Source organism: Anser anser (genome assembly GCF_964211835.1).
Source record: "Anser anser genome assembly, chromosome: 23".
NCBI lineage: Eukaryota > Metazoa > Chordata > Aves > Anseriformes > Anatidae > Anser > Anser anser.
In genome coordinates this window covers 107,435-222,102 of record NC_139744.1, presented here as the reverse complement: position 1 = coordinate 222,102, position 114,668 = coordinate 107,435, and the positions used below count along the sequence as shown (strand labels likewise).

The 114,668-nt window shown below is 47.0% G+C and overlaps 6 protein-coding genes and 3 long non-coding RNA genes across 59 annotated transcripts; 5 read left to right on the top strand and 4 right to left on the bottom strand.

Moving 5' to 3' along the window:
- The first annotated feature begins 8,756 nt into the window (after positions 1-8,756).
- LOC310885730 lies at positions 8,757-9,571 on the top strand. Its single transcript, XR_014574948.1, has 2 exons — positions 8,757-9,230; positions 9,315-9,571. It is a non-coding gene; the product is annotated as an uncharacterized lncRNA (long non-coding RNA).
- A 168-nt stretch (positions 9,572-9,739) lies between these two features.
- GNGT2 (G protein subunit gamma transducin 2) lies at positions 9,740-13,542 on the bottom strand. Its single transcript, XM_083809413.1, has 3 exons — positions 11,929-13,542; positions 11,238-11,329; positions 9,740-10,850 (listed from the first exon to the last, which is right to left on the bottom strand). Exons 2-3 carry the CDS (start codon positions 11,319-11,321, stop codon positions 10,725-10,727), a joined length of 210 nt encoding a protein of 69 aa, XP_083665539.1. The 5' UTR covers positions 11,322-11,329; positions 11,929-13,542; the 3' UTR covers positions 9,740-10,724.
- ABI3 (ABI family member 3) lies at positions 10,857-20,400 on the top strand. 2 transcript variants are annotated; one of them, XM_083809399.1, is made up of 9 exons: positions 10,857-11,102; positions 13,541-13,897; positions 14,838-15,005; positions 15,905-16,081; positions 16,785-16,867; positions 17,130-17,225; positions 17,622-17,803; positions 17,928-18,053; positions 18,270-20,400. In XM_083809399.1, the coding sequence occupies exons 1-9, from the start codon at positions 11,061-11,063 to the stop codon at positions 18,428-18,430; spliced, it is 1,392 nt and encodes a 463-aa protein (XP_083665525.1). In that variant the 5' UTR covers positions 10,857-11,060; the 3' UTR covers positions 18,431-20,400. The 2 variants fall into 2 exon arrangements, with proteins under 2 accessions (XP_083665525.1, XP_083665526.1); XM_083809400.1 differs by lacking the exon at positions 17,130-17,225.
- Positions 19,225-27,970, bottom strand: PHOSPHO1 (phosphoethanolamine/phosphocholine phosphatase 1). Of its 12 annotated transcripts, none has more exons than XM_083809410.1 (5): positions 27,680-27,970; positions 25,645-25,681; positions 22,631-22,747; positions 22,327-22,416; positions 19,225-21,771 (listed from the first exon to the last, which is right to left on the bottom strand). In XM_083809410.1, the coding sequence occupies exons 3-5, from the start codon at positions 22,673-22,675 to the stop codon at positions 21,013-21,015; spliced, it is 894 nt and encodes a 297-aa protein (XP_083665536.1). In that variant the 5' UTR covers positions 22,676-22,747; positions 25,645-25,681; positions 27,680-27,970; the 3' UTR covers positions 19,225-21,012. The 12 variants fall into 12 exon arrangements, with proteins under 12 accessions (XP_083665536.1, XP_083665531.1, XP_083665527.1 ...); XM_083809405.1 differs by having other exon boundaries at positions 22,631-22,917; positions 25,645-25,747; positions 27,680-27,969; XM_083809401.1 differs by having other exon boundaries at positions 25,645-25,747; positions 27,680-27,969.
- A 46-nt stretch (positions 27,971-28,016) lies between these two features.
- LOC310885724 lies at positions 28,017-34,266 on the top strand. Its single transcript, XR_014574946.1, has 2 exons — positions 28,017-31,680; positions 33,759-34,266. It is a non-coding gene; the product is annotated as an uncharacterized lncRNA (long non-coding RNA).
- Positions 34,267-41,594: 7,328 nt separating this feature from the next.
- ZNF652 (zinc finger protein 652) lies at positions 41,595-68,575 on the bottom strand. Of its 2 annotated transcripts, none has more exons than XM_083809392.1 (6): positions 68,439-68,575; positions 50,109-51,261; positions 46,537-46,684; positions 46,112-46,227; positions 43,202-43,346; positions 41,595-42,796 (listed from the first exon to the last, which is right to left on the bottom strand). In XM_083809392.1, exons 2-6 carry the CDS (start codon positions 51,015-51,017, stop codon positions 42,282-42,284), a joined length of 1,833 nt encoding a protein of 610 aa, XP_083665518.1. In that variant the 5' UTR covers positions 51,018-51,261; positions 68,439-68,575; the 3' UTR covers positions 41,595-42,281. The 2 variants fall into 2 exon arrangements, with proteins under 2 accessions (XP_083665518.1, XP_083665517.1); XM_083809391.1 differs by lacking the exon at positions 68,439-68,575 and adding an exon at positions 67,935-68,225.
- LOC310885725 lies at positions 68,352-77,917 on the top strand. The gene is made up of 2 exons (XR_014574947.1): positions 68,352-68,478; positions 77,597-77,917. It is a non-coding gene; the product is annotated as an uncharacterized lncRNA (long non-coding RNA).
- On the bottom strand, positions 76,506-82,018 carry PHB1 (prohibitin 1). 2 transcript variants are annotated; one of them, XM_083809393.1, is made up of 7 exons: positions 81,901-82,018; positions 81,204-81,329; positions 80,647-80,808; positions 79,988-80,130; positions 79,082-79,198; positions 77,859-77,954; positions 76,506-76,877 (listed from the first exon to the last, which is right to left on the bottom strand). In XM_083809393.1, the coding sequence occupies exons 2-7, from the start codon at positions 81,289-81,291 to the stop codon at positions 76,665-76,667; spliced, it is 819 nt and encodes a 272-aa protein (XP_083665519.1). In that variant the 5' UTR covers positions 81,292-81,329; positions 81,901-82,018; the 3' UTR covers positions 76,506-76,664. The 2 variants fall into 2 exon arrangements, with proteins under 2 accessions (XP_083665519.1, XP_083665520.1); XM_083809394.1 differs by having other exon boundaries at positions 81,725-81,926.
- Positions 82,019-82,156: 138 nt separating this feature from the next.
- On the top strand, positions 82,157-103,020 carry LOC310885723 (uncharacterized protein). 37 transcript variants are annotated; one of them, XM_083809397.1, is made up of 20 exons: positions 83,647-84,725; positions 86,585-86,672; positions 88,595-88,729; positions 88,813-89,398; positions 93,748-93,800; positions 93,930-93,989; positions 94,101-94,139; positions 94,237-94,525; positions 96,842-96,897; positions 98,126-98,176; positions 98,306-98,382; positions 98,466-98,515; positions 99,507-99,556; positions 99,813-100,070; positions 100,208-100,262; positions 100,614-100,702; positions 101,962-102,065; positions 102,194-102,246; positions 102,491-102,723; positions 102,900-103,020. In XM_083809397.1, exons 10-14 carry the CDS (start codon positions 98,138-98,140, stop codon positions 99,840-99,842), a joined length of 246 nt encoding a protein of 81 aa, XP_083665523.1. In that variant the 5' UTR covers positions 83,647-84,725; positions 86,585-86,672; positions 88,595-88,729; positions 88,813-89,398; positions 93,748-93,800; positions 93,930-93,989; positions 94,101-94,139; positions 94,237-94,525; positions 96,842-96,897; positions 98,126-98,137; the 3' UTR covers positions 99,843-100,070; positions 100,208-100,262; positions 100,614-100,702; positions 101,962-102,065; positions 102,194-102,246; positions 102,491-102,723; positions 102,900-103,020. The 37 variants fall into 37 exon arrangements, 3 of the variants coding, with proteins under 3 accessions (XP_083665523.1, XP_083665521.1, XP_083665522.1); XR_014574938.1 differs by lacking the exons at positions 83,647-84,725; positions 94,101-94,139; positions 94,237-94,525; ... (10 more) ...; positions 102,491-102,723; positions 102,900-103,020 and adding exons at positions 82,157-82,702; positions 83,541-83,631; positions 87,352-87,418; positions 87,716-87,807; positions 87,994-88,135 and having other exon boundaries at positions 93,930-93,944; XR_014574937.1 differs by lacking the exons at positions 83,647-84,725; positions 94,101-94,139; positions 94,237-94,525; ... (10 more) ...; positions 102,491-102,723; positions 102,900-103,020 and adding exons at positions 82,157-82,702; positions 83,541-83,631; positions 87,716-87,807; positions 87,994-88,135 and having other exon boundaries at positions 93,930-93,944.
- The last annotated feature ends 11,648 nt before the right edge of the window (positions 103,021-114,668 follow it).

Genomic DNA, 114,668 nt, shown 5'->3' with positions numbered 1-114,668 from the left:
TGGCGCAAGGAGGGGCAGCAGCTCCTTTGCAAAGTCCTCTGCAGGTGGCTGGGGATGTGAACTCAGCCTCAGTTTCCCCACCTGGATCAAGAGACTTGTGCCCTGAAATCCTGCTGGTGTCTCCAGGGCTCAGCTACAGGTGGGTGTGTGGCAACACAACTTTTTTGGTTTTTGCTTTTTTTTTTTAAATATCCAGGGGAATATTGTTAACAAACTTGGGATGTGCCAGTTTGTTTTAACTCTCCTGGAGTTATTTGATGTTCCCCTCCACCCAAATCTCTCTAGGTGGAGAAAAATATTCTTGAAATGTGGCACATTAAAAGATTTTTTTTTCCTTATTTAAAAACAAAACAACGCAACCACCACCACCCTTCTTTCTGTGGTAAGAATAACTGTTCTCATGAGACAGTACCAAATATATAAGTCAAACGAATGTAAGATGGTTACTGATTCCCGTCACTCTTATGAGGATTTTATATTTTAGATATATTTTAATGGTTTGTTTTTAATACTGAGTATTTGGAAGGGACAGTAACTGCTGTGATTGCCTCTTCCATGCAGGGTAAGGTCTTGTCTCTACACGGGGGCTGAGGCAGGGCTTGGTGTGCATTCCTTGCTGTGGCAGAAGGGCCCTGGTCCTGTGCAGCCCCTGGCCATGGCTCTGACTGGAGCAGGGGGGCTGCATGCCAGGTAAAGCCCCCCCTGTGCCATGTTTCTCTGTAATCCAGCCCAAATGCTGGTTGATGCTGGTTTTCCTGCAAATTGGGGTGGGGGGTGAAAAAGCAAAATTATTTCTGGCTCTGGGGGAAGGTGGTGCAGCCTGGAGCCTGCAGTGTGCTGTGGGGAGAGGGGCAAAGCAGGCGCCCCAGGAGGCAGGAGGAGACCTGGGAGCAGCCTTGGGTGAGCTGATTCAAGGCTTAAAAGGAGGGAATTGGAAATAAACCTCGCACTGATGTTTTTACCATTTCTTTCTGAAATGGAGACCAGACCTCCCATTTGAGCAGACGTTTTCCTGGGTGCATCCTCCAAAGCGAGAACTGGCTTTGAATTTGGATCATGCAGCATCAGGAAGGCGGGTGGTTTATTGATAAGGGAACACGGCAGCAGTTACTGTCCTTTTAGACATTGCAACAACAACAAGGTGTAGGGGAAGGCCAGATATTGCTGTGTGTTTGAGCAACAAGAAAAAAAAAAGAGGGGGAAAAAAAAAGCTACCTCAAGGTATGAAGTTACCTCAGCAATTTTTTTTTGGGGGGGGGGGGGCTTGCTGATATTTTATATAAAAGCTGATAGTCTTGAATATTTTATTTTTTTAATGAAAAGAGAAGTTAAGTTTCATAGTTTCTTATGAGCCAGGAGTTATGTGCAGGTAACCAAGTGTTATGAGATCTCTATGGAGAACGACAGAAACTTCAGACATAGTGGAAAAGATGGCAGCAGTATATTATTTTGGCCTTTTCAAGCCAGAAATGAATTTTAGCATGACTCAAGAGCTGTCAGATGTCGTGACTCTTTGAGAACTTGGACAAATTGGAGCCCACCAACTTTTTCAGTTGGAAAGACTTTTTTTTTTAATTTAAAAACAAAAAAGCCACTGGATGAAAGGCCTTTGTCAATCCAACTCCATCAGGAAACCAAATTGTTAAAGTGCTTGGAATTGGAAATATTCTGCTGAAGGCAATATGAGGATAGACTTGCCTTCAAGCACCATTCCTCGGCATCAAGCTGGCTATGCTAAGTCGGGTACATGGGGTTTGCTGATATTTTAACTGTGCCAGCTTGGGCAATTTTACCAACAGTTGTAAGCCATATCTTTCAAAATGCAAATAAATTGTCCTCCTGTGTTGACACAGAGGAAGTCTCAAGCCATCTTCTCCACTATGATTCTGCTAAATATTTTACAGAGATTTACCTCAGTTTTACTGAGGACAAGCAATCAAAAAAAAAAAAGAGAACAACAGAAATAAATGGGAGCCAACTTTTTTATACAAACACTAAGGAGAGAGAAAAAGTGAACAACCCTAATGAATGATAGGTGTGAACCTTTCCCTGTCTGCTTGAGGAGGTTCATGTGCTTTTTTTTTTAAAAAAAAAAGTCCCATCTTGCTATTTTTTCATTATACCTGCAGGAAAACAACCCTTTCTTGAGTGTTAGTTGGAAATATATCAGTGGTGGTAAAGTCAATTTGTAAGTGGCCAGCTGGCTCCCCAGCCTCACTCCTCTCTTCCACTCCTAAACCCCACAGAAACTTTGGGTGCGTGAGGAACACAGGATCAGGCTCACCTGTAGTGATGGAGAAGTGCTGGCCCTTTTCCAGAGAGATGGGAACAAAGGAGCAAAGCTGGACAGTGGCAGCAGGAGGAAACTCCTGCCCACCTGTGCAGCACCTGCACTTGTGCCTCTCCACAAGAAGGTGCTTCTGCCTGTTTTTCCTTCTCTTTCAGAGACTGGCATTTGCCCTAGGAAAAACAGTTTCTTATTTAAATCTCTGGCTCTCTACTTTTTACAGCCTTGCATAAATCAGTGTATTCAGACATCGGTGATTATAATTGTATTTTCCAACAGCAAGTGTTTTTGATAACTGGTGCAAACTATCATTGAGGAAAAAAAAAAAACACGGAACACCCACAATACTGTTAATTGGATTGTTGCAGTGAGAACATCTTGACACATACCTAAAATCTGATGATTCAGGGACACCTTTGATGCTTTTCACCAGCAAAGGGCTACAGGCACAAAGCCACCTCAAGGCTGATCCCTTTGCCACCATTGCCTGAGGCTGTCTTTGTGGCAGCTGAGACATCAGTGGTGCTGTCACATAAGAGTGAGCGGTTCTTTTGGGAATATCATTGTTTCCCTGAGGGAAGGCAGCATCAGCTGTGGTTTCATAAGGCAGACCCAGTTGCCAGGAAGAGGCAAGTCTGCTGCTGGCCGTTTCTCTTCTCCCCGTGTTGGGGAAGCACTTAAATACCTGCTTAAATTCCTACTGACGTCCCATTGAGTTCAACAGGACTTCTGGAAAGCAACTTTGCTTTATAAAATTATTCGCAGTAAGGAAGATGCCTCTAAGCACCTCTGTATTTCTCCAGAGCCAACCTGAGCTGGGAACGGCTAAACCAGCATAAACCAGGATCCCCATCCAGACTGGTCATGAGGGCCAGGGGAAGGAGATGCAAGCAAGCTTTGAATTAGGCTTGGAGTGAAGAAGCAGGAAACAAATCTCTAGTAAAACCTGAAAGCAAGCAGAAAGGAGGATAACTGCTCTGCAGTACCTCCTTCCTGATAGCTACTCTGTTTGCACTGGAAAAATAGGCAATTTAGGGGGAACCTCCCCTAGGAGCCCTTTAATAGCAAGAAAATCAACCCACATCCACTGTGCTAAATCTGATGAAACCAGACTGGGACACAGCAGGGACCCAGGGCAGATGCTTGCTTGTGGCTTCATCTTCACTGGGGAGCAGGGTGATGAGCAGCACTAATTGCTCCTCTCCTGAGCTGCTGCCTCGCTTTTGTACTAGCAGATTCCCCCCCCCTTCCAAGGAGGTAGCAAACCCAACCCTGCTCCTCCTAGGTGCTGGAAGGGGTGCATGGCAGGTCAGTTCGTTTCTTGAAATTGTCCTTTCCTGCCAGTTTAGAAAGTTTTTAATTTGAGGCAGGGGCAGGCATGTAGAGAGCCTCTGGGATAGGAGAGGGAGTTTCTGCTTGCTGTCTTGGGCCTCGCCAGATCGTGCCAGGGTGGTCGCTTCAGGCAGGAAGCAGTACGTGGGTAGAGCACGGAGTTTGTTTCCCAGCTGTGCCACTGGCTGGCTCTGAGGCCGTAGGGCAAAACGGAAAGAAAGCAAATAAATAAATCTCTGTACGTCGGTTTCTCCCCAGTGGGAGTAATACTTCTTACCTACCTCACAGGCCTGTTGTGAGGATTAACAAATTAATGTCTCCGAAGCACTTTGTGATCCTCAGTTCCATATACCAGGGAAAATATTGTTGCCAGGACTAAAAACCATGATGCTATGTGGATTTTGGGGGGGGTTCATCTCATTTTAATGCTATCAGAATCTTGTTTTGTCATTCAGCTAGGGAAAAGGAGAAAACAAAAAACAAAGCCAAACAAACAAACACAACCCAACAGTTAATGTTTTTCTCTTCCAAGTTCTGACCACTTTCTCATCCCCTAAGTGTATCTGAGGTAGGGAGGTGAGTTGGGGTTCAGCAGCAACAACCGGGCCATGCTCCCTCCTGGCAGTCATGATTGCAGTCTGACTGCACTGACAGGCTTGAAAGAGTTTTACAGAGTCAAAATAGATGAAAATCCATTGTAAATACTGAAAAGAAACTGCCTCTAACATACACTTTATGTTTCCTGGACGTTACGTTTTGGTTGTGTTTTAAGTTTTGAGTGGGGAAAAAAAAATCAGTATAAGTTAGTCAAATAGTTCATCAGTGCCAGAATAAAATTCTCTCTTAATTTCTAGCTCCAAATATTGTGTTTTCTAGCTTCTGAAAAAAACAGTTCAGAAATGCAGACTTGTTATAAATCAGTTAAAGACACAAATTTAATTTCTTTGTTTTTAGTTCTTCTCTCTCTGTCCCCTGGTGGTTCACAGTACATAGGCTTTTAATATTTTTGGAACTTTTTTGTTTTCAAAAAAATTAGTAACTGAGATTTTGGGATGTGTGGGGATCTTTTTTTCTTTCCCCCATTGTGGCTTTTGTTTTGTTTGGATGAAATCAGTGTGAGCCTGTGAAAAGTGCAGGCCCCTGAGAGGGCATAGGAATATTTAAACATCCTAATATCATGCTTGCTTCTGAAGGCCCCTTGGGCAGAGCAAATATGCTGGGATGTGCTGTGCCCAGCCTGGCCCTGGGCTTTGCTAACTGGAGGTGAAGAACACAGATTTGCTATGCGAGAAGGGCATGGTGACTGACAGCGTGAATTAGTGCATGGAAGTTTCAATGCCATTTCAATTCAGCCTGATTGTCGAAAGTGGGTGGCCAAATGCTTGGCTGCCCAATGCTTAGAAAACTGCCTCCAAGCAGGTGCTTGCAAATAAACATGTCCAAGGCTCAAATTAATTTGGGATGTCAGATGGGCAGACCTGTGCAGCAGCTCGCTGGGAGCAGAGTGCCACGACAGGATAACTATTGTTAGGCAAAATGAGGGTCTGAAGTTGCAAAACTCTCTTGAAGGACTTAGCTGCCATGGTACGGTGTGTAGGAGATGCACATCAATGATGTGTAGGGAGGGAAAAATGAATCCCAATTCAGCCTTGAATAAGCCTTTCTTACTAGTTTCGGTGTCTATTTTTTTTTGTTTGTTTGTTTTTAATAATTTGTGATTATGGGTAAGATCTGGAGCACAGCAAAACCACCCAGAGGCTCTTAAATTGCAGTTTTTGGAGAACATGCAGATGATGCAAGCTGGAAATGTACACATGCAAACTACCTCAAGGCTGACCCAACTGACGGACAGGGGAGGGTCTGGCACCACTGCCACATGGGAACGGCCTCAGGACAGTCTTCACACACATCAGAAGACACATCCTCCCAGGTGGTGGAGAGGCAGGTTTGGTACCCTGTCCTTCCACCCCACAATTAGGGAGCATTGCAGTATAGAAGAGGAAAGGGATCTGATGAGGAAGGCTCCTGGGACCATTGGTTTGGGATGGTCGCTGGTCAGGATGGGCAGTAAATTGGACTCCTTGAAAGTCAGCCCATTGCTGACTTTAGTGTGCATTTGAACCCTGCTGCTTTACTGTACCTTACTGATTTTTTTTTTAGTTTTTCTTGAAGGCAAATACCTCTCTGAGTTGTGGCAAGGCATGCCAGGATGCTTTGCCTGGTCTGCAGTGGCAGCCTGTCCCTGCTATTGTGGCAGAGCAGTGGATTATGAACTGTGGAAAGTATTTGTGTGCTGCATTAGCAAAGTATCAACATGAGCTAAAGATGAAAGGAATTTTTTGCTAAAACAACACAAACAAAACCACAACAAATTAAGACCCAGGAATCAGCTGTATGACAGAATTGAAGCCATTTTTTGACCGGTTTGGGTAAAGGTTTTTGAAAAGCAACACTAAGTCCAGCAGGACATAGTTGGTAAATGTTTTCCATAGGGATTCAGCAGCATGGAGCGGAGAAGGGCTTGTCGAGAGCTGCTGAGCTCCTGTGCAGGCAGAGTATCCTGGAGGATGTGGCGAGCAGCACTGGATGCATCGGGCTCCCGTTGCTGTTGGTGGATTGTCCCAGAAAAGTGGTGGGATTGTCTGGAATCAGTGCAGAAGCTAACCGTCAAAATCACCATAATGTGTTTAAGTGTTCGTTACCAAGCAGTTAAGCATATTGGTTCATTTGAAATGTATCTGGATTCATCATGAGATCAAATTTGTTGACTTCAAGAGGAAATCTGGCCCTAAAACATGACACATACCCCCTCCCCCCCCCCCCCCCAATGTTGCTTCTGTAACCAGCTCTGTTAGGCTGAATTGAAAAACGACAAATTTTAGGGTCACTCCAGGTGAGACAAAGCCCCAGATGAAACCCTAGAGTTTCTTGAAAGCCCCAAATGGCTGGTGCCTGTGGAGTTTGCCAGCTTCACTGCATGTCAAACACGGGGGCATGACCTTATATATAACCAAGTCATTTTTGTTTATCTACCTCTTAGCAACAATAGATTAAAACTAGGTAGTGGCAACTCCACATGCTGTAGTGTAGAGGAAAAAAAAAATAACTTTTTCCAAAGAAAAATGTTCTTTAAAAATAGAATTTATGGGCTTTTTTTTCACTTTAAAGTGGTCGTTAGTTGAAAAAGCTCCAGACCTCAGCAGTCCAAACTATTTAGTTGTGACTGATTTTTTTTTTTTAATGCTCAATCTTCCATTACTTTTTCCTTTTGAACTTTGATATTTACTTCTGTCAGCAGTAGAATATCCATCCTCCTCAGTTCCCCAGTATAGTGGGGCTGAACCCCATCTTGCATGGGTGGGAGACGCTAGGGAAATCATGCTCAATGTTTTTTTCTCAGTGGCCATGTGTTTATGCATCTTTTTTTGGTGGAGGTCGGTGGCATCAGGTTGATGGCAGTGCAAGGGGTGTCCTGAGCAGCACATCCGCCATGCAAAGCAATCCAGTGAATTGCAATGGAGCCAAATAGGAGGTCCTGTTTTACTCCGCATCCTGACACCAGGAGCACCCAGCAGCACCTCGTCCGTGGGACAGGTGCACCTAAAAGTGCTCCTCAACCCACTGAGCAAAGCTGTGTCTCTTTCCAGCAGCTGCTCCAATGCAATTTCGAACTATTCCTCAAAAGAAGTTGTACGTCATTGTAATGATACTGGTTTTCCTCCCTTCAGCTGAATGTTTCTTTCCACCTTCCCCCTCTCTCTCCTACTTGCCTCATCTAATCTGTGTTCTTCCCTTGTACTCTGGTGTGAGGCATTTTGTTGGTTTGGATGTGGAGTTGGGATTAGGGGTGGATGTGGGCTCCATTTCTCTTCCAGCAAGGTTTTGCCACAAACTGCTTTACGCCACTGTTTTTCTGGTTGTTTTTGTTTTATTTTTTTTTTAATAAAGAAGAAAACAAACAAACCAACCAACCTAACACTGTTCCTGTGTGTTTTTCATCGAGTTGCGGGGAAGGAAGAAAGAAAGAAAGGTGCTGGTGGGGAAACGGGCGTCTGAGGACGCGCACGTGGTGGCAGCAGCAGCGTCCGAGGACCCCTTGGGGGTTGCCGTCTGCTCTTCCTCGGCGGTGGGACCCAAACCTGGTCTGTTTCACGACTGGGTTTGTAGGAGCGTGTGCTATACTTTTCTAGAGCCTCTGAGGGGCGCTGGGCACGGGGCTCAGGCCCTTCGCAAAGCCCAAAGCCCCGCTTCGGTTCGGGGCACCGGGACCGAGACCCGCGGCCCCTCTGTCCGCGGCCCACGCTGGGGACAGGGGCGGCCGGGCACGGTGCCCCGGTTTAAAACAGAGGAAACGAGGGCTCGGCGGGAGGCGGGCGCGCCGGCTGCCGGGCAGCTGCCCGGGCACACGGGCACGCCGCGGGCACCGGCGCGACCGGACTGCAGATTTCGTCGGGTTTGGCGGCGCTGCAGAGCCCCGGCGCACCCAGCCCCTCCCCGGGCCCGCGGGGCGCGGCGGAGCGGTGCCGAGCCACGCGTGCGGCGGCGGGCGGGCTACCTGCGGCGGCGGCGCCCAGAGCAGGCCCCGGGGCGGCCGCAGGGGCGAGGCAGGGGCGAGCAACCGGCGCGGCGGCGACGAGAGTCAAGACGCAGCAGCAGAACGACTCCGCAGCGGTCCCATGGTGTAATGGTTAGCACTCTGGACTTTGAATCCAGCGATCCGAGTTCAAATCTCGGTGGGACCTCGCGCCATTTTTGTCTCCGCTGTCCCAGTAATTCAGCGGGAGGCGGGCGGGAATCGGTGCGGCGGTGGCGGCACCAGGCCTGCCCCGAAAGCCCTCCCGTCCTCCGCCGGTTGCGGGCATCCGCACGCCTCCATTTTGTGCGGGGGCGCCGGCTCTCATGAGCGCATGCGCGTGAGCACAGACGGGGCGGAGCTGCGGAGGGCGCTGTTCGGCTGCTGGCGCAGGTTGCGCGCGGGGAGTGACGCTGCCACCTGCCCGCGCTGCTATTGGCTGGGAGAGTCCCGCGTCTGCGCTAAGCGGCGCCCCCGCTGCGGGGGGTTCCGTAACGCGGGCTGCGGAGCGCTTCCCCGGGCGGCACCATAAATCCGGGGGGGGGTGTCCAGCTGCGGCCCCTGCGTGGGGTCGGCAGTAGAGAAACAACCCCCCCCCCCCCGGGGGCAGCGCTTGGCTCAGCCCGCCGCGGAGGACGGGCGGCGTGCGGCGGAGCTGAGCTGGCTGTGACGCGGGGCTCGGGGGGCTCAGCCGGGATTAACCGGGCGGTCTGCCCGGGGCTCAGGAGACCCGGGCCTGTTGGAGACCTGCTCCTCCGGGATTAGGAGCAGGGATGGACAACAAAGCTCTGTTTTGGCACAGAAGCTGGTTTTCTTTCCTTTTTTTTTTTTTTTTTTGTGGTAAGGGCGTCTGGCCTGGATAAAGCAGGGGGATGCCTGAGGATGCTTATCGCTAGGTTGGATTCGTGCTGTGTGGCAAGCTTGTCCTTCCCAGACACAAGAGACAGAGGCTGTGCTTCGAGTGCACACTGAGTGGATTTATTTAGCGTAGGAAAGAGAAAGAACAAAACCTTTATCGATTCAGTTATTTATGGCTAGGTAGGTACACAACACCAGATGCGGAGGATTTGTGTGAGTTCCCTCCTGAGCTGCAACCAGGAAGAACCTCTTTGTTGTGTTCAGGTTCCACAGGGGAGCCCCAGGTTTTGGGCCTTGTCTGACGTTGAACAGCTGAGGACCTCCAGTCCCACGGCCTCCTGCGGGCAAGCGTCAAGCGTGACCAGCAGTGACCCAGCAGCCAGGAAAGCACTGCAGCTCCGCATGGGTTCAGGAGCAATTTCCCTGTATGTGCAGCATTTAAAGTAATCCTAAGCCCACCTCCATGCTCTTCTGGAGCCCCATCCGTGGCTGCTTTCTCCACCAGCATCATGAGAGACAAAGGCTATACCCAATATGCAACAGGTACCTTCTGCGCCATCACCTCTTCCCAAACAGCCATGTCCCACGTGGTGGGAGAGGTTTGTTCCTGCCCTGAATTTGTAGCAATTATCATTGCTGCGTTTAAGTCTGACCTGGTGCATGTACCACCTCTGAGCAGAGGCTGTCTGGGCTGCCAGCTCCAAGTCATCCCTGTCACCAATGAGACATTGTGGGACAAGACTTTGCAGCACCCCTACCTGTATGGAATTAGTCCATCCTCCCCACCTGCCCACGGCACAGCCTCAGCAGCAGAGGAGAGCAGACGGTAAAGCCAAGGCAGTGTTTGGAGCCGCCACAGCTGCAGGCAGGCCCCGACAGCTTGCTCTCCTGTGGCTGCTGGAGGGTTTCCCAGGGAGGAAGCGAGACCAAGAGGCAGGGTGAAGCTTTTGAACAAGCTGCCTGGAGCCTTGCACCTTCGTGCGGCTCACAATGTGTTGGTTGAAGTCCCCAGACATACTCTGACCATCCCATGGCTCTAGATGCATTGTGGATGTGACCTGTGGTCTGTAGGAGCGATGGACAGCATTAATGGGCTGGGAGTATACATTGGAATAAAGAGAATAAAGCTTCAGACCACTGGAAGCCTCAAACTAGCAACAGTATATTGTCTGCCTGTGCCAGATAGGGAAACAGGGAAATAACTCAAGTGAGGTCCCACTGGGAACATTCTTCTGCAGTGGGGGGGGGGGGGGGGGGGGGGGGGGGGGGGTGCTCAGCTCAGGGCTTTGGAGCCTATGCTGGTGTTGGCCTGCTTGGAGAAGTCTGAGACAAGACACAGCCCTATGGTTTCATTAAAGCCCAGTTTGCTGCTGCCTGTTAAAAATACAGAAGTTTTGCTTGGCGGAAACCAAATGTAAATCAGTTACATGAGCACAAAAAACACACTCTGCTCTGGCTGCTGAGCTGCATCTCCGGTGTTGGGGGGGAGGGGATAGCTTTTTTTTTTTTCCTCCTCTTTCTCTTTTTTTTTGCTACTTTAGATGCAACTACATATTGGTTCAGGACTCCCCAGTGCCAAGGTCAGACTACAGGAAAAGCAGGTTTCTTACAGTCTTGCCTCCTGCATGAAACAGCCCAGTTCCTGGCCAGGGCAGGGAGGGAGGAGGAAGGGTGTCAGCTTATTGTACAGCCACCCTTTTCCTTAAAGGGGTTCTTGTCCTCAGGGACACCTTTCAACAGTGGGTCCTCTCCTGCCATGGATTCGACGTACTCCTTGATCTCTTTGCCGGTCTTGGAGACCTACAAGGAAGGAAGGAGATGCCCCACATGGGTTACGGGAACAAGCCCTCACTGCAGACGTGCACTCTTGCTCGTGATCTGTCTACAAACTCATTTGCTCCTTTGGGAGAGGAGAACTGTGGAGCTACTCATGGCTGTGGTATCCCCAAGAACATCCCCAAGGTGCCATGGACACTCCACCGTGGGGCTGCAGCCACAGGACTGTGAGACATGAGGCTAAACCCCAAGGGGATGCTTGTCTCGAGGCAAAAGGTTTGAACTCACATGCTTGTGCCTGTATATGAGGTTTAATTTCAGGGAGTTGTGGTTTGTTTTCCCTTCACAGCACAATCGGGTCAGAACATTACCCCAGGGAAAGTCCATTTCCATTTTGGGTGAAATACTCACCATTTGCCTCTCATTCTTCACCTCCTTTTTCAGCTGATCCAGTTCCATCTTCAACAGTTCCTTCTCTGTCATATCCTGAGCCATTTTGCCCTGTAACCACACATAAACGGCATGTATTTAAACTATAGATGGGCTTCGCCTAGGGCACATTAGGACTATTACTTTGGCCGTAACACAAATGCTGGTGACATCTCAACTACCCTCATGTTGAGAGAGGGGCTGAAGCTTTAAAAACAAAACAACAACAAACACAACACACATTTCAAAACACTTTGTATAACATCTGCAGTAAGCAGATTTTTGTTTGCTTGTTCTCACTAGACAAATCAAGCAAAATGTGCAGTTTGAGGGCAGCTGAGGAGGATCTAGCCTAGTTCTTAAAGAGGTTTTTGCCTACCACAGAGGCTGTTTCCCAACAGCATGAGGTGGCCAGTTCAGCAGGGCCAGCTGAGCCCAGAGAAAAACTAGGGATGTTGGATTAGCAGCCCCTTAGGAGGACACAGATGGGAGTGCATCAGATTTCTCAGTGTCTCCTGAACAAGCAAAGCAACATAAATGCAAACTAGATCTATCTAATATGTCCTTTGCTTGGGCAGGAGCAGTTTTGCAGGTTTTCTGAGGAACTACCAACTCATGAAGATAGTGGCACCTACGGTAGTGTTTGTGCCTAGAGGAAGCAAAGCCACTTACCTACAGGGACAAGGAGCTGCCCCCTCTCAGTGGTGGAAGCGTTCAGAAACCCATATGTGCCGACAAGATGCCGTCCTTTGCACCCTCACTCTCCTGCTGTGGGCTTGAAGACTCCTTTGTATCTCCCAGCCAGTAACAGGGAGCAGATGTCTTTGGTCCTTAAGCTGATAATAGACTCAGGCAAATAAGCTGGTCAGGTGTTGAGTATTAGCCTCAAAGCCCAGGGTAATCAGTGGTAGGGCTGTAGGGGAGGGCTGGGAGAGGGTGAGGATGGGAAAGGAAGGGCAGGGATGGAGAAATGCTTTGTGGAGCTGATGGCTAAGGCACTTGGGAAGCCCCTGATTCCAACTGTGGATGTCTGAGTCTGTGTGGCAGTTAGATCCTGACCTGCCTGGCAGACATGGAGCAATGGGAACATCCCCTGTGCATACAGGGGTGGGCTTCACCTGTTTCAGAAGGGATGAAGGGGAGGGGAGCTGGGGCAAGGAAACCATGAGGGGCTAGGGAGCAGCTTGGGTAGCTCTTGGCTCTTGAGGGTGTGAGCAGCAGAGCCAGTGCTGGAGGAAATTCATGATTTCCCTCATCCTTGTACTCATATGTGAGGAGGGAGGCAAGCACTCGTGGGTCTGTGGGCTCAGTAAGGGTGTTTTGCTGCCATCTGGCCCACGCAAAGTTGCCGAGGCTGTGAACAGAGCTCAGGAGGCCCTGAGGAAGTGCCTGCAGGAGGAGGAGGAAGAGAGGGTGGAGGGAGATTTTTCAAGCACCCGAGACTGACCTTCCTCAAACAGTGCTGGGAAGCGGGAATTTCATGCCCTTAGCCCTGCTTGGCACAGCCTCTCCCACTGTCCTGTGGCATTGGAAAACACAGTTAGCAAAGCGCCATAGGGGATGCTCTGCCCTTGGTGAGAGCAGGACAGGAGCTTCCACTGGGCCGCTTGGCACATGGGCTCCAGCAGGAATTTGATGGCTAAGAACAGCCTGAGCTGAGCAAGGTCAGGGGGCACAGCTTGATCCCAAATGGGGTGCACAGGGCTTTTCCAGGAAGGCAGACCTGGCAGTTGAAGCACTGCCCTAGGGGGTGTATCTCTTGCCTATCTGATAAAGGCAAGGGGAAGGAACTTCCCCTCCCTGGATGCAGTGGATCTGGGCTTGGCCTCACACCCTCTGGGAAGGCAGCAGCACCTCCATCCCCTGATAGTTGCTACAAGCTGGCTTCAGAATGCTCAGAAATGGGCAAGTTCGGGCTGTCTGGAGGTGAACTGCAGCATTGTCCTGGAATATCACCCTGTTTTGAGCCTGCTGTCTCCAGTGCTGTTTGCTTTCAGGCCTTCTTGCTCCAGAAGCTGTTCCCCCCTGAGAGCCACAAAGAACTGCAGTTTGGAGTCTGGAGGTGAATACAGATATGCAGGTTGGGTGCAGGTGGCAGAGGTGGGTATTGGGGTCCCAGCACACCAACAGCTTTCAGGCTTCCTCAGCTGCTTGCCCCCCCTGCACCGCCGGTTCCTCCATGACCCAGATCCTTCACTGTTGCAGCCACTCCTGTCCACTGCCCCGGTGGGATGGCTGCCGGCTGTGACACGGGGCTCCCCTGCTAGCCTGTCATCTCCCCACAGGGCCACGGTGAGCAGAGCTGGGGAAATGCTCGCTTCCTCTCCTGGTGTTCCCCTGCCTCTCCTTGGCTCTCCCAGGGCCAATGCCTGAAGGCGGCTGGAGAGGTCATACGCCTGTGCAGCATGCCGGAGGTGGGGGCTGGGATGTCGAGGGACCCGCAGGCCCTGCGTCAGCACCGCTGCGAGCTTCAAAACCCGGTGCCGAGGCGGTTGGGGAGGAAGTGGGCGCTTGAGCCCGGCACCATGTCGGAGCTGCGGCAGCTGCAGCAGTGTGACATCCCAGCCGCCAGGCAGGTCCTGCGCGACAACCACTGCAACCTCCACCGGGTCGCTGACTACTGCGAGAGCAACTATGTGCAGGTGAGGGCATTGAGGGACAACATGGGGTGAGCTGTGATGTCGGAGTCAGCTAGGAGCCTTATCGATCTTCTTATTGAGATGGTGCTACCTGGGGATGAGGGTGGGGGTAGGGGTAGGGGGGGGGAGGCTGGTGTGATGATGAAGACTCTTGGTGATGGCAGCTCATGCCTCCCCACTCATTTCCTACTTAGCAGTGAAAGCTCTCAGGGTTTGTCTTGTGCTTTGGTTTCCCCTAATGCTCCACAGATGCTTCTCTGCTCAGGTCTCAGAATTAGGACTAGGACAAAGGGAAAGTCCTCCGAGGGTTTTGATGCCATCAGAGATAACCAGGGAGGGGACCATGAACACCAGCTCGAGCTGTCCCTGGAGTTGTGGAGGTGTCTCCTCACAGGACAGAGGCAAGCTGGGTACCTGCACAGGGTTTGTCCCCACCACGTCCTGATGTAGAGTGGGCACAAAGCTCTGCTGCCATCGGCTTCCCTCCTCCTCCTCCCTGCCCTGATCCCCTTGTGACCAGCTGAAGGAAAGGTGGGGCGGGGGCTTTTGGGATGCAATAGAAGGGAAAAGGGTTGTTTTGGCCCTGTTTGCTGAGGAGAGTGTCATGACGACGGGGTCCGCTTGTGCTTTAAAGGATCCTCTCTTGGTGGTACCACTCACGCATGGCAGAACCCTGCATTGTGCCACTGCACCAGGATGGTGCTGTCACTGTCCAGGGAGGATTCACCATGATCTCTCAGTGCCAGAAAAGCTGAGCGCTGCTGACTGTCTGGTGTTTGTGAGTCCTGCTGGCTGAGCTGGAGGAACTGTGATGCATTTGGAAAGAAGAAGCGTCTTCGCTCCCGTATGACCCCAGCGTGCAGATGGTGGCAGGAGGGTGAATGTGACATGGTGTGGTATCAGCTGTCTTAGCTTGGCTCACCAGGTGTGTTTTGCCCTCCAGGCGAGTGATAAGCAGAAGGCGCTGGAGGAGACAATGGCGTTTAGCACTCAGTCCCTGGCCAGCGTAGCGTACCAGGTCAGCAGCCTGGCCACCACTTTTCTCCAGCTGCTAGACCTGCAGGTGACCGAGCTGCAGAAGGTGGAGGCCAACATCAGCTGCGTGGCTCAGGTGTGTCTGTTCTCCAACCACTGACATTTCATGTTGGGTCCATGTTGCTGTGAGATTTGGGCCCTGAAAAGGATGGGGTGGTCTCCAGAGAAAGGGCCTGTTACTGAGAACATTAGGACAGTTTAAAAGGACTGGAGGCCATCCTTCACCACGGTTTCAAGAGCCCATCAGAGCATCTTGCAGTGCTTGATCTCTCTCCCCGGGGTGATGGTGGTCACCCAACAGGTTGCTGAAGGACGAGTCCACCTGGGGCTCAGAAACCGTTGTCTTCTGGGGGTGTGTGTGGGGGGAGGGAGCAGGCGCTGTCTCAGTGTGGGTGTTTGCAAGTAGCAGTGGAGGGGACCGTGGGAGCCACCTGGGAAGCCACCTGCAGTGTGAAGCAGTCATGTTGGTTTAGCTGCTTTCTCCCCTCAGGGGAGACTGGTCTCATCCTCTCGGAGCCTGAGGGCACTGGCGCAGAGCTCTGCAGCCACCCACCTTCTTCCTGCTAGTTGAAAGTTGCCTGGAGCTTTTACTGCCATGGAAGGGACCTGGCAGTCACTCTGGAAGCAGCAGGAAAATGGCTGAAACTTGCAAATCCCTCACCATTGTCTCATGCCTTCGCTCTTCCACTTTAGGAAAGGCCAAATCCACTGCAGGTGGATATGGTGGCGTCAAGGGCATTGCTTGCCTTGATGAGATGTAGAAGAGCTGGTTCTGACCCCGTGACTTCTATGGGGGCTCCACACAGGCCAGCGGGATCAGGCTGAAACTTGAATTAGGCCTGATCTCTGACTTATTTTATAGGCAGGGAGAGGGAGATGTGGGGAGGTCTGTGAAGGCCTGGTGGGACTTGGAGATGGCAGCAGGAGGTGGGGAGAACCCAGGAGGGGATGGTGGTGATAATGCCATCTCCACAGAGGATTGACATGCACAAGGAGAAAGTTTCTCGACGGGAGATTGGGTCATTGACCATCAGCAAGAGGTTTCCAGCCCACCAGAAGATCATATCACCTCCCGGCCCACCCTGCCTGGAGCCCTACTACAGGAAACCCCTCAACTTTAGCATCTTGGATGACATTGGTCATGGCATAAAGGTCAGCCTGGTGATGGGGTCAGCATGAGGAGGATGTCCCATGGAAAGGTGGAGGCTCAGATGGGCTTTCTCAGTCCCCAGTGACCTGGGGTTCTGCTGGTGGGTGCACAGATGGGCTCAAACCCCTCCTGGATGGAGAAGTGTGTGTGTGGGGGGGTCTGTCTGTACTCTCCCCCAGCCCATCCCAGGACTCATCCCACTGGGGCTTAGTGGTCCTGTCTTGGGGCAGGAGGAGAATAGGGCATGGTCAAATGCAGCAAAGACACACAATGCTGGAGTTGCTTGGCTAAGGCTGGCAGCAATGCTGGGGCCAGGGCTGAGCCACTGTGCTCTCACTCCCGAAGTGCCTTTCCAGCACCGAAACTGCTCTCATCAGCTGCCCTTGCCAGAAGGTGCTGGGGGGTGGAAGGGTGGTGGTGGTGTTCGGCAGCATCACAAGTACATGCACAGTGTGAAACCACCATGGGGCTGGAGGGGAAGTGGCGGTGCTGGGGCTGCTGTTCCCACGGTGGCAAGACAGCACTGGAGCACGAGCACTTTCTGCTGCTTGGCTGTTTCTGTCAGCTGGGGCAGCTCCCAGCGCCACCTGGCAGCATCCCTTGGGGAAGGGTGGAACAAAGACCGCAGGGACGCTGCTGCCCACAGGGACAGCACATCGGGGTGCAGTGTGCTTGTCATGTGTCCATGTTTCCTTATGCCTGCAGGACCACAGCACCCAGCTCTCCCGCACAGGCACCCTGGCTCGGAAAGGGATTAAGTCAGCCACACAGTCTGCAGGCACCCTGGGGTGAGGCTTCCGGGAGAAGGGGGGGAGGGGGTGCAGTGGTGGGGACTTTTATCTTTCTGGACCAACTGTGACCATCAGGGCCAACACAATGCTGGTGTCACTGAGCAGGTGACAATGGTGTTTACAGAGTCAGAAGGTGCACTACAGGTTCATGTGATGCTGCTGTCATTGGTGTCCTGTCCCTAACCCCATGCCAAGCCACTTTCTGTAAAGGAGGTGCAGTGGGAGGAGGAAGGGGGTTCAGCGGCTGCTCTGCTTGCAGGAGGAGCACCCGTGTCCCTGAGCCCATACAGCCACCTGTGGTTCCTCCGGGAAAGCTCTCCACAGCCTCGTCCACCTCTTCTCTGACATCGGTCAGGTACAGGCATGGTTCTGAAAGGCCCAGGGCTCAGTGGGCCTGGGGCAGCCATGGTCACCCCACTGCTCTGGGGAGCTTCCACTTGCAGAGAGGTTTTGGTTAAACATATATATATATATATATATATATATGGGTTTTGGGAGTTTGAGATTCACTGCTCTAGTCAGTGCTCATCTCTAGAGCAAAAATACCTTTAAAGAGAGAGTACATAATGGGGAAATTGAGGCATGGAATGAGGAAATGGTTTGCATGCAGATGCTGAGGTCCCTGACCATGGTGACCACAGTGGGTGTCACCCTGTGCTGGCACAGGGGAGGTGTCTGTGTTCAAAGACAAGGCGCTGAGCCACAGATCTGGCCTGGCTCCTCTGACTTGGCATTGCCTCTGAACCCCCAGCTCAACTGGAGCCCTGGGAGACACTGGTGAAGGCATCCCTGCAGCACCACCGCTCCCGTCCTTCCCAGGGCCACCTCCCCTGGTTGCAGCCACTGTCCGGCCACCCTCACCTCTCCCCACAGACCTACCCCCCCCACCGCTGGGGGACCTGGCCTTGCCCCCACTGGACATCATCCCCCCAGGTGAGTGCTGAGGTGGTCCAGGGGTGCTCGTCATGAGGGAAACAGGGACACAACTGTTGCATGTGGCCCCTGTTCCATGTGGAGCCCTTTTTCCCCCATTGCTTTTTTTGGGGGGGATTTGCAGTTTCTGATGACCTCAAGCCACCGCTGCTGCCACCACCGGCTTTGCTTGACTTTGAGGATTTCACCCCACCACTGCCACCAGATGTGGAGGAGCCCCCCTGGGTCCCAGCAAGCTACCTGGAGAAAGGTACAGCAGCTCCAGGCTCAGGTCCACCAGGATCCACCAGATTTCTTTGCCCCATTGAGCCCCTGACCTCAGTCACAGCACCAAGGGAGCAACTCTGCTCCCCCTAGAGGACAGCATGGAGGGGGCTCACACCTTCTCTCCTGCCCTTCCTGGTGGTGAGTTGTCCTGGAGCTGGCCTTGTCCTGCTCCATGGCATTTCTCTCCCTCTTCTCACAGTGGTGACCCTCTATCCCTATGCACAGCGGAAAGACAACGAGCTCTCCTTCCAGCCTGGGGCGCTCATCTACGTCACGCGGAGGTACTCGGATGGATGGTGTGAGGGCATCATGGGCGAGGAAGTAGGTTTCTTCCCTGGCAATTATGTGGAGCCCTTCTGAGTGCCAGGGGTATGCACCCTCTGCACCCCCAACCCCTGATCACCCACCCGGCTCAGCTGCATCCACTCATGCTCAGGCTCCAGGAGACGGGGAGGGCTCTGCTATGCCGTTGAATTTTGGCTTTGAACACATGGTGTTCTGCACAGCTCAAAGCTTTTGCTGCAGTATGGCAAGGGCAGCCATGCTGGGGCTCCATCTCAGCTGCTGCTACCCTCACTGCTGCACCCTGGCAGCCTCCAGCACCAAGCGCATCCCCACTGCCTGCTCCCTGCACCTCTCTCACCCATGTTTTATTTTCTAATTACACCAGAAATCACTGCTGATAATGTGGTGAAGGTTCAGCACTAGGGCAACTCAGCTGTCCCTCATGCTGCCTGAAACACGGAGGGCAGCAAGCCTGAAATCCCTTGGACTGGCCCTGCTGATGCTCCTGGCCCTTTGGGAGGCCCCAGGGTATAGCAGAACCAAAGCTCAGAAATCATGAATGACCATGGGTGCAAGGAGGAGAGAAGCACTCTAGCAGTAACCCCAAAGAAAATGCTTGTTATGCCCAGCTGTTTGAGTAATGGGGAGAGGGCAGGGGGGGCAGGAGCCGAGCCAAAAGAGGCCCAATCAGCAGAACACTATTTGTAACCCAGCCCCATTCCCCCCATCCCTGCCCCCCATCCCCCCTCACCCCCCTTCTGCCTCCTTCAGCAGCCCAAGGAAGAGAAATGCCATGTACATGCACCTCACAGCCATTTCACACCCAGGTGTATGTTGTGGATGAAAATAAACTGTGTATCTGTAATATATAGATATATATACATATATATGTATTTTTTTAATTCCATGGCTTCGAGTTCCACACAGTTGAACAGTGTCCAGAAGAGGAAGAACAAAGAGAGAGAAAAATTACATAAATGAGGAACAACTCAGGGCTGCTTTGGTTATTTCTTTACCGCTCAGATTTGTTGCCAGGATTTCTATGCTTTGGAGTAGTTACAAATCACCCTCTGGGGCCATTAAGGCTGTGGATAAATCCAGGAAAAGCCAACACCAGAGAGCAACAAATGCTGCAGGTCCCCCCTGCAGAGTGCAATTAGAAGGGGCAATTAATACTGCAGTGGGGCAGGAGGCCACAGGTTTAGCCTCCAGGGATCCAGTACCAGGAGAAATGCCAAAGCACCACACCTCCCTCTCCAGCCGGGGGGGGGTTTCAGCACCTCTTGACCAGGTCACACCTGAGGTCACAGGGGAGTCAATACGATTCAGCAAACGCAAGTAGACAGCTGGTAAGACTGGCTCAGTGTGGAGGAACCTGTCTACATCAAGAATGCAGGGGACCTTCTGCCCTGGAAGTGAAAGCAGCAGGTGGAAGAAGAAAGTGAAGTCAGGTCCTCTTCCCTGTAGTGGGACGTGGCCTTCGTGCCCATACCCTGGGAAAGTGGGGTGGGGGCAACGGGAGCTAATGAATCACAGAATCATAGAATGGCTCGGGTTGGAAGGGACCTTAAAGACCATCCAGTTCCAACGTCCCTGCCATGGGCAGGGATGCCTCCCACCATATCAGGTTGCTCGGGGCCTCATCCAATCTGGTCTTGAACACCTCCAGGGATGGTGCATCCACGACCTCTCTGGGCAACCTGTTCCAGTGCCTCACCACCCTTTGAATGAAGAATTTCCTCCTAACACCTAATCTAAATCTCCCTCTCTTTTATTTTTTTTTAGTTTAAAACCATTCTCCCTTGTTCTGTCATTATCTGACTCAGCAAAAAGTTACTCTCTATCTTCTTTGTAAGTCCCCTTTAAGTACTGAAAAGTTGCAGTAAGGTCACTCTGGAGCCTTCTCTTCCTTAGGCTGAAGAGCCCCAGCTCTCTCAGCCTTTCTTCATAGGAGAGATTAAAATATATGTATATATATATATAATTTTTTTTCAAGGTACCACCTTTCCACAAGGCTTTCTGCTAGTCTTTTTTTTTTTTTTCCCCAGAAAATAGTCTTAAGCAACAATTAACTCCAGCAAAAGGCTCACCAGCTGAGGAAGGCGTGGGGTGCATGGCAAGCTGTGGAGCCTGGGCAGCACAAATTTCATGGATTAAATTTCTAATAGCTTCCTGAAGAGGCAAGGAGCCCTCAGAGCATCAGGTTGAAGGTGACAGCACGCAGTTTCTGCGTGGCAAGCAAAGATGAGCAGGAGGAGAGCAGGGTGAAGTCAAGAGGAAGCATGTGCAGGTCTCAGCCTTCAGGAAAGCTGGCTTCTGGATTTTAAAGAATTGCTCTTGTGAAGTCAAAAGGGGAAAAAAAAAAACCACACTGTTAGTGTTGTCAAGCACCGACACTGGAGTTGATGTCCAAGCTGCATAGAGAAGGCGTCATCTCAACACGGCAATGGAAAAGGGAAAGGCTGGGGTGAGGGGGGCGGGTAGAGAAAGTGCTTTTACCACCGGGGAGAAAGGAGCGTGGAGAGGAAGGCAGGAAAGCAGCCCAGGAATCGGAGTCCCAGTAGGTAGTGCCAGATGAGCATGGAGTACAGGACCTGACCCTCCAGGACTCTCCTTTCCCAGATGCTTATAGTAAACAAGCCTCTTTTGAGCTATCTTCAACACTTCTTGAGGACCTCCTGGAGATAGCGGGTGACCTCTGTAGCTGACTCCCAGGGAACGACAGTGGCCTGGAAGGCTCCAGGTTGCTTATTCTCCATCTCTTGGGTCATCCGGTGCATGGGGTAGCCCTTCCGTGGGAAAGCAATATCAGCTGAAGTCAAAGTCACGGAAGGGCAGAAGTCATTGGCACCGTCTCCCACATAAAAGACCCTCTCAAACTCCACCTCTTCCTGGGCTCTCTCTGCCAGATACTCTGTTAGGATTTTGCGTTTGCACATGTTGGCTGGGCAGTCAAGGCACTTGTGGCTGTGGTAGGGCCCCAAGGTGAAGTACCCCCTTTTGTCAAAGCTGGATGGGTTGCTGAAGATTTTGCGGAAGAGAGAGTAGAAACCAGCTGCCCTCAGATTGCATTCAATGCCAAACATGTTGGCATCGGAGATGAGGATGATCTCAAAGACTTCATGGTTCTTGGAGAGGAACTGGAAGAGGTCAGGCATGCCAGGGGACAGGGGAATGTTCTCATATACAGTCTTGAAGTCCCCCATCTTGACACCTTGGTCTCCCATGTACGTCAGGACACGCTGCATGTACTCATTGTAGAAACCCTCACAGAAGGTCTGCCGGATGTGCTCTGGAAGTGCCTGCCCTGGTGCTGCCCTGATGATGGAGTCATCACTGTTCTCATTGATGATGGTCTCATCAAAGTCGAAGATGAGGAGGTACTTTGGAGGCTGGGAGCTGGCCATACCAACACCCTGTGAGGTGGAAGAGTAAAGCCCAACAGTTAGTGGAAGGTGCTTTGCTTTGGACCCAGCACAATGAGGGCAATAAACACAATAGCAAGAGGCTGCCAACTCCACAGAGCAATGTTTCCTAGCTAAGTTATCATTGCCTGTCTTTTGCCATGTCGCTTGTTAACCCCACTGAGGGTTGGGGGAGGGGGAGTAGTCCACTGCTGACATACCTTAGCCCTAACTCTAAGGTGCTTGTCCTTCCTACAGAGAGATCATTTTGCTACTGCTAATTCCTTTACTGCAGTCAAGGTGGTCGGTGTGCTAAACTACCGCCATACACGTCCTTCCAAAGGACATGGACAGCATGAGCCTTGGGGAGCTTATGTGCAGCAAAGGTCCTGGGGAGGGGACGGAGGAAAGTTTGCTCCCCATCCCACTCCTGTCACACCTGCAAAAAGGGATTTGTGTCCCTGTAAACCCCTCTTGCTGCTCCTTCTTACAAGCTCACCTGTTCAAGGACAAGTCTAGCTCTTCCTAAGAGGAAAAGACTTTGCAGGTTAATTTTTGCTCTGTTACCTGGATGTGGTTTGCCTCTGGGTTGGGCTCTGCAGGCACCATGGACTCCCAAAAGGCCCAGGGTAACTCAGAGCTGGGGCCTGCCTGTCTCTAAAAACAAAGTAAAACCACGTTGCTGACAATGTGGGAAGCCGGAGAGCCCCAGCCTCTCAGCGTTGAACCCAGCAGCATCTGCTCACTGCCCCCAGCTGCTCTCTGTGCACATCCCATGTGTGTCAAGAGAAGTGCAGGACAGATACTTTACTTTTGCTCCCTGACCCTGACAAGAGACAGAGAGGTCAAAACAGATGAGAATCACACTGACCTTAAACAGGCATGGCAGCCCAACACCCTCACAGCACCTTTTCATTTTAAGACCATCACTCTCCAAGCACCGCTTTGATGAAGGTCCTGTTTAGGGCTCTCTGTGCTGGTCTCCTCACTGCAAACCACAAGGGTGATGTTGGTTAATCACTTTGTTTTCCCTGTCTGTCACCTTCGGATACCACATCAGGAGTCACAATGCACTCAGAAACATGCGGCTCCAGCTTGCCAATGTGGAGTGGCGCGCTGAGTTGTCTATGTCCTGCAGTGAGCTTCCAAGCTCGCGACCTTTTATACCAGGAAATAAACAATTAAATGACTCTGTAGAGAGCAGGGTGAGTGGGCATGCACCTGAGCACCCTTAATTCTCCCAAGTGCTCAGGCTTTGCCACATATGAAAGGACCCAGCTCAGCAATATACCCTGCCAACATGTCCTGTTCCGTGATTGTCCTGATTTTCTTCCAGTATAATTAGTTTGGGTAGTTTTTTATTTTTTATTTTTATTTTTAAAGGGAGTAATTATCTTGGAATGAAAAAAAGGCTCAGGCAGCTCCAGTAAAGACATGCCAGACTGCCACCCCAGAGCAAAGTCAGGCCGCAGACTACTTCCCCTGAATTGTGCCGACCTCTTGTGGTCCATAGTGATAAAAAGAGAGTGACAGACAAGCTCAGAATGCCAAACCTCACAGATCAACCTGTCTGGGAACTTTGGCAGACAGTCAGAATGAGGAAAAACATACTGGAAAGTGGGAAATTTTGTTTGCTAGTACCTCATCTTAGCTGAAGCTAGGAGGATTTCAATTTTTTTTGATATTAGCATCACAATAGGAAGTTTGTCATCTAAAGGTGATTTATTTGGGATGTGTCTGGTTTTAAGTCTAGCATCAGGCTATTTTGGCCACAAACTGTTCCTGATTCCACTAAAACAAAACATAACTGCAAAGCAAATGTAGCACACTGCAAAAGAAAGTGGTAACTCAAAATTAAACGCCAGCTTGAAATTTTGTAAAAGAAACTTTTTATGAAACCTTCAAACCAAAATCTAGTTACTCAGAATCATAGAATGGTTTGGGTTGGAAGGAACCTTAAAAATCATGCAGTTCCAACCCACCCGCAATGGGCAGGGATGCCTTCCACTAGATCAGGTTGCCCAAACTAACTTCTATGTTAAAATTTTCCATCAAAAGATGATGCTTATTAACAGACACTATTTGAAACAAAATGAAGTTAAAGACAGCCTGGAGGTGAAATCAGTCACTGTGATTTTCAGGTCCAAATCAAAAGAGACAGGAAAAAAAAGCATTAAATGTGTGTGCAAGAGTAATTGCATTTTTTTTTTCTTTAAATTCTAAAGCGGCATCAACAGTGAAAAAATCATTTTGGTTCAAACCATAAGGATGCATTATGGTAGCAAGTCACAGGCACATGGAAAGAGCCCTGGAACAGCTGGTTAAAGCCCCCATGGATGACAGCAGTTACAGGCAGCTATAAGAGATGATGTGGCTATGACAAGTTTATCTGACTCCTGAAAGAGCTTTCTTGGGTCTAAGATTTTTGTGTTTTGCAAAACAGAAAACAGAACAGATCTCAACAGATACCACACATGGGCAGATGAGGTTGAACACAGATATCATATAAATCTTATAGTAGTTTATAGTCCCTTTAGCGTTTGTCATCTGAGGTTCCCCAATCCCCTTATATGTAGTCATCTCTCCCAAATTAAAGTTTTGTTATAAATATTTGAAAACAAACAAAAAAAACACAAAACAACAACAAAAAAATCTATGAGCTGGAGAAAAGCCAGGTTGGTTCATTTTAGCGTGGCATCCTTTTAAAGTTGACCAGCATGAGGTCTGAAGGAGCATTAGCCACCCAGGTCTCATGTGAATTTGCCCCATTGCAAGCTCCTTCCTTCCCTCCCCACCTCCAGGACATCACTTCGCTCTCACTGAAGTGCCATGGACATCAATAGCCCCACCGGGGATAAATCTAGCTGTGCCCATCAGCTGGAAAACAAAATCAGTTGTTCCACCAGGCTCATTGCTCCCAGTGTTGCCAGCACTGACACTGCAGTGACGTCCCTGTTACCCTGAAGAGCCTCAGACCAGCCCCAGGGGTCTGAGGTGAGTGCTCAGGCAGCAGCACCCCCCATCCAGGTCCCTCCAACACGCTCGAGCACCTGCAGACATGTTCAGAGATGAAATCTGGCAGACAGGAAAACGAACCATATGGGGACAATGAAATATCCCACCCCTTGCTCTGAGCAAATACTCTCCTTTCCTGGACCGTGCAGGGTTGTGGCGGAAGCACGAGACCACTGGACCATTTTCAGTGCCAACTTGGATTCTTGCTGCCCCCATCTACTGGCAGGAGATATGAGTGTCCCTGCCATGCTTCAGCAAGAGGCCTCTTCCAATCTCAGCCCTCCTTGACACCACTATTAATTGCATCAATATGTGCATTACTTGTATGAGAGGAGGAAATAAAATTTAAGCCAGCGTTATTTTGTGAATAAAGATCCAGGATGGGACTTCTCGCTGCTGGCCTTCAGGGTAAGGCTTGACAAATCATGTTTTTCCCGTGTGCTGTTTTGTCCTTACAATTTGGAAACATGAGATATCAGAATTAGAAGATCTTCTTAAGAAAATGATGCTCTTTCTCTCCATCTAAAGATAACCAGGGTGAACTGTAGCTACACTCCAAGATTTGGCAACAGCCACGTTAAACCCAGACTCTGCCACAAGGTGGAAGGCAGTAGAGACAGGACAAAATACTCAACAAATGTCCCAGCTCTGAAGTACTCTGACAAATACAGCCAGGAGCATGGGGAGGCTGTGGTGCTAGCAGCCAGGGTGGGCACAGTTGACTCTGTATGGGCTGGGGGGCAGCCCAGGCTTCCCCTGTGGTGCTGGGGGTGACGAAATCCCTCCACAACTTTGCACCTCACGGCTCCATGAAGCAGCAAGCCATGGTACCGCTCCCACCAGAGCTATTTATACATGAAGATGACTCACCGGGCAGCTGCTTCCTGGAAGAGTGTCCTTCCACCTTCTGTAAAAAAAGAAGTCCTTCCAAAATAAAATAAAAGTGGCCGTGCTTCCTAACATTATTCAAAGCCTGAATGTTGAAACAGAAAATGAAACACAAAGGGTTAAACAACCAATTCAGGATGAAGGTCAAAATACACCTGATAAAAGCAGTGAGCTCTTGGTGTCACTGACAGAAGAATTTCCCAGGGTAGTTTATCCCTAAAATCTTGATGTTTTCTGTCCCTCCAGTCATCCTCAGGCATCTTTCTGCCCCACAGAGGCCCAGAGTGGAAAGACTGGAAACCAGCAGTATTTGCTGCCCTTGTTATCTCCACAGACTAGTTACTGCTGTGCATCCCAGGGGAACTCCGCCCTGCCATGGGATTTAGGGCTTAATCCCATAGCGGGTTCAACGCAGGACAAGTTGCAGGGAGAGGAGCAGCACTGTGCTGCACGCTCACCCTCTGCTGCAGGATCAGGCCCTGTGCGAGCGCGGACAGGGATCAGCACCTGGTTTCAGAGCTGGGTACTTCTGAGCTTTGAAAGCAAATGGGGCACTGGGGCATTTCCCAGTTGTAAGAACAGTCCCTCAAGCAGATTTTAATCACCCTGCTTACTCTGCTCATCTGCTCCTCTGTTTTTGACGTTTTTAAGCTTATCAAACCGTTTGATGTTTCTGGAGCGTACAACCTTTTTTTAAAAATTCAAAATCCAACCATTAACCTTTGGAAGACTTGTTTGACCACCCACTAGAACAGTACGAAAGGAAAAACAGAGTCCTGTTGCCCCAAAAGCAAAGGAGAGGAAAATATTCCTCTCTAGCACAGACGCCGACACCATCGAACATGTCATTGGGATCACTGGACAGTTTTGCTGCTCCTGGAATTAAACCAGACCTTCCTGTGTCCCTGGCTCGGCCCATTTTTTAAACAGCTCCTGAAACAGAAGCTAATGAGCAAACCAGTAACAAAAAGCCAAACGCTGGAGCTCAGAGCAGCACATCTCAGCCAGCCCTGACCCCATCTGCACGGTGTGGTGCCTAATTCCTGCCCTCCCCTGCACAGCACCCCGTACCCCACAGCTCTCACTACTCTCCGAATTCCCTTTGCAGGAGCAAACAGGAAAACACCTTCCCTGCAGCCACTGAGGCCAGGACCTGTCCTCCCAGCTCCCTTCCCGTGTGTTCGGACGGGGCACGGCAGACACTGCAGTCACTCCGGGTGATGGGATGTTCCTTTCTTTCCCCCCTCTCCCCCCCTCTGTCTAGCAGGAAGCAAAACACAGCGTGCCCCCAGCCAAAGGCTCCCGAAACACGCGTCAGGGCCACAGCACCACTCTCTGCCTCCTGGACTCTGAAAAAAAAGCCGAAGCAGGTTGTTTCGGCCCCGAAACGCTGCACTGGGGAGCTGACGAATGCCAGATCCGGGCAGATGGTGGCCGCTTTGCGGAGTCCAAAATCGGCTCCCAGAGCCCAGCCCGGCGCCGCTGCTGCCGCTGGGCACGGCTCGCCCCCGGGGGAGGCGGCACCGGCAGCGCTGCCTGACCCAGCCCGCCGGGACCGACGGCGGCCGCTGCTCCGAGTCCGAGACCGACGCGTCCCGAGGCGCTGCCCGCTGCCGAGGAGAAGGGCAGGTGCCGGTGCCGGCTCCCGTGCGGCCGCTCCTCGGGACCCGCCGGCACCGGCGACAGCCGCAGCAGGGCTGACTCACGCGTGACCGGCGCTTGGAGGCTCCTGCCGGGTACCGGCACCTCCCGGGAGCGGCACCAGCCTCGGCGGTCCTCGGGTAGCCCCACCGGATCGGTGCCTCCCGGGAGCGGCACCAGCCATCGGAGACTCCTACCGAGCGGGCACCTCTCGGCACCGGCACCAGTCCCAGCAGGTCGGCACCTCCCGGAGCAGGCACCGGCCTCCCCCGCGCACCGGTCCTCGGCGCCTTCGACCGGAGTCGGCACCTCCCGGTCCCGGCGCCAGCCGTTCCGCTGCCGACTCACGCCCGATCAGCCCCCAGACCTTCCTTACCGGGTCGGAACCTCCCGGGCGCGCCCGGGTCCCGCCGGTGCCCGTAGGTGCGCCCGCAGACCTGCGTACCCGCCGCGACCGGAGCCGGGCACCGGCGGCTCGGGAGCGCCTCGGGGCCAGCGCCGCCGCCGGGGATGCCGCGAGCGCGGCCCCTTTAAAGCGACGCAGCAGAGGCCCGGCGCCGCTCCGCGGGACAACCGCAGTCCCGGAACGTCACCGCCCGCGCAGCCAATAGCATCCGCGGCGGCGCACATCAAAGGAGGCGGTGCCCGCCAGAGCCCCGCCCCTACCGGCGCCCTCCCGCACGCGGGGCCGCCGGCGGCCCCCCCCCCCCCCCGCACTCGCGGGCGCGCGGCCGGGCTTTGCTCCGAGCGCCCGGGGACGTCGGCAGCGAGCCGCGGACTGTTCTTCTCTCTCCTAGAAACGGGCAGATTCGCGGGTTTGTAATCGAGCGCCTCTGGGGGCTCTGCCTCCCCAGGCCGACGGGTGACGGAGGCTCAGAGCCGCCGGCCCGGGCGGGACGAGGCCCCCCCCCCCCCCGCGCTCCCCGGGACGCTCCGGGTCTGCCGAGCCGGGACAGCGCCGCCTCGCCCAGGGCGCGGCCGGCCCCCTCCGCCCGCAGCCGGGCTAACTTTAGGCGGCCGCCCCGCCGCAGGATCGCAGGGAACGCGGCGGCCACGTCCCCGCCGCGAGCCGCCGCCCGCTCCCGGGGCGGCATCTTGGGTTCTGCAGGACGTGTAATTTGTACGGGAGGCACCCGCGATTACAGGGGGCGCAAAGCCGAGCTCGGTCAAAGTCTGCAAGCGGAGGGCGTGGGCAGGGAGGGGACGTAACGGCGCGGCCTTCACAAACATGTACTTAGGGGCTGCCTGAGGTTGGGTTTTTGTCTTGCTTTTTAATTAACGACGTCTAAAAAAAGACGGACACGAACCTCAAAAGAGCTGCAAAAAGCACGGCCTTCTGCTGCCTACGTGCGCGCGTGGTACACAGGCTGGATGAGGACCACTGAGACCCCCCGCCCCGGTGCCAGCTGCTCTGCGGAAAGCCACGTTGCCTAAGTGGTCAAGCCTCAGTCCTCAGACCTGTAACATTTCCCCATCTCTCCAAAATTCGGTTCCAGCTCCAACCGACCAGAGCACTGGTGCAGCCCAGCTGTTGGTATTTTGAGACCTCTCCTCATGGACTTTGCTTCCAGTTGTTAAAGGACACTAACCTTCAGGTAGTGATAACTGCCAGCGGTCACTGTCCGTATAAAAGAACCCTACTTATCAAGGAAATATTTTATCATCTATTTAGTTAGAGACATTTTGCCTTTTTGATGTAGAGCACACACTGTTTCTTCTGTACAGCATGGGTTTTGATGCTTTTCTTTTTGCATTAGCTCCCCCTTGGAGTTAAACCAGCTTCTATGAAGACAGAAGTCTGTACTCACAGTGATTTGTCAGTGGGTCTAAGGCAAGTGGGAAACTCAACAAGGGCAAATTCTCCCCTGCCTTCTGTTGCTTTCCTACTGAAAGGCACCAGGGCAAAGATCATTCCAGAAACATCACAGGCAGAGGAGTTTGGCAAGGGTGATCCAGTCTCCCAGTGATTTTCCACTGTTAAGAACTCTGGAGAGCAAGTGAGGACAGCATTCCCTGCACTGGGCTGACTTGGCTCCTGGCAACCCCTGAACAGACAGGCAACCCTCTCATGAGTACACAATTTCCCTGCAATGGGTGTAACATCCCCATGCTGCAGGAAATTCACTGATGTACACTTCTCTCCATGTTTGTCCTCCTGTTTTCTAACCCACAAGTAGATTGCATCAGCCCTTAAGTAACTGTAGGCTTACAAAATCCACGTATTTAGGCTTACAAAATCCACGTATTTGTGTCTGCCCCCCCAATTTCCCTCCTGTGACACACAAAAGTTAGCTTAGTCTTAGCCTTAGTTCAGTGGACGCCATGAAATCCATCCAGCCACCTGCTTCAGATAGGGTCCAACCCTTATTGCACTACGTATTTCGGGGAACCTCGGAGTAAATTTGGGGAACCTCAGAGTAAAACTAAAGCTTTCCTTTATTCACAGGGGGGAGACCACCTCTACAGCTGTCTTTAAGGCACGTGGACAAGGAACCTTCAATTGCAGCTAGTCACCTTGTGCCATCTTCTCAATACAGTATTATCTTACACATTATTTCTAACAATATACTTTTGGTGGCCAAATTATATATATATTTTTCTGATACCCAGCATACAATAACAAAATCCCCACCCTCAAAAAACAAACAAAAAAACCAACAAACTGTACACTCCTTTTGTTTCATTTCACTACTTGGGGTGACCTTCCCATGCATCTATTTCTGCAGTCTCCCACAACGCAGCAGTTGGGACACTGGACACAAAGTGGCCAGCTTCACTCAGTTCAAGGCTAATCCAGTCAAAACTCAGCTCTCCCAAGGTTTCTCCAACTTGGGCTTCAGTTTTGTGCTTCGTAATGATAAGAATCAAGACAGACAGAAAAGACAGAGACAGAAAGACAGACTCCCCAGAGTGGCTAGGTTCACCCAGCAATAGACAGGAACCCCCAAATTTCTGTTTTGTAAATGTTTGTTTTTATGAAAATGAATTATTAAATGGGGTAAGACAGTCATGCTCTGTAGCACTCCAGGCACCTTACTTGTACTCGTGTGGTCAGGGGAAAGGGTACGACTCCAATTTCTTTTTAAAGAAAATTTTATCAAATATCTAACTTAAATCCTGGGCAAGTTCTTTATCCTCTGGCTTACAGACCACAAGGCGATTTATAATTCCCCTCCACCCTGGGAAATATGGATTCCCCCTCCCCAACAGGACTGCCACCTAGTTCTGACAAACTGAAAGAACCCCCCTGAGATAACTTGTTCACCAAAAGCTCCTGTCTCTCTAGTTAAGCATCTTGAGGGAGAAGCCTTATATTAAAAATTATAGTTAAGAAAGCATTTACAAGGCTAATTACCACTAAGGATTCATGTAACAAACAGCTATGATATAAAATCACTACAAGGGATTAAAAGAAGCCAAACTGGAATTATGCAGCTCTATATAAAACAGATTACTTCCTATGTTTGGGTCCATACAACATATAGAAGTCAGGGAACATAGGCAACAAGATAGGGCTTTTATAAGGTGGGCTGACTTAAGAGTACTTAGTGGCCCTAATTAGGAAAATTCATTTTAAATAATGTGAAAATTTGGGGGATCTGAGACATTAGGAGTTAATTGGAAACCAGCTTCAAAATTGGAGAAAAATTCCTAATTCAGTAAATTACTTCATGCAAAGATTCCAACATTGTTATGACTAGAGGAGCATGCTGCTGACTTCCTTCATCTACTTCATTTGCTTCTTTGAGTAGCTGTCAGTGATCTGCTTCGCTGCCATCTCGTGGCTAATCCTCCACAAAATGTTCCTCCTGCAGTTCTCAACAGGAAGGCCACAGACTAAATTCCAGCCTTCTGGTGAACAATTTCTCTGTGGGATGGGAAAAATCATAAGATCACAGAACATTCTGAGTTGGAAGGGCCCCATGAGGATTACTGACTCCAACCGACTCCACACAGAACCTAAGAGTTAAACCAAGTATCTAAGAGACTGGTCCAAATGCTTCTTGCACACCAACAGGTTTGGGGCCACAACCACTTCTCTGGGGAGCTTGTTACACTGCCTGACCACCCATTCAATGAAGAACTTTTTCCTAATATCCAACCTGAACTTCCCATGACACCGCTTTAAGTCATTCCCTTGCGTCCTCTCACCGGTCAAGAGATGAGCACCTCCCTTTCTACTCTTCAGGATGAAGTTGCAGACAGCAATGAAGTCAACCCTCAGTCTTCTCTTTTTTAAGCTGAACAAACCAAGCATTCCTCATAAGTCATGTCCTCTAGTCCTTTCACCGTCCTCGTTGCCCTCCTTTGGAAGCATTCTAGTATTTGCATATCCTTCTTATATTGTGGAGCCCCAAACTGCACACAGTACTCAAGGTGAGTCAGCACCAATGTCGAGTATAGTAGGTCTGTGACGTCTTTTGATCAGTTAGCAGTACTGTGCTTGATGCACCCCAGGATATGGTGGACCCTTTTGGCCACCAGGGAACACTGTCAATTCATATTGAGCTTACCATCAACCAACCCTCCCAGAGCACTTTCTGAAGGGCTGCACTCCAGCCGTTTGTCCCCCAGACTACACGTACCACTAGCAATACACTGTCCCAGGTGCAGAATTTGGTATTTGCTCGTTAAATTTCATACAGTTGGTGATTGCCCAGTGCTCTAACCTATCAAGATCTCTCTGTAAGGCCTCTCTGCCCTTAAGGCAATCAAGGGCTCCTCCAAATTTACTATCATCTGCAAACTTACTAAGCCCAGGTCGTTGATAAAAACAATGAAGAGAAATGGCCCTAAAATTAAGCCCTGGGGAACACCACTAATGGCTAGCTGCCAGCCTAATGTTACCCCATTTACTATAACTTTTTGGGCATGACCCTTCAGCCATATGTTCACCCACAGTATTGTGTGTACATATCTAGCTGTAGGCTGGACATTTTGTTCAGGATACTGTGAGAGACAGTATCAAAAGCTCTGCTAAAATAATAAAATAAAAATAATAAAATAAATATAAAATAATAAAATCAAACATATCCACTGCCTTCCCTTTGTCTACCAGACAGTCTAAAAACAGGTGAAGAAGGCATTAAATATCCCTGCTTTAACTTCACCCGTTAGCATAACAGACTTATGTTCTCTTTAGTCCTTCTATAACCGTTAACATACTTAAAAAAAAACACCTTTGTTATCTGCCACAGTACTGGCCAGCTTTGACTCCAATTGATCTTTGGCTGTAAGAGTTTTCTCCCTACAGTGGCAATTGGCATCTCTCTAGTCCCTTGGTGTAGCCTGACCTTGTTTCCTAAGTCAATATATATTCTTTTTCTACCTAAGTTTCAGGAGACCTCTGTTCAGCCAAACCTGCCTTCTGCCTTGCTGGCTTGACTTCCAACACACAGGAATTGCTTGCTCCTTCACTCTTAAAAGATGTCTCTTAAAAAGTAACCAGTATTTATGGACCCCAACACCCTCAAAAGCAGATTTCCAGGGTACCTTACTATTTTCTTGAGCAGCCTGAAGTCTGCTCTCTCAAAATCCATGGCAGTAGCTCTGCTGACAGCTTTTTATCACAAAGGATTTTAAACTCAACCATTTCATGATCGCTGTGGCCAAGACAGCCACCATCATCACTTCACACACAAGACCATCTTTATTTACGAACAACAGATCTGGGAGAACATCCTTCCTAGTCAGCTCCTTTAGTACCTATATATATATATTAAAAAAAAAGGTTATTTCATGTTTCTGGAATTTCCTGGACCTGTTTGTGTCTGCTGTATGATAGTCCCAGTTAACACCGGGGAAGCTGAAGTTGTCCGTAAGGACAAGGGCAATTGATCTAGAGATTTCCCTTAATTCCTTATAGAATAATACATCGGTGTCATCACTCGGGCTTGGTGATCTGTAGTACGCTCCCACAACGACATCCACATTAGCTTTTCTTCCAATCCTTACCCAGAGGCTTTCAACCACATCATTCCTAAGTGCGAGTGCTGCACAGTCCAACCCCTCCTTCACATGCAATGCTACCCCTCCACCTCACCTGCTCTGGCTCTCTCCTGAAGGGCCTGTAAGTGCCCATCACAATTCTCCAGTCACAGGACTCTTCCCACCGAGTCTCACTTAGCCAATGGTGTTGTACCTCCGCAACTGAGACAAAGGTTCGAGTTCCTCTTGTTTATTTCTCAAACAGCGTGCCTCGGTCTATAAACATTTCAAATGCACTGCAGTGTACTCAGTACCTCGTGGAGCAGAGTGAAAGCCCTCACCAGCACACCATCCCTCAAACATTATCCTGCTGTTACACACCTGATCACTAAAAAGCCTGATATTATCCTTTTCCCCTTTTGAACCTATGATAGAAACGTGAGGTACCATGAGTTACATTAACTTAAACATCTGAATTTATCTTCTGTGACAATCTAACATGATTTGCCTTTTTTTTTTTTAAACAGGAGGCAGAGTGGATGGATTACTGTACACAATGAAAATGTCTAAAAGGAATAAATGAAAATCTGAGACGCTGTGTAACAGAATACAGTTGTCTTCCAGTAATAACAAAAAGCTTACATTTTCAGACAACACTTCAGCCAAGTATTTTCCTATGAACTAACAACCTTAAACTAGCAAACGTATGATTTCTAAAAGAATCAGAGAATGGTTTATGTTGGAAGCGACCTTAAAGCTTATCCAATTTCAACCCCCTTGCCATGGGCAGAAACACTTTCCAACAGACCAAACTGCCCAAAGCCCCATCCAACTTGTCCTTCGATGCTTCCAGGGATGGGGCATCCACAGCTTCTCTGGGCAGCCTGTTCCGGTGCCTCACCATCCTCTGAGTAAAGAATTTCCTTGTAATATCTAATGTAAATCTACCCTCTTTTAGTTTAAAACCACTACCCCTTGTCCTGTCACTATACTCCCTAATAAAGAGTCCCTCTCTGGCTTTCTTGTAGAACACCACTCAGGGGGTCTAAGCTCTATGTACACTAGTATATTCTGACACACTCAAGTTTCCTTGGTAGTGGCTGATGAATACTTTTTCCATTACAGACCTGCAACTAGAATGGACAGGTATCTACCAGACTTCCTTAACACCTTCTTCCCTCAGTGCACTGGTTCTCTTTCTACCCCCGGGAATGAGGTCATCTTTCAACTAATATCAAATTCAACCTCTCCGCTGACATACAATAAATTTTATTTTAGCACCCTGCAGGAACTGCTCTGTGAAAGGGAGGTGTAGAATACCTGTTGAAATCACAGATGTTACAGAAGAACCTGAGCAGTTACCAAACTAGAGTTTGAATAGGACACAGGCATTATTTTAAGTGTCATAAGACCTTCAGACTATTAAGGATATCTAAGGTTGAACAGCAAGCTGATACCTTCATGCTTCAGCTGACTTGGAAGGTATAATTTTTCAGTCTAATTTTGTTTATCATTTTTCTGAGACCTCTCCAACAGAAACACAGGCTATGTTCTTTTCCTTGTTTAGCTTAAGTGATCAGAAACACATTGTGAGATGAGTAAGACTTCTGAGCTGCTATTTTTCCTGTTCACGTTTTGTTTTTTTTTTTTTTTTTTTGCCAGTATATAGTACCTTCAGTATAACCACAAAGGGGCTGACTGCTCATCTCCTTTATTGCAATATACTCTATCCACTATCTGAAAAAACCTTACGGAGGAAATTATGCAGAAAATCAAAAAAGAACTGAAAGGGGAAACGGTGATCCTGCGGTTATGGCAGTAGTCTGGATCAGAAATAACTCAGAATTCTGTCACCAGCTGTCACTTGCTTACATAATGTCAGTGTCTCAGTTCTACATCTGCAAAACATGGATATTTATTTACTCATCTGACAGTAATATACTAAATTTAATCACACAGGCTGCTCAAGTAGACACAATAGTAAGCACCACTGGAAACCCTTAAATAAGTTATCTTCTACAACAGTTCTCTTTGAATAAACTTACTAGTTTCATCAAAGCTTATGGACAAAGTTGTATTCCCAGTAAAGGAATTAAGAAATTCTCACTTAGTGCAGGAGAGAGGCTGAAGAGTTTTAAGCATGGAGATGAAAGCACGCTAGTGCTTTTATATCGAAAGCAAGCAAAGAGCACTTCAGTTCATTGCCGTGCACTGAGTTTTCCTTCAGGAAAAAAGGCAGGCTGAATTCCTGTTTGAAAGCAAAACTGGAAGCTACTTTGTAATATGCTGTCTCAGTTTTTCATTTTGCAAGCTCTCTGATGTGCCAACGCACAGCTACAGAATTATTTTGCAGCTCACAGTTCACAGACATGAACACGTCACATAGTTTTAACTCACATATCCCACTCAAATGTGCAGCACACAGTAACAGCACACATGAAAGACCGAAAAAGATCAAGCTACTGCGGGCACTATCAGCTACCCCTTGATTATTACTCAGACTGTAAGGCAAAGCAGCATGGAGGCAATATGAAAATGAAATTGCAAAATTAAGTGTGTAAACAGAAACAGCACTTATAACATTCAGTTTTGTTCAGGTCACACAAGCAAGAAGTCTAGTATAACCAATACCCATCCTTACTGTTTTTTTCAGTTCAAGGTTGCTGAGGGCAGGATTGTCAGTAATTTGGCTACTTGGTGTATATGCTGTAGCTTTCTCCTGATTTGTTCTCCTGACTTCAATGACCCTTTAGGAAACCAGACACCTAGTTCAAGAAAATTTAGATGTGTAGTTTATTGAAAAAACATCCTCTACTGATCAGTGTCAGTGTTATTACAAATTTTATCTTTGTGCAAAATCAGAATTAAAAAAGAAAACCAAACCAAAACAAAAACAGGGAACCATGCTATTGCTGTATAGGTTGACTAAAAATAAAAAGTAACATTGTTCAGAGTTCTCTAAGCAAAAGATAATAATTAACATTAATAGATCACTTCCACAGGGGACTTCTGGTCTGCTACCACACTCTGCCCAGGAGTTTTTGGCAGGTTTTTCAGGGAAGGGAATTCAAACAAAATAAACAAAAGCAGTATTTCCTTGTTGGCGGAAACTTTACATAATTTCTCAGTTTCAAATGTGTTTGAACTGCATATTATAAGGCTCTTTTGCCACGGTACATGGTGAAGAGCCGCAGATCGTGAAAAATGGCATAAGAATTAGAAATGCAACCACATATCACACAAACCCATTTTCATGCTAAATTAAAGGTATCAGCAAGACATGGATGAAAGAAATAATTAGCAATATAATGAAGTAAGAGACTGTATACTTTTAGACCAACTGGTGTTCTCAGGGAGCTTCATTTGACTACAGTATTTGTGTAACATAAATTCTCAGTACAGAGAGGCCTACATTACTATTTGTATGTACACAGGCCATGACTCAGTACAAAGACAGCTATTCCCAGTATTCAAAGAAATTTCACCAGAAGGTATTTGCTAATTCCAATCTGCAAAGGCAGCAACAGACCAAGAAAATATGAGGATTTACTTGCAAAAATACAGAGAGAGATGAATTTTTAAAATGGAAAAAAAAAGCCAAAAAAATCCCTCTCAAATCTTTATCCTCATTTAAATAGGCACAGCTAACAACACAGAAGAATGCAACTCTGTCTGAAAAAGCACTGGTTACTTCCGAAAGCAGAGGGTACCCCTTGCAATCCACAACAAACTTTCTTAAGCACCAGGATAAATTTGAATAGGTTAACTCGGTCTGAAATTATACTGGAGAATTGGGAAATAATTATGAAAATAATGCAATTCTCATTTCTTATTCAGAATTATATTAAAAGCTTAAAAACTGCAAAATTATCCTGTTGCTACCAGGATGAAAGTCTTTATTAAGAACATCTAGGAACCTTAAGACTTTTTTCTAGTGTCTATAAGGAAACAGAAGTGCTTGCCTTCTTTTTGAACTTCTCCTTACATAAGGGTGGATTTTATTTTTTTCTGCCATGTCTTCAATACACATATAATATACCGTACAACTTTTTTTCAGCACTTTCAATGGGCTTAAATCCAAAAATTAAATAATTTATACCTTCCAAGGCCTGCCAAACACTACTACTTATTAGTATCAGATTACTTCAAAACTGCCTTCTATTTCTGTCTGCTAAAACAGTGAAAGTTGGATTAAGTCCAGTTTTGAACACCCCTAAATCTTCAAAGAAAATTACTGCGTTTCATCCACATGCACACAAACTCTGGGAAATAGTGCATAATATCTAAAATTACTCAGCAAAATATCTAGTGCCAGTCTCACTTTCTTTAACACAAATATAATCCTTTAAAGACACGTGGCTATTGGTTATATCAAGTACACATACCTCCGTTCTATGCTTTTCTAACCAAGATGCACAAGATCACATCCAGGCTTGAACTTTACATGAGTCTTCTGCTCAGCAATAAAAATTACACCAAACAAAAGAATAAAAAATTATATACCCATTAAAGAAAAAGAAAGAGAGCGATGAGACTGTAAGGACAGAGGTCTGAAGAACTTTCATACTCACTCCTGAAAAACAGTAGAGCTCAATGTTCAGAAGCGGGAAAACTATAAGAATAAAGTCACGTTCTCCAATAAGGATCACTCCTATCTTAATCACAGTTTAGTACATAATGGGCTGGAAAAACTGTCGGTTCATTTCTGCATGAAAATGGGCAAACTGTTTATTTAATATACCTCCATCATCTCTCAGAGGTGCCACATCTCCCCAGTTTTAAGACCAAAACCAACTTTAAGAAAAGAAACTTGATCCAACTTCTAATTTACAAGTGAGATGCTCCTCATTGGTGGGTGTAAATAAATCGTGGAGACATATATTACTGTTTGTTTCAATACTGTTAATTAAATGAAATATGAAACCATAAAATAACCATTTAAACATTTTACAACCCTGAGCTCAGTTCCTAAGAGTACAAATTTGACATTATTTAGTGTTCTTAAGTGCCTCATTTGCACACTGCGTACTGTTTTTATCATTTTCTCAAAGGCCTACATACTGCACAAGTAATAATCAGACCAAAAGTGTCACTGCAACACTATCTTTGTAAGCACAGAAACAGCTCTGCACAACAGTCTCTCTCTAAAACTCCTAACAAAATGGTACTCAGTCCCACTGACGGTGACACCACTGCGTACATTATAATGCAAAGAAACAGGCAACAAATCAAACAAATTACAAAAATACTACTCTTTTCAGCTCAGAGGTGAACTTGGTCTTTCACTTATTTGGCTAAAACAGACTAAATCTGTCAACGGGAAGCACTATCTTTTAAACTGCATGCTTGTGAGTTTTACCTTCTCCTCTCCAATAAACTGAAAATTGCTATTAACATGCTCAAGAGATGCAACCGGGCATAGACAAAAACATCCAGATGGACTGCACTGTTAAGATATGAACTAATCTCCCAGTGAACAGAGCCTGAATTCAGCTTAAAGCACTCTTTCAAAAGCCCGTAATTAAAGATGTAGTTGTCACCCATACAAGGTGGGTGACGGTGCTTTTGATGTGCAACAGCAATACAAATTAGGTCATCTAAGAAGCATCTTAGCTGTGTAAAAAGGAGAGTCAATAATTCAGACAGGCATGACAATACAAAACAGGTAATCACCACACTTTTATCCAAAAAGCTAAATTTATCTTAGATAACACACTGATTAAACAACCTCGCACAGCCTATGCCTTTATTAAGGATAAGGCACTGTCCAAAGGACTAGTGGTTTAAATTGCTCTAGAAAAGATACTGCCCTTTAAACTGCTCATCTTGGAATGCCTATCTCCCAATGATAGCGTTAATTCTGGTGAATTCTCCTTCTTAAAAATCTCATTTTAAAGATTTAGTAAAACTTTGCTTTAGGCGGTAGGATGCTTTGGAAAAAATAGAGATGTTAGTCCCACTTTCCAGAAATATTCAGACCAAACCCAAAGTTTGTGTAATTTGTCTTTGCTCCTCTTGAGGGAAGCATTTCAGCAACACAAACCAATCCCTTAATTTAACAAACCAACCCCTTAATGTACTAACTATAGTAAAGCTAATATAAAACATTATTGTTAGCTTATCAACATATGCAAGAAGTAGTAAATGCACTTGAATACATTCCTTAGCGTTGCACAAACCCTGTAGGTGTGCATACTTAGGCAAATTTAAGCAGAAGTGAAATGCCACAGCAAATCTCAACCTTTAATTTTGTGTCTTCTGTAACATCTATTTCCCTTTTTCTCTAAATATATGTACTTTATAAACTACCAGATTGTAACACTTTTAGACCAGTCTATGAGCTTTCAGTATGTTTGTCACAGATGCCTAGTTAAACAGGTTAAACAGTTTAATCTTCTTCCACAGAAAGAATTCCTAAGTACCTAAGTCTTGGAAGGAAAAAATTATAAAGTGTATCATTGCTATGAACTAAAGAGAGAAAAAAGCAAACAAAAACCCCAAGAAAGAAACAAAGAAAGAAAAACCTGCCCCAGATCTTGGAATTCTGAATAGCAGCCTAATACTGTAAATTTATTGAGAAGAAAACCATTTTGCAAAAACGGAATACAACTGATTTACCAAGAGGTTTGGTGGTGGTTTTTTTTAGCATTTAAAAATCATTTAATAATGGGCCTGACCACAAAATAGTGGAACAACAGAAAATATAGGTTGCAAATGTGACATGGAATGCATAGAACCCCTAGGGCGGACCAGCCACAGTAAATACAACAGTCATAATCACAAGTGTAAATTCACCTTCATAACTGTCTTTTTTGTCTAGAAGATAAGAGTGTACATAAATATTATAGAGAAAACATTTAAAAAACACATTGTTTTAATTTTCAGAAATGCTGGCAGGGGCTTCAGCTCAAAACTGAATAGGTTTGTTGGGCCAAAATTGCCCATCCTGTTTCCTAGTTTCCTATGCTTGTTATGAAAAAAAACCACAACATTAATGATTAGATGGTAGAAAATCATGAAAAGCATGAACTAAGGAGCTAATTCCCAACAGACCAAGGATATAGTGTTTTAAAAACACAGAGCTTAACAGCAGTAACTTTGAGGAAGTAATGGTAGGAAAAACTTCCACCATTTCTGCTAACCTTGAAAACTAAAAAAAAAATTAATCCCATTAGCCACAGAAACCCAGTTCATTAGTAAGCAGAATAGTAAGTTAGACATCTGCCTATGAGAATATCCGGATGTATAGTTTGGTGGGATTTAATTTAAAAAGCAGCTCAGAAGAGTACAAATTTAAAAAGCAGCACAGGAGAGTATGAATTTTAAGGAAAAGAGGACTTACAGTACGTTGCCTTGGGCCTCTGTCTTCATTGAAGGTAGCAACAATTTACTAGATTGCATAATGCTGCTATGTTTAGTTTTAGTTGAAGAGACATACAAACCTGAAAAAATAACTGCTACACAAGGGTTAAAACAGATACATTTGGCATTCCAGCCCACAATTCCCAAACTAAACTTGTCATTTCCTCCTCATAGCCTCTCAAGATTATGAAACAGTGACGTGCCTACAATTAAGAGTTTCCTATCCTACAACTGTAAAACGTAGATTTGCCAAACGTATTACTACAACCTCTAGAAATCATCCCATAATTTTACGCATATTACATTTATGGGATAGAGCTTCCCATGGTACGTACACTACCAGAATTTTCTTAACAAAGGAACTGAAACACCACTGTCTCATTCAAACTTCTCACTTTTACAATCAGTCAGAAACACCACATTTATGATTTCACTTAATTCCCTTCTCTTAACAACTCCAGGAATTCCAACACGCAATCTGAAGAGCAGCATTTTATATGATCCCCCGCTTAAAACCATACCATGAACAGCCATTAAAACTGGCTCTCCCACATAAAGAGAAAAGATGTTTGGCTGACTTGAGATACTCTCTCTCTAGCCCATTTCATACCTGACTCTGACCGAACTAAACAATAACCGGTGTAGGAAGAATATGGTATCTCAACATCCTTGTCCAAAAATAAACCTTAAGAAAAACTCTAAAAAGGGAAACTTAAAGCAAAGAACCCCCCCCAACATTCCCACCCCCCCCAAAAAAACCAAAAGCCAACAAAACAAACAACCCCCCCCCCACCCCCCCAAAAAAAAAAACAACCCACCAACCTACTAAAATAAATTACGTAAAGTTCTGAAATCAACATCACTTTTGAGGCAACATTTCCAGAGACCTCTTGGATTGCGTTCTTCTATGAAGCACATTTTGCTGCTGTAAGTTGTATAGTTGTAAGAATAACTTTAACTATAGAAGCTATATGCATCTTTTAAGAATCACATTTCAATGATTATAAAAATTTATCTATTATACAACATAGGTCCAGCTACACTGAAAAAATTACACCGCTTATTGAAATACATCTCATTTTAGAAACAAACTACTAAATAGGTCTATACAAAAAACTCTAAAATAATTTCTGTAGTAAAATAAAGAGTGTGTTAGGAGAGCTACAGAAACAAGATTTTTTTTTTGTCTTTCTTTATAATGCTCAAATATACTGTGATACGTGGCTGGCTCACTCCATAGCCGGCACCAAAAGCTGAAAAGAATCCATTACAATACACAGTGATACAATTAATGCTCTGTATTAATCTCACAGCCTTTCCGATTAGTACAAAGAAAACCCGGGCTTTCTCCTCTTTGAGGAGAAGTCCAGGATATAAAAAGCAAGCATACCTCATCAGCTGATATGAAATTATAAAATTCCACAAGTTTCAGTATCTGAAATTTATAAAAGTCACCAGTAAAACACACGCAAATTGGGGTTGAGTCCTGTTGATTCCCAGGTTCAAATGAGCACTGCTGATCCAAACCAGGATTTCCTCACTTGCTAACCAATTCAAAGGAAAAATGAGGATCATCTGCTGGGGCTAAGAGATGGACAAAAGTCCTCATCAGCTAACCCTCTGTACTTCCATGAGGGCATGTTTTCATGTGCATAAAATGGGAAAATGACTGTCAGGAAGCCAAGATGTTAGTGGTGCTGTGCTGAACTGTTTTTTTCTGCCAAGTGTCGCAGAAAGTTGTCCTCACTCTGACCTCTGTGATTTAAAGGCTCACTCTTAAAAAGAGCTGGAGGAGGAGGTAAATGGGGAACAGGAGGAACCGGAAGATGATGTGGATGGTGAGGATGAGGATGTAGGTGAAGGTGTGAGTATGGATGGGGAATGGGGCGTGGAGGAAGTGTATTCACTGGGTTCAGGTTCATAGGTGGAGTTGGGGTGGTGGGTGTGTTTACTACAGCAGGGACTGTGGTGGCAGGAGAAGCTGTGGACAGCGCAATCTGGACTGCAGATGACACATTCACAGGGCTGGTAACACGGAAGCACTTCTCCTTGTGTGCCTTGAGCATGTTGGAGAAGCGAAATCGCTGGCCACACACATCACATGGGTAGGGCTTCTCCCCTGTGTGAGTTCGGCGATGTCTCTTCATGTTTGGGCGGCTGGTGAAGCTTTTCCCACAGATTTCACAGATAAAGGGCTTTTCTCCTATTGAGCACAGATATGGCAACTGGTTAGGCACAAAACATCTTCTAAGACTTTCTTTAGCATGCTTATACAAACTGTATACTACAAGATCTATTCTGACTGCTACGTTCAGCAGAGACAGCTGCTCTACAGAAGTCCTCAGTCTTTATGAAATCCTCTTTTTTGGATTTTGATGCACAAGAAAACCTTCTATAAGGCCTAAACTCTCAGTTCCCCCAGCAGTGAATCACAGGACTATAAGCAGTTCTTTAGATTTAACGTAAATTAACATACTAATCTCTCCTTTCTGATTTTCTAGGCTGGATAACAGCTTTGATCCCAAGTTCCAAGGGATGGAATACAGATGGAAGAGTAGGAATGTTTTTGTCCTGGAAGTCCCTGTACTTTTCTTTGCTAAGTTCTTACCAGTGTGTGTTTTCATATGCTCATCGAAGTACTGTTTCATGTTGAAGTCTTTGCCACACCACTGGCACATGAACTGTTTGTGCCCGATGTGGATGCTCATGTGGGAACGCAGCTGGTACTTGTACTGAAACCTCTCATCACAGTTCTGCAACAGAAGAATAGCAACCATGATATTCAAGCATCGCAGATCAGAAAGCAAGGCAGTCACAGGACAGCATTCAAACGTACTAAGTGAAGGAGTACAGAATACCTGAACTTCCCTGAACTAGGGAAACATCACTCCCATTTTTAAAAAGGGTATAAAGGAGGATCTGGGGAACTACAGACCAGTGAGCCTCACCTCTGTGCTTGGGAGGATCGTGGAAAAAATCCTCGTGGAAGCAATGTCAAGGCACGTGCAAGACAAAAAAGTGATCCGAGAGAGCCAGCATGGCTTCACCAAGGGCAAATCATGCCTGGCCAATCTGGTGGCCTTCTGTGACGGAGCGACTGCATCAGTCGACAAGGGAAGACTGACTGATGTCATCCACCTGGACTTCTGTAAAGCCTTTGACATGGTCCCACATGACATTCTGATGTCATGATGAACTGGAGAGATACGCATTTGATGGGTGGACCATTCAGTGGATAAAGAGTTGGCCTGAAGGTCGCACCCAGAGAGTGGTGGGTTATGGCTCTATGTCCAGGTGGAAGCCGGTGATGAGTGGTGTCCCTCAGGGGTCTGTCCTGGGACTGGTACCATTTAGCATCTTCATCAATGACATTGACAGCGGGACTGAAAGCACCCTCAGAAAGTTTGCAGATGACACCACGCTGAGTGGTGCAGTCAATACAGCAGAAGGAAGGGATGCCATCTAAGGGGACCTGGACAGGCTTGAGAAGTGGGCCCATGTGAACCTAATGAGGTTCAACAAGTCTAAGTGCAAGGTACTGCACCTGAGTAGGGGCAATCCCAGACATGAGTACAGGCTGGGAGAACTCATTGAGAGCAGCCCTGCAGAGAAGGACTTGGGCGTTCTGGTGGATGAAAAGCTCGACACGAGCCAGCAGTGAGCGCTTGCAGCCCAGAAGGCCAACTGCATCCTGGGCTGCACCAAAAGAGGCGTGGCCAGCAGGTGGATGCAGGTGGTTGTCCCCCTCTGCTCTGCCCTTGTGAGGCCCCGCTTGGAGTACTGAGTTCAGGTCTGGGGCCCCAGCACAAGGATGTTGATCTCTTAGAGTGGGTCCAGAGAAGGGCCATGAGGATGATCAGAGGGCTGGAGCACCTCTCCTACGAAGGAAGTCTGAGAGAGCTGGGGATGTTCAGCCTGAAGAGAAGGCTCCGGGCAGACTTCGTTGCACCTTTTCAACGCTTAAAGGGGGCTTATAAAACAGATGGATAGCAACTTTTTGCTCAATCAGATAATGACAGGACGAGGAGGAATGGTTTTAAACTAAAAGAGGGGAGATTTAGATTAGAGGTTGGGGGAAATTGTTTACTCTGAGGGTGACTGTAAGGCACTGGAACAAATTGCTCAGAGAAGCTGTGGATGCCCCATCCCTGGAGGTGTTCAAAACCAGGCTAGATGAGGCCCTGGGCAACCTGATCTGCTGGGAGGCGTCCCTGCCCATGGCAGGGGGGTTGGAACTGGATGATCTTTAAGGTGCCTTTCAACCTGAGCCATTCTATGATTCTATGAAATCAGCATGGATACAGACCCTCACACTCTACGAATGCAGGATTTAAGTTACTCAATGGGAATAGAATTTGACCTGTGCTAAAAGGTCTGCTGCCACAATAGCCTTGACAAGAAGCATGGAACAGTCATAGCCTTTAGCTGACATAGCTGTTGGCAAAGCTGAGGGAGGGACACAGTTATGCCAACAGAAAAGTTCACTTAACGTATCACTTGGAGGTTTGGCAGCTTTGCCAGATCTCTCTACTGGATTACGGCATGCCTCCACTAGAGGACTCTGCTCACACAGGAAAACCAACAGCAGCTCTGTAAATCAGGCTTGTGTTTCAGAAAAGCAGACAGTTTCCCAGCTTTAATTAATTGGCATGAGGTAATTTCTTTCCCTACAAGTTCCTCAAGACGACTATGGCTGCAATACCACCATTACTACTCCATATCACGCTGAAGTTGTGCTCCACTTCGTGGACAGGGTGAGCCACCCAACCCGACCTGGAAACAGGAAGGGCTCTACATCAGGGCCTGCCTCCCTCATGTGATACCCACAAGCATCCCCATCACATGACCGAGACATTATTTGCCCTAGACACATGACTGGCTAAGTCTATACCATGCAGATCTCCTTCCCGAGGGCAGGTGCAAAATTACAAATCACAAATACGCATGAATGCACTAGCAAGATACTTCCCCCTTCCAACACATACACTCAGTTTAGGAAATGTCAGTTTAGACCAGTCTTGTATCTCAGTGAGGTAACAGTTTGCAGTGATGCTGATAGTTTTTCCTCACAAGTGAAAATCAAGCAGCAATGTATTCTCACTGTTGCCACCTCTGTCTGTTTCAAGTCACTGGGCGGGATGAACAGGATTACCATAATTTACATCACGACACTGCTTTATTATGAACACTGACGGAAAACTGGCATTCAAATCTTGCTGTAGTGTGTACTAACTGAGAAAAACATGACAGCCAATAGTAAAAGCAAACCAAATACATCTCAGTTTGAACTGCTGTTAGATGCACTCCTGCTGTGCTCCCCAAACAGAGAATAATTTTCCCCAAATTTTTATGGAACTGTTCTTCATCTACAAGTTAGTCAATTCAGTTTCCACCCATATGCCCTACTGACAGTGTTATTATTTTTATGTCTTATATATAATATCTAAACACAAGAATGTTAAACAAAATAAATATCTTATATCTTTATATCTAAACAGATTAACAGTTGCTGCCTCACCTCACATCTGAAAGGTTTCTCTCCAGAATGCTGTAGGGAATGTACTTTGAGAGACATACTGCGTTTGAATGATTTTCCACAGGTTTCACATGTAAACGGCATGTCCTTTGTGTGTGCTGCAACACAACAGTACATTAGAGATGGTCACTACCACACAAACATTTAAGCTTTTGAATAAAATTTCTTCTCCGGTACTGAGAAGGAAAATGATTATTACTCTTGTACAGCTTTTAAGTATATATATGTTTGTACACACGTATGTATATACACACTTTGCTTGCTGTCAGTACCACAGATTGGAACATTTAAGCTACGGATAAACTGAATTTGCTTTTTTTTTTCTCCTCAAAACCAGGAATTCTAAGTGAAGAACCACAAAGACACATTTGAGGCAGAAACAACAGAAGCACCGATCAATAACTCACCAACCATATGTTTTCGCACATGGGCCATAGTGTAGAACTTCTTTTCACAAATCTCACAAGAGAATTTCTTTTCTGCATATCCGTGGACAATCTTGATATGTTCGTGGAGGGACCAGAGCTTCTTGAATGATTTATTACAGGAAACGCACTGAATGAATGGGATAAATACAAGGAAGTTTAAATTAGAAAGATTCAGCGATTCAAGTTTGCAGAGTTAAGCCACGTGTCCTACTCCTGCATTACAAAAGGCAACCCAAACCAATGCAAAATGCTGTCTCAGCATTTTATTGTCAGCATATTGTCTCAGACTGCGCTACAGCCTACTCTTACTGTTTCACAGTTGAAACAAACACACTAAGAAAAGCCAGAAATTCTGATCAAGCACAATTAGAAATGGTGTTAATACACTGCATTTTGACACCACCCAAAGAGCACCACAGCCACTGTGCTACCTTATTTCCAAAACACAACAGCGTACATAGCTGGATGCAGCCTCCAAGGAACTGAGCGAGTCCTAAGACAAAAATGACGACTTCACAGGCACCGATGCTGCTGGTAATCTAAACCATGGTGTGGGAAGAAGCCAACAAAGGTGGAGGAGGGTAACACCACCTAGTTGTTAACCCCCATCTGCCCATCCAGCCCTGTCTTTTTCAGGAGCACTCTGAACCTTTTGTAACCTTTTTAGTTCTGTACAGAGGACAGCTTCTATCTTGCAGCTGTTGGCCATGCAGAGAGTCTGTACACACAGTCAGTACAGCAAAGCAAGTTGCCGCCTTCATCTTTTATGTTGCCGCCTTCATCTTTTATGTTCTAACTCTTCATTTATACTTATCAGTAGCACTGAAGGTCTAAAATGACCACGTGCAACCGTTTTGACCTCTTCGCACAACTACCGTGAAACATTCAGAAAATCAGTGATGAGCAGGATCCACAGGCTTTCACACATTCTCATTTTTCAACAGAGTTCTTGCTAAAGACTTGATAAAAATCCTTGTGCAATTTTGAAAGTTCCAGAATAATCCAAGTATAAACTTGATAGCAGCCATACGTGTGAGGATACAAAGTTATTTTCATCTTTGAAGTAAAGAAGAAGGAATTGTGGCTTGTTGTTTTTTGTTAGCTGTTGGGGTGTTTGGTGTTTTTTGGTACATCTCCATTTTTCTGCCTGTCAGTTACTCTCCTCCCCCAAGTAAGAACAGCTGTTTGCTGCTCACTGAAGAACTAGCAAATACTATGCCTTCTGACAACTTGAGTTGTTTCTTCTCTGCACAGGCAAGTTATGCTGCTTCCACAGTGCTCAAGTCTCTGCAGGCCTGGAAAATCTGGTACACCACTCACCATGCTGACTCCAAGGAGATCATTTACCTCTGAAAGTACCTACTTGGAGGCAAGTCAGGATCAAACTGTAGTCCGGGGTGGGGGACGGGGACGTGAGGCGGAACAGGACTCTACAGAGCAAAGTAATACTAAGAAACGATCAAAAATCATTTAAGGTTCAGTGAGACCTTGACGCTGTCAATCTACAATTTCACTGATGATCAGCAGCAAGTAATTTAGATTGTTAACATCTACCACACGGAACCTAAGATGACAACAGAAATTCTGTGAGGGTGCTAATTTTGAAAGGATAAAAACCAGAAGTTACCTAGAAAAACAGACATATTACATCACTTTGTTGAAAAATACAGAGAAGACACAGCCATGTTTATCAGTTCAACTACCACTTACGTAATGAAGCCATGTTTCTAGACAAAGCTCCGTATCTCCCTTGACATATTAAACCCTATATTAATGTAACACTTTCCTATCCCCGTACTCCTTTTGCCAAGTGCAATAGAAAATTTGCAGGCAGCTGTGAAACATATTCCAAATATTACAACAGACAAAAATAATTGCTGAATATATACTTATACTGAGAACTTGAAGACAACTAGTGGTGCTTCTACCACCTATGAATATCAGGGAAAAAATCTGGACCTGGTTCTTCTGGTATAGGATATAAAACAATCTCTACAACTTCTTCTTTCCTTATTCCTTTGGAGAAATGAATGTAACCCCTCAGAAGCACATGGGTGCATGGATTACAGGACGCTTCTCCATTCTATGCCACACATTCAAACTATTCATAAATTCTTGTTCAAATCAAAAGATTTAATGCTGTGAATGAGCCATCTGGATGACAGAGCATCCCTGAAATTTACATTAAAATGGTCTCTGCCACATAAAATTTCAGAACAGTTTATTTCAAAAATTGCAAGGACATCCTGAAATGTTTGTGGATTTTACTATGTTCAAGACTCATTATCATATATTATATTCCTTCCTTCAGTCTTCCTCCTATGAGCTGAAACATAAGGAAAAATAGCATAGTGTTATATAGAGCTGCATTTGAGTCTTACAGCAAAGAGAAATTGCAACAAACATTTCAACCATCTCCCGCATAGTGGGAATTGAATACAAATTCAGTTTAGCATTTAAGCAAACAACAACAAAAAAAAAGTCTTAAATGTTTCTGGTAAAACTCATTGGACAGACTAAAAAAACCAAACTTGTTGCCCTACAAACTAGGAACATTTCAGCTGCACAGAAAATGAACCCCATCTGCTTCCTCCTAGCAGTGGGAGTATTTCTGAAGTAGGTGGTAACACTGTGCCTAGTTTAACAAGGCAAAAAAAGTTTGTTAAAATCGCCATATAAAACATTGCCTCCAGTTACATGCGAACATAGATGCTCATGAGCAAAGAACAAACCACAGATGAATGAGAACCTCTGAAACTCTTTCCACAACTGTAACTTTAAAATAGTTCCATTACAACACGAGTTTCCATTGTTGTATACAATTAAAAGCTGCAAATCCTCTGGCAAGAAAGATCAGACGTCTTTTTATGATCAGTGAGATTTACTGAACTTTTTGCACTGGAAAAAGGGCAGGCTCATGAACAGATTCAGTCACTGAATTCATATACTTCCCTATACATACATGAACTATAAGCAATGCTGTACATTACTTATGATTATTTCAGTAGGACTAAAAAAAAGTTACTTTTTAACACAAATCCAAATCCTAACTTCGCTAGCTTCATTCTCACCTGCTTGCCTCTCCAGTATTGTAAAAATTTCTAATTACGATACCACATACACATCCTAATTTTGTTCTCCCTTGAAATGTTATCTGCATATAATATGTGACTGAGTATCAGGACACTGAAACTTTAAAGCTAGTGATAGCTGCAGGTGCTCAGCACCTGAAGAACTAGGTTTTTTCCTGCCACGTGCACTTGTTTTCAGGCCAGTTACTCTAGAGTTTGACATGTGTTAAAGTAGCTTTGTGTTTTCCCCAACATGTAGTTAAATACTAGAGTAACTCTGCTAAACCAGACAACACTTGCATACTCTGTTCCCTACAATTTACTTCTTTTGGGAGACACCAAAAAGTGCTGATAGGCAGAGACAAGGTCTTGGTCACAATCTGGTCTGCACAAGAGATTTCCCCCTCTGAAGTGTCCACTAGCTGTATCTAGGGCACAACAGAAGGTATGGAAATCTGGCAAGCAGGTGAGCAAACCTACCTGGATATTTTTTTCACAGTCTGTTTGCTGGTGAAGGGACAGCTCACTTTCTAGAACAAATTTCTTCCCACATTTGTCGCAGATCTGCATGCGCCTGTGAGTGACGTTCATGTGCTTCTCCAGGTACCAGCGTGTGTTAAACACCCTGGGGCACTTCTCACAGGTTAAAGTCTCCTTCTCTTCACACTTTGATTTCTGCACAGGTGCCTTGGGCTCCTTTGCAGCTTTCTTCTTACGCTTGGGGGGCTCCACACTCTTTCTACGACCCCTTGTAGTTCTGGGTGATGGGGAAGTTGTGGCTGCTGCAGCAGATGCAGCTCTCCTTGTTCTCCTTTGTGCAACACTAACTTTTTCCACTCTTTTCTCTTTTTTCTTCTGCCTCTCATTTTCCTCATCATCATTACTTTCTTCAGTGGCCTCTTCCCCACTGTCACCCTCCTCTTCCTCACTGCTGGTCTTAAGAACAGCAGTCTCTTTGGACTGGGAGGGGACACCCTTCTCCCCTTTTGATACATTTAATGTTTGGTTGTTAAGGTTTACCTCTACTATAATCTGCTCCCTTTTGTAAGTCACTTCATCTTCCTCCTCTTCCTCCTCCTCAGAGTCGTCAGAGTTTTCTCTATCTTCTTTCACAGCCCGGACTTCTCCTACTGATCTGTTCTCCCTGAAATATGGCTGCTCTTCTCTTTCATGGAGATGTGGTTTGCTCATTTTGCTGTCCACCAACACTGAGTAAGGACTTCCTGACTCTCTCTTGTATACTTTGGTGGATAGATCAAGTTCCTGGCTGGCACCATGATAAAATGTGGGTGGCACTTGACCACGGTGACTGTCCTCTTGCGCCATACCTGCTACATGCACTGCACAGCTTTCAACCAACTGTTGACAAGAATTGGTTGTCTGACTCATGGGGGGGGGACGGGACGGGGCACTCTGATTCAATGAACACCTTTAATCCCAGAAAACCAAGCAAGCAGCTTTAAATTCGGATGGGTTCTCATGACCGATGCCTGTTTCATCTACACAGAATAGGATTCTCTGCTGATGTTTAGCACTGATGCGTAGGTCACAGAACTCTGATATTAAGCCAAGAGCAGAGCAGTAGCAATTATTCTTCTGAAGAAAGTTGTCAATGAACTGTTGAACATTTTATCTATAAAAGACAACAGAGAAAACATGATCAATTACAAAAAAAACAAAAACAACACCCTAAAATCTTTACAAATTTCTTCTGGGTTTGTACAAGTAAGGTAAAAAACAAGGTATATACCATCCATGAGCTGTATCTGCTGCGGGTGGATTGTCCTATAGCATTATCTCAAGCAAAACTGGGAGTTAGGTGCAAATACATGCACCTTTTAAGTGGGCCAGAACTAGTACTAGAACCCTCAGAAGTAGAAATCAAGGCATGCTATTCATTTCAAAATGAATACTCTGCACCTGCCAAAGATCACCACCTTCTAACTGAAAGCTGGGCCAATATGCTGATCTCTGTTTCTCCTGGAGCACTGATGGCCCCTAGACTCTGCTCAGCTCTCATATGCCTCTTCATCAAACAACGTGTATACACGTATACCTATGCAGAAATACCTCCTCTTCTGTAACTTCCACAGAAAGCAAATCCTTACCCCTAAAGAGGCCATATTAAGAACTTCTATATCAAACAACGTTCCATTAACGTAGATATGCACGAACAATTTCAATTGAAACATTTTCAACTGGCAGCACTAAACCAGGTTAAGAACAGTGTGTCCCCCAGCTTGTTTCCACATCAGACATCCCTCAAAGCCTCTTGATTTAAGGCACCTTATTCTTTTCTTCTCATTCTCTTTTCCCCCACCTATTTATTCCTCACTGCAATAGCCAAACAATATTACCTTTGCCCATCTAAATTTCATTTGCAGTTATCCAAGCTGGAATTTGGCCAAGACACTACTGCTACCTTTCGCAAAAAGTACCATGTGATCCCTAACGAATACAAGTAATCAACCTCTGGCATTTATTTTTTACCCAGTCAATTACATTTTAGTAGCACAGTATTACAATACCAACTGGTCAGAGCCAAACTTGCGACTAAAGGGGGCAGACAGAAGAGGTTCATTACAGAGAGTCTGAGGGAGATCCCATGACTGGATGATAGAGAAGACCCCTGAGAGAAAATGGAAAGATTGAGCAGCTAAGTATGAAGAGCACTGGATCCCTACTGTCGGGGTCTGAAAAATTCCTTGAGTTTGAGGTTATAAACTTGGGAAAAGTCCAGCAGACAGGTATAAAACATTTGAACTTTGCAGAATCATACCCTGATTTTTATTTTCGTTATTATCAGAGCAACAATAAAAAAAAAAATCTGAAGCAGTAATACAAACAGGATTTTTACAACAAATTTCTGTCCACTTCGTTCTAAGTTAAAATGCTCTCTACACTACAAATGCAATAACTTCCTCGCAAACATTTTGACACAATTTTTATATATTGTAGTTTCAATCTTACTGTTCCACAAGACATTTCCCACTTTGAAATGAATTTAATTGAACAGGAGATGAACCTCTAAGTGGTTTGAATAACAAAAGACCGAACTTTGCCCTACAATCTTTGTGAAGTAACATACTAGTGAAATTGACTTACCAATAAGCACTTGTCTGATTACCAGCCTGAAGTTAATTAAACAGATTCTTGAACAGTTCTCCAGTATTTCCAAATGTACTCAACAAGCACCCTGCAGATAGAGTAACCTGGACTCACAACACCAGGGTCTGCCCCCACTGCTGCGCACCCCTCAGCAGGGTCTCAGGTCCCAGTTTCCGATCTCCAGAGGTGACAGGCAGGAGGGGGAGTGTCAAGACCCAGCTGGGCCAGGAAATACATGGAGATAGGGCTGTTAACACTGACTTGCGATACCAAGTAATATTCAGATGGAAAAACTAGTAAATAATAAACTGGTTGTGACTGCAAGCCAAAATTAACAACCCTATACCGAGGTTAGAAAGCAGTGGGCATAATGAAATCCATCGTTTAACTTTTCCCTTGAGAAAATCTAAAAAATTATTTAGATGTCCAAAAATCACTCATGTTGAAATTCTTTCCTCAGCATATTAAGTATTTTTCAAAACTGCATGAGTAATTCAGGAAGGCTGCCAGAATTCTGCAGCTAGATAACCAGGAAAAGCAAAAAACTTGTCATGAAAAGGAAGCGTTACCTTTCCCCTCCCCCCATTTACTGAATGCTGACACTGAACGACAGAACAGAACAACAGAACGTATAGAATTTACTGCATGTATCAGTACAGGCTGGGGGATGACCTGCTGGAAAGGAGCTCCGTGGAGAAGGACCTGGGGGTCCTGACGGACAACAGGTTGGCCATGAGCCAGCAGTGTGCCCTGGTGGCCAAGAAGGTCAATGGGATCCTGGCGTGCATTAAAAGGAATGTGGCCAGCACATCAAAGGAGGTGATCCTTCCCCTCTACTCTGCCCTACTGTTCATGCCTCGCCTGGAGCACTGTGCCCAGTTCTGGGCTCCCCGGAACAAAAAAGACAGGGATCTCCTGGAAAGAGTCCAGCAGAAGGCCACTGAGACGATACAGGGCCTGGAGCACCTACCTGATGAGGAAAGGCTGAGAGACCTGAGTCTGTTCTGCCGTGAGAAAAGAAAACTGAGAGGGGATCTTATCAATGTCTATAAATACCTTAAGCGTGGGAGATGAAGGGATTTGGCCAATCTCTTTTCAGTGGTCTATGGGGACAGGACAAGGGGCAATGGCCACAAAATGGAGCACAGGAAGTTCCACACCAACATGCAGAAGAACTTCTTCATGGTGAGGGCGATGGAGCACTGGGACAGGCTGCCCAGGGAGGTTGTGGAGTCCCCTCCTCTGGAGACATTCAAGACCCATCCGGACGCCTACCTGGGCAACCTGCTCTAGGGAACCTGCTTTGGCAGGGGGGTTGGAGTGGATTATCTCTTGAGGTCCTTTCCAACCCCTACAATTCTGTGAATATCCTACAGTGGGACGGACCCACCAGGATCAGCGAGTCCAACTCATGGCTCCACACAAGACCACCCAAAAATCAAACCATATGTCTGAGAGTGTTGTCCAAATGCCTCTTGAAGCATTTGAAATATTCTCTTTACATACCCTGCCATCATTTAACCTCTGCTCACTTATAGAATATTCAGTATGATAAACCACTTTGTATGAACATATTACCACTTCAAAAAATAATTGAAAAAAAAAGGGGGGGGAGGCACGTTCTGAATTATCAAAGCTACTGGGTCTTAAAACCACTTCACTCTACAGAAACAGTAACCTACTTTCACTTTGAATACATCGCTTGCTACCCTCAAGGGACCCACAACTTTCGAACAACATTATTTAGCAGTCAACCAGATGGTAAAGCAAAGTCCTCCTTATATACTTGAGATAAACAACTTGCTATTAGACAACTGACAGTTCTGAGAGACAGTACTTTAAATACTGCGAAAAATCTTTTAACAGAACATTTTTTTCTAAATTTTCTGATCCCAAACATAAGGAAGCACTCCCCCCTCCCTCCCCTTTAATAAATGTAAATCCACTTTTTTCAAAGCTGCTGAACAGCTTGGGCTCGCAGAATGAATTTCAGCCATACTAAAAATGGAAGCAATAAAAGATCCAATTAAAATGTAAACAGTAGTTTACACTCTGTGTTTTAAATGCAGTTTCAAAGTTATTTCTGAGGAACCCTATCAAGACATGAAACTGAGGAATAACTATCATGAGCACAGAATGCATTTGAGGTACATAAAACATTTGGTAATCAAAGATCGTATAAGAAAGGTTTGCAAGCCTACAAATATTAAAGGCTCACACCCAGAAAAAAAAAAGTAGAAACAACTTGCAGGCAAATATGTAGGTGGAGGAAGCATGTGTATGCGGGACTAACACTTTGTATAATGCTTTCGCTGTTTCTGAAGAAAAACCACATTTCTTCATGCTATTTGTACCAAAAATAGAACAATTTATAACAGAGACACAAGTACAGATAGTTACCTGCCTCAACTCTGACTCAGTAGATGCCTTGAAATCACCACAGACCAACTTCAATATACTCAACAGTTAATGGCTTCAAATTACGTGTCCTTGGTTGGGCTCAGAAAGGGACCAGCTTGAAAGTCTGGACATCTCGTATTTTAGCCCAACCTGTGCAAAGGACATACGATTTCTGTGCTGGCAAGCATCCACCACAAGTAAAGAAAAATACTGCTTCTTTTACCCTGGCTAGTAAGTGAAGTGGTTGTTACTTGGTCATTTCTGCATATCAAGGCCCTGTAAGCTACCGACCCCTACATGTCCTACAGCTGTTTGCCTGCTATCGTACTTTGGCTGCCAGCTCCACAGATATACACTTAACTATTCATTCTTTCTGCCTGGACCGTTTGTTGGCTCCCAGAAAAGGGATGAAATGGCACTTCAGGGCATTCCACAACCAACTATGACCCTGCCACTCATGGCCAACGTGAGAGTGACCTAATTCAATTATTTTTAAAACCAGTTTAATTGTTACCCACATTAAGTTATCAATATTACATCTGAAAATTGTCATACATTGGTATAATTCACTTTGCTACAGGTTGGCAAGTCTACGAAAAGTACTGCAGGCACTAGGATGATTTCTATACAAATGAGACATAAAGATGGCACTGTATAGATTTATTACTTAGTTAACATCTGGAGGTTCCCTTACTCTTCCCAGACAGCTATAAGGGCCAGAAAATTACAGTAAAAAATAAAATAAAAATCCATGCCTGAATTTGCAAATCTTTGGCATTTGGATAAGTTTTACACACACCATAAGGAAAAAGAGAAGGAAGGATAAGAGCTTGGGGTTTTCCTGAAGCTCACCTATACCTTGCATGAAAAGTGCAAACTGTGAAAAAAGATATTGCAATAGTCATTGTCCAAGATTAAAAATACATTAGTTTATTGGTCACCTTTTTTTTCCCCCTGTAATACACACTTTCAAGACAGATACAGACTACATATACATATTCATATGATTATACATATATATAATAACTGTACCTGTCTTGAAAAAATATATATATACTTTTTTGTTTATGAGCTACTTGTACTAGATTTCTCTTCCAACTTTGCACAGTAAGAAGTGTTCTCAATTTTAATATAGCTCACAAGACACCCTGACAAAATTATTCTTCCACCAAGTATACAGAATTTGACCTGTGGATGAATCTGAACCATAGATAACACTGTAGCACCAAAATAACAAACACCTTATATAAGTTTTACAAATTATTTGAACAATTCCTTTCCATAACACAAGTCCTATAACTTCACAAGATCTAAGTTGCACACACATCCTGCTGCTTCAGTTTGAGAGCAATCTGTTCACAGCAACTTTTTACAATCGAGAGGCACTGCATGATGTGAATAGGTTTTCCACTCTGCCACTTATAGACCAATATATAGACCACTATATATTAAACCAAGTTCAAAAAGAAAGCTTGAGTATATTGGCATTTGAAGTTTTTCTTTTCCATAAAATGAGACCTCTCAAAATACTGTTAGAAAAACCAAAAGTTAAGAAAAAAACATAAATGTGTTATAATTAAAGGCAATGCCATTTTGTGCATGCATTAACAATGTGAAGGTGTTAAGGATCCTGAATCTCTTTTGGTTGGAAGCTACAATCCAGCAGCTCCACTACAGCCCAAGGCAACCAGAGCTGCGTTCAGTTTACAAGCAGTGAAACAACCATGTGTATAAATAAATCATTTACATTACTTAAGATAATGCACTAATTTCAAACTAGTCAAGTATTTGTTGATGAAACTTTACTCTGAACAGATGTAAGGCAGTGGTTGCAGGCTGTGGGATTAATTAAACACAGCCCCAACATTATGCCATACCTGGGACATGTGACAGTCTGACCACCACCCAAATTTCGAACCAAAACTGGAGGGCCAGCTTCTCTGCTTCCTGAAGCTGGGTCAAAGTTCACTCAACGGGTAGAAATTTCTAGTACAGCTAAAAACTGTGTGAAATCAGAATACAACAGGATAGCTCACCCTTTCAAAACAGCAGAATCATTTTAAGTAAAAAATTTTCACACTTATTAATGACCTTATTTGGGTACAGGAAGAGTATTAGGGCTATGTTAAGACAGCACAATTGTGTTTATTTTGAAAGGCTGATAAGTGAATGCATCATTCCGGTAAGTACAAATGTAGAGGTAAACAGCAGTGCGATTTTTCGCTTAACTTCCATTAACATTTGTACAGTCTGTGTTACCTGTTAATCAATTTCATGTCAATTTCTTTACGTGACAGGATAGAAATACAAGAAAATGTATCAGAGAAGTATCTGTTTAGATTTACCGAATCCTTTAATAATAAGAGTTCTTTTTTTTTTTTCCCTGTGAAATCTGAGTAGCACATTAGCAAGAAACAACTGCGGATGCAATGTGAAAAAACAGCGTTTGACTAAAATGTTCCAATCATGTACATTTCAATACATCAGCAGTATTTCAGAGCAGATGAAAAAGTGTTTCAATACACTTGCACAATCTGAAGAACAGGTGCGTGAAACAGGACAGCAGCCATAGCAATTCTGTTAGTGGGAAAACACACCTGGTACAAGTTACATCACGTCAGTAGATAGTAATCAGGACTATAAGACAGGAGGGAATCGTTTATATCATCATAAAATCACTCCCTTCTTGTGCATCTCAGACACTTTTTATGCAAAAAAGTGTTCTTAAATTCTAAGTTCTATCTCAAGACAAAGGCACAGTCAGAACATCTTCACAGACTTTGCATTTCTATGGAGATTTACTCAAACCTGCCTTTGCCCACCTAACTACAGAACAAAAAGACTGAATGTGACCAACAGCCTATTTCGTCATGTTTAATACCCGTCTAAGAGATGGTATCTGTAATAGGTTCAACACTTAGGATTACTCTTTTCTACTTTCCTCTATAGCTTTTACAATCTACTGTTTCAGAATGTTTATTTTGTGCAACTGATGCAGACTTTGGGAATACGGTTTAACATGCTGAGAGGACATTCAGAAGCAGCATTCACAAAGGAATTCCTGGGACTGTACTGTGAAAACAGAAAAATCACAACAATCTTCTTTTCGCTGCAAGCCCAGAAATCGCTTGAAGCAGATTTTCCCATCAACTTATATAAAAGATCAGATATAAAAGTGTGGCACTGTGGCTTGTATTTTGATGAAATTAAAGCTATTCAGGCATCATAAAAAACAACAACAACAAACAAGCAAAAACAAACAGACAAAAAAAACACGCACCACAGCACTGGCAGTAACTGAAGATATTGCAGTCAGTCTCGGGAAGGAAACAAAAGACTGGAGACTGAATCAGTACTGTCCGGTTCTCAAAGTAAAGGTTGGCAGAAATATGACAGGGAAGTATACAAAAGGCTGAAGATGCAGTACAGCATCCAGACTGTCCCATCTTCCAGTTATTTTTTTCAACCTCTCCTAAAATAATCTATGACAGTTATCCTGCTAACTCAGCAGACAACATTTTCATCGTAAGGAGCAACTTGCCTCTAAATATTTATCAGTCTAATGGAAACTGAAGCAGACCACATTTCCCATTTGAGAAAAATGCCTTATGTAACATCTTGCAGCTAAAACATAATACTAGGATACAAAATCTCCAGATTTTTTCCATTTCTTAGGATGAATTATTTGTCTGTATCTAGAAATGCGGTTTGTGGGACAGAGGTTTTCAAACCAGTGATTTCCAGAACTGTAAATCTGGAATTTTTTCAGGCATTATCTCCACAGAAAATAGTTTAAGGTTACCATTTCAGAATTCAGCAGCATTCTAACCCCTCAGTTTACGAAATAAGCTGAAGGCTTCTTTCTGTTGGCTAGGAACTAGTTTTAGATATGACAGCCATGGACCCCAACAGTTTTCTTTTTCAAGGCAAAACCCTCTTGAAAAATGTTCTAGTAAAGCACAATATGCATTCAAAAAAGTCTTAGTACTTCCTGCTACCTTAAATGTGTTAAAGGTAAACACTGTGACTGGATTAGGAACTTCCTTGCATTCAAAACTATTCTGACTTGTCTATTTCTTTCGATGTCAAAAAAGAGAAAGCAAGATTAAAACAAAACCAGGTAGTTATCACTCAACAGCAGTCATCCACACATACACACCTAGCTTTCACACTAATCACTCTTCTGTAATAACTTATTACAGAAAGATTTTCTGTCCCTTTAAATGTACATATTCCTAAAAATATGCGCCAGAAGTTCACAAAACTACCTACTGCCATGATACTGAAAGGCAACTGTTTCACCTAGTAGTCTACCCTTTGTTCCAAAGCACTTTTTTGGCCTGGTTTTCTTCTCATTCAGTAGCTAGATTCCTCTCTGCTTTAAAAACTCTTCCTTTCCTCATTAGCTGTTTGCATGTTTTGAAAACTAGTAAAAATTCTAATGTTTTAAACCGTTCACTTATTTTCTTGGATGCCCAGTGATGACACTTATTAAACATCACCGGCAAGGCTGCAAGCGATTGCGCTAACAACATGGGCTACACACAAAGCCATACGAAGACAAAAAGGAAATCAGTCATCAAGATCTGTACTTCTTTTTCCCAGAGTTAGCATTTTTCCTCCTACAGGGTGAGTTGTGACAAAAGTGGCAGCAGATGCGTAGCTATGCCTTTGAATATACAGATCAGTGGATTAGATTTTTATTAAAGAAATTAAATGGTCTGTCCACAAAGTAAAGTTGACAAGTATTAACTTCCATCTGGACATTCATTCCGTAAGTTTTTTTTCTCAGTTTAAGCTAACAGCACTATCTTGGTAGGGAAGAAAAAATTATGGAATACCTGCATTCAGAATTATACCCAGAATAGGCTGAGCTCTTCTCCTAGTGAGCCCTAAAGGAGACCTTCGCAATATTTAGAATGGAAAAGACATTTTGTTTTGTACTTTTTACAAGAGTTCAGTTTTGAAAGCTCACATACAGGTTCCGTAACACACTGTTTGCTTACAGATTTGATCAACCTGTACTACACCTCAGAGCATGTCATGTGCTCCTATATCATTCACCTTTTAAACTGTAATAACGGAATGATTAAAATAATCCCATATGAGCTGAGAGCATGATGTTACACCCACCCATTTTACAGAGTCCCCCTGTTCAATGTAGTTTAAAAAACAACAACACTGATTCACTTCCAGTCAGCAAAATCTCTGGCTTCGTGGAAATGTGAATTTGATTTCTCTAAAATAAAGTTTGTTCTTCTCACATCATTGGAATGTGGTTACAGATAAGGTTTGAAATCCTCCCGATTTAAAATCTAGAACTCTTTACACATTAGGTAACTTTTGACTTTGAAACCAGCAGCAAGTTTGTAAAAACCTCCCAAAATGCTTGCAGCAGCTGCACAACTGTCCTCTGCATAGTGGCAGACACACTGGTTAGGAGGTTAGGAACCTGACTCACCAGTCTCTCTCTCATGCTGGTAAATGCTGCACTCACTGAGAACTATCACAAGGAGCTTCTCCTTACCTGGACTTTTCTTACTATCTCCTCTTTTCAAACTGCCCACAAAAATTATATGTCTGCATTTGCGTGCAGAGTTCCAGTTTTATAACGTCTAGCAGCATTTTAACTACCGAATTGCCAAACACTACTCAAACCAACTCCATTTAACCTTGTGGTTTTTAGTACAAAGATGAGGTGTGTGTTCACACAAGCACAAATCACCAATGGAACTGATGTCCTGGAACAATTCCCAAGACATTTAGGTAAGATAGTGTTGACAAACTCTAAATGTACCAATACTAAAACTATACTACTCCGTGTGTTTCTCTTTGCACAGTGTCAAAACGCTTCTGTAAACCCTGAAAACCATTCAGTACATTTGAGCTACCGAATCTCTTCAAACACTGCACACAGAGATTGATTTAGATGCACAATATAAACTTTTGGAAAAACATGAAGTCTTGCTTTCGTAGCATTTACGTAATTTCAAAAAGCACATTTAATAACAAATTTATCAGCTGTCAAGAAGTGCTAACCAAGTAACAATACTTCAAGAGAAACTCCTATTTCCAAAAGTTCTACCTTTGCAAGTAGAAACTACATTAAGTACTCTCACTAAAGTTACCAGTTAGGCATGGAGATAGAAAGCCATTCAGCAAGCCTATATTCACCTGAACGTGTGATCAAAACACACAGTGTACCACGGCAGCAGTTCATCTCATGCTTCACGTTTGTCAGGTGCAATTCTCAAGCGTAAGTACTCTCTTCACTGGTACAATAGATGTGATTCCCAGTTTTAACTCTACATCATCAGGCAACTATAGACATCTTGCCTCTGCTCTAAGTTTCCCTCTGGGTGAAGTGAGGGCAATAATCAGGTAAGGCAAAAGTTATTTGTTCATTGTAATCTGATCTAAGTCTGTGTGATGGCCAAATGAGGCAGTACACTCTTTCCCTATTCATGCGCCAGCACTAACATTCTTACGGTTGCGGGGACAGCTGCCTTGTGAAAGCAATCCAAAAAACAGTAATTCCTTGGGATTTGTTTTCAGCTGGATCAGTTCTCTGAACCAGCTCACCAAGCAGCTTGATGAATACTACCATCCATTACAAGATTTTGCTTCCTGAAACAACCTGTTTGCTCTACAGGTGCAATCTGGCTTTCAACTTCCATCAAATAGCAAGGTAAGAAAACCAGAAGCACAACAAATTTGCAGAATAAATCCAAGGATGATGCTAAAGAATCGATCTTGAAAAAATAATTTATTTTCAAGAGCCTGTAGCAAACTGGACATTTTCTTCAGTGATTTCAGCCTCTGTGTAGCTCAAGCGTTCATTTAAAAATGAGTTCCATGGCCTAATGATTATAAAAATATTCCAGGTATGAGCTCTCTCTTCTTACTAATATGTTACAATCTAAAACCACAGATGTATCTTAAGAACATTAGGATTAGAGTCGTAGGCTTCAAGTCAAATTCACACCTTTTCAAAGGTCTAACTATCACAGAAACCACCTCAGTACCTACTCCATAGCACAAGAATTCCACGTTGCAGTAACAGTGACAGTCTTCAGAGCAGGCAGCAAGTTTCAGGGTGAGAATGAGGACGCTTGGGGAAAAAAAAGACAAACACACAACTTTTCTTCTCCCTCTTGGCAGAAATTAACAACAGTTACTTAATTTCCAGAGCAAGACGGGGAGTAGCATCTCTGTAATGCCCAACGCTACCCTACAGACAAAGACCGGTGTTTTTGTTGGGAAGTGAGAGGGAGGAGAGGGGTGTCCACTGAGCACAGATAATCAGCTCCATTTTACTGTCTGAATTTAATGCGACTGGCGTGTGGGATAATAGAAGTCAGTTGTCCACAGTAGATTTTATGTTAAATGATTTTATAGCACTATAAACGGGCTAGGTATTTTACCAAAGAGAAGTAGAAGGCAGGATAATTCATCAAGTAATCTGCAGGTTAGAGGCAGAGCTATGAAACTTTAAAAGAGGGAAAAGAAAAAAGGTAATAGACTGTTTTAAGAAACAACTTCAGAAAAGGCAATAGAAAACACCATAATAAAGAATGAGAAAGGAGAGGGGATACCAAACACAAAGCCAGGAGATTTGGAATAAATTTAGAAAGGTACTACCGGAAGGAAAATGCAACAAGGTATATGTTAAAACAAAACTGCTGGGCAAAAAGTTGCAATTACATTCTGCACATAACTTTTCTCAGACTTTTAGACTGCAGTCAGAAAGGCACTTCACTCCAATAGATTTTGTCCTGCAGTTCGGAAGCGTGAAACGAATGATTCAAGATACGCACATTACAATACAGCTTACTAGAGATTAACAGCAGACATCTTTATTATTACATGACATAGATGATGAAGACTTATTAGGACACGTTTCTGACCCTGCTAAAAACTTCTGAATTTACATCTATATGCCACAACTTGTAAACTCGTATTTTCATAATGTTGAGACTCCTGATGTCATAGTGCGTGTCACACCTATCCCAAATTAAGTTCCTTGAAGTGGCATGCAGTCAAAATGTGAAATCTCAGTGTAGCGCATTACACTTAACAGTGAATTCACATAACTTACTACAGTGAGAAAGCATACAAAACAGAGGAAGAGCAATACAGCCGACCCCATAATTTCTATGAGAAATACCTCAAATTTGCTAGCCTGAGAAAAAAAAAAAGAAGTTACAGGAATCAGCAAAAGAGCTCCCATTACTGTATTAAACGGTATAGTTTGTTAGAAAGGACAGAACCAGAAAAGCTACAGAAGTGTGGCCAGGAAGGAGAGCTGCTTCTTTAAAATATATAACAGCAATCAGGCTTTTAGTTAGAAATAACCTGCCTTCTATCACTAAAATTCACAGTTGTCACCATATGTCATTTGCCTTCAGACAGCACTATTAAGAAACATTACATAATTTCCCTTTCATTACATAAGCATTAAAAAGGTTTAAATCAGTATGACTTGCAAACAACTGCAGAGTTCAGAACAGATTTTCACCATTTTCCATGAGACTAGTCAGCCACAGGAAAAGCAAAGTTCTAGTCATCTTTCTGCACCTGCAAGATTAAGCTGGGCTCCAACTCAAATATTTGCACCCTTTTGTGTACCAAATTCCCATAAAAGAAAGTACATGAATCAATGGATGCTTGTCCATACGTTTTCAACTATAAAACCTACGAAAAGCGTGTGGGTGGGGTGGGGGGCAAGTACGGAGAAGAAAACCTTACCAAGCCATCTGTCTTCACAGTGGTACCACAAATATTCCTCCAAAACTCCAGGTGAAAAAACTTTGTTTGCTTGTATTTAGTACCAGAGCCAGAATGAAATTGGCTTAACAGATTTTGTCTCAAATTTCTCAATACAGATCCTAATTCCAGTAACCTATCTTTAAGCAGGCCCAGCCTCTATTAGACTAGCCTTTCACAACATTTCTAAAATCACTCTTCCACAGCACAAAGTTTCCAAACTTAAAAAATACATTAACGAGAACACTACAGCACGTAAGTGTTGTTAGATGTTTAGCGTAGCTAAACGTTTCTCTTGAGTGAAAAGTACTAGTCTGAAACCTCCTGAGGGGAGGGTGTCTGAAAGTGTCAAGGAAACTAATGCAAGCTGTTTGTGTTAATGAGTTTAAGATGCTGGCACCAGAGCTACCACCAGTGTTTCATTACCCACGCAGTTGTTTTCTGGGAGGGAGGAGCAATTCAAAAAAAATCACCAATTTAAAACCACTCAGAAAACTAAGCATCTGTAAAACTAATTTGAAATTAGGTACTAGAAGCTTAAGTTACAACGTATGTTTCAACTGAATTAGGAAAGTCAGTCTTCACATAGATCTCACAACCAGTAAAAGCATGACTTTTACTTATAAGCAAATCCCACCCACTTTTCAAACTACTGAAAATATAAATCCTTTAAAGACCTGAGATAGTATATAATTTTACTCATACAGGTGCCTAAACTGAGCTTGCAACTTCAAGGCCAAATACTGTTTTTATGAAACTGTTCTTAAAATAATTAAATTTGTAACTTGTAGACAAAATATATTTTTATATTAATAGAGAATAGTAATTTAGGCTTTTGATACAAAACAAAGGAGTTATTGCAAAGGCTTTAAAATTTGTAAGCCTAGCATTTGCTAGGAAATATTTGCTAGCGGAAATATTTGGAAGCTAGGCATTTCAATCCACAAAAAGAAGAGGTTAAAAACTACAGATCCTCATGGAAAACAGTGAAACAATTCAGCATGCTTACTCAGCTTGAAAAAGCTCAAAATATTATAGGATGATGTCAACTGCAGACAGCACCAGGTACATTGATTGCATCAATATTTAAAGCGTATAACTTCACGATAATACAATGATCTCCACATAAGAACCTGCAATTTTTCTAACTACTGTGGGGGACGCCCCCACCCCCGAACTATAAGATTCCAAAAAGAAAATTAGCAAAGACTTTACAAAATGTAAACGAATGATTTCTAAAGAAAATGTGTGCTTTCAAAATGTACTTAATCTTCAGTTTAGAAGACGAGATCTGGATCTTGCAGGGAGGGGGCTGTTTTACAGCAGAATACATTAGAAGATAAGCTGTTCTGTGCTATAGGAATTTAACCAAGTAAGAGAACGGTTAAAAATATTTTAATATAATAATAATCCACAGAATCAGGTTGTTATGAGAACATATCAGTTTTCTAATATGGTTGGCGCTCTCTTTCAATTATATCTGTCTTTTTTGTGGAGTTAGAGGTTTATTCTTTCATAAGGCATGTTATATTGCGCCACATAAATAGGTCATGTAGTGTTGTAATCACCTTAAATATACGTATACTCAGATACACTATCGGTATCTGATATGGTATGGTACACCACTCTTCCATTAGGCACTGGTATGGCACATGATATAAAGAATGGAAGATGGGACCTTGTTTACTAAAAATATCAATTTAATGCAGTTGTACACACTCAGAGGATTCTTCCCAAGTAGTTCTTACAAGTATATCTTACGCTCTAGGTGGGATTGCACTAGACAAAGTATTTCCAACCTATAAACAATTTCTTGTGCGTATAAAGACTTCCCATCTTTAGACGAAATTGTACTTCTCAGCATGAAAGTTTCAGAGTCTATTATTCTAGCAATGAGAGCAAAACCAGAACGTCCCTGTACCTTGCACTTGCAACGAGCTTCACAGATTTTTTAATTTAGTTCCTGTATATACCTAAACATTCATACGAAACTGCTGAAGAATTTAGTCTCCAGAGAACATCAGCAAAAGGCTTTCTGTATCAGCATTAAACATGAAATAATAATAAAATCAATGGAGTCCTTTAAAACAAATTAACAAGTCTCTAATGACAAAAAGTCTCTTCTGATCATGTAAATATTTTTACCTTTTAAAAAAAAAAGTGTTACAAATGCTAAGCCACAAAACATTTACTGATCTTACCAAATACAACTGTTCTGTTATTGCAAATAAATACTGCAGTACCCATGAATATTAGGCTCATCAAATACTAGATAGAATTTATAAATACAATCTTAAGTCTCTGATATCCCACTACATACAATTGCTTGGTTAGAAAAATAAAAAAGCCTTTATGATTTCTCACTCCTCTTTCAAACGCTCTGAAAATGCTTTCAAAATCTCTATCCCTTGACTACACATTTACATTGTTAGTTTATATCTCAGCTTTATTATCGACATCTGATTGTTGTGCCTGGGGCAAGGACTTAACTCATAGAGCACAACACTTATATTGCATATAGTCGATTAATCTCTAAAAAGCACAAACAAATGCATTGTATATGCTGGGAGAAAGACGGAGAAAGGGGCATCAAATACATACCAGTGATAACAGCAGACCCATATAAAGGAAGCAAATTATTTGCAACGATAAAGTATTAGTTCCTTTTTATATGAGATTCTGAAACTCCACAGTGTTTTTTAACGTTTTCTCTAGTCCTGTCTATAGTCCTACGATATGCATTTTGTTAATACGCACCAACTGCCTCCACAGGAAGAGTGTCTAACTTGTACACGTGAACAAGCAAGCTGCAATCAGCATAGTGACAGATCAAGGTGCATCAGACCGTGCTTCACGAATCCTTGCTCACACAGTACATCTCCTTTATTCAGTTTACATGCATAACCCACCCTCATCCTCTCGATTCACCACATACACTGCTGCCAACAAAGCACGTGCCAGTTGCCATTCCCAGAACAATACAGCTCAGGTCATCCCCTGAAAGATAAAAACGCACATTCCTCACATCTTTTATGCTAACGGTACTTCCCTCTCTTTGACTTAAATCACTTCTGCTGCACAAGGTGCCAAAACTCCGTGATGACTGAAGAAGGTACTCACACGATACTACTAAAACCAAAAGAGAAACATTTACTGAAAGCGTTAACTTCTCATTCTAACAACGCCTGTACCAAAACATCCACAGAACTGCAAGTGGATGCAAGACAGTTAAAAATCAAAACAAAAATCAAAACCCTGGCACACACAGCCTACAGCATACGCCTTGAGAGCAATGAGAAGAGGAAGATACCTAAGCAAACAACTGAGGAAGAGAAAAAACATCTGTTATTTTCCTACACATGCCTAGATCCAGAAACAGCCACTGGAGAAGGCTACGTTTCAGCTCCTCACCTACCCAAGGACAACTGTAGTCCCAGAAGCTAGCGCATTTAGTAACAACGCTTCCTCCTAACAATCACGGACCGCATACCGCTGGGGGTGCACAACTAGGCAGGCAAGCGGCAAGAAGGATGTAAAGGGCTGCCAGCCGCTCCCCTACCCCCGTGCTACCACTCCGCTAGAGGAGGCTGGAAAGCAGTGCCACAAAGCAAGATGTGCAGAAAGGCGGCCCAACGCGTCCAGATGCAGCACGGTTATTTCTTCCGCTCACTTCGTGCAACCGACCCGTCTCTCCCCTCACCTCCCAGCAGGTGGACCAGCCCCTCCCCGCGGGGTGCCCTGCCAGGGCAGACCCCAGGGCCTCCAGGAGCGTTTCCCCCGCTCGCCGGGGGCTGCCCCGGCTGCACCCGCGGGGCGCCCCAGCCGCAGCGCGCTACCCCCCCGGGCCGCAGGCCGGGCACGACGCGCCCCCCCGCCCCTCGCAGCCCCGCTCCCTTCCAGGCCGGGCGGCGGCCCTGCCCCGCTCCCTCCGCCACCCACCCCCGGCTGGGCCTAGCGCCGCTCGGCTGCTGCCGCCATGCCCGCGGAGAAGGGGGAAGGAGATCCCCAGCCGGGCGGGGGGCCCCCACTCACCCAGGCCGATCCCCTCAGGGCCGCCCCCGCCGCCTTCCATGCCGGGCGGCGCGGGGCGGGGGGCGCAGCAGGGGCGGCGGCGGGCGGGCGGAGGAGGCGAGGCGGGAGGGCGGAGGGCAGGGCGGCCGGGGCCCTCCCTCCCCGCCTGCCTCCGCTCGGCCCCCTCGGCCGCCGCCGCGGCGCTCGAGCAGCCTCCGCCTCGGGGTCGGGGTCGAGCTCGGGGGCAGGCCCAGGCTCCGCCACCGCCGGCGGACGCGGCTCCCGCCCGGGCTCCCGCTCCCCTCGGCCGCCGCCGCAGCGCTACGTGGCCGCCGCAGCCAGTCTCGCGACTCCGCCGCGCGCACGCGCGCGGGAGCGCGCCGAGGAGGTGGCTGCCGCGAGCGGGGCGGGGGGGGACGCGCGCGCGCTGGGCAGGGGGGAAACTCCCATAGGCCGAGGGGAACGCGAGCCAGGGGCGCATGCGCCGTCGGGCGGCCGCCGGTTCCCCTCCCGCTCGCGATTCACCTCGGGCCGCGGCGGAGCCGGAGGGGAGCGCGGCGCGCAGGTGAGGCCCGGGGGGGCGGGGGGCGCGCATGCGCGGGTTCCGGCGCCCCGCGGGGCTCAGGTGAGGTGGCGGGGGGGCGGAGCACGGCGCTGGCTCCTCTTAGCCGCGCTCCCCCGGTAGGGCCGACCGTTAGTCTGCTGAGGCAATTACAGAGGCTGCCCTAATTGCAGTCAGCTGAGCCGGGCAAGCCGTGGCGAGCGCTTCGCCGCGCTGTGGCTAACCGTGGCCCGCGCCTCCCTCCGCGGCTCTGGCGAAGGCCCCGGTCGCAGCATTGCCGCCGGCGGCCTGGGGAATAATGGCCGGAACGAGAGCCGGGCCGGTGCCAGGCCTCGGGGCCCTGCTCCGCCGGGATAAATGTGGGTAAGGTCTCACAGAGCGGCCGCCGTGCAGGGACGGTGGCGGTCTCGGGCTGGGAGGCGCCTTGGAAGGGCTACTTGCCATGCAGGGTGTCACAGAGCTTCCCCTCGAGAGCTAGGTAAGACCTTAAAAAGGGCCTTATTAGCGAGGCCCAATTTAACTCGCAGTAGATGGAAGAGCCTATCGCTTCTGTTATGCCAAACCCCAAGTAGCCACTTGTTCCAACCTTTCTCTCCCATTACAATACTAATAAATACTTAACTCTAGCTTGTGGTTTCTTGATTGCACCCACCTACAGGGCCTAAGTGTGATATATGAGAGAGAGATGTGACAAGTTAAAAGCGTTTATTTGTTGATAGAACTCACTGTTTGTCAGGTATGGGGTTCATAAAAGGATGTGGAGTGGGTCAGGGCTCCTTTCCAGGCTGGCACAGCGTTTTGCAGCAGTACGACCTCTGCCAGGAAGCTGCAAAGCCTGCTCCATAGTCTTGAAAACCACTTATGAGCACTGTGTAGGAGGGAAGAGCACTGCTGCGGTTTAGGTTTAGCAGCAGCAAAAGAATTAGCAAAAGCAGCAGAAACAGGAAAAGGGTGAAAGGCACCAGTGTTTTTGGTAGTTAGCTGCATCCCAGGGACTTCAGGAATCTCATGTCATGTACTTTGACTCCCTCCTGCCCACTTTCAGACTCATGTCCCTGCCATGGCACCCACTTTTTTTTATCTTTTAGTCTACAACCCTTTCTTTACCTGTGGTTTGTTGTCTTACCTGCTGTTTGCTGCAAATGCTCCCCCTAACAGCATAGAGCACTTGATTTGAGGTTCTGTAAAAAAAAAAAAAAAAAATCCATCTGTCCTCTGAAATGCTTCCTGCTAGTGTATTTGATCTTCTCTTGATTACTGAACTGAAAATCCAGATTTGAGCTCCCTGTGCAGAGCAGGGGTTGGGACTCTCAAAGTGCATGATCAGATAGGGGCAGTATATGCTGGAGAAGCCCCGTGGTGGATCAGAACGATGTTGCGAGCTTTCTTCTTTGCCCTAGCAACCCTTACTTGGGGGCATCGGAAAGGAGCAGAGCACAAGCACTTTGCTAAGAACTAGCCCCATGGGAGCTATTACTAGCAGGCCCAGTCTGTTCTCTCCTCTGCTTGGACTGTGTATAGCAGGAGGGGGGGAAGGGATGGTCAAGGGAGACCCTGGGCTTTGGGAGCATTAGCATTGCTCCAGTTCAGCCCAACACCCTTGTGCAACGCAGCTTCTTGAGGAAGAATAAAGAGAATGTCATGGGATGATGCGATGCTGCTGTTGGTTAACTGGGTGTACGCGAGGGATGCCATGTAACTGAATTTCAAGCCTTAAAAGGACAAGAAGAAAAATGCTGGACGCCTTTTTTTTGGCAGGTGAATGAGCAAGACAGCGGTGACCCTCTTCAAAATTCTGAATTTCATCAGAGGGACATCAGAAAGCAGTGGACGTTCTTGCTCAAAGGAGCACAGGTGCAGAGTGAAGCCACCAACTATTTTAATACCTGCACAAAGGCACAGCCACTGCTGGCATCTGTTCATGGGACGAGAGTAGGCCAGTGCCTTGATGAGTTCTCCCTCTGGTGTGTGGGGAAGAGCATTTAGTCTCCCAGGTTGTTTTGCTGTTCCCTCTTCTCTGATGCTGGGTCTGTAGTTTTCTACCCTGGCTTCTTTACCCTGAGCATACAGCATGAGGTCCCCTTACGTTGAAATGGCTACTGGAGGATTACAGAGGCCTTTCTTGTAAAAGATGCTCCATATCCTCAGTTTCAGGTGATGCCAACTAGGGTGATGTTACTCCACCCATGAGCTGTGCCTGAATTAAATGGAATTATTAAGTCCCTCTTTCTCAACCAGAACTCTGCAGAGGGAGATGGGGGAAAAATATGGGACCTCCCCTATGAAGAAAGACAAAAAGCTGGGGATGTTCAGCCTGGAGAAGAGAAAGATACAGGGAGACCTCATTGTGCTTAAATGGGAGCTTATAAAAAAAAAAAGATGAAGAGTGACTTTTTACGCAGGAAGATAGTGAGAGGACAAGGGAAAATGTTTTCAAACTAAAAGGGGATATTTAGATTAGAGGTTAGGAGGAAATTCTTTATTCAGAGGGTGAGGTGAGGCACTGGAACAAGTTGCCCAGAGAATGCCAAGATGCCCCATCCCTGGAGGTGTTCAAGGCCAGACTGGGCAACCTGATCTGGTGGGTGGCATCCGTGCCCGTGGCAGGGCTTTTGGAACTAGATGGTCCTTAAGGTCTCTTTTAACCTGAGCCATTCTACAAAGTGCACATGTTGAGTCTGAAGGACTTCTGACGTGATGACACCAAAGCATTTGTCCTTATCATCCTGCTGTGTCACTTAAGCATTGGTGTTGGGGAATGGGCTGCTGCAAAGGAGACTGACTCTTCCTAGTCCCACTGTGTGGTTTGTCTCCTGAATGCCCAGGGCAGCCCGCATTTGCACATTTTGCCTTTAGTCAAACAACTAGCAGGAGACAGCTCCTCACATCTCCTAGGGAGAGATCCAGCTGAGTGGTTCGCTGCTATACTCACCGCTACCTTCAGTTATTTACATTCCTCTCTTTGATCTAGTTTTTAATGTGAAAAGACATGTCGGCCAGGTAGAGGGAAACAAAATACAGGAACGGTCCCACATCTCCGGTTGCACATGATCTGCTCCCTAGCACACACCTGCCTCATAGCCACAGATCCTTATCACAGCCCTCTGTTTTCCTTGCTGTCATCTCTGCTTTCCCTTCACACTGTTGTTTAACTTCTAGAGGCAAATTTGTGCATCTTGTTCACTGTTCAGTAAGGTGCTGTGCTCCCTTGCCCCTTCTGGCATTTTTCTTCTCCCTGAAGTATAACCAGTATGGGAAATGCTCTCATACGTCTTCCTCACTGCATGCAGTGCCAGGAACAGGTGATACAGATCTTCATTTCCTGCCTTAAACTGTGGCAGTGTTTCAGCAAGGAGCTTTTTGCAGCTCACTCCAGAAGTAGCAGCAATACAACAGTAGATGAAATTATCCCCTGCTGGATACCAGATCATTTCTTGCTAAGTGGCTTAGGACCTTTCAGGGTAAAAAATACAGTAACAATATGAGAACTTGCAGGACCAGTTACTTCACACACCAGAACACAGCGTTACCCACCTTTGCTTTTTTGTTGTTTTCCTATAGGAATGGATGTTCTAGACTTGCTGAGAAAGCAAGCCTAATGAGGTCGAGTATTGCTGAGATGCAGCTCTCTCTGTGTTGGGGATAACCACTAACACACCAGCTGCAGAATAGCATGGGGAGGGGAAAATCAGACAGAGTTGAGTTCCTACATATATCAGCAGTTAATTTTCTTGTGGCACGGTTCAGCTTCTTGGGTTTGCAAAGCTGGGTATTCCTGGGCAATCTCTGAGCTGGCTGCTCTGGCTGTTTTTTTGTGTCTTACCAGGTAGTAATCCCAGGCCGGAGTCCTCTGGTAAGGGAGATGTCTGTCTAGTCTAGGGCCTGCAATCCCATGTGGACTGTGCTGCTGCGGAATGAGGCACAATTTATGCGAGTTCTCTATTTCACCCAGGCAGCGATGGCTGTATGCTTCATCAGGGCTCTTGCTACAATGATTTCTTGGGAAACTCTCAGCAGCCAATGAAACAGCCCTTCTAGCATTCTTTCTTCCTACAGCCAGCAGGGAGATGGGTTGCATTCCTGCCTCTTCCCAAAGTGAGAGGTGACTCTTGGTAGCTTGTTGGTGCTGGGGCTGGGCCTGGCACTAAGAAGGACTTGGTGGAACAGCACTAGCTCTTCTCCGCAAGCTTGCTGTTTTGCTGAGGTTTCCACATCCTAACAGTTCTGTTTTGGGAACAGCCTGAACTGGGCACGACTCAGCATCAAGGACCTCGCGAGTATGCAGTTGCGAGTGGGACTCTTTCTCCTTTCCCAAAGGAGGAATGTCCTTGGAGAAGGGCGCTGCTCAAGGGTGCTGCAACAAACAGGCCCAGCCCCATCTGGGAAAACAAGCCAAGGGTGAGAAGAGAAACTTAGGCAGGGGCAGGGACACTGACAGCTTGCCGATCTAGACTGCAACCCAACCGAGTTCTCTTGGACCGACACTTTATCTTTTAGGTATCCTGCTATGTCCTGCAGGATTCAGGATCCTTTCAAGCAATGGGAAAAGAAAGGGCTTTTCCTGCTAGCTCATGTCAGAGGAAGCGCTATGCCCTCTGAAGGAACCACGACTCCTGAGTGCTGTCCTTTGAGACTGTATAAGAGCAAAGTAGAAGTTCAAAGAGGAAATTTCTGTCCCCACTCTCCATTCACCTTTACTAGTTCAGCGTTAAGTCACAATTAAAGGTTATCTGCCTTCAAATAATATTGCGTAGTTAACACGCATCAGCATCTCTTCATGCCCTAGATTAGACCTCAAGAGCAGCAGGATGTAGGTAGTGTTCATACAATAAACAAACACCTGAGAAGCAGAATTCCAGACTGAAGTGCTTACCAGTGGTAGTGGTGACTTTCACTCTACATTTCTGAGAAGACACACACAGCTTTCCCCAGCAAGTATTTTAATGCTGCAGGAATCTCGGTGTCTTCAGGGACACAGCAAGGACAGGTGTTTTCAGCGTGATTTTACAGGGCCGTGCACATTAAGAGTTTAAACTCAGCCTGGCTAAAGCAGCTGCAATAAATGGCTGCTGTAGTTGAACCGCTAACTGTGATGATGCTTTCTTCAAGTGGGACAGGTCCCCTTGGTGTCTCCCCAGCTTCTCTCGTTCCTTTCCGGAGAAGAGCTCAGCAAGAAATGGATGACTGCCCTACCGCAGGTCCTTTGCCCGTAAATTTATTTTTTTATTACTTTCTGTGGGTGGGGAAGGTGAACTTACCATAGTTATGGTGAGCACACGGTTAAAAGAATTATCCACTGTATTTCTTCTGAGACATCAGATACGTCACCTTCTCTGGAGTTTGTTCTGCATCCCTTGAGCTAGAGTACGCTGTCCCCCATCGCTGATATTTCTCACTAGGTGTGACTCTCACCTCATGCTTCACCAAGCAGAAAAACAAAGCACAGGGAGTTGTCATCTCTAAGTAAACCTGACCCACCTCTGAGATTTACTTATACTAGTGTATGTCAGGATGGACTTGCTGGACTGAAATCAGCTTAATTCTGCTGAAGGAAAACAGGCGTATGAGGAACATCTCTGCCCTCAGTGCTACCTAGTGCCAGCTAAGGAATAATTAAACTAAATTTGGCCCTAAGAATTGCTCCCCATCTCCCATCTGAGAGTCCATCTGAGCTCTAGCCTGGAATAGGCAATTATTCACTTCCTACCTCCTACCATGAGTGTTTCTCCCCTGTCCTCTGCATTTTAGGACAGAGGCATTTTCTGCTTGATCCACGTGGATATAAACAGCACAAAGGGAGCTATAAGGAAACTCCTCCCTATTCCTCATTCTGACTGCTTCAGACATGCTGCCAGCTTGCTGCAGGGTACAAATCATTACAAGCTTGGGTAGCTCCCCTAGCTGGAGAGGCGTCAGCAGCTCTGGTGCATCAGTAACTATCAGGAAGTAGATGCCCATTCCTATGCAACAGCCATTCTGCAAATTACAACTGCTCCAGAGTATCTGTCCATATGGTTGCTTTTGGTTGTCCCCTCGCGAGTCAGATAGGCTGGTTATCTATTAAATAGGAAGAGAGAGGGTGAACAGAGGAAATCAGGCAGTTTCCTCTCCATCACGAACAAAAGTTTGTTTGGCTGGTCTGAACATTGCTAGCAGACTGGCCCAGCTGCAAAAGCTGAGCTCTTCCACTAGCATGAAAAGGAAAGAGAAGTAAAACCAAATCTCCTGGGGGGAAAGTAGAGAAGAAAAAAACACACAGACCACCTCTTTGGAAGTTTGCAGCCAAGGCAGAGTGGGGCGGGCAGGGAGATTTCACTATGGATTGTAGGGCATTGATGCGCGAAGGTGGCAACCAACTGCTGCTCTTCAGTCTTAAGTGGGAGATGCATTCTAGCAACTTTTTGCCAGCACAGAGGGTTGCACTCCCCCTCATACAGGGCCCTGCAGCAGCCCCAGCAGGTCTCTCATTGCATACAAACAGAAGACCTTGCCTCACGCTGGGTCCCCATAGCTTAGTTTTTGGGCTGTATTCAGAGAAATACAAGCAGCAAACCTGTGTTACCATTACTGTAATTGCTCTGGTGCCAACTAAATACAGGGCTTCAGATTAAAAAACTGCCAAGTTTTTACCAACACCGGGTCTTCCGGTATGAAATCATCATACCAACGGTCTGGATCCAAAGACTCAATGCAGTTTTCTAATAGCAAGCTAAATGAGCTTGTGCCACTGAAGTTACTCTAGATGTTTCTGTTACTTCTGTCCACCCTGAATTAGTATTGAGCTAGGGAAGGCCTTTGGGGGTTACGAAAAGGGCACAGAAGGAACACTGAAAGGGCTACAAAGAGACACGCTGTAAAGCCAAGCCACCCTGGGACCAGCATTAGAAAAGGAGACAGACATTTGCACACTTCAGTGTGTTACTGTAGCTTAAAGGGGTTAAAGCCTGGAGAAGGGATCAGAAATGCCCAATACAGAGTCAAATGGGCATCAGACGTTTACCAGCACAGCCTGGTACAGGGAGTAAATGTTTGTGCCTACCTGTGGGTGCAGCACTGCCTGTCTCGTGTGGCAGCTCGTCGAAAGCTCGTATGGCAGCTTGTGCTCCGCCCCCCCCATCCCCAAACACTGTGTATTATTGTGTGCGCCCTCGTCCACGTCCACTCCGTGCATCCTCAGCTCAGGGCAGGGTGACCTGCTCACCTGTCCATACGGGGAGGCAGAGGCACACACACCTCTTTGTCCCCACCACTCTCCCGGTGCAAAGAGCAGAATTGCTGCTGCCATCTGGTGGGAGAGCAGCCTGGCTGCCGGCCTCATCCACTCCAGTTTGCATTCATTTTGCCTTCTGAAAGAGGTGACCTCATCTCAAGTGTTCTTTTGAGCTAATGCAGCCTGTTATAGAATCACAGAATCATAGAATGGTTTGGGTTGAAAGGGACCTTAAATAGCATCTAATTCCAACCCCCCTGCCATGGCCAGGGAAACCTCCCACCAGACCAGGTTGCTCAAAGTCCCATCCAATGTGGCCTCAAACAATTCCAGGAATGGTACATCCACAGCTTCTCTGGGCAACCTTTTCCACTGTCTCACCACCCTCATAGTAAAGAATTTCTTCTTAATATCTAATCTAAATCTACCCTTTTTTGGTTTGAAACTATTATTCCTTGTCGTGTCACCCCAATCTCTGACAAAGGGTCCTTCCACAGCTTTCCTGTAGCCCCCTTTAGGTACTGGAAGGCTGCTATACAGTCTCCCTGAAGAACAAGCCCTGAGCATCCCTATTCCACAGTCCAAGACCTGTAATTATGTGACAACCCCCGTTCAGCCAGCCTAAAGGTTCTGAACATCACTGTGACAGCTGATACAAGCACTCATGTTCTGGGAGGCTCCTGGGCTACTTGTTTGTGCCAGGAGCAAACAGATTAAAACCGCTCCTGTTGCACAGACTGCATGAAAAAGGTGCAATTCTCAAACCTAGCTTAACAGTCAGTGGAGCCACTACTCTGACCATACGTGGGAGGAATGCCGGTTTGTTCTGAAGAGCATTCAGTTTTATTTAAGAATTCAAAATCAAGTGTATTTTAATTTTCTCTGCTTTTAGGCAACCAGGAAGTTACAAAGATTCTTTTGCAAAGGGCTGATCTGGTAGATAAAGGTGATTAGGCTACCTACAGCTGCAAAGCCAGGTTCACTGTGGCAGCTGGAGGAGCACAGACTGTCCGGAAGGCAGGTAGGTGATGTTGCGGGACCGTGAGAGCTGGTAAGCGATGTCTTCAGCTGCCTCCAGCTTCCGTAGTTCTATCAGGCCATCACCTGCAGTGGCCAGTGAATTGGCAATCAGCTCAGCTGCTTTTGAGTCTCCCTCAGCAGAGATGACAGCTGCTTTCTTCTGCTGCTCAGCCTGAGAGGGAACAAGTGAGAAGGAAAATGAAACAGAAAACAAGAGCAAAAGGGAAGGAAAATGCTACTGTCCTGTTTAAAGTAGCAATTCCTACTTCACCACCCTACTGCTCTTTCCCCAAGCAGGAGTCTTGAGAGAGATAAAATAGAAGGTGGTTTTATTCTAAAGTTGTATTTTGACTTTTTTTTGTCTACTGTGGAAAAAAGGTTTAAAAATCTTTGAGATTGTCTTATCTTAACCTCATGAAACATCAACCCACCTAAGGGTACTCCTAGTAGAAAGTTACCTAAAAAAGATTTGAGATCTTCGCCAGTGGGGCTAAATAAACTCTTGTGCTGTTTAATTATCCTGTCTGATTACATGCATCTTACTACATCCACTGGATGAATTCTGGGTGTAGTTTCAGGTTCTTGCAATCTTAACAGGTGTTCAGCAGGTTCTCAGCTCTATCAGGGTAGTTTTACATGAAATTATTTCTGTGGGTGTTCGGGCTCCTCACTGACATCCTGGGTCGATATGAGATTACACAGTCTCACATGCAATTAATAACACTCCTATGACACAGGCCTCATGCCCATGATACCAAACACCATGGAAAACTTCAGCCACCTCTCAAAATTCACAAACAGCAGGATCACTCAGGTTGCAAATCTCAACCTTTAACCCCATTTATAAGTAACAATTTCCCTTGAGTGTATTCTCTCTTCTCATCCTTGCAGGCACTTCTGTCCTGAAGTCTTACAAGATTTTGACATGAAATAAAAAAAGGGAAAAAGAAAAAAAAAAAGAACAGAACCTTAGGCTTTACCTATCCAACAATGATGTGCCAGAGCCGAGAGCTGTATAAGCATTATGACCCTCAGTGACATCTGTCATTCACCTGTCCAGTACCCTGAACAGGAGATGTTCACTACGAGCTGGATTGGCAAAGAGATACCCGGGACTGTTGCCAAGTGAAAGTTCCTCTGAAGGATAACGTACCTTTTCCACAATAAATCTGGCTCGCTCTGCTTCTTGCTGGGCCACTTGCTTCATTTCAACCGCCTCAGTGAACTCCTTGCCAAAGGTCAGATGTGTCTGGAGGACAGAAATCACAGTCCACAACAATGACAATTTACTGCAGCACTGTTACGAACAGCACACCTCTGAGGTAGAGGGCAGCCTGCCTGTATCTGTGAAGATGGAAAACCAGTATCCCTAAAAGAACTGCAAAGTAACAGGAACTATACCAAGCAGGCCTACCCAACTTGTTTGGAAGTGTCAAGAGAAACCATAAGCACAACTCCAATCCAGGTGATGGGTTAACACGAGTACCTTAAGGGACATACCATACTCTCCTGACATCACTTGCTTGCACACCTAGAGGAGGGAGACTGTTTGCTCCCCTCCCTTGCCAGCGGAGCCTGCAGTCTGCCAAGCAGCCGTGAACTTTTCACGCTCAATTATTCAGTGGTGTGCTCTGCCTGAGCTGCTGTAGACACATACAGATCACTGCAATGTTACAGGGGAAAGGGGAGTTTCCTTAAGTGGTGTATTCAGAAAAAAAGTTTAAAAAAAATTACAAAGCCACCTTCCTGTGAACACTTCCTATGTGTTCAAAGCTAAATGAGAGTTACTTACTTACTCTAGGCAGACTTTGTGAAGGAAATCCCAGAAGAGAGATATGCACATACAAGTCAGGCTGCACAAGGTTTCATTTTCAAAGCTTATAAGGAGGTAGAGGGAAGGAGGGGAGAGCTCCCTCCCTTGAATAGCCTTAGAAGACATCACAACTAAGAGGAAGTAGTATACATAGCAGAAAAAAGGATGCTATCGGAAGTATACATTTTCACTACCTCCTCGTGCCTAAGACTTTCTCCCTGTGTCTCAGGGTGCCTGTGGAACAGCAGCCTTTCTTTATAGCAAACTGCAGACTGATCTATCACCCACAAAATCATTTTCTTCTCATTTTTAACTATAAAAGCCCTACAGTAGTGAAGTCTGTTGATAAGCCAGTGCATTGGAGCCTGCAAGAGCTTGTTCAAGGTCACAGAAGGCCAGTGACAAAACTAGAGGTACTGACTTGAACTGTAACCACTACATAACATGCAACTGCAGACAGACAAACGTAGTCTAAACTTCCAGGCCCCTTCTTTGGTCATCCATCGATTCTCTTCCCTACTGCTCTTATTTGGGCAAAGAGAAAAACTGAAAAGAACCCTTACCAAGGATACATCATCCAGAATGAGGCCAAAAGTTGCTGCTCTCTCTGTGAGGTCTTCACTCACTTGCCTGGAGACCAGCTCTCTCTGAGTGATCAATTCTCCAGCATCAAAGCGAGCCTGAAGTCAGGGTGAACAACAGTGAGAAAAAGGCTCCTATAAATGATTCTCCGTGCCCTGCTCATCTTTGCACCCATGAGCCCCAGAGTTAATCCAATGCATCTCCCAAAGCTTGCAAACACTGAGCTACCCATGCATTTCAGCATTGGAACAGGCTGCCCAGAGAAATGGTGGAGTCACCATCCCTGGAGGTACACAAGAGAGGTGTGGACGTAGTATTTAGGGACATGGTTTAGCAATGGACTTGGTAGTGTTAGGTGATGGTTGGACTTGATGATCTTATTCATCTTTTCTAACCTAAATGATTCTATTTGAATTGAGAGAAAGATTGGGAATTGCTGTCCAGTTGAGCACCTCACATAAAAGCATACAAACTGTACTACAGATGGTTAGTGCTTATTCAGTAGTCCCCTGGGGATGCTTCCAAAGCCAGAAAACTTCAGAAAGCTGAAGTGTAAGAATAAATGAGAAGCGAGAATCCAAGTCTTCTGACTCAGACTCCCACTCTGAAAGGCAGCGCTAACAGCAAGTCATGAAGAAGCCTCCTTCCATCCAGACATCGTTCCACTTGAATAAAGGCCAGGCAGTTAGAATGACAGAGGAACACAAAATTGTAGCACAGCTACAATTAGCTCTTCTGGGTTGCCCATTAGAGCTGGAGGTGGAAAGAGATTTCTTAGTTTGGAGCACTACATCTTATATCTTCTACACTCTATCAGGTCCCTTGGATACCAAAAAGAAGAAAGAAAGGTGACAGGTGGAGCTCAGCGGTTCTCACACGATTCTTACCACAACAGACTTCAGGATTTCAGTTGTGATTGAGGGCAGAACACGCTCATCATAGTCCTCTCCAATACTTGTGAAAATCCGGGGTAACTGGGCAGTCACTGGTCTAAACAGAATACGCAATGTGATGTTCACATTCTGTAGATCTGGAGAAATACAGTCACAAGTTTAGCTGCAAACCACAGCAATAGGAAATGTTCTGAAGTTGTCCTCTCTAGAGTAACTAAATGAGAAAGGATAAACACTCGGACTTCTTTTTGCCAACAAAAATGAGTAACTTTTAATATTCCTTCCATCTAGGGATCCAAATCTTCCTTACAGATAGGATTTAAGCTTCAGCTTGCAATGCAGGAAATTACTGGCCCTACTGTATACACAGAGATTTTATGTTTAAGGGAAGATTTACAAAACTGAAGGAAGGATCCCTTAATCCATTCTGTAACTGAAAGACAGATCAAACCATTACTGATGCTGTGCCAAACTGGACTCAGCATACATGGAAACCCCGTGTCCAGAAGAAAAAAGCCTCACATAAATATTCCTTTTCTGCAGGTTAGAGATCACAGAAGTCACGACTGTGATAAAGCTTTTTCTCATGCCTCTGTCCATCTAGCTGATAACTAAGCAGTGAAATCTTACAGCTGTCTGGTTCAAATACTCACCTTTGCTGCCAGTGATGACAGGTATGTTACGAGGGCGAGAACGGCAATCAAAAATGATCGGTTTCTGTACCCAGGGGATGAGGAAGTGGGTACCTTCTCCTACCACTGTGTCCTGGACCCCACGGAATCGGTCAAAGATAACGGCTCTGTGGCCTGCATCGACTGTGGAAGAAATAGTGGTTTAACTATTATCATCAGTTTAAAGTACACACCATCAGAACCTTCTCTGTAGAAACAATCTACTGAGATGAGTTAAGATCTTTTGCTATAGGAAACCGGTGAGATTAATTATACTGTCAGGAACAAAGGAAATAATGTCTCAGCCATAACTGGTGACCCCTCAGGCTGCTCACAAAAGCAGCATCTAATTGACAGCTTTCTTGAGAAAGGACTCTGCAATCCTCTTGCCTATGGAACGTATAAGGTATAAAACAGCTCAGCAAGGCTTCAGGACTGTTTTCCCCAGATGCCATTAGCAATAAAAGAGCAACCAAAATGCTGACGAAAAGAATATAAAGTGATAGCCTTTAGGTAGTAAAAGATGTACTGCCACTCACCATTGTAAAGAGCAGAATTAACTACTCCACCTGCAACAGCCAACCCCAGGCCAAATTTCCCAAGGCTTTCGAACACTTTTGCAGCCATTTCACATGTGAGGTTCTAGCCCCTTTAAGAAGCCCCTCCTGCAAAAACACACAACTTTGCATGCACTTGCCTACGGATCTGAGAATTAATCCTCCTCCAAAAATCCCAACCTGCAATGTTCGCATTCACCCCAGAAACTCTTTTTCTCCCCCTCAACGGCCACTTCAACCACACCGGCATCCTCCACTCTGACACCTCGCGCTACTTCTCCCTGGGGCTCTAAGCCCAAGGCCTCACAGATACCCGCGCTCCAGGGTCTCTCCCCTGCTGCAGCACCACGCCGCAGGCCCAGGCCGCCTGCCCCTAGGCCACAGCTCTCCCCAGCCCCCCGCGCTGCCCCGACCCCCGATCTCTTCTACACTGCCCCCACCCTGACCACCCCCCCCCCCCCCCCCCCATCCTCCTTCCTTCCACCCGCTCCAAGGCCGCTCACCCCTAGGCCGGGCGCCTCGCGAGCCCACGTCCTGCTGTCTCCCGCAGCGCAGCGCAGCCCAGCCCGCTCCCACACAGCAGCCCGGGCCCCGGAGCCAACCGCACCGTCCCCGATTCTCCCTCTCCCTCTCCCTCTCCCTCTCCCTCTCCCTCTCCCTCTCCCGCAGCGACCCTGACCTCCACATGAATTCACGACCGCCAGCCGCACTGCGTCTGCGCACTATGCCAAGACGCCCGCTCCTTATTGGCCCACGCTTCTTCATGGCATTCTGGGAAGTGTAGTTCTTCTCCGCCTTCCCGGGGAGCATACAATTACAGGCGAGCCCGGCGGCGTCCCTCTGGTTGAGCAAGGCCGCTTGGCATTGGCTGCGTCTCTCTCGCTGCGCGCAGGTTGTCCTGGGAACTGTAGTCCTGGTAGATTGAAGACAGATAGGGGTTGTACTGGTACGGTGTCCAGGACGGGGGAATGCTGAGACTTGCGAGGGTTCTGAGTTGCTACCTAAATGCCCAGACGGGATGGAGCAGCGTGTGCCCACTCCTTTCCAATCACCAGAGAAAACGGGGCTGGAACTGGCCTTTCCCAGTACTTCCTGGGCAGAGGAGCAGTGGGTTCTGGGGTTGTGGGGGGCATGGCTGCCCCTGGCAGTGCAGAGAGGGCTGTCAGACAGCCTAGTGAGTGCCCAGAGCTGAAGGGCACCATAAATGGTTTTCTGAGAAGTGGCAGTGGTGACAAAAGCAGGGACCCCAGACGCCCAGTCACATCCCCTGCCTGACTGCAACATTCCCAGCTAGGTTCTGCATCCAACTGCTATGCACCGAGTCACCCCTTTCGTGTGAGAAACCAGGCAGCCCCAGAGTCACCCTGGCTCCTGCTGTGAGCACAGGTGCTGGCACAGGACAAAGGCCCCTTATTCCGTTACCATGAGCATACCCTTTGGCCCAGCAACCCCCACAAGCAGGAAGACCAGTGCTGCTGAAGGTAAGCAGCTCTCTCCCATTGCCTCCATGACTCCTGACTAAAAGGGAAACGAGAGGAGAAACAAACAAACAAACAAACAGACAAAAACAACATGACACTGCCCAGGGAGACCCCAGAGCATGCCCTTCCTGCACAGAGGCATCCACGTCCACTGTGCACCCACTGTGGCACCTTCCCTGGTGGATTTTCCCTCCGATGTGACACCTGTGAGCACAGGGGACATCGTGGGAATAAAAATGTTGTTTTTGCAGAGTTACATTGTTTAAAGGTAAGGAATGGGGTATTGAGATATGCTTGCAGTGATAAGAAAACTTAGCAGGTGACCTTGTAAAATGCAGACAAATAGACTCCTTAGAACAATTAGGTGAAAATCACGGTGTTAAGTCAAGTCAGATAAGCGAAGAAACATTACCACTTCAAACAGTGAAAAAGTCAAAAGAAATTTGAAATTTAACAGGCCGGCAACTGGAGGCCATGCATTGTCTGTGAAGCATCAGATAGATTGTGAACCTGGATTACCCACTCAGTGGGGAAACAGGGGAGGGTCCTGTCATCAAAAAGTATATAAACTGTGTTTTGGAACCACTAGGCGCGCTCCTGCTTGTGGGACGCCCGCCATTGCAATTGCAAACAAACTGCTACTTCACTGAGATCCTCGCCTGAGCCTAAGTTATTGGCTACAGAGTGTTTCTCACAATGGGAATTGTTGCCTCTAGAAACAGCCCAGTTCTCTTTGTTGTACTCTGCACACTGTTGACCTAAGCCAGCCAAAAAACAGGGCTGCTGCTCCTCCTTTTCTCTTCATCCCTTCTTGAGCTTTGCCCCTCCCCTTTCCCAGGTGATTGGGGCGGGATGCCAGGCGGGCCCAATGGTATATGAGCCACAGGCATCCCACCAGAGTTTGTTCTGCCTGAGCTGCTTTTTTGGGGGTAAGTGCTTTGTTTTTTCCTCAGTCAGTTGCAGGTTGTGTGGTTTTTTTTTTTTTTAAGTGTGGGTCAGAGTCTGTGTACTGATGTGTTTCCATACTGAGAGAGGTAAGCACATCTTTTTGAGGTAACAACTAGTAGGATCATTTAAAGTAAAACAATCTATATAGTAGTAGGTGCATTTATTGCCTATAGCTCTTCTTCAGGTGAGTAATTTTTGTGGCGTCTATAGTTAGAAAGATGACATTGCTTTGTGTTTGCTTTGTAATTCTAGGCCCCGTTTGATTTTTGCACAATTACAGGGCTTACTGTGAATGTGACCCTATGTCTTCACCTGTTCTGTCAAATATTACCAAAGATATAACCTGGATGGTGAAATGATGGAGCAGGGTTTAGGGTCAATGTATCATCTAAGATCTTTGTGCAAGTATGTATCTGAAAACAGCAGCAGTAAGCACCCAAGGAGTAATCTTTTTCAGGGTTAGCAATAGTTGGTTATAATTCTGGAACTTTTGCCTGCTGTTTTGCTGGCTGTTAAGTCTTTAGACCTTGTAGCCTTCTAGATTTTAAGTGCTTAGAATTCAGTTAATAAGTGGATATTTAGGAGAGGTTGCTGGCCAGCTTGTTTCTGGGACATGGTGGGGTATATTTCTGTTTTTGGGTTATGTTTTGATCTCTAGATATATCAGACCACTTGAGTAACTCTCCAGAAGACTCAAAAGAGCTTCAGTACACTGTGAGGGGCTTGACCTCATAGGTGTGGTAATACCAAAAGACTGAGCAGGGTCATAGCAGAGTTACCTTTTTCACCTATAAAGGTTAAGTCTGTGATTACCCCTGTCAGGGCTGCTGTGTATGCATGGCTTTTGTGCATTTGTGGATTTTTTTTTTTTTTCTTTTTGGGTTCTGGTATCTGCGTTTGAGTCATTTGGGCAGTCTTGGCAAGCACCGCATGACAGTAGCGTGCATCTCCTGCCACATTCCTGAGGTACACCGGATGTCAACAGTTCCAGTTCCTGAGGTGCTGGAGATGCTCAGAGTGCAGGAGGAGCAGGGAGTGTGATGAATCTCTTTGGGATATCTCTTTGGGACATTAGGTGAGCAAAGCAGTGGTGCTGGGCTGGGGGACATGGTGGCTCTGGGGCTTGGCTGTTGCGGTAGGGGAGGAAAGAAGGGGAGAGGATATATACTGTCTTGTGGATTTTCGGGTAGGGTTAGTGTTACAGGAACGGATACAATTAGGGTTTGGAAAGAGAGAAGGTGCAGTGTCCTGTTGTGTGTGGGGTTGCATAAAGGCTCCCCAAGGGAGTTCAGGTGTACCCAAAGGCTTCTGTTGGGAGCACTTTTTGACGGGAGAAAGTGGTGCCGTATGTGTTTCCTAGGGTCCTAATTAGGGTTAGCTCAGGTAGGGTTAGCATTACGGTATGGGTTAGGGTTATGGTTAGGGTGTGGGTTAGGGGTAGCTACGTTAGTGTTAGGGTTTAGGTTAGCGTTAGTGTTACTGTTATTTTTAGGTTTAGGAATAGGGTTAGGGTTACGGTTAGGTTTAGGGTTAGGGTTGGTAGGCCGTTAGGGTTACGGTTATGGATAGGATTAGGATTAGGGTTAGCTATTAGGGTTAAGTATTAAGGTTAGGGTTACGGTTATGTGTAGGCTTAGATTTAGGGTTAGGTTTTGGGTTAGGGTTGGGGTTTATTTGTTAGGGTTAGGAGTTTTGGGTTAGGGTTTAGGGTTAGGGCTAGGGTAGAGATAGTGTTAGGGGTATGGGTAGGTTTTAGTGTTAGGTTTACGGTTAGGGTGTTTAGTTTTTTTTGGGTTAGGATTAGAGTTTTTCATTTTTTTTATGTTAGGGTTAGGTTTGAGGTTAGTGTTTTTTTGGGCTAGGGGTAGGGTTAGGTTTACAGTTAGGTTTATTTTTTTTTGTATTTTTGGGTTAGGGTTAGGGTTAGGATTAGAGTTTTTCGTTTTTTTATGGTAGGGTTAGGTTTGAGGTTAGTGTTTTTTTTGGTTAGGGTTAGGTTTAAGGTTGTTTTTTTGTGGGGGTTTAGGGTTATGGTTAGGGTTTAGGGTTGGGGTTAGGGCTTGGGGTTAGGTTTAGGATTAGGGTTAGAGTTAGGGAAAGGTTTTTTTTTGTTTGGGGTAGGGTTAGGGTTTTTTTTGGGTTAGGGTTAGGATTAGACTTATTTTTTTGTGTTAGGGTTAGGTTTAAGGTTAGTTTTTTGGGAGGGGTTAGGTTTAGGGTTATGGTTTATTTTTTTTGGATTGGGGGTAGGGTTGGGGGTAGTGTTACAGGTAGTGGTTTTCTTTTTTTTTTTTTGGGTCTAGGGTTAGGGTTTAGGGTTAGGGCAGGAAGAGGTTCTTCACCGAGAGGGTTGTTGCGCACTGAAACAGTCTCCCCAGGGAAGTAGTCACTGCACCACGCCTGTCGCATTTTAAGAAGCGTTTGGACTGTGCTCTTAGTCACATGGTCTGAATTTTTGGGTTTGGAGCGGCGGTGGGGGGGGGGGGGGCGGTTGTGTGCGCTTTGCCGACTCCCCTCTGCGTTGGATGGACTGCTCCGTCCCGAGGCATGCTGGGAGCTGTAGTTCTGCTGTGCCGGGAGGTCACGTGGGCTGCAGAGTGCGCGGCCGGTCTTTCCCCGAGATAGATAAAAATAAAGTTTTCTGTATTCCAAGGTAGTCGTGTAGTCATAATAAGGGGAAATGCTAAGTAGATAAGTGTAGTCCTGGCTTTAAGCGTAGGCATAGCTAATGATTGTTACTCAAGTGGTTTGATTGTTCATTTATCTTGAGCTGAATTTTTGTGCAGCGCTGTGTTTGCAGTGGTAACATCGCGGCCGAGGTGTTTTTGGTTAAAATCGATCTTAACTGTAATAGTGAATTCAGTGTGGCTTTGAATTGAGTGTGGCTTTGTATGATGACTCCCATGATCATGACATTTTTCTCTTTTGTCACAGATAGGAGAAAAGCTCTTTCCAGAGAGATGGATAAGGAATTAATTATACCTCTGCCTCATCCTGTGAGACCAGAAGACACGGAGTAACTGTAAGCTGCGATTCTCAGGAGACATACTTAGAGTCTCGGGTTCCTTTTCTGCCTGTCCCCCAAGGCCTTGGGCACGTTGGGTTCACCCTGGGAAGGGCACGTTGCTCAGGGCAGTTACTTCCTCCCTGAGACGACGTGGGGTGCGTTTTTCTGCTGCACTTGTGGTTTTCCATGTGGTTCTCACTGCTTCCATTATTGAGAAAACGGTTTAGGAAGCTGTGTCTGCCGTTTCTCAGGATTTTTTGCCACCACCTGCTGGCAAAAAAAAATCAGTAACGCAGGTGGAGCCATGTAGGACTTCTCAGAGGTAAGTCTTCAACATACAGGGACCCCTAAAATCATGCGCTGAGCATGCAAGACAAATGTCTGTGGCACAAAGATCAAGGATGACTTCTCAGAGGTAAGCAGCTTTTCCTTTGTTTCCCTGTCTTCTCAGGAGCCCTTTTTACGATACTTGTACACACTTCAGGCTCACAACACTCATTTTCTCCTCTACTTAGTATTCCTAGTCCCTGCCTAACCTGCCCTCCCTCCCCCCACTTTCCAAAGACCTATGTGCTCTGCTCACCTCCCTCCTGAGGTCTTACAGATCTTTTAAATCTGCTCAGCAGCCTTTCCGGCTTGTACTGTTCCATTATTTTTTCCCTGCTCCTTTTGAGAATGTCTGTACCCTTTTCAGATCTTGATTGGGTTGGCTTTTTTGGACACATCTGCATAGCCTTTTGTTTTTTGGATACTCTACTAAGGTATGTTACTTCTCCTGTGAGTTATTTTACTACACTGAATAGTATTTTTGTGGTTTGTAATCTGTTACACTCCTAGATTACTTCTACCTATGTAAAGAAAGTTTTCAGCTAATTACAGTCAAAAACAGTTTTAGTTACCTACTTGGTCATATTGTCATTTCAATAATCAGAACTGAAGCAAAGCACAGGAATTGTTGCTTCTAGTAACGCTCCACACACTGTTGAGCTAAGCCAAATAAAAAATGTAGCTGCTGCTCTCTTTATCCCTTCCTGTGCTTTGCCCCTCCCCTTTCCCAGGTGATCGGGGCAAGGTGTCGGGTGGGGCCAAATGGTATATGAGCCCCAGGTATGCCATTCGAGAGCTCATACTGCCTGGGCTGCTCTTTGGGGTAAGTGCTTTGTTTTTCCTTCAGTCAGTTGCAGGGGTTCTTTGGGCAGGTTGGAGTCCATGGATTTCTAGATTTTAAGTGCTTGAAATTCACTTACTAGAGGGATATTTAGCAGAGGTTGCTGGCTCACTTGTTTTTGGGATGGTGGGATCCACTTGTGTTTTTGGGTTATATTTGAATCTCTAGATGTATGAAGGCACTTGTGTAACTCTCCAGAGGACTAAAAAGAGCCTGATTACACACTGCAAGAGGCTTGACCACGTAGGCGCAGTAATTACTAAGAGACTGAGCAGGGTCATATCAGAGTTACCTTTTTCATCTATAAAGGGTAAGTCTGTCATTACCCCTGCCGGGCCTGCTGTGTGTGCATGGCTTTTTGGTGTTTGTGGAGCTCAGTTGTTTTTTTGTGTGTATGTTCTTCCTTTTTTTTTCTGAGGGGCAAATAGTGTGTGTGCTGAGCGTGGTTGGCAGGAGGAGGTGGGGAAATGTCTGGCAGGGGAGCTGTTCAGGACTGGTAGGTTTGGTTTCTAGGAGCGTGCGGCATCCTTCCTGTGCGATGCCACTGATTGTTGGGCAGGAACGTTCCAGCTTGTGTGTCTTAAACAATGTAGCTTGTGCAGCGTGTGTTGTGTGGCCCGGGCAGAGTTTGCCGCGGCGCTGTGAGCGAAGAATCTCAGTTCGAGCTGGTGAGCAGCTGAAGAAAAGGAGCTGGGAAGAGAGAGGTATTGCAGCAGGTCCGCTGTGGCTGTGAGGTGCCTCAGGGTGTGCTTTTCTCTTGTCTCTGCAGGGGCTTCCTGAAGTCTTGGACAGGGAAATGCCTGTGTCACAGAGCAGTGAGGGAAGGTGAGAGTGTTATCAGCCTGGTCGTCCCTTATCCGAAGCAAAGGGAAGACATTCAGGTGTTTCCCTCTGAGGGTCTGAGGTGAGGCTGTTTGGGACAGAGGAGCAATGTGGCAGGTGGTCGCTTGCAAGCGCAGTGGTCACTTTGTCCTTCTGTGTTCCCAGGTGTCATGAGCTGGCAGGAGCTGCTGCCCGTGGGGGACCCAGGTTGGAGCAGTTTGCTCCTGAGGGATGGACCCCGTGGTATGGACCTACATCTGGAACAGTTCTGGAAGAGCTGCTGCCTGTGGGAAGGCCATGCCAGATCAGTTGACCAAGGACTGCATCCTGTGGGAGGAACCCCACAGCACAGGGGATGAGGGCGTCCGAGAAGGAGTGGCGGCAAAGAAGCGCTATAGACTGACCATAAACACCGATCACCTGCACCGCTGGGGGGGAGAAGGTGGAAGAGGATGGTTAGGGGGGGAAGGTGCTTTTGGTTGCTTTCCTTTGTTTCTCGCTTCTCTACATTGTGTAGTAATAAGCAATAAATCTTTGTCTTTCTATGCTGAGTGTGTTTTGCTTATCACGATATTTACTGTGTAATCTCCTCATCCTTATCTCAACCCTTGAGCCCTTTTTCCTTGTATTTTCTCCCTATCCTTCTTTGAGGAGGGAGAGGGAGAGAGCGGTTTTGGTGGAGCTCGGTCGCCTACCCCTGTAAAACCACCACAGGGGAAGATGTTCAGGTGTTTCCCTCTGAGGGTCTGAGGTGAGGCTGTTTGGGACAGAGGAGCAGTGTGGCAGGTGGTGGCTTGCAAGCACAGTGGTCACTTTGTCCTTCTGTGTTCCCAGGTGGCATGGGTGATGGTGGCCGTTCCTTTCGAGCTTGGATCTAACTTGCAGGTACAGAGGCAAGTGGACTGCTGTTTTGATACGAAACCATTAAATATGGGGTGACTTCTGTTGTTGAGGGATGGGTGCTAATGCTGTCAGCTGAATGTTTGTCTTCTGACTGTGTTTTCCTTTGTTCAGGCTGAAACGCAGTGTGCAGTACAGGACGTCACAACCCGAGCTACCTCTGGAGTGACTCTGGTGAGTGATGAACAGAGGTAGGTGTTATTTTTGGGGTGCGGTTGTCGCTGCAGTTTTTTTAACTACATCCAATAGAGTAAAATTCCAGTTTCTCTTTTAGAGGTGCTCTAGGTGGCTTCAGAGAACGGGTGGAAGCACCTGCCACGTGGGGTAGGTAAGCGGCTGAGGTAAAGGAGGGGATGAGAGTAACTGTCCTGAGGGTGCAGTGGCTTTTATTGCTGTGGTTGCTTTCTGTTCTGCTTATCAGGTGCCACAGGCAAGGTGGGCTGTGATAGTCTTTGGAACAGGAGCAAAGCAGGTCACTGGAATGCTGTTTGGTTCCTGAGAAAGGTGTTGCAGAGGAAAAAGGTGGTCTGGCGTGGCAGCTCCTGATGGTGGTGGTCGTCTTCAGTAGGTGAAGCGGTGCCTGAAGCCCCATCCCGTGGAGCCTGAGCACGCCTCGCTGAGGATGAAGCCTGCTTTCCAGCAGTTCCCAAAACTGTGTTGAGGCTGAAATGGTGTGTCTGTGTTTGGGCTGGGGTTGCACCTTGGTGAGTGTAGGGATGAGTTTTAAGCTGGTGCAGCAGAGGGCCAGGCTCCGTTGTCCTGTAGTGTGTTTTGACCCATCAGCATAGCCTTTTGGTTTTCAGATAGCCTACTCAAGTACGTGATTTTTCCTGCGAGTGATGTTATTATATGGAATTGGTGTTTTTTGTTTGTTTTGGTGTGTGATCTGTTATGCTCCCAGGTTTTTCTTTCTTTGTAAAGGAAGGCTTGAGCTAATTCCAGCTGAGAAAAATTCAGTTGCTTGGTCGTATTGTCCTTTCAATATTCAAAGCTGCAGCAAAAGCATGGGTATTGTTGCTTCTAGAAACACCCCAGTTGTCTTGTCTGCAGTCTGCATGCTATTGAGCTAAACCAGATTTAAAAAAAAAAAACACAGTAAACAGAAACAAGAAACAAACCCCCACAGCTGTTGCTCCTGCTCTCTTTCTACTTTCTTGTGCTTAGCCCCTCCCCTTTCCCAGGTGATTGGGTTTGGGTGCTGGGCGGGGCCAAATGGTATATGAGCCCCAGGTATGCCATTAGGGAGTTCACAGATTCCTAGATTTCTCTAGGTTGGAAGAGACCTCAAGATCACCTAGTCCAACCTCTGACCTAACACTAAGTACTCCACTAAACCATATCCCTAAGCTCTACATCTAAACGTCTTTTAAAGACCTCCAGGGATGGTGACTCCACCACCTCCCTGGGCAGCCCGTTCCAATGCTTAATAACCCTTTTGGTAAAGAAGTACTTGCTAACATCCAACCTAAAACTCCCCTGTCGCAACTTTAGCCCATTCCCCCTCGTCCTGTCACCAGGCACGTAGGAGAACAGACCAACCCCCACCTCTCTACAGCCTCCTTTCAGGTAACTGTAGAGAGCGATGAGGTCGCCCCTGAGCCTCCTCTTCTCCAGGCTGAACAAGCCCAGCTCCCTCAGCCGCTCCTCGTAAGACTTGTTCTCCAGACCCCTCACCAGCTTGGTCGCCCTTCTCTGGACTCGCTCGAGCACGTCCATGTCCTTCCTGTAGCGAGGGGCCTAAAACTGAACACAGTACTCAAGGTGCGGCCTCACCAGAGCCGAGTACAGGGGCACAATCACTTCCCTCGGCCTGCTGGCCACACTGCTTCTTATACAGGCCAGGATGCCGTTGGCCTTCTTGGCCACCTGAGCACACTGCTGGCTCATATTCAGCCGACTATCCACCAATACTCCCAGGTCCTTCTCGGCCAGGCAGCTTTCCAGCCACTCATCTCCCAGCCTGTAGCTCTGCTTGGGGTTGTTGCGCCCCAGGTGCAGGACCCGGCACTTGGCCTTGTTGAACTTCATGCAGTTGACCTCAGCCCATCGCTCCAGCCTATCCAGATCCTCCTGCAGAGCCTTCCTGCCCTCGAGCAGATCAACACACGCACTTAGCTTGGTGTCGTCTGCAAACTTACTGAGGGTGCACTGGACGCCCTCATCCAGATCATCAATAAAGATATTAAAGAGGACCGGCCCCAGTACCGAGCCCTGGGGGACTCCACTAGTGACCGGCCTCCAACCAGATTTGACTCCATTCACCACAACTCTCTGGGCCCGGCCATCCAGCCAGTTTCTAACCCAGCGAAGCGTACGCCAGTCCAAGCCCCGAGCAGCCAGTTTCTCGAGGAGAATGTTGTGGGGAACGGTGTCAAAAGCCTTACTGAGGTCAAGGTAGACCACGTCCACAGCCTTTCCCTCATCCACCAAGCGCGTCACTTGGTCATAGAAGGAGATCAGGTTCGTCAAGCAGGACCTGCCTTTCATAAACCCATGCTGACTGGGCCTGATCGCCTGCTTGCCCTGCAAGTGCCGCGTGATGACCCTCAAGATAATCTGCTCCATGAGCTTCCCCGGCACTGAGGTCAAACTGACAGGCCTATAGTTCCCCGGGTCTGCCCTGCGGCCCTTCTTATAGATGGGCGTCACATTGGCTAGCCGCCAGTCAACCGGGACCTCCCCCGATAGCCAGGACTGCCGATAAATGATGGAAAGCGGCTCGGCCAGCTCCTCTGCCAGTTCTCTCAGTACCCTTGGGTGGATCCCATCCGGCCCCATCGACTTGCGCGCATCCAAGCTCCGTAGCAGGTCGCCAACCATTTCCTCATGGATAGCGAAGGCCACATCCTGCTCCCCATCCCCTTCCACCAGCTCAGGGCACTGGGTGTCCGGAGAACAACCGGTATTGCCGCTAAAGACTGAGGCAAAGGCGGCATTAAGCACCTCAGCCTTTTCCTCATCCTTAGTAACTAGGTTTCCCCTCGCATCCAGTAAAGGATGGAGATTCTCCCTAGTCCTCCGTTTCGCGTTGATGTATTTGTAAAAGGATTTTTTGTTGTCTTTAACGGCAGTAAAAAAAAATCCTTTTACAAATACATCAACGCGAAACGGAGGACTAGGGAGAATCTCCATCAACTGCATGAGTCATCAACTGCATGAGTTCATTGTGCCTGGGCTGCTCTTTGGGGTAAGTGCTTTGTTTTTCCTTCAGTCAGTTGCAGGGGTTCTTTGGGCAGGTTGGAGTCCATGGATTTCTAGATTTTAAGTGCTTGAAATTCACTTACTAGAGGGATATTTAGCAGAGGTTGCTGGCTCACTTGTTTTTGGGATGGTGGGATCCACTTGTGTTTTTGGGTTATATTTGAATCTCTAGATGTATGAAGGCACTTGTGTAACTCTCCAGAGGACTAAAAAGAGCCTGATTACACACTGCAAGAGGCTTGACCATGTAGGCGCAGTAATTACCAAGAGACTGAGCAGGGTTGTATCAGAGTTACCTTTTTCATCTGTAAAGGGTAAGTCTGTGATTAGCCCTGCTGGGGCTGCTGTGTGTGCATGGCTTTTTGGTGTTTGTGGAGCTCAGTTGTTTTTTTTGTGTGTGTATGGTATTACGTTTTTTTTTTCTTTTGAGAGCCAAGTAGTGTGTGTGCTGAGCGTGGTTGGCAGGAGGAGGTGGGGAATTGTCTGGCAGGGGAGCTGTTCAGGACTGGTAGGTTTGGTTTCTAGGAGCGTGCGGCATCCTTCCTGTGCGATGCCACTGATTGTTGGGCAGGAACGTTCCAGCTTGTGTGTCTTAAACAACGTAGCTTGTGCAGTGCGTGTTGTGTGGCCCGGGCAGAGTTTGCCGCGGCGCTGTGAGCAAAGAATCTCAGTTCGAGCTGGTGAGCAGCTGAAGTAAAGGAGCTGGGAAGAGAGAGGTATTGCAGCAGGTCCGCTGTGGCTGTGAGGTGCCTCAGGGTGTGCTTTTCTCTTGTCTCTGCAGGGGCTTCCTGAAGTCTTGGACAGGGAAATCCCCGTGTCACGGAGCAGTGAGGGAAGGTGAGAGTTTTATCAGCCTGGTCGTCCCTTATCCGAAGCGAAGGGAAGACATTCAGGTGTTTCCCTCTGAGGGTCTGAGGTGAGGCTGTTTGGGACAGAGGAGCAGTGTGGCAGGTGGAGGCTTGCAAGCACAGCGGTCATTTTGTCCTTCTGTGTTCCCAGGTGGCACATGGGTGATGGTGGCCGTTCCTTTCGAGCTTGGATCTAACTTGCAGGTACAGAGGCAAGAGGACTGCTGTTTTGAAACGAAACCATTAAATATGGGGTGACTTCTGTTGTTGAGGGATGGGTGCTAATGCTGTCAGCTGAATGTTTGTCTTCTGACTGTGTTTTCCTTTGTTCAGGCTGAAACGCAGTGTGCAGTACAGGACGTCACAACCCGAGCTACCTCTGGAGTGACTCTGGTGAGTGATGAACAGAGGTAGGTGTTATTTTTGGGGTGCGGTTGTCGCTGCAGTTTTTTTAACTATATCAAATAGAGTAAAATTCCAGTTTCTATTTTGGAGGTGCTCTAGGTGGCTTCAGAGAACGGGTGGAAGCATCTGCCACGTGGGGTAGGTAAGCGGCTGAGGTAAAGGAGGGGATGAGAGTAACTGTCCTGAGGGTGCAGTGGCTTTTATTGCTGTGGTTGCTTTCTGTTCTGCTTATCAGGTGCCACAGGCAAGGTGGGCTGTGATAGTCTTTGGAACAGGAGCAAAGCAGGTCACTGGAATGCTGTTTGGTTCCTGAGACAGGAGTTGTAGAGGAGAAAAGCTTTCAATATTCAAAGCTGAAGCAAAAAAAAATAAACCACAGCTGCTGCTTCTCCTCTTTCTCCTTTCTTGTGCTTTGCCCCTCCCCTTTCCCAGGTGATTGGCTTTGGGTTCCAGGGAGGGCCTGGTGGTCATTGACTCACAGGCATCCCATCAGAGAGCTCATTCTGCCTGGGCTGCACTTTGGGGTAAGTGCTTTGTTTCTCCTTCAGTGAGTTGCAGGTTTCTTTAGGTGGTTAAGAGTCTATGGACCGATGCGTTTCCAAGTAGAGACCGGTACGCCCATCTTTGTGAGGTAACAACTAGTAGGATCTGTTAGAGTAAACCAATCTAGTAATAGGTGCTTGTATTGCATGCAGCTCTTCTTCAGGTGAGTAATTGTTATAGCGTGTTTACGGATAGGATGGCAGTGTTACTTTGTGTGTTTACTTTGTGGTTCTGGGTCTGTTATGATTTTTGCTGAATTGCGGGGCTTACTTGTGAGTCTTTGCCTGTATGTCAAATATTATCAAAGTTACAACCTTGGTGGCAAAGTGATGGAGCAGGGTTTAGGAGATAAGTATCATCGAGGCTCCCTGTGTAAGCATGTGTCTGCAAAGAGCAGCAGTAGGCATGTAAGGGGTAGTCTTTTTCAGGGTTAGGGACAGTTTGTTATAGTTTTGGAGCTTTTGCCTGTGGTTTGTGTGGCTGTAGAGTCTTTAGACATTGCAGCCTTCTAGATTTTCAGTGCTTGGAATTCACGTAATAGAGGCGTGCTTAGGAGGTGTTGCCGGCTAACTCGTTTTTAAGAAATGGTGGGGTACGGTTCCTCGACCGCATAAGCACGGTAGCATTACCAAGAGACTGAGCAGGGTCCCCTTTTTCATCTGTAAAGGGTAAGTCTGTGATTGCTGCCATCTGGGCACATTTTTGTGCCCATCACTGCAGTTAGTTTACTATATCAATTAGAGTAAAATTCCAGTTTCTCTTTTGGAGGTGCTCTAGGTGGCTTCAGAGAACGGGTGGAAGCATCTGCCACGTGGGGTAGGTAAGCGGCTGAGGTAAAGGAGGGGATGAGAGTAACCGTCCTAAGGGTGCTGTGGCTTTTGCTGCTGTGGTTGCTTTCTGTTCCGCTTATCAGGTGCCACAGGCAAGGTGGGCTGTGATAGTCTTTGGAACAGGAGCAAAGCAGGTCACTGGAATGCTGTTTGGTTCCTGAGAAAGGTGTTGCAGAGGAAAAAGGTGGTCTGGCGTGGCAGCTCCTGATGGTGGTGGTCGTCTTCAGTAGGTGAAGCGGTGCCTGAAGCCCCATCCCGTGGAGCCTGAGCACGCCTCGCTGAGGATGAAGCCTGCTTTCCAGCAGTTCCCAAAACTGTGTTGAGGCTGAAATGGTGTGTCTGTGTTTGGGCTGGGGTTGCACCTTGGTGAGTGTAGGGATGAGTTTTAAGCTGGTGCAGCAGAGGGCCAGGCTCCGTTGTCCTGTAGTGTGTTTTGACCCATCAGCATAGCCTTTTGGTTTTCAGATAGCCTACTCAAGTACGTGATTTTTCCTGCAAGTGATGTTATTATATGGAATTTATTTATTTTTTTTGTTTTGGCGTGTGATGTTATGCTCCCAGATTTTTCTTTCTATATAAATAAAGGTTTGAGCTAATTCTAGCTGGAAAAATTTCAGTTACTTGCTTGGTCGTATTGTCCTTTCAATATTCGAAGCTGCAGCAAAAGCACGGGTATTGTTGCTTCTAGAATCACCCCAGTTCTCTTGTCTGCAGTCTGCATGCTATTGAGCTAAACCAGATTAAAGAAAAAACAAAAGAAAAACAAAAAAAAAAACAAAACACAAAACCAAAAAAACCACCAAAAAACCCCACAGCTGCTGTGCTGCTAGTGCTCTTTCTACTTTCTTGTGCTTGCCACCTCCCCTTTCCCAGGTGATTGGGTTTGGGTGCTGGGCAGGGCCAAATGGTATGTGAGCCCCAGGTATGCCATTAGGGAGTTCATTGTGCCTGGGCTGCTCTTTGGGGTAAGTGCTTTGCTTTCCTTCAGTCAGTTGCAGGGTTCTTTGGGCAGGTTGGAGTCTATGGATTTCTAGATTTTAAGTGCTTGGAAATCACTTACTAGAGGGATATTTAGCAGAGGTTGCTGGCTCACTTGTTTTTGGGATGGTGGGATCCACTTGTGTTTTTGGGTTATATTTGAATCTCTAGATGTATGAAGGCACTTGTGTAACTCTCCAGAGGACTAAAAAGAGCTTGATTACACACTACAAGAGGCTTGACCACGTAGGCGCAGTATTACCAAGAGACTGAGCAGGGTCGTATCAGAGTTACCTTTTTCATCTGTAAAGGGTAGGTCTGTGATCGGCGCCGCCCAGGCACGTTTTCGTGTGGTGCCGCCCGGGCACGTTTATCTTAGATCGAGCTAACGAGCAGCTGAAGTAAAGGAGCTGGGAAGAGAGAGGTATTGCAGCAGGTCCGCTGTGGCTGTGAGGTGCCTCAGGGTGTGCTTTTCCCTCGCCTCTGCAGGTGCTTGGTGCAGTCTTGGACAGGGAAATCCCCGTGTCACGGAGCAGTGAGGGAAGGTGAGCGTGCTGTCAGCCTGGTCGTCCCTTAACCAAAGTGAAGGGACGTAGTGGGTTTATGTGGCAAGGTTTTGGTAGCAGGGGGCTCTAGGGGTGGCTTCTGTGCGAAGAATCTAGAAGCTGCCCCATGTTAGGTAATGGCCCCGCTGCTGAGCGGAGCCAATAAGTGATGTTGTTTGCGCGTCTGTGAGAGCATATTTAAGACAGGAAAAAAAAAAAAAAAAACAAAGACGCTGTGCCATGCAGCAGCTGGGAGAGCAAGAGGAGTGAGGAACAGCCTTGCAGGCGCCAAGGTCAGTGAAGAAGGAGGGGGAGAGGTACTCCAGGTGCCGGAGCAGAAGTCCCCTGCGGCCTGTGGCGAGGACCATGGTGAAGCAGGCTGTCCCCCTGCAGCCCACGGAGTACCACGGTGGAGCAGGGTTCCATGCTGCAGCTGGTGGAGGAGAGCACGGTGGAGCAGGTGGACCTGCACTGATGGAGGCTGCGGCCTGTGGAAGACCCTTGCCGGTGCAGATTCCGGGCCGGACCTGTAGACCGTGGAGAGGAGACCACGCAGGAGCAGATGAGCTGGCAGGAGCTGCTGCCCGTGGGGGACCCAGGTTGGAGCAGTTTGCTCCTGAGGGATGGACCCCGTGGTATGGACCTACATCTGGAACAGTTCTGGAAGAGCTGCTGCCTGTGGGAAGGCCATGCCAGATCAGTTGACCAAGGACTGCATCCTGTGGGAGGAACCCCACAGCACAGGGGATGAGGGCGTCCGAGAAGGAGTGGCGGCAAAGAAGCGCTATAGACTGACCATAAACACCGATCACCTGCACCGCTGGGGGGGAGAAGGTGGAAGAGGATGGTTGGGGGGGGAAGGTGCTTTTGGTTGCTTTCCTTTGTTTCTCGCTTCTCTACATTGTGTAGTAATAAGCAATAAATCTTTCTGTCTTTCTATGCTGAGTGTGTTTTGCTTATCACGATATTTACTGTGTAATCTCCTCATCCTTATCTCAACCCTTGAGCCCTTTTTCCTTGTACTTTCTCCCTGTTCTTCTTTGAGGAGGGAGAGTGAGAGAGCGGTTTTGGTGGAGCTCGGTCGCCTACCCCTGTAAAACCACCACAGGGGAAGATGTTCAGGTGTTTCCCTCTGAGGGTCTGAGGTGAGGCTGTTTGGGACAGAGGAGCAGTGTGGCAGGCGGTGGCTTGCAAGCACAGAGGTCATTTTGTCCTTCTGTGTTCCCAGGTGGCATGGGTGATGGTGGCCGTTCCTTTCGAGCTTGGATCTAACTTGCAGGTACAGAGGCAAGTGGACTGCTGTTTTGAAACGGAAACATTAAATATGGGGTGACTTCTGTTGTTGAGGGATGGGTGCTAATGCTGTCAGCTGAATGTTTGTCTTCTGACTGTGTTTTCCTTTGTTCAGGCTGAAACGCAGTGTGCAGTACAGGACGTCACAACCCGAGCTACCTCTGGAGTGACTCTGGTGAGTGATGAACAGAGGTAGGTGTTATTTTTGGGGTGCGGTTGTCGCTGCAGTTTTTTTAACTACATCCAATAGAGTAAAATTCCAGTTTCTCTTTTAGAGGTGCTCTAGGTGGCTTCAGAGAACGGGTGGAAGCATCTGCCATGTGGGGTAGGTAAGCGGCTGAGGTAAAGGAGGGGATGAGAGTAACTGTCCTGAGGGTGCTGTGGCTTTTGCTGCTGTGGTTGCTTTCTCTTCTGCTTATCAGGTGCCACAGGCAAGGCGGACTGTCCTAGTCTTTGGAATAGGAGCAAAGCAGGTCACTGGAATGCTGTTTGGTTCCTGAGGCAGGTGTTTTCAATATTCAAAGCTGAAGCAAAAATAAATAAACCACAGCTGCTGCTTCTCCTCTTTCTCCTTTCTTGTGCTTTGCCCCTCCCCTTCCCCAGGTGATTGGCTTTGGGTTCCAGGCAGGGCCTAATGGTAGTTGACTCACAGGCATCCCATCAGAGAGCTCATTCTGCCTGGGCTGCACTTTAGGGTAAGTGCTTTGGTTTTCCTTCAGTCAGTTGCAGGGGTCTTTAGGTGGTTAAGAGTCTATGGACCGATGCGTTTCCAAGTAGAGACTGGTACGCCCATCTTTGTGAGGTAACAACCAGTAGGATCTGTTAGAGCAAACCAATCTAGTAATAGGTGCTTGTATTGCGTGCAGCTCTTCTTCAGGTGAGTAATTGTTATAGCATGTGTACGGATAGGATGGCAGTGTTACTTTGTGTGTTTGCTTTGTGGTTCTGGGTCCCTTATGATTTTTGCTGAATTAGGGCAAATATTATCGAAGTTATAACCTTAGTCGCAAAGTGATGGAGCAGGGTTTAGGAGAAAAGTACCACTGAAGCTCCCTGTATAAGCATGTATCGGAAAACAGCAGCAGTAGGCGTGTAAGGTGTAGTCTTTTTCAGGGTTAGGGACAGTTTGTTATAGTTTTGGAGCTTTTGCCTGTGGTTTGTGTGGCTGTAGAGTCTTTAGATGTTGCAGCCTTCTAGATTTTACGTGCTTGGAATTCACGTAATAGAGGTGAGTTTAGGAGGTGTTGCCGGCTAACTTGTTTTTGGGAAATGGTGGCGTACGGTTCCTTTTTTTTGAGTTATCTTTTAATCTCTAGGTATATCAAGCCATTTGCGTAACTGTCCAGAGGCTTCAGAACGAGCTTCAGTACGCATCAGAAGGGGCTTGACCGCATAAGTGCAGTATTACGGAGAGACTGAGCAGGGTCACCTGTCTCATCTATAAAGGATAAGTCTGATTACCCCTGTTGGGGCTGCTGTGCATTCATGGCCTTTTGGCATTTGTGGACCTGAGGGTGTTTGTTTTTTTTCTGGCTCTCATCTCTGTGTTTGAGTCCTCTGCAAGGAGCTGTACTGTTTGCGTGTCCATCACAGATATGACCTTCTCTTTTTGTTTCTTGTAGCCCAGGGCATGGGCACGGACACTTGAATGAGGCACGAGGGTGAGTGGGATGGCAGTGTGGGCCCTGAGTTGGTCAGTGGATTGTGTTAGTCTGCTTTGCCTGTTGGGCAGGCTTTGGAAGCACCTTGCGACAGCAGAGTACATCTCCTGCCACGTTCCTGAGGTGCGCCAGGCGTCAGCGGTTCCAGTTCCTGAAATGTTGGAGATGCTCGCAGCGCCAGAGGAGCTGGGAGTGTGATGCATCTCCTTGGGATGTTAGGTGAGCAAAGAGGTGGTACTGGGTTGGGGAACGTGGGTCTGGGGCTTGGCTGTTGGGGTAGGGGAGGAAAGAAGAGGAGTGGGTATAGACTGTTTTGTGGATTGTCACGCTTGTTCATTCTTTCTCCTTGGTTTAAGCTAGGTGACCTTGGCTCAGCACAGTAAATGGAAGCGCTAAGCCTGGATCGGGAAGGTGAGTGGAGAAAAGTTGGAAAAAGGGCATTGGTTTTGGTTTGGTAGTCTATTGGTCCCACCTCTTGGTGACTCCTCTTTTTCGGGGACAAAGAAGATACTGGGAACATCCTAGTTGGCCTCTGTGGTCCACCTTGAGGATGGATTCTGACCCTTGAGAATTAAGTCCAGGGGCAAATACTGTGTGTTTGGGGGTGGTTGGCGGGGGAAGGCGGGCAGTTGTCTGGAGTTGGTCTATCTGACCTCAGTAGCAGAGCAGGTCAGTGGACTACTGTTTTGTTTTTGAGGTGGGTGTTTCACTGGAAGAAGTTTGGCTGGTGTGCCAGTGCCTGATGGCACTTTATTTCTGCAGGTGAAGAGGAGCCTCGTGCCGGAAGCAATGTCCTGGCTAGCCTTCGTGTTCCTTGATGAGGATGGAACCTGCCTCCCATCATTCCCAAGGTAAGTTGTGGGGCAAGTGCTATGCTTGCTTTTGGGTTTTGAATGCACACATAGGGCGAGGGTCTGTGCTTTTAAGTCATTGCAGTGGATGGGGCCTTTTAGGATTGATTACGGTCAGACAGTGTGTGGGGGGGTTGGGATTCCGTCAGGTAAGGCTTGAGCACGTGCCAGGCAGGGCAGTTCCAGCTTGGTGCCTGTGTTCTGTTGTCTGTGCTGCGCTGTTGCTCTTGGCGCTTGGCAGGCCCTGGGGAAGCCATCCTGAGGGTGTAGAACACTTGACCTCACTGGAATAACGCTGATGCTCAATCGGAAGCTGAGCATTTCTTGTCTTGCAGTGGGAGCCTAAAGAGATCATTTCTTCTGTGCGTGTAACTTTTTGTATCAAATGTTTCTTGATGTGATCATCATATGTTACGCGCTCCTCAGGTCTTGATATCCTCATTGCCTTCTTCCATTGGATGGATTAGATGGGCAACTCGGTAGCCACACCAAAGGTCCTAAATGCTTGTTTCATCATCGTAGGGCTGATCTGAGCACTTCTTGACTGGCAGTCACAGCTTAAAGCGCAGATGTGTTTCAGGTCTTGTGCATCATATTCGGTTTCAGATGGCATCTGTTTCCATCCTCGCTGTTGCGGAAGTCATGTGGGCTTCATCAGGAGCTCTGTCTTGGGAGTTCATTTCCGAAGCATTTTTCTTCCGGGGTTTGCACTCCCCATCCTTCTGGTCTCTTGTCTTAAAGGCAGGCTTTGTATGCCTCCATCATCCCAGTTCTGGCAGTTGCTTCCAGTTGCAGGTCGTGACATTTGAGTCTCTCCTTGGGTCTGCTGCTGCAGAGCACCTGTTCTGACTTGCTGTTGCTGTGGGGCTTCCCTCTGGCAGTCATTTTTTTTAGCACCTTGTGTTCTGTGTTTTGTTCGTAATGTTTGTAGCGTGCCTCTGTGTGTGTTTGGCCTGGAGCTGTCCTGCCTGGCAGTTAGTGATGGTAGCTACCGTGGCGGTCCATCGGTGTACTAATACATTGTCCAGACTGTTTCGGCAAAGACATCTGGTCTGCCTCTGGGCACGTACTGAAGGGCAGCTGGCACAGAGTCATCTCCGTGGTGTTTGGCAAATGTGGAGGGGGAGACCTGAGCTGCTTGCGAGCAGCTGTTCACATAGTGCTTGAATAGTGCTAGAGGAGAGGTCTGTCATTGAATCTTGAAAGCTTGCAGATACAGGTTTTGATTTTTTTTATTTTTATTTCTTTCCCCTCCCCAGTAGAGGGGTAAACCTTAGGAGGAACTGGTCACAGGAAAGAGCTCCTTCTGGAACTGTCAAGGACTCAGTAGGCAACCTGGTGACTGGCTTGATCTACTTTCCAGGTGCTGAGGCAAGGGGGCTGCTGTTTTGAAATGATAAAATTAGACATGGGGTCCCTTGTGTTGTTGAGGGATGGGTGCTAATGCTGGCATCTGAATGATTATCTTCTGACTGTTTTCATTTGTTAAAGCTGAAACACAGTGTACAACATGGGACTTCACGTCCAGAGCTGCTTTTAGCAAGGTGAGCGATGAACAGATGTAGCAGTTATTTTAGGGGTGCGGTTGTCACTGCAGTTACTGAACTACACAAAATACAGTTAAAGTCCTGTTTATATTCCAGTGGTGTTGTAGCTGGCTTAAGATGGAAGCATCTGCCTCGAGGGCAGGTGAGGGGGCAGAGTAAGGGAGCAGATGAGAGTACCTGTCCTAGCTGTGCTGCGGCTTTGGATGCTGCCGTGGTCTATGCTTTTCTTTTTCTTTCGCAGGTGCCTTGCACAGACTCAGAGGGGCCAAGCTGCACTCTGAAGAGCAGCACTAGAAGGGCAGGCTGGTCGTGAGTGGGGTTGGAGCAGAATGGCCAAGTTGCGCAAGGTGACTGCGAAGGGTATCCATTTTGCTTTTCAGGTGTCATGGCAGGCTCTACACAGAAGTGGCTGAGGATTTGAGAAGAGGTTACAGAGCATCAAGGAGCAGCACGTGCAGTGACGGTTTCCAAACGGTATGGTTGCTTTCTCTTCTGTTCATCAGGTGCCACAGGCAAGGTGGGCTGTGACGTTAGTCTTTAGAATTGGAGCAAAGCAGGTCACTAGAATGCCGCAGGGCATCTGAGAAGGGTGTTTTAACAGAAAAAGCTTGTCTGGCATGGCAGTGCCTGATGGCAGTGTGTTTCCACAGGTGAAGAGGTGCCTGAAGCCCCATCCTGTCTAGCCTGTGCACACCTCGCTGAGAACGAAAGCCGCTTTCCAGTAATTCAGAAAGCCAAGTTACGTCTCGGCCTCGAGCATCTGGGGCCTGTGCTTTTGGGCCTGTCTGTAGCATTTGGCACTTGCATTAATACTTTCTTGGCATATATTTAGGCTTTTGGGGCCAGTGTCTTGGGGGGGTGTGGAGCTGCTTGTACACCTTAGGGGCTTGCATCTGGGGGGGGGGTTGGGAGTTGCTTGTACACCTTTGGGGACTGTGGCTGGGGGGGGGTCAGGGCCTGCATCTGGGGGGTTGGAAGCTGCTCCTACAATGTAGGGATCTGTATCTGTGGGGGTTGGGAGCTGCTTGTACACAGTATGGGCTTGCGTTTGGGGGCAGGTGTTGGGAGCTGCTTGTACAATGTAGGGATCTGCATCTGGAGGGGGTTGGGAGCTGCTTGTCCACCTTTGGGGCTTGCATCTGGAGGGGGTTGGGGCCTGCCTCTGGGGGGGTGGTTGTGAGCTGCTTGTATACTGTAGGGGCCTGCTTGTACACCTTTGGTGGGGCCTGCGTCTGGGGGGGGTGGGAGCTGCTTGTACACTGTAGGGGTCTGGGTCTTGGGGGGTTGGGGCTGTTTGTACACCTTTGGGGTGTGCCTCTGGGGAGGATGGGGAGTTGCTTGTACACCTTTGGGGCCTGTGTCTGGGGGGGGTTGGGGCCTGTGCTGGGGGGGTGGGAGCTGCTTTTACACTCTAGGGTCTTCTGGTGGGCTTTGGAGCCTCCCTTTGAGGGGGGCAGTTGGGAGCTGGTTGTACACCTTTGGGGCCAGAGTCTGGGGCGTGGGGGCTGGGGCTGGGGCCTGCATCTGGGTGGGGTGGGGTCCAGTTCATGGGGGGGGTTGGGAGCTGCTTGTGAACAGTTGGGGTCTGCATCCGGGTGTGGTTGGGGCCTGCTTGTAGACTTCTGCAGCCTGCGTCTGGTGTTTGGGGGCTCTTCTGTAGCGTTTGGGGCTTGCATTTTGGCTTTGGGATGTGTCTTGAGCTTCTGGGGCCTAGCTGTAGTGCTTGGGGCCTGCGTCTGGGGCTTTTTTGTAGCATTTTGGTCGCATGTTTGTGATTTGGGGTGTGTATCCAGGGTTTTGCCTTTTTTGTAGTTTTCAGCTATGTGTCAGTTTCTTTGTCAGTTGCCTGGGGTTAGGGGCAGTTTGGGATTTGGGTCATTAGTGTCATTAGCGTTGGGGGGTTGATATGAAGGGTTAGGGTTGTGGTTAGAGTTGTTAGGGTTAAAGGGAATAAGGATTTTAGGGTAAGGGGATCAAGGCTGTGGGAATAAAAATGTTTTTGCACAGAGTTACATCGTTTAGAGGGAAGGAAGGTGGTATTGAGATATGCTTGCAGTGATAAGAAAGCTTACCAGACAACCTTGTAAAATGCAGACAACCAGAATCCTTAGAGCAATTGGGTGGAAATCACGGTGTAAGAAACATTACCACCTCAAAGAGGAAAACAGTCAAGAAAAAAAGAAAATTGACTTGTAACAGGCCAGCAGCTGTGTATTTTCTGTGAAGCACTGGATAGATTGTGAACATGGATTACCTGGTCAATTGGGAAACTGGGGAGGGTCCTGGTCACCGAGAGGAAACAAAAAATTTATATAAACTGTGTTATGGAACTAGTACGTGGCTTGTGGGACACCTGCCATTGCACTCGTGAATAAAAATGCTACCTCACTGAGATCCTTGCCTGAGCCTATGTTGTTGGTTACAGAGTGTTTTTAACAAGGTGTTAGGGTTTTAAGGTTTCAGGGCTAAGGCACTAGGGTTGGGTTTCAGGATTAGGATTTCCAGGGTTTAGGGTTAGGATTTTAAGGTTGTTAGGGTTGGAGTTAAAGGGTTAGGGTTTGGGGGTTAGTGTGTTAAGGTTTTAAAGTTTTTGGGGGTTTTAGTGTTGATAGGGTTTTAGGGGTTAGGGTCATAGGGTTTTATTTATGGTAAGGTATTTAGGGTTAGGGTTTTAAGGTATCAATTTTTGTTTGTTTTTAAGGTTAGGGGCTCCAGGGTTAGGGCCTTGAGAGTCTTAATTTTTTGGGTTAGGGTTTAGAGGGTCTTAATTTTTAGGGTTAGGGGGTTTAGGCATAGGTCTTCAGGGCTTTAGTGTGGTAAGTTTTATTGGGTTAGGGCTGTAAGGGTTCTTAGGGTTAGGGTTTCTAGAGTTTTTTGGGGTGGGGGATAGGGTTAGATCCGTGGGTGCCGTAGGGTTAGGGGTTAGGCCTAATATTAGGGCGGAAGGCCAGGTAAGGGTGGGGATTAGGGTTAGGGTTAGGTTTAGGGTTTAGGGTTAGGGTTAGGTTTAGGTTTAAGTTTAGGGCTACGGTTAAATTTAGGGTTAGGCCTAGGGCTAGGGTTAGGTTTAGGGTTAAGGTTAGGGTTTAGAGTTTAGGGTTTAGGGTTCAGGGTTTTTGTTAAGGTTAGGGTTAGTGTTAGGGATGCGGTTAGGGTTTAGGGTTTTGGGTTAGGTTTATGATAAGGGTGAGGGGTAGATTTAGGTTTTAGGATTAGGGTTATGGTTAGGGTTAGGTGTAGGGTTAGGGTTTTAATTGTTTGGAAAGATTGAAGGTGCAGAGTCCTGTTGAGTGTGGGGTTGCGTAAAGGCTCCCCCAGGGAGTTCAGGTGTACCCAAAGGCTTCCGCTGAGAGCACTTTTGGATGGCAGAAAGTGGCACCGTACGTGTTTTTTCGGGTCTAACTCGGGTTCAGCTTCTTGTTCCGGTTAGGGTTATGTTTGGGGTTGTTAGGAAAGAGTGAAGGCGCAGAGTCCTGTTGAGTGTGGGGTTGCGTAAAGGCTCCCCCAGGGAGTTCAGGTGTACCCAAAGGCTTCCGCTGAGAGCACTTTTTGATGGCAGAAAGTGGCACCGTACGTGTTTTTTCGGGTCTAACTCGGGTTCAGCTTCTTGTTCCGGTATAGGGTTATGTTTAGGGTTGTTAGGAAAGAGTGAAGACGAAGAGTCCTGTTGAGTGTGGGGTTGCGTAAAGGCTCCCCCAGGGAGTTCAGGTGTACCCAAAGGCTTCCGCTGAGAGCACTTTTTGATGGCAGAAAGTGGCACCGTGCGTGTTTTTTCGGGTCTAACTCGGGTTCAGCTTCTTGTTGCGGTTAGGGTTATGTTTAGGGTTGTTAGGAAAGAGTGAAGACGCAGAGTCCTGTTGAGTGTGGGGTTGCGTAAAGGCTCCCCCAGGGAGTTCAGGTGTACCCAAAGGCTTCCGCTGAGAGCACTTTTTGATGGCAGAAAGTGGCACCGTACGTGTTTTTTCGGGTGTAACTCAGGTTCAGTTTCCTCTTCCGGTTAGGGTTATGTTTAGGGTTGTTAGGAAAGAGTGAAGACGCAGAGTCCTGTTGAGTGTGGGGTTGCGTAAAGGCTCCCCCAGGGAGTTCAGGTGTACCCAAAGGCTTCCGCTGAGAGCACTTTTTGATGGCAGAAAGTGGCACCGTACGTGTTTTTTCGGGTCTAACTCGGGTTCAGCTTCTTGTTCCGGTTAGGGTTATGTTTGGGGTTGTTTGGAAAGAGTGAAGGCGCAGAGTCCTGTTGAGTGTGGGGTTGCGTAAAGGCTCCCCCAGGGAGTTCAGGTGTGGCCAAAGGCTTCTGCTGAGAGCACTTTTTGATGGCAGAAAGTGGCACCGTACGTGTTTTTTCGGGTGTAACTCGGGTTCAGCTTCTTGTTCCGGTTAGGGTTATGTTTAGGGTTGTTAGGAAAGAGTGAGGACGCAGAGTCCTGTTGAGTGTGGGGTTGCGTAAAGGCTCCCCCAGGGAGTTCAGGTGTACCCAAAGGCTTCCGCTGAGAGCACTTTTTGATGGCAGAAAGTGGCACCGTACGTGTTTTTTCGGGTCTAACTCGGGTTCAGGTTCTTGTTCCGGGTAGGGTTATGTTTAGGGTTGTTAGGAAAGAGTGAAGACGCAGAGTCCTGTTGAGTGTGGGGTTGCGTAAAGGCTCCCCCAGGGAGTTCAGGTGTACCCAAAGGCTTCCAATGAGAGCACTTTTTGATGGCAGAAAGTGGCACTTTACGTGATTTTTCGGGTCTAACTCGGGTTCAGCTTCTTGTTGCGGTTAGGGTTATGTTTAGGGTTGTTAGGAAAGAGTGAAGACGCAGAGTCCTGTTGAGTGTGGGGTTGCGTAAAGGCTCCCCCAGGGAGTTCAGGTGTACCCAAAGGCTTCCGCTGAGAGCACTTTTTGATGGCAGAAAGTGGCACCGTGCGTGTTTTTTCGGGTCTAACTCGGGTTCAGCTTCTTGTTGCGGTGAGGGTTATGTTTAGGGTTGTTAGGAAAGAGTGAAGACGCAGAGTCCTGTTGAGTGTGGGGTTGCGTAAAGGCTCCCCCAGGGAGTTCAGGTGTACCCAAAGGCTTCCGCTGAGAGCACTTTTTGATGGCAGAAAGTGGCACCGTACGTGTTTTTTCGGGTCTAACTCGGGTTCAGCTTCTTGTTGTGGTTAGGGTTATGTTTAGGGTTGTTAGGAAAGAGTGAAGAGGCAGAGTCCTGTTGAGTGTGGGGTTGCGTAAAGGCTCCCCCAGGGAGTTCAGTTGTACCCAAAGGCTTCCGCTGAGAGCACTTTTTGATGGCAGAAAGTGGCACCGTGCGTGTTTTTTCGGGTCTAACTCGGGTTCAGCTTCTTGTTGCGGTTAGGGTTATGTTTAGGGTTGTTAGGAAAGAGTGAAGACGCAGAGTCCTGTTGAGTGTGGGGTTGCGTAAAGGCTCCCCCAGGGAGTTCAGGTGTACCCAAAGGCTTCCGCTGAGAGCACTTTTTGATGGCAGAAAGTGGCACCGTACGTGTTTTTTCGGGTCTAACTCGGGTTCAGCTTCTTGTTGCGGTTAGGGTTATGTTTAGGGTTGTTAGGAAAGAGTGAAGACGCAGAGTCCTGTTGAGTGTGGGGTTGCGTAAAGGCTCCCCCAGGGAGTTCAGGTGTACCCAAAGGCTTCCGCTGAGAGCACTTTTTGATGGCAGAAAGTGGCACCGTGCGTGTTTTTTCGGGTCTAACTCGGGTTCAGCTTCTTGTTGCGGTTAGGGTTATGTTTAGGGTTGTTAGGAAAGAGTGAAGACGCAGAGTCCTGTTGAGTGTGGGGTTGCGTAAAGGCTCCCCTAGGGAGTTCAGGTGTACCCAAAGGCTTCCGCTGAGAGCACTTTTTGATGGCAGAAAGTGGCACCGTACGTGATTTATTGGGTATAACTCGGGTTCAGCTTCTTGTTCCGGTTAGGGTTATGTTTAGGGTTGTTAGGAAAGAGTGAAGACGCAGAGTCCTGTTGAGTGTGGGGTTGCGTAAAGGCTCCCCCAGGGAGTTCAGGTGTACCCAAAGGCTTCCGCCGAGAGCAGTTTTTGATGGCAGAAAGTGGCACCGTACGTGTTTTTTCGGGTGTAACTCAGGTTCAGTTTCCTCTTCCGGTTAGGGTTATGTTTAGGGTTGTTAGGAAAGAGTGAAGACGCAGAGTCCTGTTGAGTGTGGGGTTGCGTAAAGGCTCCCCCAGGGAGTTCAGGTGTACCCAAAGGCTTCCGCTGAGAGCACTTTTTGATGGCAGAAAGTGGCACCGTGCGTGATTTTTCGGGTCTAACTCGGGTTCAGCTTCTTGTTCCAGGTAGGGTTATGTTTAGGGTTGTTAGGAAAGAGTGAAGACGCAGAGTCCTGTTGAGTGTGGGGTTGCGTAAAGGCTCCCCCAGGGAGTTCAGGTGTACCCAAAGGCTTCCGCTGAGAGCACTTTTTGATGGCAGAAAGTGGCACCGTACGTGTTTTTTCGGGTCTAACTCGGGTTCAGCTTCTTGTTGCGGTTAGGGTTATGTTTAGGGTTGTTAGGAAAGAGTGAAGACGCAGAGTCCTGTTGAGTGTGGGGTTGCGTAAAGGCTCCCCCAGGGAGTTCAGGTGTACCCAAAGGCTTCCGCTGAGAGCACTTTTTGATGGCAGAAAGTGGCACCGTACGTGTTTTTTCGGGTCTAACTCGGGTTCAGCTTCTTGTTGCGGTTAGGGTTATGTTTAGGGTTGTTAGGAAAGAGTGAAGAGGCAGAGTCCTGTTGAGTGTGGGGTTGCGTAAAGGCTCCCCCAGGGAGTTCAGGTGTACCCAAAGGCTTCCGCTGAGAGCACTTTTTGATGGCAGAAAGTGGCACCGTGCGTGTTTTTTTGGGTCTAACTCGGGTTCAGCTTCTTGTTGCGGTTAGGGTTATGTTTAGGGTTGTTAGGAAAGAGTGAAGACGCAGAGTCCTGTTGAGTGTGGGGTTGCGTAAAGGCTCCCCCAGGGAGTTCAGGTGTACCCAAAGGCTTCCAATGAGAGCACTTTTTGATGGCAGAAAGTGGCACCGTACGTGATTTTTCGGGTCTAACTCGGGTTCAGCTTCTTGTTCCGGTTAGGGTTATGTTTAGGGTTGTTAGGAAAGAGTGAAGACGCAGAGTCCTGTTGAGTGTGGGGTTGCGTAAAGGCTCCCCCAGGGAGTTCAGGTGTACCCAAAGGCTTCCGCTGAGAGCACTTTTTGATGGCAGAAAGTGGCACCGTGCGTGTTTTTTCGGGTCTAACTCGGGTTCAGCTTCTTGTTCCGGTTAGGGTTATGTTTAGGGTTGTTAGGAAAGAGTGAAGACGCAGAGTCCTGTTGAGTGTGGGGTTGCGTAAAGGCTCCCCCAGGGAGTTCAGGTGTACCCAAAGGCTTCCGCTGAGAGCACTTTTTGATGGCAGAAAGTGGCACCGTGCGTGTTTTTTCGGGTCTAACTCGGGTTCAGCTTCTTGTTGCGGTTAGGGTTATGTTTAGGGTTGTTAGGAAAGAGTGAAGACGCAGAGTCCTGTTGAGTGTGGGGTTGCGTAAAGGCTCCCCCAGGGAGTTCAGGTGTGGCCAAAGGCTTCTGCTGAGAGCACTTTTTGATGGCAGAAAGTGGCACCGTACGTGTTTTTTCGGGTCTAACTCGGGTTCAGCTTCTTGTTCCGGTTAGGGTTATGTTTAGGGTTGTTAGGAAAGAGTGAGGACGCAGAGTCTTGTCGAGTGTGGGGTTGCATAAAGGCTCCCCCAGGGAGTTCAGGTGTACCCAAAGGCTTCCGCTGAGAGCACTTTTTGATGGCAGAAAGTGGCACCGTACGTGTTTTTTCGGGTCTAACTCGGGTTCAGCTTCTTGTTGCGGTTAGGGTTATGTTTAGGGTTGTTAGGAAAGAGTGAAGAGGCAGAGTCCTGTTGAGTGTGGGGTTGCGTAAAGGCTCCCCCAGGGAGTTCAGGTGTACCCAAAGGCTTCCGCTGAGAGCACTTTTTGATGGCAGAAAGTGGCACCGTACGTGTTTTTTCGGGTGTAACTCGGGTTCAGCTTCTTGTTGCGGTTAGGGTTATGTTTAGGGTTGTTAGGAAAGAGTGAAGACGCAGAGTCCTGTTGAGTGTGGGGTTGCGTAAAGGCTCCCCCAGGGAGTTCAGGTGTACCCAAAGGCTTCCGCTGAGAGCACTTTTTGATGGCAGAAAGTGGCACCGTGCGTGTTTTTTCGGGTCTAACTCGGGTTCAGCTTCTTGTTCCGGTTAGGGTTATGTTTAGGGTTGTTAGGAAAGAGTGAAGACGCAGAGTCCTGTTGAGTGTGGGGTTGCGTAAAGGCTCCCCCAGGGAGTTCAGGTGTACCCAAAGGCTTCCGCTGAGAGCACTTTTTGATGGCAGAAAGTGGCACCGTACGTGTTTTTTCGGGTGTAACTCAGGTTCAGTTTCCTCTTCCGGTTAGGGTTATGTTTAGGGTTGTTAGGAAAGAGTGAAGACGCAGTGTCCTGTTGAGTGTGGGGTTGCGTAAAGGCTCCCCCAGGGAGTTCAGGTGTACCCAAAGGCTTCTGCTGAGAGAACTTTTTGATGGCCTAAAGTGGCACCGTACGTGTTTTTTCGAGTCTAACTCGGGTTCAGCTTCTTGTTGCGGTTAGGGTTATGTTTAGGGTTGTTAGGAAAGAGTGAAGACGCAGAGTCCTGTTGAGTGTGGGGTTGCGTAAAGGCTCCCCCAGGGAGTTCAGGTGTACCCAAAGGCTTCCGCTGAGAGCACTTTTTGATGGCAGAAAGTGGCACCGTATGTGTTTTTTCCGGTCTAACTCGGGTTCAGCTTCTTGTTCCGGTTAGGGTTATGTTTGGGGTTGTTTGGAAAGAGTGAAGGCGCAGAGTCCTGTTGAGTGTGGGGTTGCGTAAAGGCTCCCCCAGGGAGTTCAGGTGTGGCCAAAGGCTTCTGCTGAGAGCACTTTTTGATGGCCGAAAGTGGCACCGTACGTGTTTTTTCGGGTCTAACTCGGGTTCAGCTTCTTGTTCCGGTTAGGGTTATGTTTAGGGTTGTTAGGAAAGAGTGAGGACGCAGAGTCCTGTTGAGTGTGGGGTTGCATAAAGGCTCCCCCAGGGAGTTCAGGTGTACCCAAAGGCTTCCGCTGAGAGCACTTTTTGATGGCAGAAAGTGGCACCGTACGTGTTTTTTCGGGTCTAACTCGGGTTCAGCTTCTTGTTCCGGTTAGGGTTATGTTTAGGGTTGTTAGGAAAGAGTGAAGACGCAGAGTCCTGTTGAGTGTGGGGTTGCGTAAAGGCTCCCCCAGGGAGTTCAGGTGTACCCAAAGGCTTCCGCTGAGAGCACTTTTTGATGGCAGAAAGTGGCACCGTACGTGTTTTTTCGGGTCTAACTCGGGTTCAGCTTCTTGTTGCGGTTAGGGTTATGTTTAGGGTTGTTAGGAAAGAGTGAAGACGCAGAGTCCTGTTGAGTGTGGGGTTGCGTAAAGGCTCCCCCAGGGAGTTCAGGTGTACCCAAAGGCTTCCGCTGAGAGCACTTTTTGATGGCAGAAAGTGGCACCGTGCGTGTTTTTTCGGGTCTAACTCGGGTTCAGCTTCTTGTTGCGGTTAGGGTTATGTTTAGGGTTGTTAGGAAAGAGTGAAGACGCAGAGTCCTGTTGAGTGTGGGGTTGCGTAAAGGCTCCCCCAGGGAGTTCAGGTGTACCCAAAGGCTTCCGCTGAGAGCACTTTGTGATGGCAGAAAGTGGCACCGTACGTGTTTTTTCGGGTGTAACTCAGGTTCAGTTTCCTCTTCCGGTTAGGGTTATGTTTAGGGTTGTTAGGAAAGAGTGAAGACGCAGAGTCCTGTTGAGTGTGGGGTTGCGTAAAGGCTCCCCCAGGGAGTTCAGGTGTACCCAAAGGCTTCTGCTGAGAGCACTTTTTGATGGCAGAAAGTGGCACCGTGCGTGTTTTTTCGGGTCTAACTCGGGTTCAGGTTCTTGTTCCGGGTAGGGTTATGTTTAGGGTTGTTAGGAAAGAGTGAAGACGCAGAGTCTTGTTGAGTGTGGGGTTGCGTAAAGGCTCCCACAGGGAGTTCAGGTGTACCCAAAGGCTTCCAATGAGAGCACTTTTTGATGGCAGGAAGTGGCACTTTACGTGATTTTTCGGGTCTAACTCGGGTTCAGCTTCTTGTTGCGGTTAGGGTTATGTTTAGGGTTGTTAGGAAAGAGTGAAGACGCAGAGTCCTGTTGAGTGTGGGGTTGCGTAAAGGCTCCCCCAGGGAGTTCAGGTGTACCCAAAGGCTTCCGCTGAGAGCACTTTTTGATGGCAGAAAGTGGCACCGTGCGTGTTTTTTTGGGTCTAACTCGGGTTCAGCTTCTTGTTGCGGTTAGGGTTATGTTTAGGGTTGTTAGGAAAGAGTGAAGACGCAGAGTCCTGTTGAGTGTGGGGTTGCGTAAAGGCTCCCCCAGGGAGTTCAGGTGTACCCAAAGGCTTCCGCTGAGAGCACTTTTTGATGGCAGAAAGTGGCACCGTACGTGATTTTTCGGGTCTAACTCGGGTTCAGCTTCTTGTTGCGGTTAGGGTTATGTTTAGGGTTGTTAGGAAAGAGTGAAGACGCAGAGTCCTGTTGAGTGTGGGGTTGCGTAAAGGCTCCCCCAGGGAGTTCAGGTGTACCCAAAGGCTTCCGCTGAGAGCACTTTTTGATGGCAGAAAGTGGCACCGTGCGTGATTTTTCGGGTCTAACTCGGGTTCAGCTTCTTGTTGCGGTTAGGGTTATGTTTAGGGTTGTTAGGAAAGAGTGAAGACGCAGAGTCCTGTTGAGTGTGGGGTTGCGTAAAGGCTCCCCCAGGGAGTTCAGGTGTACCCAAAGGCTTCCGCTGAGAGCACTTTTTGATGGCAGAAAGTGGCACCGTACGTGTTTTTTCGGGTCTAACTCGGGTTCAGCTTCTTGTTCCGGTTAGGGTTATGTTTAGGGTTGTTAGGAAAGAGTGAAGACGCAGAGTCCTGTTGAGTGTGGGGTTGCGTAAAGGCTCCCCCAGGGAGTTCAGGTGTACCCAAAGGCTTCCGCTGAGAGCACTTTTTGATGGCAGAAAGTGGCACCGTGCGTGTTTTTTCGGGTCTAACTCGGGTTCAGCTTCTTGTTGCGGTTAGGGTTATGTTTAGGGTTGTTAGGAAAGAGTGAAGACGCAGAGTCCTGTTGAGTGTGGGGTTGCGTAAAGGCTCCCCCAGGGAGTTCAGGTGTACCCAAAGGCTTCCGCTGAGAGCACTTTTTGATGGCAGAAAGTGGCACCGTACGTGTTTTTTCGGGTCTAACTCGGGTTCAGCTTCCTGTTCCGGTTAGGGTTATGTTTAGGGTTGTTAGGAAAGAGTGAAGACGCAGAGTCCTGTTGAGTGTGGGGTTGCGTAAAGGCTCCCCCAGGGAGTTCAGGTGTACCCAAAGGCTTCCGCTGAGAGCACTTTTTGATGGCAGAAAGTGGCACCGTACGTGTTTTTTCGGGTCTAACTCGGGTTCAGCTTCTTGTTCCGGTTAGGGTTATGTTTAGGGTTGTTAGGAAAGAGTGAAGACGCAGAGTCCTGTTGAGTGTGGGGTTGCGTAAAGGCTCCCCCAGGGAGTTCAGGTGTACCCGAAGGCTTCCGCTGAGAGCACTTTTTGATGGCAGAAAGTGGCACCGTCCGTGTTTTTTCGGGTCTAACTCGGGTTCAGCTTCCTGTTCCGGTTAGGGTTATGTTTAGGGTTGTTAGGAAAGAGTGAAGACGCAGAGTCCTGTTGAGTGTGGGGTTGCGTAAAGGCTCCCCCAGGGAGTTCAGGTGTACCCAAAGGCTTCCGCTGAGAGCACTTTTTGATGGCAGAAAGTGGCACCGTACGTGTTTTTTCGGGTCTAACTCGGGTTCAGCTTCTTGTTCCGGTTAGGGTTATGTTTAGGGTTGTTAGGAAAGAGTGAAGACGCAGAGTCCTGTTGAGTGTGGGGTTGCGTAAAGGCTCCCCCAGGGAGTTCAGGTGTACCCAAAGGCTTCCGCTGAGAGCACTTTTTGATGGCAGAAAGTGGCACCATACGTGTTTTTTCGGGTCTAACTCGGGTTCAGCTTCTTGTTCTGGTTAGGGTTATGTTTAGGGTTGTTAGGAAAGAGTGAAGACGCAGAGTCCTGTTGAGTTTGGGGTTGCGTAAAGGCTCCCCCAGGGAGTTCAGGTGTACCCAAAGGCTTCCGCTGAGAGCACTTTTTGATGGCAGAAAGTGGCACCGTACGTGATTTTTTGGGTCTAACTCGGGTTCAGCTTCTTATTCCGGTTAGGGTTATGTTTAGGGTTGTTAGGAAAGAGTGAAGACGCAGAGTCCTGTTGAGTGTGGGGTTGCGTAAAGGCTCCCCCAGGGAGTTCAGGTGTACCCAAAGGCTTCCGCTGAGAGCACTTTTTGATGGCAGAAAGTGGCACCGTACGTGATTTTTTGGGTCTAACTCGGGTTCAGCTTCTTGTTGCGGTTAGGGTTATGTTTAGGGTTGTTAGGAAAGAGTGAAGACGCAGAGTCCTGTTGAGTGTGGGG

Excerpts from the sequence above, each read along its gene's own strand:
- ABI3 (XM_083809399.1), top strand. The coding sequence starts at position 11,061 with ATGAGGCTAAACCCCAAGGGGATGCTTGTCTCGAGGCAAAAG. Across the intron at positions 17,804-17,927 it reads ACTGGACATCATCCCCCCAG|TTTCTGATGACCTCAAGCCA; the intron begins GTGAGTGCTGAG and ends GGGGATTTGCAG. Across the intron at positions 18,054-18,269 it reads AGCAAGCTACCTGGAGAAAG|TGGTGACCCTCTATCCCTAT; the intron begins GTACAGCAGCTC and ends CTCTTCTCACAG.
- GNGT2 (XM_083809413.1), bottom strand. The coding sequence starts at position 11,321 with ATGGCTCAGGATATGACAGAGAAGGAACTGTTGAAGATGGAACTGGAT. Across the intron at positions 10,851-11,237 it reads TGAAGAATGAGAGGCAAATG|GTCTCCAAGACCGGCAAAGA; the intron begins GTGAGTATTTCA and ends CCTTCCTTGTAG.
- PHOSPHO1 (XM_083809410.1), bottom strand. The coding sequence starts at position 22,675 with ATGAAAAGGTGCTGTGAGGGTGTTGGGCTGCCATGCCTGTTTAAG. Across the intron at positions 22,417-22,630 it reads GGCTGCCATGCCTGTTTAAG|AGACAGGCAGGCCCCAGCTC; the intron begins GTCAGTGTGATT and ends CTTTGTTTTTAG. Across the intron at positions 21,772-22,326 it reads CAGAGGCAAACCACATCCAG|GGTGTTGGTATGGCCAGCTC; the intron begins GTAACAGAGCAA and ends TCCACCTCACAG.
- ZNF652 (XM_083809392.1), bottom strand. The coding sequence starts at position 51,017 with ATGAGTCAGACAACCAATTCTTGTCAACAGTTGGTTGAAAGCTGTGCA. Across the intron at positions 46,228-46,536 it reads TGTGCGAAAACATATGGTTG|CACACACAAAGGACATGCCG; the intron begins GTGAGTTATTGA and ends GTTGTGTTGCAG. Across the intron at positions 43,347-46,111 it reads AGAAACCTTTCAGATGTGAG|AACTGTGATGAGAGGTTTCA; the intron begins GTGAGGCAGCAA and ends CTTCTGTTGCAG.
- PHB1 (XM_083809393.1), bottom strand. The coding sequence starts at position 81,291 with ATGGCTGCAAAAGTGTTCGAAAGCCTTGGGAAATTTGGCCTGGGGTTG. Across the intron at positions 80,809-81,203 it reads TAATTCTGCTCTTTACAATG|TCGATGCAGGCCACAGAGCC; the intron begins GTGAGTGGCAGT and ends TTTCTTCCACAG. Across the intron at positions 80,131-80,646 it reads TGTCATCACTGGCAGCAAAG|ATCTACAGAATGTGAACATC; the intron begins GTGAGTATTTGA and ends GTATTTCTCCAG.
- LOC310885723 (XM_083809395.1), top strand. The coding sequence starts at position 89,494 with ATGGTGGCCGTTCCTTTCGAGCTTGGATCTAACTTGCAG. Across the intron at positions 89,739-89,821 it reads CTGGTGAGTGATGAACAGAG|AGGTGCTCTAGGTGGCTTCA; the intron begins GTAGGTGTTATT and ends TTTCTCTTTTAG. Across the intron at positions 89,872-89,968 it reads GGAAGCACCTGCCACGTGGG|GTGCCACAGGCAAGGTGGGC; the intron begins GTAGGTAAGCGG and ends TCTGCTTATCAG.